The following is a 144,179-nucleotide window of genomic DNA, read 5'->3' as shown; positions in this document are numbered from 1 at the left end:
GAAAGAGATAATTCTACCAAAGTAGTTGGAGATTTCAATGCCCCACTCTCAGTAATAAACAAAACAACCAGACAGGAGATGACTAAGGCAAGAGAGGGCTTAACCCAACAAAGCAACTACATCTAACAGACATACACCGAACTCTCTACCCAACAACTACAGCATATGCATTCTGCTTAAGTGCACGTGTCATTTTCCAGGAGAGACCTTAAGTTAGATGACAAATTGTCCGATTACATTTTAAAAGATAGACATGCCAAGTATCTTCTCCAACCGTAACACATCGATGCTAGCAATCAACGACAGAAGTAAAACTAGAAAATTCACAAAAGGTGGAGATGAAACAAAATACCCTTAATCAACCAAGAATCAAAGAAGAATTCACAAGGGAAGTTAGAAAACGGTTAACAATGAATGAAAAAGAAAACTTGGGAAAACAAGAAAACTTATGACACCAGAGAAAGCAGTGGAAAATTTTACAAGGGGAAATTTTATAGCCGTAAATGCATACATGAAAAAAAAAAAAACAAAAAACAAGAAAGGTTTCAAATTACAACCTAACTTTACATCTTAAGACAATAGAAAAAGACGAACAAACCAAACCCACAGCTGGCAGAAGGAAGGAACTAATAAAGATTAAAGCAGAAATCAATGATAGACCATAGGGCCGAGCAGCAAACCCTTTCCACATATGGTCATTGACGTGTTGCATACACATTGGAACCAGATACTTCCAAACGTCTTGTTCGGAGAGGTCACAAAACGTTTATGGTGAAAGCAACTGCTGTTTGGGGTTTCTGTTACTCGTAGTACGAAGCATTCTTAACCAATGCCACTGGCCAGGCTCCTCTTAGTGACAGTACAGCTGGGCTTGAATGCAGGTCTATGTGGCTCCAAAGACCTACCATTTCAGTTATTATGGAACATCTTCCTTCATCCCTCAATAATGAATGATGATTAATGTCCCCGAAATGCTTTTCAGTTTTTGAAAGAAGGAAACTGTCTTTCAAAGGAATACCACCCTGTTTCTATGAGACCAGTTAGTCCAGACAGTTGAAATGTTACTCTGGTCTTTCTAAATATTGACCACGGTATGTCATTTTTGCACACTATGTACAAGTTTAATTAATGCCGTTGTCATTGTTTCCTGCTTGTTAATAATGATGGGGAATAAGATTGTCTCCAAGTCGATGCCAAAGAAATACCATTTGTTTGTGGGCGTCCATCCTCCCCATCCGTCCCTCCCAGGATTGAGTCGCCAACAATCTTCCCTCGGAGCTGGTCGTGAACGTGGCTTACCGTAATAGTGATTCCTACCACCACCCTGCCACACCCGCAGCGACTCAAGGGCCTGGATGCTCTCTTTTTGCTTCACAAAATCCCAAAAGCTACTCAGGCTGCAAACTGGTCCTTCTATTCTACTGTATCAACCAGCCATTTAAGTTAAGAAGTTTTGGTGTTTCTGTGACCTGAATTCCTAAAGAGAAGTGATTACTAACAGCACAGGCTTTTAATATCCTGCATCACGTATTTCCCTTCCTAAGGGAATTCCAACAGACTGTTGAAGAAAGTCATTATGACGTTGCCACTTTGAAGGAAGAGAAGGCCTCCACAATGATATTCCCTCCCCCACCACGTGTCTTTGATCCCAAAAGATTAATTGATTGATCCTGAAAACCATAAGGAAAAAAGAAGTTCCGTGTTAGGTCCTGGAGAGCTCACGGGCTAAAAAAATAAATAAATAAACTGTTGAACGCTCAGAAGGATGGGACAGAAAGCAGTTCTGGGGATCTTGGTAACCAGAGCTAATGGACGGGCCCTTTGGGGAACCACCAGCAGGATCACATTCTGCCATAAGCGTCATTGATTCCAAGCAGAACACCTGCAACGGGGAAGGGAAATTTTCCCAAAGAAAAGTGGAAATCTTTAAAAAAATGTTTCCTTTTTTTTAATGCTTTATTTATTGTCGAGAGGGAGACAGAGTGTGAGCAGGGGAGGGGCAGAGGGAGAGGGAGACAGAATCTGGGAAGCAGGCTCCAGGCTCTGAGCTGTCAGCACAGAGCCCGACGCGGGGCTCGAACGCACAAACCGTGAGATCACGACCTGAGCCAAAGTCGGACGCTTAAATGACTGAGCCACCCAGGTACCCCAAAGTGGAAATCTTTTAAAAGGAAAGAATGAAGAATGCGGAGCATGTAGTGTGCCCGTGTTTGTGTACGGGTGTGTAGCAAGTGGGAAGGAGAAAAATCTGTTCTCTGAAACCATCTATCCCTCTATGCCGCAGGCCATAAGGAATTACAGGAGCGGTATTTACATCTGAATAAAGGCAGCCAAGAGACTGTTTAAAGGTATCCTTTCCTAGGCTTCACTAGCGACTGGCTTTCACCAACCACCTAAAAGACTGAACTGTGGTTTGGGAACTTATGTCATTTGTGAGGTTGGATTTCCTGGAGAAAAGGAGATGGGGTTATATAAAGTTACATCAAATGCTGGGAATACTGGCTACAACATGCTTGAGATTGTCCCCCAAGAAAGTCTGTGAGCTGTTGTAAGCTTCTCTAGGTCTGGTACCGACCTGCACGGTTTGGCCACGCCCAGCCCTAGAGCCACGCAGGCAGCCCGAGAACCTGCTTCCCAGCGCAGCTCTGACGATCCTTCCAGCAAAATGTGCTTGACTCACCATCTTAGGCCTCGGGGAAGTCATTCAGTGTAGGTGCAGAGTCTCTCTGCACTAGGGCAAGGCCTTGCCACACTATTCACCTTCTTAACTTCTCAGCCCTGGAGAAAAGGGTTTAAGTTACAAAAGGTTATGAAACTTAGCCTGGGGGCCCAGAATGAGTCCATACTCTTTCCACTGAGGACCTTCTTTAGCTTTGTGTAATAAGCTTCTTCCCTTTATGCAAGCTGCTTAAAGCAGAAACTTGAGTCCCTGGCTCCTAAGGTCAGTCACGGGTGGGGGAACAATGGGGGCATTCGGGGAACACTCTCCGGCTTTTTATGTAGCAATAGTTATCTCTGTCACGCCCCACCTCCGTCACTGACATTTCTCGGGACACAACCACACCTGTCCATTCAGGACTAGTGACGCAATTTTGGCAACAAGAAAATGTGGGGCCCCGTTCAGATCTTATTAAAAATTTCAAGACTGCACCAGCAAAGCACTAGGTGTAGACCCTCCTGAGTTCAGGGTCCATGGCAAAGGCTGCATGCCCAGTCAGGTTTTAATGGATTGAGTGAGGCCTACTCATGCTGGGGAGGACAGTCTGCTTTACTTGGTATGTATCAATTCAAATATTCATCCCATCCGGAAACAGGCTCACAGAAACACCCAGAATAATGTTTAACCACCTATCTTGGCAACTCTGGCCCAATCCCACTGACACGTAAAATTAACCATCACAAGGCTCTTTCTCTCCCTTCTCTCCATCCTTTGCTAGAAAGTTCACTGTAGGTCTGGCACCTCCAACAGAAGGTGAGAGCCAGGCCCAGCTTTCAAGAGAGCCATGAAGCCTGTGAATGAAGTCGGTCTCCACACGGGCCGCAGGCCTGCTCTGCTCACTCAGGAGCTATGTTGATCCACTCTCTGTACCCCCTTGAACTCTTCCTCCAACCATGTGTTGGCCATCAGTCCCTCCAGCCTCAGGGTTAGGCTCTCTTGGCTTTTTCTGAGCCTAATTACTTAGTGCATCTCTCCCAGTAGAAAATCTCAGTAGCCCGTCTGTACTCTCCACTTCCAACATGTGAGTATTGTCGCAGCAACTTCCTGATAACAGAAGCTTTTTTTTCTCTCTTTTGGTCCTTTCCTCCATTTCTTACACTGGGGGTTGAGCTAACGTGTCTGACAAAAAGAGCCATGGTGGATCACTTGAGGCATTTGGGGGCAAACTACTCTGTTTAGCAGAGTAACCCTGGACGTCGGACAACGGCATTTAGGGGAGTCAGGGTAGCAGGGCTTAATTTTCTGCCTTTCTTCCTGTTCTTGCCAGAGGACTAAGTTTACTCCCTTCGTGTGGCCTCTTGCCTATGCCTGCTCACTAGGGAAGAAAGAGGGGAGTTTTGGAGTGAGACCTTCCAATTGGAGCCAGACCTGAATTCATCGCTAACTTGCTTTGTGGCCCTGGACGCACTTCTTAATGCTTCTATCTGGGCCTCGGCTTCCTCATCTGCAAAATGGGAAGGCTAATATTGCCTCTGTGAGATTGATGTGTAGAGCACCCGGCAGATAATAAAGGCTCAGAAGACGGTTGCTCACGGCCAGGTTCCTTTTCTACGACTCCATCCTTGCTCACGCACTCTCACAAACCAGGGGAAGATGAGCATTTATGCTAAGGGAAGCTTGGACAGGCTGGGTGTGGTGTCCATCTTCAAAAGAGAGCTCTTGGGTGTGGTGAGCTTTTTGCTTTCCTTTCCCCAAATCACTTCCCTTGCTGGCTTCCTGCCGCTCAGACCACCCTGGGGTCATCTCAAGCTTCCTGCCAGCATCCTGCCCCTCCCTCCCTTCTCCCGGGCCAAACGTGTCAGCACTCGGTGTTTAGAAACGGAGTTTTGAGGCCCATCCCAGCATACCCAATGGCCATAAAAGAGCCACTTAGCCTTGATCCACATTTGGCAATGAGAGAGCACCTAAGGATATGCAGCTTGAGATGCATGACTCAGGCGAAGAAATCCCCCTCCTCCCTTTCCTTCTTAACATGCTCTATTTACAGAATGTCGTCCATAATTGCTTAATAGTTACATACATGGACCGGTATCTTTCTACCCCAGACTTGCCCACACACATGCATTCCACTTCTGAGGCTCCAGGACGACAAAGAGTTATTTCCCCCACCCCTTACATAAAAGTGCGTTCAAGGTATACATCCAGCTATTTTTAATGGATACATAAAACTAGCCTTCTTTCTGTTTTGAAACCTAAGGCTGTGTCTCACTGAGACTTCTCTGGACTCTCAAATTCCACTGCTTCCTCCTCACCACCACCCCCCAACTCCCCCACAGCGGTCAGTCTTGTCCGTGTGGCTATTCCTTGTATTGTCAACCTTAGAATGCCCCCTCAGGCTGACTGAGGGGCTTCTGTGGAGGTGCCTCCATGGCAGGGATTGGCACAGCTTTCTGTAAAGGGCCGGATTGCAATTATTTTAGGCTTTATGAGCCAACAGGCAAAATCAAAGGTAACATGTGGGTACTTATACAACCCTTTAAAATGTAATTTTACAGGGGCGCCCGGGTGGCTAAGCCAGTTGAGTGTCCGACTTCGGCTCAAGTCATGATCTCGTGGTTCACGAGTTCGAGCCCCACATCAGGCTCTGAGCTGTCAGCACCAGCTCAGATCCTGTGTCTGCTAAGGATTCTGTGTCTCCCTCTCTCTCTCTGACCCCTTCCCCCACTTGTTCTCTCTCTCTCTCTCTCAAAAATAAATAAACATTAAAAAATAAAGTGTAATTTTAGATTAAATTTAAACTAAATGTAAATTTAATTTTCACTTCTGGAGGTTCTGTTTGGTTGTCAGGACTGGTAACTTCAACAGCCTCTTATTTTTCACTCGTCCATTTGATAACATTTTTTCTTTGTTAACCATATTAAATAAACTCAAATTCATTCCATAATCAATAGCCAAATATCTGAAGTGTTTGTCAGCCTGATCTGCTGTCTTTGGTTTTTGCTGGTTCTCTCTAACCATGCCTTGTTTCCTCAAGTGTTCTGTGATTATTATTATTTCTTTTAATCATGAGCACCAGTTCAATGGGATGTCGTTCCTGGGAATCTTTAAGGCCTCTGATAAAGGTGATGACTTCAGTGAGGATTCGATTTCTTTCTAGACCAAGAGTGCTGCCCACTCTGAGCCACATTAAGACAAAGTATCAAATAGGGGTTTTCAAACCACACTGAGAGCGTCAACTTGGCCTAGGTTACCTCGTGGTTACAAATTTTCCGATTTTTCCTCCTGCTCTCCAGACCCAGGGATAAGACAGGCCAGTTTCCTTTCTATGTCCTTCAGTGCGGAAATGGAGTCCCAGAAATTCCTGGCTTAACTGTCACTGAGGAGACATCCTTTGGGGCCCAACGTAATTTATTAGAGAGCCGCTGATCTGACTTCTCATGTTCCCCTACACTTGGTCTCATGCTTGCCAGGCAGACATTAAAACCAACTCTCTGGGTCACTTGAGGGTAGACAGATACCCCCAAGGTTAACTTTCAGCGTAAACACTCGTGCATCTCTCTGGATTCATGCTTTCTCATTTGCCTGTTTTTCCTCTTCCTTTCCAGTCAGCGTAGCAGTGCATTCTTGAAGATTTTTAAAGTATTTTATTAAGAATATTTAGGGGGTGCCTGGGTGGCTCAGTCGGTTAAGCGTCCGACTTCAGCTCGGGTCACGATCTCACAGTCCACGAGTTGGAGCCCCGCGTTGGGCTCTGGGCTGATGGCTCAGAGCCTGGAGCCTGCTTCCGATTCTGTGTCTCCCTCTCTCTCTGCCCCTCCCCCGTTCATGCTCTGTCTCTCTCTGTCTCAAAAATAAATAAAATGTTAAAAAAATTTTTTTTAAAATTCTTAAACAGTACATCCACATGTATTGATTTCTTTTTTTTAAAAAAATCAAACTTAAATACAAAACTGTTGCAAGGATTATTGCCACCAAGACTTTTCAATTATTGGACATGACTACTCCCACATGTGTCATTTGCAGGAAGGTGCTTGCAACCCCTCTTACCTCATCATTAGTAAACAAAACTCAAAAGAAAAGAGAGCAGTTGATTCGCTCTTAAGTGGAAAATTCAAAAATTCAAAACACCAATTTATAAGAGCATTTATCAATTTTTGGTGCCCTAACAGTTAAATTTTTCTCCAAAGTAAATATAATATGCCCTTTAAAATGTATTTGTTGGTAAGTAAATATTCCTTATAAAATTAAAGTGATCTTGGGGCGCCTGGGTGGCTTGGTCGGTTAGGCGTCTGACTTGGGCTCAGGTCATGATCTTGCAGTCCGCGTGTTCGAGCCCAGCGTCGGGCTCTGTGCTGACCGCTCAGAGCCTGGAGCCTGCTTCTGATTCTGTGTCTCCCTCTCTCTGCCCCTCCCTCACTCATGCTCTGTCTCTCTCTGTCTCAAAAATAAATAAACGTTAAAAAAAAAAAAAAAGAATATTTAGGTGTTTTAGGGGCTTCTGAATGGCTCAGTCGGTTAAGCACCGGACTCTTGATTTTTTCGTCTCAGTTTATGATCTCACGGCTTGCGAGTTCAAGCTCTGTGTTGACAGCGTGGAACCTGCTTTGGATTCTCGGTCTCCCTTGCTCTCTGCCCCTCCTCCACTCATACTTTCTCTCCCTCTCTCTCTTTCTCTCTTTCGCTCTGTCTCTCAAAAAATAAATACATAAACAAGTAAATAAACATTAAAATGTTTTTTTGAAAAAGAATACTTAGGTGTTTTACAGAAGGAAATTTTAGGATATCCAGAGCACTATATTACTGCTGGTATATGTTTTAAAAGCTCTAGTGTCCCCCAAATATGATTTCAATGGCACAGGCATTTGAGATGGTCCCGAGTGGTCCCCAGCTTTATGTGTCCCCTTATATAATTCCCTGGCACGCTGTGTCCCGGAGGGTCTGCACGACCAGTAAAATATAGCAGAAGAGATGCTTTGTCAAGGGCTAGGTCATAAAAGGCACTGAGCTTCCTGTTTGCTCTTTCTTTCTTTGATCCCTCATTCCAGGGCCAGCTGTGAGACGGCTCTCTTATGGAGATGCCCGTGAGACCGAGGCCCCTCCTGCCAACAGGCAGATAAGTGAGCTTACAGCCCCATCCTTCAGTTCCAGTCAAGGCTTCAGATGACACAGCCCTGGCCAAGACGGTGATTGCAACTTCATGAGAGACCCCCAGACCTCGACCTACCCAGCGAAGTGGTTCCTGCATTCCTGATCCTGAGAAACTGTATGAGATAAATGTTTGTTGCTTCAGGCTGCTAAGTTTGGGGCAGAAGGTATTGTATAGCAAATAGGTATCAAACATAAACGTCCTCTGCCCTGCCCGCATTCCCAAAAGTTTCAGAAATGTTTTAGGGCAAGATACCCAGAAATCCCTCCTTCAAATGTCTCTCTGTTATGTGGGTGGGTTAATATATCAGCCCTTAGCCCCAGACTCTCTCACATAACTAGCTACCACCCTTCGGAAAGCAGACCTGAGGTTCATGAGACCTGGGACGGGTAACTCTGTCGAAGAGAGTGCTGTGGTCTGGAGTAACAGTTGCACATGAGAATGGGGAATGAGAGCGGGTGCCATGATACCAGGGGGTGACCAGGGTCACCAACGTGGGGCCTGTCTCCACACCGTCACGCGCGCTTTCTCCCCCTGGCAATCCTGCCCGGTCTTCTCCGGTTTTCTGAGCCCTATCTGTCCTGCCTTCCACTCAAGTCCCGCCTTGTCAGTGCAACCTTCTCCAATTGCAAAGAAAAGAGGGTTATTCTCTCTTGTGAGCTCCCCTAGCTCTCACCGTCTATAGCACTCGAGCCTGCCCTTGGAGTTGGGTTTGAGACCCCCAGGCTTCTATGCAGCTCACACCCTAGAACCTGGCAGAGTACTCTGTGTGTGCAGCGTGTGCTTTATACAATGGCATTGACCAAGGCCCACGTTGGAAGTGGCTTTTCTCCCAAGAAAAGTCTATTACTATCTATGTTGTAGCCTTAAATGAGGTGTTTTAGTCTCCTGGGACTTAGCTTCTTCATTGGTGAGAGGGGATCCACGTGTCGTAGAGTAGTGAACTTTTCCAGGGTCACTATATACACTTATAGAGTGCACATCACGAAAGGACCCAGCCGAGGGGTGGATGGAGGTTGAAATCCAGCCCCCACTCCCCTCCCCAAATCTTGTGCCAGCCCAGAGGAAAAGTCACATTTTGTAACTCATCCACCCACAGGGCACCTTTTGTAACCCACACAGGGGTGTTCACTGTGCTAGCAGGGCTCACTGCCAGGGTCTTGTCAATCGCAACCTTCCCCAAAGGACAAACCCCTGGGCTCTAAAGAGTCCTGGGACTGGGGTGCCTGGGTGGCTCAGTTGGCTAAGTGTCTGACTTCGGCTCAGGCCATGATCTCACAGCTCGTGGGTTCAGGCCCCACATCGGGCTCTCTACTGTCAGTGGGGAGTCTGCTTTAGTTCCTGTCTCCCTCTCTCTCTCTGCCCCTCCCCAGCTCATGCTTTCTCTCGGTCTCAAAAAAAAAAAAAAAGAGTCCTGGGATCATCAAGGAGGCATCAAAGACAGGCAGGGAGTCGGTTCTGTTTCTTGAGCAAATGGTAAAGAAGGGAGTGTTATTTGCTCTCTTCCCAGTGTGACTGACGGTAACTGGCTATGACCTTGATTTGGATATTTTTGCCCTGCCTGGGATTCTTGCGGGTTGCCACATTGCTCTCTCCTGACTCTTGTTCATTCTCTCCTTTTTGTGTGTTTTAATGCTCATTGTTTCCTTGTTAAACCAGTTTTTAGTGTTGATATTTAATACATCTGCTTTTAGTAAACCCTGCAGGGTGTTTCCATTTATGCAAACAGAAGAAAAAGTCAAATAAATGGGCCTCACAACTGCCACTTGAATGAGCTAATGATAAAACCATGGCCCTTTTGTTCAGATGTACAATAGCGTGAGCACTCCTTCCCATCTGCTTTTAAGTCTTCCTGTGCTCCATCATATACTTCCTGTGGCCAAGAGAAGATACTTGTATTTCCTTCGACTACCAGGGTGTGTTCCTGATTATTTACACGTATATAAACCTAAAGCTTCTCTTTACCCATTCTCCAAAACATTCTAACTTGTAGGAAGTTGGCATACAGTCTCAAACTTATCACATCCTTTCTTATTATGTCTTTCCACAACAAGACAAAAACTACCTTTCCAAAAACCCAAGATCTTAAATACCTTTCCAAAGAAATGGCCTACATGTACCTTTGTTCATGATTCTCTATGAAATGGCCAATTATTTCTAACATTTCTTACCTACGTGGTAAGTAGCAGGCATGATAAAAAGTCTAAGAGCCAGAGATCAGAGTCTCATCATCTCTCAGCAACCCTGGATGTCTGAGATTCTAATAATTTAGTTGTTCCCCAAAGTGCCAAAGGATAGCCTACTTCTGTCTTCCATTCGTCGTGTGCTCTTTTCAGTGTTATTTTTTTAAATTTTTTAATGTTTCATTTATTTTCGAGAGAGAGAGAGAGAGAGAGAGAGAGAGAGAATCTGAAGCAGGCCCCAGACTCCAAGCTGTCAGCATAGAGCCCGACACGGGGCTCAAACTCACAAACTGCGTGATCATGATCTGAGCTGAAGTCGGACGCTTAACCGACTGAACCACCCAGACGCCCCTTCATTGCTGTTTTTTTTCAACTCAGACCTTGTTTTCTTTCATGTGAGTTAGCACTATGCAGAGGCAGTGTTGGAAGTTTTTTATGGGCTATGATTAATAGAGAAGCAGGAAAGTCTTCCTAAAATATAGATATTGACAAGTACCACAGCCTGAAATCCAGCACGATGAGCCTGTCTTGGATTTAGGATTGCATTTCTTTCTTTTTCCTCCCAATGTTTTATTTATGTATTCATTTATGAGGAAGAGAGAGAGAGAATCTTAAGCAGGTTCCGTGCCCAGCATGGACCCCGCCACCGGGCTCCACATCACAACCCTGAGATCATGACATAAGCTGAAATCAAGAGTCAGAAGCTTAACTGACTGAGCCCCCCCAGGCGGCCCCCCCAACAATTTATTATGAAAAATGTCAGACATACAGAAATATTGATAAAAGTGTGCAGTGAACACAGCTAACCCTTAGATTCTATAATGAGCATTTTGCTGTACAGTTGACCCTAGAACAATACAGGTTTGAATTGCATGGGTCCACTCGCGTGTGTATTTTTTACAGGACAGTACTGTAAATGTATTTTCTCACCCTTATGAGTTTCTTAATAACATTTTCTTTTCCCTAGCTTACTTTGCTGTAAGGATACAGTATGTGATGCATGTAAAATACAAATTGTGTGTTAATTGTGTTACCAGCAAGACTTCTGGTCAAAAGTAGGCTATTAGTAGTTAAGTTTTAGGGGAGTCCAAAGTTATACATGGATCTTTGGCCATATGGGGGGGTTGCTATCCCCTAACTCCTGTGTTGTTCAAGGCTCCAGTATATTTGCTTTATCACATATTTAGGCACCTCTCCATTCATCAACACATCATATTTTATAATGCATTTCAGAGTAAGTTGCAGACATCATTACAGTTTACCCCTAAATCCTGCAACGTGTGTATCATTAACTAGAGTTCAAGATTTGTATGCAGTTTCTTTTTCTCATGTTTATTTATTTATTTTGAGAGAGATGGAGAGAGACAAAGAGAGTGTGAGCAGTGTAGAGGCACAGAGAGAGGGAGAGAGAGAATCCCAAACAGGCTCTGCCCTCTCAGCACAGAGCCTGACACGGGGCTCGATCTCACAAACCATGAGATCATGACCTGAGCCAAAATCAAGAGTAGGACACTTAACCGACTGAGCCACTCAGGCGCCCCCCCCCTTTTTTTTTAAAGTATTATTTACATACAATGAAATGCACAGGTTTTAAATGTGGCAATGAGTCCTACTTTGGGTCCTCTTTTAAAATACAATTGCACATATACACACCCCCACACACACCCAGAACTCCTGACGTAATTCATATCTGAGCATAAACTGAATTTACTTCTTTTTTTTTTTCCTCTTCAAAAGGCGTAACACATTGCAGGATGAAAATATATAGAAAAAAGCAAGTACTCAAATTCTACTTCATTAACTTCCCTCATTGGAACTTCACAGCTATTTTTTTTAAGTATTTTTTTCTTAAATTTGGAATATATGTCTGGTTTCCAACAATGTTATGGTGGAAGTCAATATTTCTAGAAAACATGCTCATCTTCATTAGCAGTATGTTTTCTTTTTTTTAGAGAGAGACAGAGAGAGTGTGTGTGCGAGCAGGGAAGGAGCAGAGGAAGTGAGAGAAAGAGAATCTTAAGCAGGCTTCATTCTAAGTGTGGAGCCCGACATGGGGCTCTATCCCCGGGATCAGGAACTGAGCCGAAACCAAGAATCATCCGTTCAACTGACTGAACCACCCAGGTGTCCCTTCATTAGCACTTACAAGGGTATTTTATGTGCCATGCACTGAACTGATTGCTTTTTCTTTAAATTTTTTTAACATTTGGGGTGCCTGGTGGCTCAGTGGGTTGAGCGTCCGACTTCGGCTCAGGTCATGATCTTGCAGTCTGTGAGTTCAAGCCCCGTGTCGGGCTCTGTGCTGACCGCTCAGAGCTGGAGCCTGCTTCCTATTCTGTGTCTCCCTCTCTCTCTGTGTCTCCCCCGCTCATGTTCTGTCTGTCTCTCTCTCTGTCAAAAATAAACATTTTTTAAAAATTTAAAATTTTTTAACATTATTTTTGAGAGACAGAGAGAGACAGAGCATTAGTGGGGGGAAAGGGCAGAGAAAGAGGGAGGCGCAGAATGCAAAGCAGGCTCCAGGCTCTGAGCTGTCAGCAGGGAGCCCAACATGAGGCTTGAACTCACGGACCATGAGATCATGACCTGAGCCAAAGTCAGATGCTCCACCCACTGAGCCACCCAGGCACCCTTGAACTGATTTCTTTATTGGCACATATCACTTAATCTTCACTACAACCATATTAGGTTTATTTTTATTATTATTATTATTATTATTATTATTATTTTACAAATGTAGAAATGAAGGTTCAGAGAAGTTAAACAACTTGCGCAGGGTCACACAGCTTGTAAGTGGTGCAGCAGAAACCCAGAACGCAGCATGCCTGACTCCCAAGCCCCCTCCACAGTCCACGTGCCACCAGTATTTACTGAGCATCTACTAAACCCACCACAACTCAAGGCACCAGGCATATAATGGTAATCAAAACAGACTTGGTTCCTAGAAGGTCTTACAGTAGAGGAGATGCATTAGACAAATAAACACATCAATTTTGTTTGGTAAATGAATTTTCATGGAAATCATGAAAGGTAGGTTTTTGAATTTTTTTTTTTTTTTTTTTTAGTTTATTTATTTATTTTGAGAGAGAGAAAGAGCACGAGCAGGGGAAGGGGCAGAGAGAGGGGGGAGAGAGAGGGAATCCCAAGCAGGCTCCACACTGTCAGCACAGAGCCTGACATGGGCTCGAACTCATGAACTGTGAGATCATGACCTGAGCCGAAACCAAGAGTCAGACGCTTAACCGACTGAGCCACCCAGGCACCCCGTGAGTGGTAGGTTTTTATTAATCCATTTAGCAATGGATAAAACTGAGAATCCCCAAAATGAAACTGGTCCCAGATTACAGCCCTAATAAGTAGCCCAATGGTATTGAAACAAAGAACAACTTCAAATGTAGATCATAAATAGCACATGACAGCTTTCTTTGTGGGGGAGACTTTCTAAGGTACCCTGAAGGCAAAAGAAAAGGGAAAAATGAATACAATCAGAAAAATCCTTAGAGTGAAATAAAAAGAAGACAAATTCGACGGAGCACAGAAAACAAATCATACAGCCTTAGCCTGCTCCCATCCCGGCCTGAAGAAAGATGAGCTAGTCCATGGAGTAGACTGTCCAAGAAGAAATGAGTCTCTGGAAATTGGGTAAATTGCAACAAAGTTCTCCCCCAAGAGCAATATAAAATGAACTTGGAAAGGATCACCAGAATACTTTTTTAAGGATTCTTTTCACATACGTACATACCTGGGACCAATCTACAGCAATTGAGGCAAATAATCTTTGAATACAAAGCATAGGGAAGTTTCAGGACCCAAGATCTATAAATGATGATCATGGAGAATTGTACTAGATTGTGTTGGATCCTTTTAATTCATGTCCTAGCATATGGGATGATGGCAGACCAATATCTTTGCAATGATCCTCAAAAATAATTAAATCAGAATTTCTGGGGAGGTGGTCCAGACATCAGTACGTTGGAAAGGCTCCCTGGGTTAATTCTAATGAGCAGCCGGGGTGAAGAGCCAATGGCATTCGAAAGAGCTTGAGGGTTGGAGTCAGGGAGCTGGGTTTGATTGCAGCTAGAAGTTACCTGCCTTGTGGCCTTAAAGCAAGTTACTAATCTTTTTTTTTTTTTAATTTTTTTTTAATCTTTATTTTTGAGAGAGAGACAGACAGAGTGAGAGCAGGGGAGGAACAGAGTGAGAGCAGGGGAGGAACAGAGAAAGAGGGAGACGCAGAAGCCAAAGCAGGCTCCAGGCTCCAAGCTGTCAGCACAGAGCTCAACGCGGGACTCAAACCCACGAACCGTGAGATCATGACCTGAGCCGAAGTCGGACACCAAACCGACTGAACCACCCAGGCGTCCTGCAAGTTTCTAATCTTTTACGTTTTGTTTCTGCATTCACAAAACTGAGGTGAGAACATCTACCTCACAGAGTTGTCCTGATTAATCAGTGGGACAATGTAAGCAAAGTATCTGACGCAGTGCCCGGTAGAGCATAGAGGCCCCATTAAAGTCACTGAGGGTGTTCCCTGAACATAGCCTGGTAGGAATAAATACATGTCAGATTGAAGTGATTTTGCTAATGGCCACCCACCCAACAGTGCCTGGATGATTAGGAGATACCAAAACGGCCGTTTACTTTCCCCATTATACACATATATATGCACACACACACACATACACACACATCCAGCAATGCCATCCAAAGGAAGCAGCAAATCATTCTGGTTGGGGAACTATGCACCCAGGACCGGGGGGAAAGGGGAAGATGCATACTGGAGAAGACAGCCTTAGAACGAGAGATGAACTGACATCTCAAAAGGGCAGACAAGAGCCTCAGCCTGAGAAAAGAACATGCCCTTGGCCTAGGAAACTGAAGAGAAAAACCGGATGAGTTAAGAACTCTCTCTAAAGGAAGACTAAGGCCCATCTTGCACTTTATATTTCCAAACTACACAAAGTTCATTCCTTTACGTAGTCTTGACTGCCGGCAGCAAAGTAGTTGCCGCTGAAGCCACACTATCTGGTCTGAATGCGTTTCATCATTTCCCATAGTAATAGCTAACGATTACTAGGCATTTTCTATGGACCAGGCTCTGTGCTAAGCCCTTTAGATGTGTATTAAGAACTGAAGTTTGGTAATCCCTGCAGAATAGGTGCACTCTTCTTCCCATTGCACGGATGAGCATGTCTGAGAATGGGGTAACTTGTTAAGGTCACGTAGTTGGTCTAGTGGTGGGAACATGACACACTCTGGTCCATATGACTCCAAAGCTGAGCTTCTCAGAAACTGTGCTGAACGCTCATACCTGCTGGCGGGACAATCCCTGTACTCATCAATGAAGATTTACTAAGCAACTGCTTGGAGGAAGAAACCCTGGGTGTTGCAAAGATGGATGAGACAAGATGGCTACTGTCACATAATGTGCAACCCAGTGAAGAAGCCAGAGAAGCATACAACTATCTGCTTCAAAGAATCGGGTGTGAAGGGTGGCCAGATGCAGTGCATGTGCAATACAGGGTGCTCAGTTAAATTGTAATTTCAGATAAATGACAGAAATCTTTTAATAGAAGTATTTCCCATGCAATGCTGGGACCATACCTACACCAAACGAATTTACTCGTGGTTTATCCGAAATTCAGACTTCACCGGGTGTCTCTCTTTTATCTGCAACCCTACTGGACAATAGGTTTTATGACTTTGAGAATCAAGGTAGAAATGCAGAAGAGAGAGAGCTCTAGGAACAATAAAAATCAAGCTCTGAAAAAATGGCAAACAGATGGGGCTGAGATAACTCAGAAGAAGAGATCACACCTATTTGTTAGGAAGGGCTAAAGGTGGTATTTGCACTTGACCTTAGGAAGTGAATAGGGTTTGCCTCTATGTGAAGGAGCAGAGATTGCATCTCAGGCCAAGATAATGGTATAAGCAAGGGTGTGGGGATGGGGAAACATAGTTATAGCTCAGTACAGCTAAGAATAATGAATAGAGGGGGGCGCCTGGGTGGCTCATTCGGTTAAGGTCTGACTTCAGCTCAGGTCATGATCTCATGGGTCATGGGTTTGAGCCTTGCCTTGGGCACTCTGCCGACAGCTCAGAGCCTGGAACCTGCTTCAGATTCTGTGTCTCCCTCTATCTTTGCCCCTTCCCCACTTGCCCTCTATCTCTCTCTCTCTCTATCTCTGTCTCTCTCTCTCTCTCTTAAAAATAAATAAAACATTAAAAACAAATTTTTTTTAAAAAAAGAAGAATGAATAGAGGTGGATTAGAACCCAGGTTTTTCTCCAGAGTCCAGGCCTATCACATTCTACCAGTAAGAGAAAAATGCGGTCTGCTCGGGGTAGAATCCAGTGACAACAGTTGGTTGGGAACAGGCTGTCCAGGGACTAGAACACCAGGCTGAGTCCTGTGGGCTTAATTAAGAATAATTCAGTGTGAGGAAAGATACAACCTTCCAAGGACACTGCATGCCCAAACCATAGCTAACAAAGGGATTCCAGAAACTCTGGGGACAGCGGATGAGGAGAGCCACAGGGGTCACACAGCTGTTCAGTTGGCCCACCCCCAGACCCACAGCGTGTGTGGAAATCCCCAGCACGTATAACTTGGTGTGGCTGCGAACAAAACAGGCCCTTGGCATTTTATTGGCCAAAGATGCATTTGGCTTCAGCTAGGTATCAGTGTTCCAGGCACGGCATCCATTTTGCACTGGCTTTTAGCAAACAAAGCTACAAAAGAGTGCATCTCCATTGTAAGTCAGAGCAAAAGAGAAGCGCGGTGTGACAAGCTCACCCATGATTGTGCTGACTCCGAAAGTGCTTTCCTGATGAATAGCTGGGTCACAGCAACTGTCACTCCAGCCTTATCTTGGTTGCAAAAATGTGTCTTCCCACCCAGCTGTTCCACCTGCTGAGGGTGGAGTCCGGGGAGATGTCGTAGCCGGGAGGGCCCGGGGCAGGGCGAGTGGACAAACCGCGCCTTCTGTCTCATCTGCTTGTTACCGATGACTCATCGAAGGCACCCGCTCTCTCAGGGCTGCGTGTTCACAGTTTCTCATCCTGAAGAACCAACTTGCCTGCCACGCAGGCTTTGCCTGGTTAATCATCCATACGAGGCTGTGGAGGGAGTTAGGAAATTGTCCCACTAATCATCACGCCCCTGATCTCAATATTAAAGAGCTTTGTGCATGAGGTTCCCTCGAGGGGAGGAGAGTCCTTTAGGAAATTGACTCCTTGCAGGCAGGGTGTTGAATGAAACCTTTCCTGGCCAGAGAAAGGACAACATTGATTAGCAACACAACTAAAGCAACTGCTGTTTGCCAATATCTGTCATGTGCCACATACTGTGTGTCTTTGAAAAGCGGGCCAATTTCTTCTTTAATTCTTGTTCACCTCCCTTAAAATGTTTTTACCCTGACCACTCTGAAAGTGGCTCAAAGACACCTGTTTGGCAAAACTAATTTATGGGGATACAGATCAGAATGTTGTTATATCTGGGCAGAGGAAAGGTTGACTAGGAAGGGCCCAAGGTGGTTTCCTGGGGTGATGAAAATAGTCAGGTCATGATTGGGGTATTGGTTTCACAGGGTACACAATTTGTTAAAACTGAACAAATGGCACATTTAAGATCTATGCAATTCAATGTATATAATTATACCTCGATTAAAAAACATTTTATTCCTGCTTTCTAATCCTACTTATCAGAGCCAGTTCTGGCCATATGCCCTCGGAAATCACCTCTCATCTGAAGCCGGGGCTAGCGCTATGGCCCAAGAAAGGAACTCGGCAGATACGACATCCCCACAAAGCCATCCAGAAAATCCCTGTTAGTGACAGTCCAGTCTCCTAAGTCCACCACTTAAATTCTTTATAGCTATGCATTTATGGTTTTAACTTCCATTTTGTATTTTAACATGTGTTAGCCCAGCTGGCCCACTAACTACAACTGGTCCATTAAGGACATGATTATACAGATATTTCTTAAATGAGACTAACAAGGTGATGGCTATTTCCATTTGCCTAGACTATCTCATCTCCTTTATTCATAGAACCCAAGTTTTGTTCAGGTAGCAATATTCCCAGTTTAAAAATAGTCATCTCGCCAGACTCTCTTGCAGCTACAGGTAGTGTGTAACCAAGTTCTGGCCAACGAGATGCAAACAAAAGTCTACTGAATAAGAATTTAAGGGAAACTATCGTTTTCCTGATAAAGAGGGTCAGACAGTTGATGTCTTTTCTGATGTCTTTTCTGTCCACTTCTCTTGGAGCCCCCATATCTCTGGCCTGGAAGGCAGGTGAAATGGCTGGACAAGGTATTGCTTCATTGGACCATGAAACTGCTAAGCATGGGAGAGAAGGAAGGGAGAAAGAGGCTGTTTCACTGACCTCGTCTTCGACTTTCTAACTGTAGTCTCTTTACTACATGTAAAACAATCCCCTTTTTTGGTTAAGCCACTGTGGTTAGGTTTCTTTTATATCCAGCCAAATCTAATTCTGTACTTTATATTTCAATTCTTCAACTTGAAAATATGAGTATAAGTATAGATGATCCATGATTAATGCAAAAAACATAAGCACGAGATCCAAGTGATGACTTCTAACTGTGATGATGTCATAAATATGAGACTCAGGTGATGACATCTATGTGAGACCTGCATGATGATTATACTAGACTTGTGAGCTCCTTGAGGACAGGGACCATGTCTAATTATCGTTACACCTTTAACACAGCACAAGTCTAATTTATATTTGCTGGATGGAACCTCCCTACAACTCCAAGCAAGGAGTCACATTTCAAGAGTACCCATCGAGGTCCCCAAATTTGTTTTCTCTATAGGAACCTGACCTGGTAGGGTTCATAATACAAGACTTTTCCTTCAACTAAATTTGAATTCTTCCTGAGGCTATGTAAAGATTCTATTCACTCTTTTCCCCCAGATTTTTTGAGATATAATTGACATAGAACATTGTATTAGTCCAAGGTATGCAATATAACGATTTGATAAATGTATGTATTGCAAAATGACCATAAGTTTAGTTAACATCCATCACCTCACGGAGTTACAATTTTTTTCTTATGATGAGAATTTTTAAGATCTACTCTCTTAGCAAGTCTCAATAGACTGGACCACAGTATTGCCAACTGCAGCCACCTTGTTGTACGTGACATCCCCAGAACTTACTTATCTTATAACTAGCAGTTTCTGTCTTTTGATCACATTCCCTCTCCATCTTCCCTTATTCAAGGCAGAGATACTCCAATTGAGAAAATCACAAACTCTAACCCAGTGCAGATTCTCAAAGAAGGTTATTTCCCTGATGGTACCACTGAGCTCACTGTCATGTTATGGCCTTCCTGTGAGGATTACCTTGACCACCCACCAGAATGAGCATTTTCCATGCAATTTTTTGTGGCGGGGGCAGAATTTGAGCTTCTGTGGTAGTGTCTGGGAGCTGCCTTGCAGTAGTAACCTGATGTACTCATCTTCCCCAAACTCTTGGTTCAGCGGCTTCATGTTGTAGCTTGAACTCAGCCATCATGGGAGTTTTTACAACGTGGAAATAAGTAAATGCTACAAACCAGTGCCCCCCTCACCCAACCTTGGTCCCAAGAGCTAGTTAAAATTTCAAAAGTTTGCATGAGGCCACTTTGCTTTTACAGAAGACCTACATGATTACCTGGTGTTGCTAACTGAAAGAAATCCGCAGAGGATTTTTGCGTTGACCAAAAAAGAAGAAAAGCAAAAATAGCGCTCAGCATTTGTTTTTGTTTGCAGCAAAGCTGTTATGGAGACAGCATACCCCACGCAGGAAGAGGGGCCTTGCCAAGCCTCTTCCGCGGGAGCTACACCCAGCATCCCAGCATCCAGCCAACGTAACTTTGAACTGTGTCTGGGAGCATCTGTGCTTTATCTCAATTTACACTATCCATGCATTACAGATTATTTTGGGGGTCTAGGAACCCTCAAACAAACCCTCAAAGAAAAAAGTTTGCACATAAATTAATGATGACCACTTCTTCCCTTTATGCCATTTTGCATTATGAAAGTTTTCATAGGAACGTTCTAGTTTTGGGTAACGGGGATAGCTATATTTGGACAGTGGGTTACGATATTTAAAGTGGTATCACACAAATGATTTCTTTTGGCTCTCACGGCAATCCTATGAGGTAAACAAGGAAAGCATTATCTGTCCCTATATTAGTTTCCTACTGCTACTATAAGAAATTATCACAGGGGTGCTTGGGTGGCTCCATTGGTTAAGCATCCACCTTCAGCTCAGGTCATGATCTCACGGTTCATGGGTTCCAGCCCCACACTGGGCTCTGTGCTGACAGCTCAGAGCCTGGAGCCTGCTTCAGATTCTGTGTCTCCCTCTCTCTCTGCCCCTCCCCTGCTCACGCTCTGTCTCTGTCTCTCAAAACTAAAATACACATTAAAAAATTAAAAAAAAAAAAAAAGAAATTATCACAGACATAGTGGCTTAAAACAAAACTATGTATTATCTTACAGTATCCGTAGGTCAGAAGTCTGAAATGGGTGCTGAGGAGCTAAAATCAAGGTGTCAGCAGGACTATGCTCCTTCTGCAGGCTTGAAGGGGAAAATCAGATTCTTCCCTCTTCCAGTTTGTACTCCCAGGCTGCCTACATTCCCAGGCTAGTGGTCCCCTTCCGTCTTCAAAGTCAGCACCCCTATCACTCCAACCTCAGCTTCTGTAGTCACATCTCTTGTAGCTCTGTTTCCTCTGCCTCTCTTTCACTTATAAGGACCCATTGTGATCATGTTGGGTTCACCTAGATAATATAGGACGATCTACCCATGTCAAGACCCTTAATCACATCTGAAAATCTCCCTTTGCTATTTACAGTAGCGTATTTACAGGTTCCAGGAATTATGATGTGGACATTGGAGGAAGTCATTACTTTGTTTACTACACACCCTTTTACAAAAGAGGAAGCCAACTCTGAAAGATAACTGTCCCGCTCAAGTTCACGAAGGTGTCAGCAGCAAGGAGGGACTTGGGCCGAGGCCGGTGCCCTGTCCACTGCAGTGTGCTGCCTCTCTTTGTAAATATTTGTCCAACAGCTGGCCCAGGAGAGGGCATGCTCGGGGACAATGGGTACAGCACAGCTGAGGGTAGGCCTCTGAGGGACTGATTTTTGGATCTTATGAGTCCTCCCGGGCCCAATCTTCCACTAACCAAACACTCTTAATTTTCCTTCCCAGCATCCCTGGGAGACTTGGAGGTCGAGGTACGGTGACCTAAAGTCCCTAAGAGCTGGATTTTCTAAGTGTTGGTTGAGACATAACTGAGGACGTGCCCGGACACATGGAGACATTTCCTTCCACCCACTCTATTTACCAAGCTGGTTAACCCCTTTCCTTTCTGGGGCTTTGCTTGCAGCTTCAGGACTTAACCATTGCCCCCCACTCTCTCCTCCAGGGCAAACGCCACCTCCTTCAGTCAGATGAAATAGTGGGTAAGTGGGGGAAAATGATTAGAATATCAGAACATCATAAGGCCATCTATGCCAATTAGAAGGTGTCCACCTTGGGGATCCAAACTGGAAGAGAGCAAGTACAGCCCTTGCTTGCTCCTAGTGTTCTATGTCAAAAGAAAGTAGCCTAAAAAGATGTTGGATTAGGACACTTGTGTCCTCATTCACGCTCATGTTCTAATTCATTGCATGACTCTGGGCAAGTCTCTTCTTGTGAGCCTTTATTTCCTCATGTGGACAGGTGCAAGGAGCAGTTCACTCTGTGAGGTCCTATGCCATAAAGTGACTGATAGTGCCAGACTTAGCCTCTGACAGCCCAAGTTCAAAACCCTGCTCCCAACACTTGTTGGAAGGGTTAAGTTGAGCAAAAGACTTAACTTCTCTGTGTTTCATTGTTCTTATAAATGCAATGGGGATCCTAATAACATCACCATCCTTAGACTTACTGTGAGGATTAAATGACATGAGGAAAGTAATGCACTTAGCACAGTGCCTGGCACATAATAAGCCCTTGATATATGTTATTGTTGTAGCAGATTAGTGATTCTCAGAGTGTGCCCTTCGAACCAGCAACATCAGCCCCATCTGGGAACTTGTTAGAAATGCACATTTTCATTGTTAAAATGTCAATACCACCCAAAGCAATCTACACAGTCAATGCAATCCCAATCAAAATTGCACCAGCATCCTTCTTGAAGCTAGAACAAGCAATCCTAAAATTGATACGGAACCACAAAAGACCCCGAATAGCCAAAGTAATATTGAAGAAGAAGACCAAAGCGGGAGGCATCACAATCCCAGACTTTAGCCTCTACTACAAAGCTGTCATCATCAAGACAGCATGGTATTGGCACAAAAACAGACACGTAGGCCAATGGAATAGAATAGAAACCCCAGAACTAGACCCACAAACGTATGGCCAACTAATCTTTGACAAAGCAGGACGGAACATCCAATGGAAAAAAGACAGTCTCTTTAACAAATGGTGCTGGGAGAACCGGACAGCAACATGCAGAAGGTTGAAACTAGACCACTTACTCACACCATTCACAAAAATAAACTCAAAATGGATGAAGGACCTGAATGTGAGACAGGAAACCATCAAAACCCTAGAGGAGAAAGAAGAAAAAAACCTCTCTGACCTCAGCCGCAACAATTTCTTACTTGACACACCTCCAAAGGCAAGGGAATTAAAAGCAAAAATGAACTATTGGGACCTCATCAAGAGTGCCGTGTTTCTGCACTGCAAAGGAAACAATCAACAAAACTCAAAGGCAACCGACAGAACAGGAAAAGATATTTGCAAATGACGTATCAGACAAAGGGCTAGTATCCAAAATCTATAAAGAACTCACCAAACTCCACACCCGAAAAACAAATAATCCAGTGAAGAAATGGTCAGAAGACATGAATAGACACTTCTCTGAAGAAGACATCCGGATGGCCAACAGGCACATGAAAAGATGCTCAATGTCGCTCCTCATCAGGGAAATACAAATCAAAACCACACTCAGATATCACCTCACGCCAGTCAGAGTGGCCAAAATGAACAAATCAGGAGACTCCAGACTAAAATGCTGGAGAGGATGTGGAGAAACGGGAACCCTCTTGCACTGTTGGTGGGAATGCAAACTGGTGCAGCCGCTCTGGAAAACAGGGTGGAGGTTCCTCAAAACATTAAAAATAGATCTACCCTATGACCCAGCAATAGCACTGCTAGGCATTTCCCCAAGGGATACAGGAGTGCTGATGCATAGGGGCAGTTTTATCCCAATGTTTATGGCAGCACTTTCAACAATAGCCAAATTATGGAAAGAGCCTAAATGTCCATCAACTGATGAATGGATAAAGAAGTTGTGGCTTATATATACAACGGAATACTACTTGACAATGAGAAAGAATGAAATCTGGCCTTTTGTAGCAACGTGGATGGAACTGGAGAGTGTGATGCTAAGTGAAATAAGTCATACAGAGAAACACAGATACCGTATGTTTTCACTCTTATGTGGATCCTAAGAAACTTAACAGAAGACCATGGGGGAGGGGAAGGGGGAAAAAAAAAGAGAGGGAGTGAGGCAAACCATAAGAGACTCTTAAAAACTGAGAATGAACTGAGGGGTGATGGGGGGTGGGAGGGAGGGGAGGGTGGGTGATGGGTATTGAGGAGGGTACCTGTTGGGATGAGCACTGGGTGTTGTATGGAAACCAATTTGACAATAAATTTCATAATTAAAAAAATAAAGAAAAGAAAAGAAGTCTTAAAAAAAAAAAAAAGAAATGCACATTTTCAGTCCCATTCCAGACCTTGCGAACCAGAAATTCTGGAGGGGCTGGGGCACAGCAATCTGTGTTTGAACAAACCCTCCAGAGGATTCTAATGCTACATGTCAAAGCTTGAGAACCCCTGGTGCAGGTGGTTCTAAGATCCCTTCCAATTCTGGAATTCTTTTTTTTCCTGCAAATGTATGCATTTATCCAAGACCCCAAGAAATCATTAGTATTTACTCACATCATTCCACAGACACTTCTCAAACATCTCTTCCCAGTGGAATCTGGAGACAAAAAACCAAACAAGAAACAGCCTGTGGGCTCAAGAAGTTGACTGTTCATCTCCCTAACCTTAATTTACCGCTTCAAACATATAATTTGGTAAATGTTTCTGCATCCGTTCAGGATACCTGAGTTTCACTACGTGAAAATGGAATCTTTAAAAAAAAAAAGAAAGAAAGAAAAACGATTTTCTTCAGATCACAGTTAGAGCAAGATGTTAGCTAAGTGACCTTGAGTCTCAGCATCTTCATTTCCAGAGCAGGATTCATAATACCTGTCTCACTCTTTTGTGGTGAAGATTAACCTGATTAAATGTGATGACATATATGAAATAACAGTTTGTTCTAGATGTCCAGGAATGCTTGGTCAGGTCGCAGCTTAAAGCCAGCTCATAATTAAGTATTGTTGACTAGTATTGATTTGGCTTTATGGCATACAGTGCTGATATGCAAAATTAAAAAAAAAAAAAAAACAGATCAATCCATGACATGCAGAAATCCTGAATGCTATAAGGTCTGTTCATCACTTTCGCATTCTCTTCTGCAGAATTCAGGCAATGAAGCCCCTCGACAGGCTCTTTGTACTTTGGGGATAAATCTGGTGTTTATTCAAAGACAACCCCGAGTGCCAGGAGTCAAAGCGAAAACCTTGATATCACCTCGGAAACTTCCCTTTTAATTCTATCTCAGAAGATTCTATCTGATTAACCAGACAGTCTACAGATTCCAGAAGAGTTTTACCCCTCTTTGTGTAAAAGCCAGTAGCTGCCCCGAGCTTCGCCTGGAAATGGGGCTTCTTGTGGTTCCCCAAATTTAATTCAACAAATATTGAATTTCTGACAGACCACAGGGGGCTGTTCTCAACGTTTGTGGCTTTGTCAAGCAAAAGGGATTGCTCAGGGCTTAAAAGTCTTTTACACATGGGGAGAAGGAGAGTAGCAGTCCAGTCTGGTGACGTGAAGCATTGTGTCTGCTTTTTCTTTATCCACTAGAGCTAAGGAAAGAGTGCTTTTCTTGAAACTCTTTGGGCTGAGATTTGAAATGGGAGCCAAGAGTTCAGGGGTCTGACAAGTCCCAACCAGAAAGGAAGGCCAACCTGTCACTGTGAGCCTTGTCTACAGGTAGGGACATTCCTTCTATTTAGTGAATCATCAGTCCTCAGGCCCTAACGCGTCTCTACTTCTCCTCACCCCTCTCCAATCTCCCTTTGCCCAAGTCTAGGTGGCTTCTCACTTACCAATGAATTCACATAAGCCTTGGAGGTCTAACACTGCAATGACAGTCCCAGGTCCTGCAAAGCGAGGTAAGTCAAAGTGAGAAGGGTCATGAGTCTTCTATGTTGAAAGTATAGCTTTTGATAAGTGCAGTAAGCGACGGTCTAAGGATGCCTTTTGTTTATTTGGGGAGATGTTTTGTCCACAAAGATAAGCTTCAGGGGCCTGGGATTCAGCATCTTCAAACCCTAAACCACCAACAGCACGGGACTCCATCGAATGTCTGCCATGTGTGGATCGGACACTAGGAGAGGCACATTTCTCACTTGACCTCATTTCAAGCCTCACGACTCTGCAAGGTTCATTTCGTCAACCCCATTTTCTAGAAGGAGACATCAAACCTCAGTATGGCCGCATCACTTAGCCGAGGTTTCATGATCATTCAATAAAAGAGAGACTCCTGGGGCACCCAGGTGGCTCAGTCGGTTAAGCATCTGACTTTGGCCCAGATCATGATCTCATGGTTCGTGAGTTCCAGCACTGTGTCAGGCTCTGTATGGACAACTCAGAGCCTGGAGCCTGCTTGGGATTCTATCTCTGTCTCTCTCTGCCTCTCCCCCACTTGCACTTGTCTCTATTTCTCTCAAAAATAAATAAACATTAAAAAAATTTTTTTTGTTAAAGGAAGACTCCCCCAACCCTCCCAGGTTCACCTGACTCCAAAGCCCAGGCTTCCCCCTATTTTGGTTAGTGGCATAAATAGAAATACAAGTGTTCATAACAGAACCCTGAGTATTAACTCCTCATTTTCCTTCACCCTCACACTTCCCATCTAATGGGCCATCAAATCTTTTAATGCCTCCTTCATTTATTTTATATCTGCCCCCTCCCTCATCTGATTCTTCACTGCTAAATTACTACATTTTCCTCCTTTTCTTTTCCTGACTCCAGTTTTCTACATTCCTCTTAGAGTCATCTTTTCTTTGTATTTATTTTTTTTTTTAAATTGAAGTTCATTTATTTATTTTGAGAGAGGGAGAGCACAAGCTGGGGAGGAACAGAGAGGGAGAGAAAGAGAATCCCAAGCAGGCTCCACCCTGTCAGCACAGAGTCCCATGTCGGGGGTCAAACTCACAAACCTTTGAGATCATGACCTGAACCAAAATCAAGAGTCAGATGCTTAAGCAAATGGAGCCACCCAGGCGCCCCGCTTTTATTTTTAATGTTTATTTATTTATTTTGATCGAGATAAAGAAGGGCAGAGAAAGAGGGAGAGAGAATCCCAAGCAGGCTCCACATTCAGTGCAGAGCCCAAAACCCTGGGATCATGACCCAGGGATCACGATCCCACCACCCTGGGATCATGATCTGAGCCAAAATCAATGGCCAGGCGCTCAACCAACTGAGCCACCCAGGCATCCCTTAAAGTTGTCTTTCTAAGACTCAAACCTGACCATGTCTCCTCCCTCATTTAGGTTCTTCAGTGATCCTTTCAAAACTAATAATAATCATTTTGTAGCAGTTACCATGTGCTAAACATTGTTTTAAGCACTTTACGTATAGTAAGTGGTATGGGATAAATGGATAATTACCGATATTATCCCCATTTTAATGGTAAAACTCAAATCTAGAAATTCTGTTCCTTACCCAATGATACCAGCTACTAAGTAGCTTAAGTAGGATTTCAACTCTGTAAATATGGTTCTAGAATCTGTGCTTTTAACTTCATCTTGTTTGTAAAGTCTGGGCATTTAATATAGCTTATAAAACTCTTCATGGTCCAACCCTGCTCTATGCTCTAGCCTTGATAACCACTTAGAAAAGTTTTCTGAATGCAGTGAGGCCACAAACCTTAGTGCCTTCCAGTCTCATAATCCGTTCCTTCTGCCTAAATCCTACCCTCCATGCCTGTGCAGTTGATTCCTGTTCATTCTCTGAGCCTGAATTCAAGCCTCACCACTCTGGTAGGACTTCCATGATCACAGCGATTCTCTGAGATTTATGCCAAAGGTTCTATCTATACTGTAGTGGTCAGTCTGCCAGCGTGTCTCTACCTTCTAAAGTAAGCTATGGGCTCCTTGAGAGAGGCCTGGGTCTTTATCATTTTGTACCCCCAGTGACTGGCACATAGTAAGTGCTCAGTAATTTTCTTTGAATGAAAAAGAGTGAAGGCAGTATATGACAAGGGTGTTAAAAATAAGACCACAGACCCAAAATGGTGTCCTTAGGCCAAGTGACCAGATTAGGGCACAATATTTAACGTAGTTGCACCTTCAACCTTCCCAGACATATAATCTTAACTGGGCAGTCAGGAATTTTCAGATCAGCACCAAGGGTCATCTGTCATATGGGCCCTCTCCATCTCCCAAAGAAAGAAAGATGAGGTAATCTGCCTAATTAGATCCCTTTCTTTTCCCCCTCCAGGGGAAAGGAGGCAAAGGAGGTGACCTTGCCTGGAACATCCTTTCATTCTTTTTTTTTTTTTTTCCTGCTGATAATTTCTTTGCCCCAACTTTGTACCTATAAAAACCTTCCATTTTGTACAACTCCTAGAAGCTTCCTCTACTTGCTGCCTGACTCATAAATCACCTAATAAAGCCAATTAGGTCAAGTTTACTTTGTTGAATTTTTGTTCTTTAATAAGTGACAAATAAGTTGTGCAGAAAACAAGATAGAAAGAGCCACTAAAAAGTTTGAAAGAAGGAGGAGATCATAGTAGGCTGGAGCACCCAGCATTCTTACTTTGTGTGAGAGAAAACTGAAGCACAGAAAGGGTGAGCGAGGTACCCAAGGTAACACAACTAGTAGATAAGATTTAGCTCAAGTTGTCAGGCGCCAGATCCCGTGCTCTACCTGTATAAACATTTTGTACTTTAAGTGAGATATTTAAGTTATGCACTTAAGTTATATATTACAGTGTATAAAAATGTATGTATGAACTAGCGATTTCATGGATATTATTTTTTAGGATAAGTATAAGAAAACAATGGGTCCTTTTAAAGAAAAATAACAGGAGGATGGTTCTCCGAAAGAACAAAAATCAGGAAGGTGGAATGCTAATGACCAAAGAATCATCTTTATGAAACACGTAATTAACTATGTTGAAAGGTAACAGACCCATTATTTACATAGCTGGGCAGATCACTGATGAGATGAACTACGATGTCAGGTTGACTTGACTCAATGGAAATTTGACTGGTTAAACCTTGCTACTATAACCTTAAGAGCTCTCATTCCACTGTCAATAAATTCCTTTACACTTTGGACCTTTGCCCTGAACACTTTCATCATTTCCTCCTTCCACTTCCTACCCTTACTGAAAACCTCACTTTCTCTTTCACCTGGCTTTTTACCCTCTCGAGTGGAATTTACTTTTTTCCTCATTCCTCCTTTATCTCAAAGTCAAGAAGGGGCACATTCTCATTGCCCTCTACCCTCCTGTTGCCTCTGGATCATCTTTGCTGTTCACGTTCTAAACTTAACTCTCTCTCCTCTGTTGAAATCCACATCAGATTATCACCTCCTCTCCATCATTGTTCTGCTATCTGCCAACTTTCAAGATATTTTTCTACGTTTTGAAGATTCTGATCGCAACAATATTTGAGTGTGACTACCTTCTCCTTTTTGAAAAACTCTTCCTTTGTTCTTTGCTGGTTTTGTGTCCCTCCACCAAAAGGGTGGATTTTCTTCAAGGTCCCACCCATAGCCCTTAACTCTTTTCCTTTTGTCCTCTCTCTCTGGTAAACTTCACAGCTTCAACCATGACCTCTTTTTAAATGTCTCTCCAATACAGATCTCTTGCTAAAACTTCTCTGAACTACAGGCTGGAATTTCTAAATGTCTCTGCACTATCTCCATAATATACCGCCAGGTTCAGCAAACTATCAAAAAATGAACTCACTCTTCCTTCTCCTGGCTCTCCCTCTGCATGCCTTCTCTCAGTGAAAGGTGGTCATGTAGAAGAGAATGCTCAGAGTTACTTCTAATGGCTTTCTCTCTTTCATCATCCCAATATACCTTTGGTCGCCATGCCTCATCAATAAATCACTATCTGTCTGTTCTTACAGTTGCTCAACCAGAATCTCCTGTATGCCTCACCTCATGGGTCACACTACACCAGCAAACAAAACAGACTACTGGGCTAATGCTAGAGCATGTCATTTTCAGGCTCCAGACCCTTGGAAATGTCAATTTCGTCTATCGAATGGAGTTTAAACGTTTTAGTTTCAAGTCCAAGACTCTCTCCCAACCTATCTTTTTCCTCATCTTTTCCTATATATACATCCTATTTTAACCAACCCAGATTTCTTGATGGCCCCTGAGTAAACCTATTATTCACTTGAGAAGTATTTATTAAGCACTTTGTATTAGCCCAACACTGTCCTGAGTGTTGGAAATATAATGGGGGACAGGACTTCTGTGTTTAGACTTAGATGATACAATCAATGGAAACACAATGTGGTAAGTACTAATCTAGGATCACAGCTCGGTACTATGAGCAATCATCTGGAGGTTCCTAACTGTATCGGGCAAGATCTAGGGAATGCAGAAATAGGAAAGGTTTTCTGCAGTAGGTAATAACTGAGCTGAGAACTGAAGCTAAATAAGAATTGTTCAGATATAATATGGGAAGAGGGCTGTTATTAATATAGAAGGAAATGTATGCATAAAGACGTGGGGCAGGAAAGGATGGCCAGACAAAAGAGAAATGAGAATAGAGATCAGAGGAAAAAGAAGGAAAACAAAGTGTTGCAGATGCCAAGGGATGAATGAGAAAGCCAGAGCGGACCACAGGGTCCATGCTGCCAAGAGGTCAAGTAAGATGGAGACTAGAGTGTCCATTGGATTTAGAATAGAAAAATCACTAATGACCTGGCCAGGAGTCCTTCAAGCAATTGATGCAGGCAAAGCTAGATTACAATAGAGAGAGAGAGAGATGGAGGGTAAGACACTGACGACTAGAATTCTAAAAAATCATTATGGAAATTCAAAACTCACTACATCTTTGTTCCATTTGCTCATTCTGTACCAGTTTCCTCCTGTCCCACTTCTTTCCCTATTTTACCTATACCGTTATTCCCAATTCTTTTCCCACTGAAATGGTGGCTATTTATCAAGACCCAAATCAATTACCATATCTTGAGCTTCCCTGCACTCCTGGCAGTTAGAATGGATTACTCAGAACTTGCCACATAAATCTTTGCTGAATTAGCAAAGTGTGTTAACTGATCACACGGAATTTCCCTTGTACATCTGTCATAGCACTTGCTTCTTCTTAACTTGTGGTTTGTTTAGTTGCACACACCTGTTTCCCTGACTACATAACTTGATGACAAGCTAGCTGTGTGTTAGTCATCTTTGAACTTCTCAGAGTTCCCAACTAAGTGCATTGGGCATTGCTGTCACCTAAATTATCTCAACTGCTCTCTCTCTTGCATTGATGTAAACTCATGCTATATGTATGACATGCTCTTTGTCCTTGGAGACAGTGATTTTTAATAGTACCTATAATGAGAATGGAAAACCTGAGGATTTGCTAGGGTTATCTTTGATCTCTCCAAATATTTCCACTATTACTCACATGTTTTTCATATTTCAAATGCTATACATCATTATCAGATTGGCTCTCTATATGAATGAATACAAACCAACTTTCTGATTCAAGTGAAATAAGTCTAGGCCTCTCCAACCTTTAAGCTCATGGTACTCATTAACGAGGTTGAGTTAATATTCACACGTATGTCTCTTTTCAAAGAACAACCTAGGAAATTGTTAAACGAAGCCAAAAGAGAGAAGTGACATTGAACTTTTGGGTTTCCAAGAACTGAAATCAAATGAATAAGTCATGTTCTTAAATTCCAAGTGCCTGATGATTATTCAGACATGCTAATTTGAGGAAGGCAAGGACAATAATTAGAATCATAGATGAATTTATTTATTTTGCTGTAGACAGAAAGACTTTCAAAATCTTTCAAAAATTTTAGTGGTTAGGGAAATTAAGATCCACTTAAACCCTGTTTGATGAATACAATTGATAAACCACATTGAAAAATATTTTAGAATTTCTATTAAGTATATTTTATAATTCTTCTGCAACAGAATCTGGAACTTTAGTCCCCTCCCTGCTCTCAAAGCCCAACCTTTTGCTACATTTTTAAAACAGCACAGAGATAACCAACCCGTTCCTAGGTCGCATCACACAATTGGGATTAAGTACAAAGCTTCATTTCTTTGAAAACCAACGATGGCAAAATGTTGGTAACCTCACAGAACTGGATAGTGGCTATCCGGGTTACTGCAATGTTACTCTCCATTTTTCTCTCTTGGTATGAAATGTTCCATACCATTAAGATAAGAGAACAGAGATCTATGCAGTCCAAAATTACTGGCGAATTCAATCATGAAAGAATTTCTTGTACTGATTCATAAATATCCCATTTCTCTACTGCCCCATGGATACTTAGGTCAGAGATATTTTGTTGGTTTCCAGAGGAAGGAAAAAAATTAATTAAAAGAAACCAAGTGATTCTGGAGCAAGGGCAGGTCCAAGCTCAAGCCAGAGTTAGAAGTTCTGAGGTGTCAAAGGCCAGGAGGCTGCCTCCAGATACTGACTGGCATAATAGACATTCAATTAGTACCTATTAGATTAATTGATTGCTTGTTTAACAGGAGCAAGAGCTCAGCTCCTTTGGAAAGATGGCATATGTCACCTACCATTCATCACAGATCACGGCAGTGCTGGCCCACCCTCAGGGGACGCTCGCGGGACTTCAGTAGCAGTGACAGTTTAATGCGGAGACAATCACAGTCTCAAGGGTCCCTGCAGGTATAAGGTGGTTGGCCCGGGGTTGTGGGTACTAGTAATAGCCTTGGTGTGAAGCAAAGTTAATAAATCCAAGACTGGGGAGAACTATAGAACCTAAGGGCAAGAAAGAGCAAAGCTATCTCCAAAGACCTTGGCTTCCAAGATGCTCCCTCCTTTTGCCAGCGTTTCTGTTGCCATGGGCTTTGCCATGCCACGCCAGCTGCGTGGTGCTGACTTGGTGGGTGAAAGAGTCCAGCAAACAGGAAAGGGAATGTATGGTGGTCCCAGTACAGATCATTAATTGTGCTGTATTCTGGAGTTCAACACAGTGGCATTTGTTAAGCACTAACTTTTACTGAGCGTCAACAGTAAGACACCACATTGCCTTTTCTCTCCTCCCTGCTCAACCTCAATGTGTTACCTCTCCATGTCTCTCTCTGTCTCTCATTCTTTCGCTCTCGCACACACACCCATGCATGCACACACGCCTGAGATTGCTAGCAATTTGTCCTGCCCGCATCAAACCCACGTTCAAAGTCTATGAGGCAGCACTGTAAGCAACTATAGGAAGTGGAATGGACAGAGGATGGCCAATCTCACTGCAAGGAAAGTGACTGGCTGCAGAAACGAACAGACCTCTTGTCAATGTTCATTTCCTCAAAGCCGTCTTATGATTTCTTAGCAGTGCGAACTCATAGCCAAGTCTTTACGATAGACCTACTATCCCGTGAGAACCTTAGTAGCTTCACACTCACTTTTCCGATTGCAGGCTGGCTGTTCGGCTCATCCCCAGTGTCCTTGACAGATGCCTCCTCTCTCCCCAACATCATCTCCCACTACCCATGAAACTGCTTTAAATAGCAAGTCCAAGCTTGTCATGGAGCTCCTCTTTCTTTTCTTTTTTTTTAAATTTTTTTTAATGTCATTCATTTTTGAGAGGGAGAGACAGAGACAGAGCGGTAATGGGGAGGAGCAGAGAGAGAAGGAGACCCAGATCCGAAGCAGGCTCCAGGCTCCGAGCTGCCAACACAGAGCATGACGCAGGGCTCGAATCCACAAACCTGACATCATGACCTGAGCCAAAGCCAGACGCTTAACCGACTAAGCCTCCCAGGCACCCCCAGGCCTCCTATTTCTGACATGAGCACTGGCTCACGTTCTTCTGGGAAACCTCCTTGTGAATACCCCACTTACCAAATCTTCCCAATCCGTCCTATCTTCACCGCAGTTACATCCTCGGGAAACCTTGCAGGTGCCGATCAGTTCCTCAGCTGAAGGGAGGACTCCTGTGGCCCCTTTCCTTCCTGGGGATTTACCACATAAACCTCTGCAGGGTTGAGGGCTGGTACCGATCTCCCTTAACCAGACTGAAATCTTCCTTCCAGCCGAAACCCCGTCCTGCGCACATCCAAGGCAGCGCCGTGGGCATCATCTCCTGTGGACTAATGTTGCTGTGGGGTCAGCACAGCAGAGAAGTGAGTCCGGCAACTCAAGGGAATGGGGCAGAGCGGTGGGACCAGGCGGTGGTCTGACTTAGGGAGCACACGGGCAACTTCAACATAGAATTTTCCTCAGCTTTGTCTCAGCCGAGGACCTTAACGCATGAGGATGAGTGACAAGGGCCAGGGAGTTTGTTCACTAAAGCTTCTCGGGGAAAACGGAATTCAAATTCATCCCTCCTGGCGAGAGAGAGAGGTGTCAGAGTCACCGGAAGCAAAGCTGGTATGTGTGTCTGGGAGGGTAAGCCCTTCCGTGACTGTTGCTTGTAGGAGTGGTTTCTACATGGTGGTCACTTGCACGTACCCACACTGGGCAGCCACAGCCCCAGGTGGAGCCAGGATTCTACGCGGCCAACACGCTGAGACTGGGAAGACGCTCAGTGACTCCTGAGGGCTGGGTATCCTGAGGCCTGCCATCGTACCAGTGGAAAAGTGGGACCTAGAGATAGTGGCGGGCTTGGGCCAGGCTATGTCGGAGCAAGAGGTCCACCCTCGACTCAGGCCCACCCTCGACCTGCCTAGGGGTGGGCCACCCATGCCTGCGGGGAGCCTTCTTTGTCACCCATAAAACACTGCCAGTAGGGAGAGTAGGAGAAATGAGGCTCACCTCTCATTAAGGCCCCATCCTTGGCTTGGCAGTGCATGGTGTCTTCCCAAAGCTTGCTGCTGGAGCTGGCAGCAGAATTTCCCCTCAGGGCCTCCACTCCCAGAAGCCAGCGGAGTTAGAGAAAGTTTCAACAAGCGCAATGAGTGAATAGGTGGGAGAAAGGGCCACCCGAGAGGAGACGGGGATACGAGGTAAGCCCAAGAGAATCCCAGGTCAGCTGTGGACACGTGATTGCCAAGGCCCTGGTCAAGTTGAGCAATGTGTTCTCTCCTCTCCACAGGGGAAGAAAGCCAGACCAGGCAAGTTTGGGGAGTTGCCTCTGAAAACCCCAGCCTGCTGAGAGGATAACAGGGATGAGAGGACAACAGAGAAGCAAAGCTGGTGGCGGGATGGGTCCCAGAGACACACTGGGAGGTCCCCTAGATAATTGCAGCCTTCGTACAAAGACTGCCATTACCACAACTGGGAGATCGAAGCTGGGCCAAACCTCAGGATATGGCAGTTCCTTCGGGACTTCTTGTCAACCCTCGGTCTGAACCTGCCTAAGACCAAGTCATCTTGTGCCTTGGCCAACCTAATCCTCTCGAAAATGCTTTCATCTCACCCCTCCCTGGATCAGAGCACTCCCCTGGCTCCATACTGCCTCCTGCTTCAAGTCTAAACTTCTCTGCCCCCAGCCCAGCCCAGCCTCCCTCCCCGTGCTCAGCAACCCTCTCGCCTGCACTCCCACTTTAATCAGAACCGCCCCTTACTCCTCCCTGTGCTCTCTGTGCTCATTTCTTTCTTGTCTTTTCCCCTCCTCTCTTACCTGGGAAATCTTGTCTTCACCCCTGTCTAAAACTGATCTGCCTATCCATCAAAGTATGGCTTAGGCTCACTTCATTCATGAATGCTTCTTCTCTACCAATCCACGTTGACCTCCCCCTTTTCAAAGTGTCATCGTAAAGTCCATTGGACCCCATGGAATGTTGAATCTGTCCTCTGTAGGACGTTCAGACTTAGTCCAAGGGGAATCGAGACTCAAAGCTCCGAATCCCAAGTCGGCTAGGCCCGGGTTCACACAGGGCCCACACTAATCTGCATGGCACCTATGTGCCCGTCAGAAAGACCTGCACAAAGGTACCCAGCAGCCCTGGTACAAATCCCTCCCCTGGTGCCCACTAGCTGCTTGACCTGCAGGAAGCCCTTAACTTCTGTCAGCCTCAGTCCCTCATCTATAAAATGGAGCCCATTGTGCCTACCCTACTGGGTTGTTCTAAGAGCTGAGTAGGAAACTAATACAAAGTGCTGGGCATTAGAATCCATTGAGTGGCCACTAAATGTTTGCTGTTACTGTCATTAGCCTTCTCTACCTCTTCAATGAGCTGTCTCTAGAAAGAGGAAGGAGCGTCAGTAATTTCTTAAGACAGCAACTGACATCTCCTTCCTTCTGCTCTTTGTCTTTGGCCATCATAGCACCACGTCTTATAACTGAAAGTTTCAAAGACCCCAGTACCAAAAATAATTTAGCCAAGCAGGAAAATTATACCTGAGGGCTAGAGTAGACATATTTAGCCTAAGGCAATCCAGGCATCAGGTGAGGGGTGGGGGGTGGGGGGTAGTTATCCTCTAAAATGAGGGAAAGGGAGTGAGAAAGTTTTCCTTAAAGCCAGTACTTGAGAGTGGGAAGGTATGAGACCAAATGAAGTTGATATGGAAACCAGTGCATAGAAGCTGACTTGGGCATTTCTTAACGATTAAATGAATTGGCTTTGGGGTCTGACACCCTCAAGTTCAAATCTTCTATCTGTCCCTTACTTGCTGTGTGAAATTGGACAAGTTACTTAGCCTCTCCCTGCCTTAGTTTCCTTATCTAAGGATAGCGGATGAATGAAACCACGTAAGAGATATAGCATGGCTAGTGCTAAATGTCCCCATATTTTGTGGATATTTACCATGTAAGAGGCCCTCAGTGGCATCCAATGACAAGAGAAAGCTATTCCCATTACTGAGCCATGAGACCATTGATAACCCTTACCATCTCCCCCAAAATATATCATCCCTGAACTGAGGGTCCAGGAAAACCAGGATTCAGGTTGAGGAGGAAGCAGGAAACATAAGGATATTTGCATGTATCACAGTAAATATCTTATACCTCACAAATATCTGACACATTTCGTGTGTGCATTAAATTTTGTTGAAGGCATGTAAAAACATCCAATTAGTATTTCATTTAGCTTGGTAAATTATTCAACTAGGGCAGAACTCCCAGTTCCTGAGGAGAATTTATTTTGTATTTTTTATTATGAATAATTTACAGGAAAGTAGAAAAGTTTAATAGGTCCCAGTGTACCCATCATCCAGCTTCAAGAATAGTCAACTCATAGCCAGGCATTTTCATATATCCCACTCTCTCCCTGCCCAAACCCAAATTATTTTGAAGGAAATCCCAAATACTGTATCATTTAATAAAATGAGGATATTTAAAAAAATTTTTTTAAATGTTTATTTATTTTTGAGAGAGAGAGACAGAGCACGAGCAGGGGAGGGGCAGAGAGAGAGAGAGAGAGACACAGAATCCGAAGCAGGCTCCAGGCTCTGAGCTGTCAACACAGAGCCAGACGCGGGGCCTGAACTCACAGACCATGAGATCATGACCTGAGCCGAAGTTGGACGCTTAACCAACTGAGCCACCCAGGTGCCCCGAAATGAGGATATTTTTAAAAGAAAGGAAATAGAGAAGGGACACATACGTCTTACATACCTTTTACTTTTCTGAGACATCCAGCTGCCAGGATGGGCAGCAAGTGACTAATTCTACACCATTTTAATTGCTTCTCCACTATGTATTTATTCCATCTATCCTTTCTCGTCGTAGTTCTATATGTTTCCCTGTAATTTGTAATTGAATAGTCTTACATGGCTTTGCCTCACCAGCTGCAATTGGATTGGAAACACCTGGGAAGCAAGAGCCACGTTTTCTTCTCCATGAATTTAACATTCTATGTTCTAGTGCTCCACAGGACATCTGGCCTGCTTTCCTCCTTTTCTTCTTAATGTTCTCTCTTCCTCCCTAACCAACCTCCTAACCTTCTCATGACTCTAAAGCTTCCTTTTATTAATTCTGTCAACATTTACATGGCAGGGCTCCTGCCATACAGCTGACAAAAGTAAGCTGGGAGCACCTAGCAGACCACGGGAGGCCGAGAGGTAGGGGGAAGCTGGTGAGTGCAGCTGAGTCTTGCCGGGTAGGGATGCATTCGCCAACAGAGGAGGAGGTGGGAGGGCGCCTGAGTGGCTCCGTGGGTTGATTTCCGCTCAGGTCATGATCTCACAGTAGCCCCTGTGGAGTCCCGCGCCGGGCGTGGAACCTGCCTAGGATTCTCTCTCTCTCCCTGTCCCTACGTCCCTGCCTCTTCACGCTCTTTCTCTCTCAAAACAAGAAAAAGATTTGAAAAGTAAATTAAACAAAAGTAGAGGCGGGAGGCCGTTGAGGGTGCAGGAAGGGCATTCTAGGCAGAGGAAGCAGACCCTGATAAGGGTCTATGAAGGAAATTTGGGTCTTGTAGGGGGGGACTGCAAAATATATCTTTTGGCTGGACCAATCAATCTGAGTGGATAAAGAGGGGAGAATAATGAGAGTTGAAAACATAAAGTTAAGCAATGTCCAGTCGTTGGAGGACAGTGCCGATTGGATTGGCATGGGAGCTGGTTGGAGGAGGGCTGGTAGGAGAGAGGAGTCCTGAATGCTGAACACACAGCTATGAAGCATCTTATGCCCTTGGACTCACCAAGGCACTTTTCACCTTCTGCAGTATCTCCTGTGAGAACATGGCCTTATCAGGGGTGTCTGGGTGGTTCGGTTGGTTAAGCGTCTGACTATTGATTTCGGCTCAGGTCATGATCTCATGGTTCCTGGAATCTAGCCCCCCACCAAACTCTGCACTGAGAGTGCAGAGCTTACTTGGGATTCTCTCTTTCCCTCTCTCTGTCTGCCCCTCCCCCGCTCTTGCCCAGGCGCACATCTGCACGCGCTCTCTCTCTCACAAAATAAATAAACATTAAAAAAAAAAAAAAACTTCAAAGAACATGCCCTCCTGGGACTAGCATATCTCTTGGATAGTTAACTAAAGACTGATGCCTCCCTCAAAGAGGTTTCCTTGATATAGAACCTACCTGCCGGACTAGGCATATTATTCAAGCACGCGCGTTCATTTAGTGTGCAAATATTTGTTTTCTCCCAAAATGTTTTCAAAACAGAAAGCGGCCCAGACCTCATTATTTTTCTCAATTTGTTTCACTTGCTGCAACAAAACAAATGCTAATTGGAATGAAAGGATGATAATGTACATAAATTGTTTTTATTGGGCTTGGTATTAGGTTCACGGTATCTGCAATTGCACCTGTGCAAATATATTTGGAAATATTCACTTCATAGCGCAAGAGCCGCTTAATCACGTAGCTGAGACTTTGAGCTAGATTTGCAGAACTCAAAATGCAATCCCGAGTTGCCATTTGGCAGCTGAATTGGAGTGTGTAGACAATCATTGCCATGGAATTATCTACTCTGGCTATCGTCACTGCCCCAATTTGCTTGGCAGTTGAAAATCCCACACTTTGCACTTAAGCGGTTGCACTTGACTGGTTTCAGAGCCCAAAGACTGGAGGGATGTTTGTAGGTCCCAGGAGTCATGCATTTGAATTGCAATGAAGTATGCAAGAGAGAGTTTGGGAGTGAGAAGGGTGATTAAGTGACCTCTAATGTTCCTTGCATTTACGTAACTCCCCCATCCTTGGAACACGGATATCTGGAGCTACTGCATTGATAATCATTTTATTGTAAAATTACGTTAACCAGACTTTGGAAAGATGACTCAGTGACCAGTTTGAATGGTGGAGGGGAGAGTTTGACCATGTTGAGATCTAGTTTCACATTTTATGAGATTTAGAACCTTGTTCCACGTGATGCCAGGTCCCCTGCGTCCAGACGTAACTTCCCTGCCACTCATTTCTCCCCCATTTGAGTCAGGGGCTCACTCGCCTATTTTCCTCATTTGTGGCCCATGATTTTCTGTGCCCTGACTGGATTATCTTGCTTGCCTTCCACTCACCTGCCTCTCACCCTCATCTGTAAGCTCAATGGCACCCTTGACCCCCAGGAATAGATCTAGTCTTGGAGGTAAAGGGCTATTTGGGGGGTACTTGGAAACTAAAATCCTCCTCAATCACCACCAGACCATCACTAGGTGTGGATTTTACCCCTATTTCCAATCTTTGGAGAGCTGCTGACCTGACACATGTTGCTAGCCTTCTAGAAACCTGCTCTCTGGGCCTTGGCTGATCTCCCACCCTACTCCCGCTCAAAGCCACCAGTGGATTTTAAACCATGAGGCCTTTAAAATTGTCCCTGTGACCTACAAATTTTAGATCCCTGGGACACACCTTACCTAGAACCATGCCGCCTTACATCTCCCAGCTGGGCTCCCATGAGGACCTTCAGGCCTGACTTGACATTTCAGCTTAGGCTCATCACCCCACATAGTTCCCATGTCTGGCCCAGCCCCTGTCAGGCCAGAGGCCCCACTTATGATCCCAGACTTGGCTTCTGACCAAAAAGAAAGTGACTGTAAAATCTCTGGCTCTACCAAAGCTTTGCTTCAGTTATCAGCACCACATTATCACTTTCTAACTGGTTTCGCCTCATATGAATTTTCTCGTTTATATGTCCTAATGCTGGTCTTGGACCCAGAGCTTGACCTGACCATGGTAACAGTGGCCGTTTTATGCCTCTTGCTTCCCTAGAAGTCTCAGGGCCTCTTTAGCCATGGGGTTATTACCTTATTCCAACAGCTGGCTCGGATGTGCTCAGATATTCCCAGCATTAAGCAACAGCAGCAATGGGCACAGATCTTCTGTTCCTAAATCCGTGCTCTTTCCAGGTGCCACAATGTTCTGATCTATCTCAGCATTTTCTACACTCTGTTCTGCAGAAAATTTGTATTCCGTGAGACAATAAGCATTTGTAAAACAAGCAGACAAATTCACTATAAGAGTATATCTATGTATATTTCATAATCATGTGAATTTGGAAAATGCTGTGTTAAACAATGCTGAGTGTGTTACTTCATTGCAAGACTTTCAGGCCCTTTAATATGCTAATGACCATTGTAATATTAATTCAGGGAGTGGGAGGGAGAAAAATGGAGTATGTAGTTTTTTCAAATTTATTGGCCTATAGGGTTTTTTTTCTGTGGAACACTCTAAACATGTCACCAGAAGTTCCTCAGAACATCGTGTGGGAAATGCTAAGTGACTTAAGTTCCATTCTTTGACACTGACCTGAAGTCACCTGAACAAAATTCTCCCTGACAGAATGTAAAAGGAGCAAGGAAGTCAAGACTTCCCTAAAAATTAGACTAAAACTCGACCCTTATCATACACCATTCACAAAACCCAACTCAAAATGGAGTTAAGACTTAAATACATGACCTGAAACTATAGAACTCCCAGAAGAAAACACAGGGGACAGCTTGACATTGGTCTTGGCAATGATTCCATGGGTATGACAACAAAATCACAGATAACAAAAACAAAAGATAGACAAGTGGAACTGTATCAAACTAAAAACCTTCTGCACAGCAAAGGAAACAGCCAATGGAGTGAAAAGACAATCAATGTGATGGGAGAAAATATTTGCAAACCATGTTTCAAAAATATATAAAGAATTCCTGCAACTCAATAGCAAAACAAAACAAAACAAAACAAAAACAAAAAAAAACACCCTAAAATGGGCTAAAGACATGAATAGACATTTCTCCAAAGGAGACATACAAATGGCTAAGAGGTACATAAAAAGATGTTCAATGTCACCAATCATCAGGGAAATCCCAACCAAAATCACAGTGAGATAACACCTCATACCTGTTAGGATGGTTATTATCAAAAAGTCAAAAAAGATAAATGTTAACTAGACTTATTGTGGTGATCAGTTTGCAATATATACACAAATATCAAATCATTATGTTGTATATCTGAAACTAACATAATGTTGTATGTCAATTACACCTCAATAAAAAAAAACAACAGTCAAGAGATAACATGTTGTGCAGAAGAATGAAACTAGACCACTTTCTTACACCATTCACAAAAATAAACTCAAAATGGATGAAGGGCCTAAATGTGAGACAGGAAACCATCAAAACCCTAGAGGAGAAAGAAGGAAAAAACCTCTCTGACCTCAGCTGCAGCAATTTCTTACTTGACACACCTCCAAAGGCAAGGGAATTAAAAGCAAAAATGAACTATTGGGACCTCATCAAGAGTGCCGTGTTTCTGCACTGCAAAGGAAACAATCAACAAAACTCAAAGGCAACCGACAGAACAGGAAAAGATATTTGCAAATGACATATCAGACAAAGGGCTAGTATCCAAAATCTATAAAGAACTCACCAAACTCCACACCCGAAAAACAAATAATCCAGTGAAGAAATGGGCAGAAGACATGAATAGACATTTCTCTAAAGAAGACATCCGGATGGCCAACAGGCACATGAAAAGATGCTCAATGTCACTCCTCATCAGGGAAATATAAATCAAAACCACCCTGAGATATCACCTCACGCCAGTCAGAGTGGCTAAAATGAACAAATCAGGAGACTATAGATGTTGAAGACGATGTGGAGAAACGGGAACCCTCTTGTACTGTTGGTGGGAATGCAAACTGGTGCAGCCGCTCTGGAAAACAGGGTGGAAGTTCCTCAAAACATTAAAAATAAATCTACCCTATGACCCAGCAGTAGCACTGCTAGGAATTTACCCAAGGGATACAGGAGTGCTGATGCATAGGGGCACTTGTATCCCAGTGTTTATAGCAACACTTTCAACAATAGCCAAATTATGGAAAGAGCCTAAATGTTCATCAACTGATGAATGGATAAAGAAGTTGTGGTTTATATACACAATGGAATACTACGTGGCAATGAGAAAGAATGAAATCTGGCCTTTTGTGGCAACGTGGATGGAACTGGAGAGTGTGATGCTAAGTGAAATAAGTCATACAGAGAAAGACAGATACCATATGTTTTCACTCTTATGTGGATCCTGAGAAACTTACAGAAGACCATGGGGGAGGGGAAGGGGGGAAAAAAAGTTAGAGAGGGAGGGAGGCAAACCATAAGAGACTCTTAAAAACTGAGAATGAACTGAGGGTTAATGGGGGGTGGGAGGGAAGGGAAAGTGGGTGATGGGCACTGAGGAGGGCACCTGTTGGGATGAGCACTGGGTGTTGTATGGAAACCAATTTGACAATAAATTTCATATTAAAAAAAAAAATTCCTTGCTGGAAAAAAAAAAAAAGATAACATGTGGATGAGGATGTGGAGAAAAGGGAATTCTGGTACAGTATTACTAAGAATGTAAATTGGTTACAGCCCTTATGGAAAAAAGTATCGATATTTCTCAAAAAATAAAAAATAGAATGACTATATGATCCAGCAATCCCACCTCTAGGAATTTATCCAAAATAATTGAAATCAGGATCTCAAAAAAGATATTAGCACCTTCATGCTTATGACAGCCCTATTCACAATAGCCAAAATAGGGAAACAGACTAAATTTCCATTGAGATATGAATGGATAAGGAAAATCTGATATATACACACAATGGAATATTTAGACTTTAAAAAAGAAGGAAATTCTGCAATGCATGACAACATGGATGAACCTTGAAGACATGATGCTAAATTAAATAAGCCGATCTCAGAAAGACAAACATTATATGATTTCACTTATGTGAGGTATCTGAAATACTCGAATTCGTAGAACCAAAGAGTGGAATAGTGGTGGCCAGGGGTTGAGAGTAGAGAGAAAATTAGGAGTTACTAATCAAGGGGGCATAAATTTTAATTAAGCAAAATGAGTAAGTTCTAGAGGTCTACTATATACATTGCACCTGTAAATTATACTGTACCGTATACTTAAAAACTTGTCATGAGAGTCAATCTCATATTAAATATTCTTACCCCAATAAATGAAATTTTAAAAAGAATGAAATACGGCAATTAAACAGAAGCGAGCATCAGAGAGGTAGCACTTTTTAATTTTAAATTCTTACTCATTTATATGTTTCCATGATTTTATAAATTCAGGTTTGTACTACTACATACATACTAGCATAACTAACATAAAAATACTGGCAATATTGAGGACTAGCAAGGATGCAGAACAACTTGGTCTCTTATGCATAATGCTGGGAATACACAATGGTCCCACCACTACGAAAACAGTTGGTCAGTTTACTATAAAGTTGAAAAAAGACTTAGCATATTTTCTAACAATCCTATACCTGAGTATTTACCCTAAGGAAATGAAATTTATTTCCACATAAAAGTCTGTGCACAAATGGTCATAGAAGTTTTATCCGTAATAGTCAAACACTAGAAACAGCCCAAATGTATTCATGAATAGTTAACGAACTGTGGTACATCCCTACCGTGGAATACTACTCAGCAGTGAAAAAGAACGTGTTCGTATGTGCAACAATTTGGTTAGGTCACAATGGAATTATGCTGAAGGAAAACAAGCCAATCTCAGGTTACATCCTGCATGGTGCCATTTATATAACACTTTCTAAATGACAAACTAGTGACAGAAAACAGTTGTCAGGGTTTAAGGTGGAGGGGAAGGTGACACTATAAAGGGGACACGGGGGGAGAGTTTCTTTGTGGTGATAAAGCAGTTATGTATTCTGATTATGGTAGTGCCTTCATGAATCTACATATGTGATAAAATTTCATAGTACTACACACACACACACACACACACACACACACCAAAAAAACAGGGGTGCCTGGGTCTGGGTGGCTCAGTCAGTTCAGTGTCTGACTCTTGATTTCGGCTCAGGTTATGATCTCCCGGTTCATGGGATCAAGCCCTGAGTCAGACTCTGTGCTGACAGCGCAGAGTCTGGTTGGGATTCTCTCTCCCTCTCTCTCCCCCCCTCCCCTGCTCTCTCTCTCTCTCTCAAAATAAACAAACATTTTTTAAAGAAGTGCATGTAAACACTGGTGTGAGCTGAGTAAGGTCTGTAGCTTAGTTAGTAATATTATATGAATGTCCATTTCCTGGTTTTGGTAATATCATGGTTATGCAAGATGTTATCCTGGGGAAACTGGGCAAAGGGTGGATAGGAACTCTCTATACTACTTTTGAAACTTCTTGTGTATCTTGAATTATTTCAAAGTAAAAAAAAAAAAAAAAAATTAACAATGTGAAAGCCAAACAAAAAAGCAATTCAACTTCGGTCGATTCCAGATGAGATGCTCTAGAAGGGCAGCAATCCAGTCCACCTAATTTGTCATTTAGGACCATGCTTGGCTCACCCAGTTCTACAATGGTCTTCCTGGCTCCACCATTTACTAGCTTTGTGACTTGGGGAAGTCATTATCTGTGCACCAGCTTCCTCATCAGCAGAAGAGAAATTCTAACAGCTCCTGCATCATAAGATGCAGGTTAGGATTAGAGTGAATAATACCAAGTGCTTTGGATACGTTATAGGAGGAGGAGTTGTTTCATGAAGGGACATATACATCTGGACTCCCAATATGTGATGTATGCAAAGCAGTCACATGACTGGGCCTCGCGTCTTATCATGATGGTTAGCCAATATTTAAAACAATATGAACTCCTTGCTTGCATAATAATGTCTACAATACCTACGTTTTCCTTTTTGGAAAACTTTCTCTTTACAAACTATCTCTCTCCCCAGAAATTTGGAATGTATGGAACTGTAACTGTCTGCCCTTTCTTTTAGTGCAATGTTCTTTAAAATTAGAAGGAAGACTTCCACTAAAGGATTTTGTGACATTTTTTCCTTGATTCATATTTCATTTCTAACTCTCCTAATATCCTCTTTGTATTTCTATCATTTCATTTAGATACATTTGATTATAATTTGATTTGATTATAATGTCCATGTCTGTTTCCTTTCTGAGATGTGAGCTTGAGGTCAGGGCCTGCATGCTTTTATTTACTAAACATAGAGTAACTGAGCGCCTACCATGTTCCAGGCATTGTTCTAGATGCCGAGGATACAGCGATGAACAGACAAATGCCCTGGTGTCGACAGTCGTTACTGGCTTGTATAGAATTCTTTGTATTCTTGGCTCTTGGCTTAGTGCTTCACCCATAGTAGGTGCTCACATGTTTCATGGATGGATGAATGGAGTGACAAAATGAATATTTCTGTTGATGGGTACCCTGTGTTTAAACAAAAGGGGCCAAAACCTGGCACGAAATTGTTCTAACTTCTAAAGAGAATGAGACACAATTGTCATAGGACTTTTGGAAACGAGCTACCTATGTCCCTCTTCTGCCTCCTTCATGGGATTTCTAGTTTGGCATCTTCCTATGGACAAAGCACTAGGTGAGTGAAAACAAGACAATGCCAGAGCAGAACAGAAGCGTCTCCTTTGGAGAGACGAACAACTATCAAAAGACTCTCAAGAGATCTTTGACCTTTTTCCTCCTGAAGATCTTAATTATGAGTGATTCCTGTACTGAGAAATATAAAAAGATGAGCCAGAAAATAGCTGCTATGTTCCACCTCTCTGAACTTCTCGGTTTGAAGTCCCTCCATCTAAATTTTGCGTTAATTAAGTTTGTTGGGAGCCAAGTCCGGGAAAAGAATCTAAAATCACAGAGGTTGGGGTTGGCGGTGGGCAGAACGAGACCCTGTCTCCCTTTTGCAGATTTTACAAAAACGCCCCTCACAGAACTATTACTAACATTTTAAGCCTGGTTCATGGGACTCTTACCTTGCTCTTCACGGGTGTACATTCCCTGGATGCCTTAGAAATATTCTAAAAATAGTTTTTATTTATAATTTTTCAAATTCCACACACAATACACACACATGGTGCAAAACTCAAAAGTCTCCAAAGAACAAACTGTGGAAAGAACGTGTCCTTCCTTTCCTCTTCCTGTCCCCTGGATAGCTCGTTCCTTTCCCCAGACGTATCCATTGCCATATTTTTTATATCCTTGTGAGGTACTTTATGAAAAGCTGTTATTTTGGAAATAGTGAGGCTCTGGCATCCAACATGCTTCACATATTCGGCTACTTGAAGTCAAATAGCATAAAAACTGTTTTAGATTTCTAATGCAAGTAACTCTTGGTCAAATCGCTAACTTCATTTTCCACCTGCTTTCAAGAAAAGAGGCCAAAGAAGTATCTCGGAATAGTGGACGAGTACTGGCAGGGACTGAGGTAACTGGGGTCTGCCATGAAGTAGCAGAAATGAGCCTAGCTTCCCACCTGAAAACCGCAAGATTTCTAGACAATGTCCAAGTTTCCTTACAAAGGTAAGGGCCACAAGTCTGCTAAACAAGAGACTGATCACATCTCCTTTTCTCAAATCGAAGTGTAAGATAGGTACCCGATACATCTACAGGACCGTACATCGAAACTGACACTCCCATAGCCCAGGTGCTACCCACAGTCTGAGATTCTATGACATAGTCAGTGCAGTTATGACTCATCAGATCTTACTTTATTTTTTGAAAATTGGCAAACCTTCAATCAAATAGATATAGAAACATAAATCAGAAAAACATCACATCCCAAATATTCTTGATTAATCATACCTTATACATTATGCTCAAAGTCATGAAGAACTGGTCAGTTGCATCAATTAATTGTTCAGCAGTGCAATTAAGCCTTAAGATGTTGCCCATCCTTGCTACGTAGCGTATCAGTTCTTGACAGTTACATGTAGTTTTACAGTACGGTTATGGGTTCTAAAGCAAGCCTGCAGAGTTGAGTGGGACGATTTATAGCAAACTCACAATTGCAGATTTCCGAGTTCGCTCCCTGTAAGATTTATCCATCAGATCTGGGGTGAGGATTGAGAAGCACTCTCTCTTCACAAACTCTTAAATCAGTGGCTGCCCAAGCTGACTGACTACACATTGGCATCTTTTGGGGAGCTTTAAAAATGCTGATTCCTGGGTTCCAGGCCCTTAGATTCTGACATCACCGGTATGGAGGTTGGCCTTGGCACTGGATTTCCCAGAGCCGCCCCCTGCTGATTTCGATGTGCCGCCGGGATCAAGAACCACTGCTGTAGATCTTGACCAGGACTGCCTGATTCTGGAAATCTCTTTGGATCATCGGAAATCGTTTACTTCTCTCATTTGGAAATGGTGTCATCTTCTCCCACATCAGCACTACTCTTTGCATGAAAACGAGGCCCAGTTGCAGGCTACTCAATGTCGATCTAGAGACCAGCAGCATCCACATCACCTAGGTACCTATCCCCTCACCAACTGAAACAGAATCTGCATTTCAACAAGATCCCCCAGTGTTTCATGTGCTCATTAAAGTCTAAGGAGCACAACAAAGAGGCTTCCAAGGATGCATTCTAACAACCTCCTGGGTGCGGTGACAGCCCACAGTGGCAAGGATCTCAAGCACTGAGCCCAAGATTTTTCAGAAAAAAAAAATATGGGAGACACTTGTTCTGTATTTCACGGGAAACCTTCTGAATTGCACTCTCTGGGAACCTGCCTTTAGAACAGACTGCTCATTCCCAGGTGATTATTTACATGAAAGGTTGATAACCCAGTGAAGCACATCCAACTTTTTCCCAGAGTAGGAGATATTTTCTCCTTGGAAAAGCAGCCAGATCTAATTGTTTAAGAGCTCTTCTGCATTTCACCTAAATTGGCTTAGAGGAAACAGTATTACTCTCTAAAGAAAAATAAATTGTCTCTTCCTTAGCCCTGCAAATAGCTGAAGATAGTCTTTCCCCTACCCAGATGATCTTCGTAGTCAAGTTTAGATTTCTCAACAAATGCTCCTGTCTCTGTTTCCTACTCTTCTGGTTATCCCTCCAACCCTGCATTGGAAACCTAGTTTAGCACAGCCCTCAAAGTAAGCTAGTTCACACCAGAGAAAACCTCCAAAGTGAGCCACATAATATATAAATCGGATTGTCATCAACTCTGACCAGAACATTATATATTTTTTTTAATAATGCAGCTTGGGTTTCTTTTGGGGGTAGGTGGAAAGCTATGTATTATATTAACTCAATATTAAGCTTCTGTTTAACCCTAACTTCCATGTCCCTTCCCCTTGTATCATCAAAAGATGCTACCCCCTTCTTACACTTCCACAATTATTCATTGAACTTAATTAAGTATAAGGCTTTCTTTATAAGCCACATACATTTCATCACTGTGATCTCTGTATCCATGGCTTCAGCCTGACAAAATATTTCTGGTTATCAGTCCTGAATAAACGCTTTTGGATTCAGATTCAAGTCTGATCTCTACCACTCTGTTGTAGAGCCTTAAGCAAGTTCCTTAGCCTTTATAAGCCTATTCTTCATCTATAAAATGGGTACAATAATAGTACCTATCTTAAAAGGTGGTTATGAGGTTTCAGTGAGATATTGTAAAAGTCACTTTGTAAAGTACAAAGCTGTAAAGGTTAAGAAAATAATGATCTCCAAGCTAAAAGTAACTTACAAACTTAATAACTATAACACTGATTTGTTTTCAAGCCCCACAAAAAATAAGTCGCAGTCTCCAAATCCTCTGAAAAACCCATCTGTCTCCTTCCCTCCATCACCGACCTATCCTAGTTTGTTTCCCTTTTGAAGAGTTTCTGTCTTCTGTTCACAAAAGAGGAAGGGAAACCTGGCCTGAGAACCATAAAACCACATACCAGAATTGTTCTCTAGAAACCAGCCACATGGGAGTGGATGAAAGCAGAAGACCCCTTCAATGTCCCTGACATGGGTGTCAAAGTGTCCAGACAGGGCACCCACTTCCAGTTTCTCACCGAAAGAGGAACTCCAAATTGCTGATGTCCTGGCCACTGGAATTCTATAGAGCCAGGGTTCCCAAGCTAAGGAGATATGATAACATATAATAAAAAAATAATATATATAATATGATGTAATACATCCATCATCATGAGACTTTACCTTACCCTATTGCCCAGAAAGCCCCTTGAAGTTACTCAGGGGCAATGAAGTTTCACACAGAAGCCTGTGAACTTGTACAGACCCCCTCCACCACCAACCCCCCCCGGCCCCCGCGAGTGGTAAAATTCCTAGATGGAAATGAGTAAGAATACACTCCAGGACCTATGTCATCGTTTATACCTTTCCACCTCCAAATCCTCTTTTCTTAAAATAGAGACAAAATAGGAGCCTAAGATTTACCCCCAAAAGACTAGGGAATGCTTGGTCATCTCTAACACTTGGTCATCCTTCTCTCTGAATTTCCAAATACTCTTCCAGACACAAAGCTCTGCGAATCTGCATGATTCACAGGTCAGAAATGCAGAGATTTTTAGAATACACACATTTTTTCCAAGAGGCTAACCAAAGAGTTGTAATTTGAGCACATGTACAAGGCTAGTAGTAAATACACTCAAACTACTCAAGTAACAAACACCTAATATTTATTAATAAATTAGTACACTTGAAGGCATTTTTTCTGCTATCAGTCCCTCCCCATGACCCACAAACCCCGCCCACACAAAGGGAGTCCACGCCACCTTTGCATTAGACTCTGGCAACTGAGCGTTATTAGAGAGCATGTTTATAAATGGGAGCAGAGTTGCAAATATATCAGACAAGAGCTCTTACAGCTGCAGCCACTTTTAATTAAAGTGATTGAATGACAAAGGACACCCACCAAGACCAAGGCCTCGAGGGCAGACTGGACCTACCGACTACGTGTGTATAAAAAAACAAGACATCTTTTAAAGCAAAACTGAGCAAATCCCCTATGGAAAAAGGTGCCACGGGCACTCAGTTGTGACTTTCCAAAGTGCAGCAATACGTTCCAGAATAGCTCAATTCCTAAAAGATGAAGTTCAAGTTCTTTGGTGGCCCAGGTGTCAAGCCACTTAAATAGCAAGGTCTGATGGCTTGAGGATTTCATGTCTCCAGCCCAGAGCATCATTAGCATAAGAGGGGCACAAGTAATCAGGCATTCTACACGGTGCCCAAGTGAAAATCATACAATCAGCAACAGTGTGGTCAAGTTTCAGCCATGAATATGAACTATACAACAAGGCATATTAAAACGATAACTCAAAATCTATTGCATTACAGTAACGCAACGGGGTATTACACTTCTTTAACCCTTAAGAAAATTTGTAAATTACAAATAATAATAAAAAAAAGTTACAATTAAAAAATAAAAAGCTGATGTGGATGTCGAGACACGAAGACTGCGTATAGAATTCACAAGATGCCATTACACTTTTAAGAAGTTCAGAGCCTCACAATCCAGTGTGCAGGAAAAGCCACACTGCATCTGTGGTACATTAAGTGAATTTAAAGTGCACAGAACAATTTTGAAAACACATAAGAAGTTGAAACAGAAAATATGGAACCTAAAAAACTTTAGTGGTGGGTATTTTTCAACAGTGACACCTTGAGTAAGGCTTATAAACTAATTTCCTAGAAGGGTTAAAAAAAGAAAGAACTCAAAACACTGGCCATATACTCTGTTACACACACACACACACACACGCACACGCACGTGTGCGTGCACATGCACACACACGCAACTAGAAAAACAGAAACAAAACAAACAAAAAACCACCCTGCCACTAAATTGAGTAATTTCCAGAGTGCGGTATCCCTCATGGTCTACAATAGATCGGGAAGATGGCTATACACAGAGTCCAAGAGGGTCTGGCTGGCTTCCTGACTCTTGACTCCAATAATCTCAAATAGCCGGTCCAGCTTGTCCTCAGCCTGAGGAATCTCTTCAATCACCCGCAGCTCCTCAGGATTCAGAATGTGGAGCATGTCGTCAAAAATAGGCTGTAAGTCACAGGGGTCCAGGCGTACCTGCCGCAACACCGTGTCCTTCTTTTCTGCAGGGAGGACAGGGAAGGTAAGGGGCGGTCAAGGGACTGGACTGGGGAAACAGAACAGCGCTAGGAGGGGCAGTTCCCCTCTCCCAGGCCGTCCCCACCCCCACCCCAAGGTGTGTGAGTGAACCCCTGGCACATTTTAAACGATACAATAGTTTTTACTTGCATTGCGCTTAAGATAATAAGATCTGCCTAACAGAGAGCAGACAAGGAACCACTTGCATGGGTTGTTGACTGTCCTTAGCGCGACTTTTGTCTAGACCTAAAAGACTTCGGGATTCTTCTATAACTCAGCAGAATGCTGAAATACTTAGAGAAACTTAAGGAAACAAAACAAAAAAACCACTTTTCCATCTGCAATGTGTTTACTAAACAAAGATCAGTCCGCCCTTTTCCCCTCAAAAATTCCAAGTCCATGTAATCTGCTTATCTGACTTTCAAATTACATTGCCACATTTCAAAACTAAACTACAAGGGCAAAAGCACACAAATAAGAAAATACTGCTTCTTGGATCACACCTTACAATGAGACAAGGGACTGTAACGTATTTATTACTCCTCTAAAAAGCTTTCTCAAAAATATAATATGTAGCATAAAATACAAACTAAAATATAAATCTTTCCTATAAATATAAAATAGATAAATGTAAATAGGTAAGGTATATAAGAGAGAACATATTTTATAAACATAAACTACAACATAACATGCCTGCCATGAAATATCCAAAAGTGGGAAATTATTTACCAAAAGTACCAATCCTCAATGTTTAAAACCTTGTTCTCTGCAATGATTCTGAAGAGAGTGCATTTTAATTTGAGTCACTGAAACTTACACTTCTGACCCCCAAGATAGGTTAGACTCTAAATCCTTGGATTCTGCAAACCCGGTCTGGTAAATAATTTTCAAAAAAACCTGCCAGACAACATTTTATCGGACCTTCCCCGAAACACCTTCGATAGCATCATGAGGATAAAGGGCGACCAATGCAGGCTCTCGGCCAGATCAAAAGAGCCGTAAAGACTTCCTGGGTGGGTCCCCGCTGTCTGATGCCTGGGTTCCTCTGGGGCCAGCCTCACCTTGGGGTCTGTCATAGGTTTTCCTGGGCAGATCACTCCCGTGAGGCAACTATCTGGCTGTGAGGCTGGCCAGGGAGAAACCCCGGGGGCTCCTCTGGGGGAGGCTTAAACAATGAATATACCCTGCTGCCGTTCTGCCAACGTCTGTACCTTTGGTAATAAAGGAGCCCGTCCTGCTCAGAGCCGAGGAGCCGCTGGATGTGGAGTCACAGCGAAGAAGAGGCTCCGACTCATCCACGAAGAAGCCCTTGTTCTTGTCCAGCGGGGAAGGCTCCACCGTCAGCAGGGTGGAATTCTCAAGTTTCGTGTTGGGGCTGGGGATGGGGCTCGGGCTAAGTGGGCTGGGGCTCATCGGGAGGGCCAGTTTGTCAGTTTCCAGCTGTGAGGGGAAACAAACAAATAAAAATGTTTCTTATTATATACTTCAAAAACTGTAGAGGAAAACAATGAAATCAAAACACCCTCTCAGATGCTATTTTTGTTCCATTTACTATTTTATAGATGAATTCTGCCATTCTGACAGCCTGTAACTTACATTATTGCTAGACACACATACACACACGCTTTTTAAACCCTCAAGAATATACGTGGTTCTGGCTAAGCGTTAAGCATTAAAAATTAGGAAGCATGTGCACGAAGCTGTTACCTCACAGGAACGGAACTGGACAAGGGAGTGAACAGGAAGATCTCCAACTTAGAAAAAAATGGATTGAGCTGGTGTAGGTCTTAGATAACATCTAGTATGCCCCCTCTGTATGAGTTGAATTATGTCCCCCAAAATTCATGCTGAAGTTGTAACTTCCTGTACCTCAGAATATGACTGTATTTGAAGATGGGGCCAACTAAGTAAGTTTAAAAAGAGGTGATTAAGGTATAATTGGGTTCTAATCCAATAGGACTGGTATCCTTAGAAGAAGCCTTTAGAAGAGGCACACAGCAGAAAGACCATGTAAGACACAGGGTGATGGTTACCGTCTTCTACAAGTCAAGAAGCCTGAGGACACCTCAAACTTCTAGCCTCCAGAACTGTGACAAGATAAGCGTCTGCTGTTTAAGCTTCCAGTCTGCGATACTTTATTACGGTAGCCCTAGCAAACGAACACATCCTCTTTTTACAAGTAAGGAAACTGAGGTCTAGAGAAATGACATGACTTTCTTAATTATGGGCTCCCAAAGAGTAAGGGGCAGAGCTAAGACTCATTCCCATTTCAAAGCAGCTCAGGAGAACACCAGAGGCCAAAGCAGCTGGAAGAGAGTGAGGACCACCCCACTGGGGCCAGTATAGAGCTCCTAAGGACTTAATGGAGACAGTGAAGCTTGCATTCTGGAGGGGAGGGTCAGAAAGACAAAAACAAGGAAGCAAACAAACAAGATGGTTTCACATGGAGATGGTGAGCTTCATGCCCATTGGCTGGTATGCAGAGAATGGATTTTGGGGGGTAGGGGAGGGCGGGCAAGAAACAAAAGAGAGAGCCCAGTTAGGATGCTGCTACAGTGGCCGGGTCAGGTAAAAGCATGGTTTGTACCTAGGTGTGCAGTGGGGAAATGATAGGCGATATCACCCCGTTTTACAGATGAAATGACCAAGGTCCAGAGAGGGGACACAGCCCTTGGGAGAAGGCCGGTGCTCAACTCAGGTCTGCTTAATACCTCTACTTAGCTTGTCATCTGACACTCTGCTTTAGAACTCTGGCAGGCATTTGTGGCATCTCTTAGTCCATTGACTTGAATCTTTTTATTGGCTCTTCTGGCATGGATGAAAATCTGGGGGCCAGGGGGCCAGATCGCACAGGGCAGGGTTCAGGGAGTGCTAATCACCACTTCTTAGAACCCTCATGACTTCACTCAGACACGACAGGCAAAACATTGTCAAGTTCCTCAATCAGGAAGACACTGACCCTCATTTCAAAGTATTGTGCTGAAGGGCTGTAAAACGCACAAGGCAAACACAGCTGCTTCTTTTACAACCTGTAAGGCCTGAGGAATTCTTGCAACTGACTGGAGATTCCAAAGACCACGGATTACTGCACCTGCCCACTGTTCCAACAGCAGTTTTCCTCTGCACAACCACCCACACCCTGCTTCTGCTTCCCCAGTACAAGCTGAAGACTTGCATAACGCATTCCCAGCTGCCCCCTTTCTGATCCACAGACAAAATTTTATGTTTCTGCTTTTACACTTTTAATTCAATAGGCCTTGGCATGTGCCCCTCCTCTCTGAAATGCACATGGCCATTCATGCCAATACACATTTTTTATTCACTCAATTAGACAAAGAGCACTTGTCTACACTCTGGTTCTCAGGGACCACATTACATTGGACGACATGGTCAGTCAATATACTGCACTGTTCTTGCTTAAAAAAAGAAATTCCTGCCCACAAATCACATGCCAACAGACTAAGGAGTCCACCCACCTATTTCCTGAACTTAGCTCAAAACTTTAAATATTTTATTTTTCCCCCACTTTGGCCAAAGGATCCTATCAGTGGAAATTAAGTACGTGATTTCCAACACAATTCAGTGAGACAGAATGCTGCAGTGATGCTCTCTTATAATCAACGATGAGTCCAGCGAATAAGAAAATGTCCCTAAGAGTGGTTTTACCGTCATCACCGTAGGGCTAACAATCACAGCCAAAGCCAGAGCTCATGTGACAATCATCTTTCTAGAAAATCTATTCAGCTACTAAATATAGGTATCTCTCCCTTTATGCAGGATACACAGCAGCTGGTTGATTTCCAGATTTCTCTAAAATTATTTGCACTTTTCCTATAAGGAAAAAAAAACGCTGCTCATAGAAAATTAACTTCTTTCCTCCCTTTACCTTACTACTTACAATATCCATCAACACTGGGTTACAACACAGCAACTCAAGCATTGTATTACCTACGATACCTATTAGATAGCTCTAAATGGAAATTAAGTCATTGGGGGTCACCTGGGTGGTTTAGTCAGTTAAGCATCTGACTTCAGCTCAGGTCATAATCTAGCGGTTCATGAGTTTGAGCCCCACATCAGGCTCTGTGCTGACAGCTCGGAGCCTGGAGCCTGCTTCAGATTCTGTGTCTCCCTCTCTCTCTTCCCCTCCCCTGCTCGTACTCACTCTCTCTCTCAAAAATAAATAAAACACTTAAAAATTTTTTAAAAAGAAAATTAAGTCATCGGGATATGTGGAATAAATTAATTATTAATTCAGAAAGTTCATGTTCACTGTTGAGTTGATAGCAAATAAAGAATACTTATTAATAAGGTTTAGATACTAAAAGACAAACACTCTAAACAAGAAAGCCAGAAAAGGGTCCTCTTGTTAAATCTTTAAGCATACACTTAGCCAAATATTCACAAAATAGATTATGAGGGACTTAATTTTTTCCTTATGCATCTTTGGGCCTTCCAAATTCTCTACAGGGACATATCAACTTCTATAACTATAAAAACAATACAAGTTATTTTTAAAAGAAGTTACCACAATGGGGCACCTGGGTGGCTCAGTTGGTTAAGCAGCCAATTTTGGCTCAGGTCATGATCTCACGGTGTGTGGGTTCGAGCCCCACATTGCGCTCTGTGCTAACAGCTCAGAGCCTGGAGTCTGCTTTGGATTCTGCGTCTCCCTCTCTCTCTGCCCCTCCCCCATTCTCTCTCTCTCTCTCTCTCTCTCTCTCTCTCTCCCTCTCTCTCTCTCTCTCAAAAATAAATAAAATACTGGGGTGCCTGGGTGGCTCAGTCGGTCGAGCGTCTGACTTAGGCTCAGGTCATGATCTTGCAGTTCATGAGTTCGAGCCCCGCATCAGGCTCTGTGCTGACAGCTCGGAGCCTGGAGCCTGATTCGGATTCTGTGTCTCCCTCTCTCTCTGCCCCTTCCCTGCTCATGCTCTGTCTCTCTCTGTCTCTCAAAAATGAATAAACGTTAAAATTTTCTTTTCAAATAAATAAAATATTTTTTAAAAATTTTAATAAATAAAATAAAAGCAGTCACCACTGATAAGTATATTTTCTATTTGCTAACTTGGAAATATTATGGCTACAGTAGCTCTTATTTATTTATATTGGTAGCCGAGGAACAGGACCACCTTGGAAGATCACATACTTGGCAGAGCACCTCGCTATACTTCCGTTAAGTGTCCACAGGCACAAAAGGGTAACATTACCCTCCAATTCACTGCAGTGAGGTAGACACTCGACTTAAAAGAAAGGCCTCTGGAGAAATCTGGCCAATGAAGGCAATATATCCACCGGATATTTGAAGTCCTTTTGCAGAAACTTTAAAAATACAATTCTTTTTGCCTTACAGCCAGGAGACAAATCATGCTAACTTAGAAGACTCACTTGAGAAATGAGGTAGAGACGGTAAGACACACGGAAGGGGGAGGCAGCAGGGATAATGAGGGGAGAGCTCCCCAAGCAGCCAAAACCAGAATGGTTCTATTGTGCGGACTTCAAGAGCGTGCAATTTACTTTTGCCAAATGAGCCCCAAATGTCCTCCTGATGAGTTTCTATGCAAGTACACTTAGTCCTGCCAGATACTGTATTTATTAGTCCCAAGTGATAGGGGAAGGGAGATAGATAAATGATTCACCTACTCAACAGCTGAGTCACACCTAAAGGTCCACTGCTGACCTGACTGCTTTCCTTTCTGATTAGCAGAACCACCGAGTACAAGATACCATCCAAATGGATGAGGGAACCAAGGTATTGATTGAAATTGGTGGGCTTGACCATCCCGGGGCTGTAGAGGTTTGTAGCAGTCCTTGTAAGAACAGTGATTTAACTTGTATTTGGGCTACACCGGGATGAGCCATTCATTTCCAGCTGTGTCTTTGCGACCCTCCACTCCTACGGCATCCAAATGAGCACCCACTCTGGGTGCTCAGCTCAACTACAACCTGAAACTGAAGCTCAGAAGTAATTCTTCTGTTTTAGCATCAAACCCCAAATCGCTTTCCTTGTTGAGTAGCCTTGGGGATGGCGTAGCCAGGGATGGTAGAGGAAAATCCTTCCAAGCCTCAGTCATGGCAAAAGTGGTTTATAAATGAAATGAAATAAGGTTCCAAGACTACTCCCAAATATAGTCTGCAAACAGGAATCGGCCAGAGAATGCCAGCCTCAGAGGCTGTCTTTCCAGCATGCATTTCATGTGCCCCACAGTCAACTCCTCAACATCAAAATCATTAACATCCTGGAAATTCCACTGCAAGAGAGGAAAGGAAATCGACTTCCAACTAGCTGTGTGGTCTTGGAGAAATCACTTCCCTCCTTAGACCTATTTCCTCATTTCTGAACAAAAAAGATTAGACTAGGTCATCTCTGTTGAAATTATGTCTTATTTATTGTTTGCCATACTATGGCTATTTCCTTCTCTCCCCTCAACCCACCCACCCCCAACTCCCTTTCTCCTTCCAAGTTACCCCTAACTGGTTCACTCAACGAAAGTTTACCACTGAGTTATTTTCAATTACTACCCAATTATAATCTCCCTGTGGTTGCACAATCTGTTTTCATAAAACGAATTCACAACTTTGATGCATCAATGACCCCCTGAAATGAAGCATTAATTACCCAGCCTAGATGCTCCTTGCCAATCTGCTAAAATGGTTCAACTTAACCCCTTGGCTCCTGGCACTAGCCAGTTGGGATTCCACAAGATTTCATATCCCACCGATATGCCCGACAGCCTCAAGAAGAGAACTCCTCACAATCAAAAGCTACCCTTTCAGCTGAACTTTCCCTCCAGGCCTCCTCCAACACTTAGAAAGATGGGAGAATCCTATGTCACATTTGCGACGTTTTCCATCACTTTAATAATGGTGTTTAAAAGCCCATTTGCTAAATTCAATGAAAACTAATTGCTATTCCATCTGAGTTGACCAGCTTGTCACTCAGATCCAGCAAACAACAGGGACTTTAAGAAATAAACCATTACCAGTACTGTGCTTAAATGATTCAGTGTGAAATACACATATTCCATTTGCTGTGAAGGTAGCTCTTAGGGGCTTCATTTTACAAATGAAAAAACTGAGGCTCTAAGAGGTTTGACTACCCTGCCCAAGGTCACGGAGCCAGGATTCAAGATCAGGTCTGTCCAGTTTCAAAGCGACCCTCTTTGCTGAGCCATGTCACTTCTCTGTCTGGACCCACTATGTTTACAGAAAAATGACAAACCCCGTAACCTCAGTATGAGCAACCACATGACCACAAGGAGGTGCCCTGGCTGCTGAGCCAGAAGGAAGAAGCAAAAGGTGGGGTCTGCAAGGATCTGTAACTCAGTGGCAGAGCTTAGACTCCGGCTGGATGATGGCCCTGAGATAAAGATGAGAGAGAGATTCTGTAAATATCAGACACCTCAACGGTGGACCAATGACTTGCATTTGTATTTGAAAATATTTCCGATCCGACAGACCAGGGGCTGTTTAAAAAAAACAAAACAAAACAAAACAAACAAAAAAAAAACCACGTAATTTCCACTGAAGTTTTATCTCAAAGGAATTACAGTCACAAATAAATACATAACTAAAATTATTTGAGGATTATGATATTATCTCAAGCTTGTTTCCCCTGCTCTCCCAGCTGCTCGTGTAATCAAAATCAAATTAGATTTCATGACGTCCTATAGGTCTGGTAGATATGTAAGCCGGGGCTCTGATAAAAGCAAGTGCTATCTTCCCCGCCCATATAAGCATCTAGATATCTGAATCTTATGCAGTCCCTTTGTTTAGAGAACAGGAATCCAGATGATAAGGAAACCTTTGTCATCTAAATCTATGTGGTTCCAGGATTTCATATATAAGTAAGGTTCAGATAATGATGGTTACCAGCTGTCTCTCAAAAAACTTATCTGAATCTATTCAATTCCTAAGTTCAGATACTGAAGAAAACCTGAGAAATACAACGATTTCTCTCTTTAATAAATGAAATACGGTGGTGATCTCAACAACGAAAAAGAGAAAAAATGGGTGGGACACAATGGCTTTATTCTTCTGAGTGTGAGTTCTTATTAAATTCACTCAGAGTAAAGGTGTTGGCAGGAATAATCCAAATTTACACCTAGTAAAATTATAAAATTTTCTTTTCACAAACAAAAAGAAAAAAAAGGAAATGGGAAGATGCTGATTCCTCAGCGTTTAAAAGAAGTGTTATCAGTTGTTAAGAAATTTGGAGGGAAGTCTTAGAAATGGGAATATGACCCGGAAATATACATTCACGTATATAGATAAAGCAAAGACATTAAAATGTGAGTTAATTGTTAAATCTAGGTGGTTAAGCTTATGGGTATTTGTTGTACTGTGTTTTCAACTTCTCTTTGTTTCATAAGCCTTATTTTCTTAATTGGGAAAATAAATTTTAAACAAGGGCTAAGAGCCAAGTAACTATAAGACAAAAATTCCCCAAACTTTTCCTAGGCTTCTGATTTTTTTTTTTTAATTTTACTTATTTTTGAGACAGAGAGAGACAGAGCATGAACGGGGGAGGGGCAGAGAGAGAGGGAGACACAGAACTGGAAGCAGGCTCCAGGCTCTGAGCCATCAGCCCAGAGCCCGACTCGGGGCTCGAACTCACAGACCGTGAGATCGTGACCTGAGCTGAAGTCGGACGCTCAACCGACTGAGCCACCCAGGCGCCCCTAGGCTTCTGATTCTTTAGTCTGTTGTCATTCCGTCTTTCTTCTCTTGCCCAGCCCCTGTCCCAGGAAAGGGAAACAAGAGGGGGCTTCCGTTGCATAAGCAGGGAACAGGGCTAACACTTAAATCTAAATCATCAGTTGGCAAGTGGGCATTGCTGGCCTCATGCTGTCTAGATCCCCCTAGGGCCACCGGAGGTCATGGGATGGAAGAAAGAACAGGAGTGCGATGCCAAAAAGCCCTGCTCGTCTTCCCTGGAAAGCCCGATGCCAGCCCACAGCAGTAGCAGAGCTCAGTGGACGCAGAGGTGTGCACTGTCCCCGAGAGCTGGGGACCAACAGCAGGACCTACAGTACTCATCCTCGGGAGGCTCATAGGATTAACTTGGCCCAAGAATGGCAAAGCCACCGGGAAATTATTTTAAAAGACACCTCACACCCACCCTAGATCCGTCCAAGCATAGCATCATGAAAGTATTTTGTATCGACTGCAACCTCAGTTAAGCCTATATTGAAACTGCATCCCAGGTTAGCTGGCCATAGTGTGTTTCTCCCTTAACTACGCCAAGCCCAAGTCAAGGCAGTTGCTACAGTCTTGTGTGTATATGTCATTTCTAAGAGTTAATTTCTAAAGGGAATCCCAAAGGCTACAAATCCACCCACATTTATGTGAAGGTGACTAATCCTTGCCCTAAGCAAGAGAACTGTTCCTCTCCTGAATGCAGAGGGGAAAAGCCACAGGAAGCCACAAGTAGTGCTGTATGAAGCTGCCAGAGCTGGTAAGAACCAGCTGGCTCTGGAAGGAGAAGGAAGGGAGGGTGAGCCCCGCCCAGCTGCTGGCGCTGTGTCTGCAAGCTGTCCAGCCTGCTGACATCAACGGTAACATTGCAGCCCTGAGCTGACTCACTGACTAGCTTTCTCGAAAAAGGAAGCGATGACAGAGAGAGTAAGTGGGTTCTCTTGGTTCCAGGCTGGAGCCCACTCACATCCAAACATACTGCTGAGCCTTACAAGAGCTCGGCCCCGTGGACACATGAGGAGGTCACGCTGCCGGGAATGACGTGGGTTTCCCTACATTTCACTCACTGAGAACCCATGAGGAAGCCTTTCCCACAAAAAAGTCTTTGACCAATTCTAACCATGAAAAGGAGGTGCATGAATCTGACAAAGCTTGCCTTAAGGCATTGTGGAAGACAGAAAGTAATTTCACAGGAAACTCATGATCTTGAGGTAAGAAGGCTCAAGCTCATCTCAGTGACTCAACTGTTTTGAACTTGCTAAGTTTGATTAAATTAGTGTTATTTAATAAAATCATTAGTTGGATGCATGCCATTAGAATTGGAATATACCTGGTACATAATTCCAAAAGGAGCTACTGTGAAAAATACTTCTCCCTTATTAATCTCTGACTCACAGTTCTCATCTACTAGGTTCCCCTGCGGGTGGTGATTCTTACCAATTCCTCGTGTGTTCTTCCTCCCAGTCGATACTTACACCAATAAAGAGGTATTATATAGTCTCTACCCTTCCCCACCTCTTCTTTAGTTGTTACTATTTTTCTTATTTTACTTTTTTTTTTTTTTTAACACAATACTCGCTCCTCTCGACAAATGCATGCTGTTCCACTGTCCGGGCGTTCCACAACTTCTACAACCAGTTCTCTGTTGAAGGTCATTTATGCTGCCTCCACTCCTTTATTACAGATGACGTTACAAGGAATACTTTACTTGGGACATTCTACACACATGGCAGAGGCACGTGGGACTATTCGTAGGACATAGTCCTGGAAGTACCAGGTCAATCATCAACTGCCATATACTTTGGTAGATAATACCAGATGGCTCTCCATAAGGGTTGGGCTCACGTACACACACATCGGCAACAGACAGTATCCCTTTTTCTCTGTACTCTCACAACACAAAAAATGGTGTCATACCTTCTCCTCCTTACCAATCTAAGAAGTTAAAATTGTATCTCTGTGCAGGTTTCCATTTTAATTTTTCTTGTTCCGAGCAAGGCTAAAAAACCTGTATACCTTTAGGAACCCTCACGATTTCCTTTTTTGTGAACTGTCTTGTTCACAGACTGCCCAATTTTCTTTTGGGTCCTTGGTCTCTTCATTAATTTGTAAAAGCTCTTGATTTTTTTAAGGTTGTTAACCCTATGTTGCAAACAACTTCTCCCAGTTATTATTCTTTTGACTTACCTATGATGTTTTCTGGCTTATCCATTTATTGTTAAGTAGTCGAATCTTACTGGTGTGACTTCAGTGTTTTCTATCCTTCTCAAAAGAGACTGACCTACTGTTGGGATAATAAGAACAAAGAAAAATTCCCCCATGTTTTTTTCTAGTACTTTTTTGGTGATAAGTCATGTTCATGGTTGTTCACTGCAGACTGTCCCCTGACAAAGTCCAACTGTGGGTAAATCAAAAGTTTCTCTGAAAAAAAAAAAAAAATTTAATGGGAAAGTCAGGAGTGAAAGCTACCTCTCCCAAAGAATATGAAGAATTAAGCATTGAAAGTGTTGAACTGAAATTAACTGGTATACAATAAAACCTACTGCTGGCCATGATGCAATTCCTCACCAGCACGTGTACCTGCGATTGGTACATGTGTGATAACAGAACAAGAGATAGTCTCATAAACATAAAATGGAGAAACTGGGCCCGAATTGGAAGCTACTAAGCTTTATCAAGATATGAGTTTTGGCTTTAAAAATAAATTAAAAATATGATATCCAGCACTGGTAATTGATGGAGAAAATAAGCTTCTTTTCACCATATTGATTCTGATTTCATTTCAGTGGATTCTTTGAGAAAGCCAGTGAAGGTGTGGATTAAGCAATGGAAAATGTCATCAACTAATAGACTGCCTTTTCTGAACATGGAGATACCGTGCCTCAGGAAAAAAATAAAAGCCCACTTCAAGTCTACAGAATATCCTTTAACGTGGGGCTCAAATACCTACCCCTCCTGTAAAACTGTCAGCAACTTGAGGGAGGATTCCCAGGTTTTGTGTTTTATGTGTGTCTTATACGTAAATGTTTCCATCTAGTATCTCCAGTGTTGGACACAGGGCTCAAAACATAATGGGCATTCCATTAATGTTTACTAAATAAGTCGGTTATGTTAATCCATCTATCCTCAAAAGCAGTTTTAAAAAGGAAAAGAAAAAGCATGTGCAAACACGTGTTGGGAGAGAAAATGTATCAATCTCAAGATCCCCAAGAAGCTCCTTATAAACTATACACCTCAAGCTCAACTACCATACTGGATTAATCCTACGATATATATTTTTTCACATTTTAACATCTCTCAAATAGGGATAAATCTTACAACTATAATTGGCAGTGTTTTAATTGCTACCTTGGTAGTATATGCAATAATGGTGCATCTTACAATGGACATGGCCTTGAACTAAATACAAAATGATGTCTTAATTCTCATACCTACCTATACCCTGCAGAACGATGAAGCTTGCTAGATAATCACAGATGTAAAGCACCCAGACAGCATTTGGGACACAACAGATACTCAGCAAATGTTGGCTCCCTTTCTCCTTAATGTGCATTTATTGAAAGTAGAGTGGTATCATTTGCTCTTGAGTTAAAAACGGAAGAATGTAGACTTTAATTTCAACATAGAAGATAGTAGCAAAACTGTATTGAGCCCCCACTCAATGGCAAGTGCAGGACTGGGTATTTACACTCCTGATCTCTAGTATACACACTCTGGTTCCAATCTTCCCCAGATCCTTAGAAGACAGCCATGAATTCACGAAGCTGAAAGTCAATTTGTTGGATCCGCCAATTAGTTCTATTAGTTCTTAAAGATTCAAAGTTCGAACTTCACTTCCATGAAGTGGGGCACTGGAAACTTATTTATGTACCTTTAACATTGTGCAACAGTGAAAGCTTTCTGAACAGCTTGCGACGGAGTAAAACAAAACAAGGTTCTCAGTAAAACAAGTGTTCTTTGCAGAGTCAAAAGCTTGAGAAGCCCTAAGTGTGATTAGGTAGGGCTTCCTCAGCAGAAACCAGACAGAAAATCTCGGGGAAGAGGACCAAAATCCAGTCTTGAGAGAAACTACAGTCTGTTTTTTTAAGAATGCCTTTTTTGGGGGGCACCTGGGTGGCTCAGTCAGTTAAGCGTCCGACTCTTGATTTCAGCTCAGGTCATGATCTTGCAGTTGGTGGGTTCGAGCCCCATGTCAAGCTCTGTGCTGACTTCGCAGAGCCTGTTTGGGATTCTGTCTCCCTCTCTCTCTGCCCCTCCCCTGCTCATTCTGTCTCTCAAAATAAATAAACATTAAAAAAAAAAAAAGAGTACCTTTTTTTCCTTATTTATTTTGAGAGAGAAAGAGACAGTGTGAGTGGGGGAGGGGAAGAAAGAGAGAGAAAGAGAATCCCAAGCAGGTTTCACACTGTCAGCGCAGGGCCCAACGTGGGGCTCAAACCCACGAACGATGAGATCATGACCTGAGCCAAAATCAAGAGTCAGATGCTTAACTGACGAAGCCACCCAGGCGCCCCTAAAAATGACTTTTTCAAGTGGACAAATATACGTCTGCTATTGTTTTCTGTATTTTTGGGTAGGTCAGTACCCCTGCCTTCTGCTACAACCTTATAATTTCCTGTGTACCCTTCTGTTATAACATTTGCTTATCACACTGAATTGCACATTATTTGCACAAGAGTCTTCCTCTCGGTGACCGAGCTGCTCAAAGGCCTAGAGACCACCTTTCTTCTTTACAGAGTACCAGACACACAGCTGGTGCTCCACAAAAGGTTGTTGACCAACTGAATGAAACCCTGGAATGTGATAATAAGTAGAATGGCCTGAAATGACATTAAAAACCTAAAAGCTTATTCACAGAGCTTGCTTCTTTATACGCGATGGCCACCCTAAACACAAGCACCACGAAATGTACCTAAGCCTATCGTGTGGCAACAATCCCTTTATAAAGTCCCCTTGTCACCACACAGGGGTGTTCCCCAGAGCCCACAGTCACACCCTGCAAATTAAGTGACTTGACCTTAAATGACCCTCTATGCTGTGGTAACACGGCCGGCCGAGGGCAGGCGCGAGATACAGGCTGAGTTCAGCTAGCGTCTTAGGGCCTTGGGATAATAATCCCTATCTTCTCAGAGATGACCAACTGGTAAATTAAAGAAGAAGACAAATCTGAATGGCCAAAAAGCCAACAGTTGAACATACAGCTGGTATTCGCCTTGATTCGCCCTCACTATGTTAAGTGTCTGAAAAGAGCTGGTCTCAGTCAGACCTTAGGTAAGGACAGCTGCATCCTGCAGCTGGTTAACAAAAAAAACCCCCAGCAACTGTAGTTCCCTCCGCCACAGAAACAGTGGCAAAATCAGAATGCCCAGTGCTGTCCCCAATGCAGAGACTGTCCCAGTTGATTATACAAAGCAAAGCCATCCAGTGTCCAAACAGCGTCGACTATAGTTGGGGGCCGGAGGGGGGGAAGACTCTGCCTCTGGGACGCAGGTCTCCTGCATGGTTTCTGGAAGGGATCGAGAATGTCTAACAAAGAGTCATTCTATTACCCAGCAGTCCACAACAACAGCACTGGCTTCAAGTCCACTAGTTACATTACAGCATAGTTTTGATCGGTCTTATCTAATGGAAGGCGGGCAGGAGGGGTAAGGTACCCAACTCCCCTGCTGGATTAGCACCAGTTCTTTACATTTGAGGATCGCTGGTCAAAGCAGAGAGCTGAAGTAACACTTTACATTATTTTCAATTGTTGCAGGTCTTCTTAATATTATCATTCTGTAAAAGGTGCATAAAATCCCTTTTTCTATCCTTTATCAAACTGAGACAATAAAGGAATACTGAAATTCCAATCACAATTACTGTCGAACCTAGCCAGTAAGCATTGCTTTACTATGTCACTTTCTTACATCCCGCAGTTAAGTAAACAGTACCTCATTCAATTTTGATAACCACTCGATCTTCCATTTTAAATAGAAAAATCTGGGGCCTTCAGAAAAATCTGAACCCCGTGTCGGGCTCTGTGCTGACAGCTCAGAGCCTGGAGCCTGCTTCGGATTCTGTGTGTGTGTGTGTGTGTGTGTGCGCGCGCGCGCGCGCTAGCGCGCGCTCAAGTGCACGCACCCCTCCCCCACTCATGCTCTGTCTCTTAAAAGCAAATAAAAGTTAAACAAAAAAAAAAAAGAAAAATCTGAGAGGGGAGGACAGAGAGAGAAGTTGAAGGGAGGGGAGGGGTGAGGAGGGGTGAGAGTAAATCTAGAGATTCAGTTGCTCAATTTTGTTTCCCTTTTTCTGACAGCCACTGAGAAAGCAGACCGTTATCTTCACACATACCATCACCTTTGTTTCTTCGCTAGAGAAAACATCCCCAGCCTAGGAACATTCGCTCAGGCAGCAAGGAATAAATATTTACCATTAGTGGAATTTCCAGTTCTTGGGCACTGAACCCAGATGGCAACCTGATGCTCAACTGCCCACTTTAACCAGTGTTGGAATGGGAAGTACCTCCCCACCCGACACTAAGTGGATGGATTTAAAGGATCCATTATGTGTATGAGTTGGAGCTACTTAGGAACACTTTTTCCATCTCTCTTGCCTCTAGAGCCCGGGGAATAATGGCAGCCATGAACAGTAAACATTCACGAAGTGCTTACTGTGGGGGCACACTCACCTAGCTCTCACAACACCTCATAGGACAGGCACTAATGGCGCTCCCATTTCCTCAGGAACAAACTGAGGCAGAGAGGCCAGGGTTCCCCGCGACGTGCTGCCAGGGCAGGAACTTCACCTGGCACACATCTCCACACTGAGGCTCCGATCTGGAGCCTTACCGGCTGATTAGCTGTATATCCAGCAACCCCTCCTCCCACCCTTGTGGATTTATTCCCTCACACTCCCTAAGTATATAGAAGTTTCTCCCATTGAACCGTAAGCTTCCTTGACCGCACTGACTCTGTCTAAGACTGGTCTTTGCATTTGCCCCAAAAGTCCAGTATAATACTGCACATCTAGTCTGTTAGGTAATAGAGTTTGAACATAAAATCACATCATCTCCTTTGCTCTTTAGCAGAGGAAACTTACATACAGACATGAGAGCACTGGAAAGAAACAACGGTCCCACTAAATTCTCTTTTCCAGCTATCCTTCAAAACCAAAGGGCAAATAATGCAATTTATTTATTGAGTTGGCATTTTCCAGACACAGAAAAACAGAATTTATTGCCGGAAACCTACCCTAAGTATTCTTGGGGCCAAAGAAAAATGATCTCAGGTAGAAGCAGATGCTGCAGAAAGGAACAAGGAACAACAGAAAAGATCAAGATGCAGGTGTTATCCATGGGAATCCTGACATGAAAAATCGTAATAATTGTGCCTTTTGGGGGCTAAGAAATGTGTGGTGTTAAAATTCAAGACAATAAAAAACATAATGCAAGAGAAGGATAAATAGAATTAAGGTCTCCTAAGGCCGTTGTGCTGTTTAGAAATAGTAAGAAGTACGCACTTATGAAACATCTCTCATAATTTAAGTTGTGATCTCTACGGTAACCATTAAAAGTACAGTAAAACATGTGTAACTAGCAAGCTAAAAAAGGAAGAGAAGTAGAATCATAAAAAATACTTGATTAATCCCAAAGAAGGCAAGAAAGAGGGGGAGAAAAAGAGATAAGACAAATACAAAACAAATAATCAGATGGTTAGATTTAAACCCAAATACATGAGTAATTACATTAGAAATGTAACCACACTAGAATTCTCTAATTAAATGACAAAAAGCTGTCGGACTAAATTTTTTGAAACCTTAAATATATGCTACTTACATAAGATTTTCTTTAAATAATGCCACAGGGGGGGAAAATCAAAGCAAAAGGTTGGGAAAAAAGAGATAACATACAATTTGGAATGCTGTATTGGGGTTTTTAAATAGCTTTGGCAAAGTCCCAATAACTTCCAACTACGGCCCCACTGCTGCTTCTACCAAACGCTGATGCCCTGGAAAGGAAAAATAGATCCGATTCTAGAAGGCTTTAGATGTTGAACTCCAAGAAGAGAGTACTGAAAAACAACTCACACCTTAGATAAAGAAAGAGTCAGGTAGCTGAATGGATTAATAAACTGGTACAACTAAACACTGGAGTATTATTCTGGGCTAAAAACAAATGAGCTATCGAGTCATGGAAAGACACGATGGAATCTTAACTGTATATTGCTAAGTCAAAGAAGCCAATCTGAGAAGGCTACATACTGCATGATTCCAACTATATAACATTCTAGAAAAGGAAAAACCATGGAGACAGTAAAAAAAAAAAAAAAAAAAAAAAATAGTGGTTGCCAGGGTGGGTGGGGTAGGAGAGAGAGATAAACGGGCACAGCATAGAGGATTTTAGGGACAGTCTAAATACTCCACATGATGGTATAATGATGGATATGTACCATTATACACTTGTCCAAACCTGTAGAATAGACACTTAGTGAACCCTAAGGTAAACTATGGACTTTGGCTGATCATTGTATGTCAATGTAGGTTCCTCCTTGGTAAAAAATGTGCCATTCTGGTGAGTGATATTGACAATGGGAGAGGCTATGTATATGTCGGAGGAGAAGGTATATGAGAAATCTCTGTACCTCCCTCTTGATTTTCTTTTAAACCTACAACTGCTCTTAGAAACTTAAGTCTTAAAAAAAAAAAAAAAAAAAGAACACGCCAAAAAGTGAATTTTATTATGTAATTTTTTTAGTACATAAAAACAATTTTTTTTAGGTCAGACTCTGGATGTGTTTAACTAAAACATGGCTAATAGGCCACCATGGTTAATAATGGCCCAGCTGTCCTTGCCAGAGGTAACTAAAAGGTACACCAGGCTAATCCTTTGAGTGGAAGCTAATGTGGGTGCTCTCGGGTTCATGAATAGCAAAAACTATTAACCATTTTTCAACATACGCACGCATAGTCATTTTTACACATTAAGCTTCCATTAACTCCTAGGGCAAAGTCTCAAGTCCCCAGCAGTTACCACAATACACCAAGAATACAAATCCATCATAAAGTGGGAAGAATAAGTCTCAGTTATGCCCCCTGCACTCTGTGTCTTGTTTGACTCAACTAATCTCAGAGATAAGCCGCAGACAATTATATACTGTGTGATTAATAAAGGCTGGCAGCCAGAAATCCATGCTCATTGGCTCTTAAAATGAGAGTCAGAGCTGGGTCCACAGGGTTGCTAGACAATGATGGCCATTATGAAAACACGGAACAAGAAGCTTCATATTGGCTTCTCAGACTCCATCATCACACATAGGCTACCCCAGAACTACAGGGAAAGCTAGGATGTATGATGCCACTGTTCCTTAAAAAATAAATAACAAAATAGATATTAGAATCTTGTTGGATATAGAGGAGATAGAAGAAAAGCACTCAAGGGTACAAGAGTCTGGCACTTCGGGACTCAGTATTTTGTTTTGTTTTCGGATTCACTGACTCAGTGATTTTTGTTACAAATCACTCTCCTTGATACACAAACACAGTTGCCTCCACAGAAACTTTGGGGCCTACCTCTCCCAACACCTGTGACAGTGCCTGGAATAAAGTAGGTGCTCAAGAAACATTTATGGACCTCAACGGAATCATCAGAGAAACATCCAAAGGTCATTTTTTATAGTCAACACCCTACCACCATCACCACCACCCCCAAAAGAGAATTACCCTGAAGATTAGGACTGAGTTTTCTAAGTGATTGCTGAGTATGCACAGAGAAATGAAACAGACTTGCAGAAATCAAAAAGCGAAATAAGTCTCGGCGATTTTTTTGGCAAATCTAACCCAACATCACAAACCTCAAGTCAGTCCTTGTAAACATTTACAAGGAAGATTGTCACACAAATATGGTCACACTGTCTACTCTCCCTAAACTGAAACAGGATGGCCCTCCCTCTCTCAATTCAGCAGTCAAACAAAGCCCTACCTACCCTTTCACTTGTGCCCTTTCAGCTCAGTCATTTAAAAAATATTTTAATGGGGAACTTGAGACCAGAGAGGTTTAGTAATTTGTCCCAGATCACACAGTGGGTAAATTGAGGATCCAGAATTTGGACTCTACACAGACTGATTCCAGAACGTACTTTCTTCAAATCTATACCAGTGACACATCTTTCAATTGTATGATTGGGGGTGAAGAGTGGGTATCACTTGATTTATGAAATCAGTATGTGAGGATAACTTGAATATAAGTAAGTCACATTTGGGGTGCCTGGGTGGCTCAGTAGGTTGAGCGTTCAACTTCGGCTCAGGTCATGATCTCACACTCGTGAGTTCAAGCCCCGCGTCAGGTCTGTACTGACAGCTCGGAGCCTGGAGCCTGCTTCAGACTCTGTGTCTCCCTCTCTCTCTGCCTCTCTCCCACTTGCACTGTCTCTTTCTCTCTCTCTCTCTCAAAATAAGTAAATATAATTTTAAAAACTTAAATAAGTCACATTCTATTTGCCATTTAAATAAATAAATAAACTTTAAATCACAAAAGTAATGTGTTTTCATTACAGAAAAAAATAAACAAGAAAATTCACTTCTCACTGTACCACCTGGATTTAATGACATAACATTAACGCTTTCTCATTTCCCTATGTTTATATTTTCCTACGCTTGCATTTTTTTTTCTAATAAGACACCTTCTTTTCCCTTAAAAATTCATCATGATCATCTTTCTACTTTACCAAAGATTCCACTCAACCAAATGCTAACATTGCATCGATCACAATTTACGTTTCTTGTAGGGATCATGGAAAAACCTAGAGGCTTATTCTCCAACATCTAAATCCTCAAGTCTCCTGCTTGCCCTGCCAGCTCTTTCCCTGAGTCAATATCCCAAGGAAGCCCGTTCATGTTTGCCTCTCAACTCCCTTATTCGAACGGCAGTCATTTCATCCAACTAGAGATTAAACATCTTCCTTTCCTTTCCCCCAGATCCAGCTAACTCGAAGCCAGCTTTAGTTGTGAGCCATACTTTTGGTCTCATTCTCAGGAAGTCACAAGACACTACTGCGTGCCTTTGAATGTTTACCACTGCATCTGTTCATAATATTTTTTTCTGGGGGCACCTGGCTGGCTCAGTCAGTTAAGCATCTGACTTGATTTCAGCTCAAGTCATGATCTCATGGTTGGTTCATGGCTTCGAGTCCCGTATTGCCTCTGTGTGACAGCACAGAGCCTGCTTCGGATATTCCCTCTCTCTCCCTCTCTCTCTCTCTCTCTACCCCTCCTCTGCTCACTCACACACTCTCTCTCTCAAAATAAATAAATAAATAACAATAAATAAATAGATACTTTTCCTGAAATTCCACATTTCAAAGAAGCTAAAAATATACGAGGAGTTTAAAGACCACCTTCAGTACCAATTAGCACCTATAAATTTTATCCACTCGCTTAGATAAAAGAGCCACCTCTTGACTGTTTACTTCAATAGTGAAGAAAGACTACACTGTTAGTACAAAAAAATAAAAGCACTTGGACCTCTTGGATATATAAAATTGAGTCCCTTGATACACAAAATTTGGTACAGAACAGTAATGAGTTAGAGTTGATGGGGGGAAAAGCTCTCTCCAGCTCTTTAGGTAATGAGTTTGGAGCACTGGAAAATAACATCGACACAATGGCCTTTTAAATTTTAAGTGGGTTTTATCAGGTCTCGGTGGCAACATTTTCTTTACTTTGGGAATACATTCAGAAACTTCAATCGAAGTTTGTGAGAAACAGAAGTCAATACTCAAATTTGTACTTAATTCACGGCCTTTCAGGGAAGCATATTATGATTAAAGGAAAGGCTAAGTAAAATCAGGTATGTTATGATCATAACTACCATTTGTAGAACATCTTCAACATATCAGGACTTCCACATATTTTATTTCTAATCTCAATTAGCCCTATAAGGCTGGCTTACAAATGAGAAAATAAAAGTAGAGAAAGGTGAAGTAATTTGCCCTTGGTCACCCAGATAATAAGTGTCACAGCCAGGATTCAAATCCAGTGCTGCCTGGCTCCAAAGCCAGAACTCAGTGACCAGTGACTATAAATAAGTCACACTCCTGGGTCCCCTCTGTTCCCGTCTGATGTACAGATTGAACAAGCCCAAGAAGAAGGATTGATCAATCCTGTTACCTACTGCTGTCAGCACCACGTGCAACCTCAGAAGGTAAGATTGAGTCCTCCTAAACTACATCACAAAAAATATCCTGGGGGAGGGCTGGGAAAGGGGAGAATAGGGGGAAAAAAAAAAAAAGTCCTCCTGCTTGGATTTGTTCAGGTGTTGTGCAAAATGAGACCGTACATGGGATAACGAGATCTGGCTGCATAGTCTGAAGACAGAACATACCCCAAACACGATGATTCTCAACTCTGCGCCTCCAAATTAACACCATTTGGAGAGCTTTTTAAAATACTGATTTCTGGGGTGCCTGGGTAGCTCAGTCGGTTAAGCATCCGACTCAGGATGCTCAGGTCATGATCTCATGGCTTGTGAGTTTAAGTCCTGCGTCAGCTCGGTGCTGATGGCTCAGAGCCCGGAGCTTGCTTCGGATTCTGTCTCCCTCTCTCTCTGCCCCTCCCCTGCTCACGCACACTCTCTCTCTCTCAAAAAAAAAAAAAAAAAAAAAAAAAATTAAAAAAAATTTTTTTTTTAATACTGATCTGTGGTGCTCCACCTACAGATTCTGATCCGACTGGTCTACAGTGGAATCCAAGTACCAGAAATTTTTTAAAGTTCTCTAGATGATCATAACGTACAACCACCGAGAACCACACGGTCCCAGAAGGGGAGTGTGTGTGACCCAAACACCCAATATCTGTATTTTTCCTTATTATAGACACCTGGTAAAATCTGAACACAGGGACCCAAAGCTTAGTTGGAAAGACCAACAACCCAGGGACATTACCTGGGCCGTATCTTCCATCAGTCCCCGAATCTTCTCCACGACATCGTTGCGCCGGTGCTGGCGCAGGGCACTGATAAGCTGGGCGAGGCTGGCCTCAGGCCCCCGGATGGTCCAGTGCTGCAGAGCTGCGTAGGCCCGCTCGTGGTCGGCCGTGTACCCGTTCGAGAAAGCGGCCACCTCCCGCTCACTGGCATTGCACAGAAACTGATAGATATCCTTCCACTGGCTTCCCACTTGGGCTGCTACGAGCTTCAGGATGTCAATCCCTAAACCAGAGAGAAAATAAAATGAAAAACAGACACAGGCACACGAGGGAAGGTCTTTATATATGGCGACTGTTTTAATGACCTAAAAGAAGCATGCTCTCCCCTTGTAATAACATCCAAGGGAGTGGACTGCCTTCTATAAGCACTTAACATACACAGCCCCTCCTAGGGACTAGCCAGGTACCCTCCTATAAATTTCACTTCCTGAGTATGGAACCAGAAGAAGGCACAATCCTGGAAGTACAATAAATAGCCCCCAAAACGATGTTTTGAAAGCCAAATCCAAACAAAAGAACCAGGGACTCCTTTGTTACTGCTAAAAACAAGTGCATCCACAGCTCCTGAGTGGCTCAGCTGCTTACGCGTCTGACTCTAGTCATCACGATCTTGCATGGGTTTACGGGTTTGAGCCCCACATCAGGCTCCATATTGAGAGTGCCAAGCCTGCTTGAGATTCTCTCTCTCCCCCTCCACTGCACACCCTTTCTCTCTCTCTCAAAATAAATAAATAAAACTTAAAAAAAAAAAAAGTGTAACCAGAGGCCCCCGGACTAAAAAAGTGGTGAAATTAAGAAATTAAGAAATTCATGAAATTAAGAAAAAAGTAAGCCATGGATTAAAAGCGCAGTGGACTTTATCCAGCACCATCTGGGTAGAGTGTTCAGATTCTGGAAATAATGTCCTTTATGTCAACTGACGGTATGCCCAGCCATTCCAGCCCAATGGAGGCACTCCTTAAGAACCTCTGGCTCCTTGTGCTCTAATCCTATGCTCAGCAAGCAATTTTTTCATCTATTATTCAGTCTCCGAAGCTGACTTGCACAGTTAAAATGGAGACAACAACCAAAGTGAGACTATAATAACAATAGCTATTATCTCCCCGGTTTTATGTCTCAGGCACTAGCTCTTGGAACATCTTTATAAAGCGTTAACATTCCAATCACACGGATAAGACCACAGCACCTAGAAAAGTTAGACAATCTGCCCAACAGCACAAAGGCAGCTGGGTCGGAACTGAACCTGACTCACTGGGTCACGTATTATATGGTCACTCTGGCGGATCGGTCACTTGTAAACTCCGTCAGTGTGGGTCTACGGGACCCAGATCTGATGAACGCAGGGTGAAATGCTGAGTCAAATCCCGGCAGCTGCAAGCTCGAGGTGAGTGCCTGACATTGACCCTCTGTGAGGTGTGGCTCTCCCTTAGCAACACGCTTTGGTGTCTTCCTGTACACAGCACCTTCTCCCGGCATTTACACGTTGGCTTTGCCCAAATTGATCCACGGCATTACAGAGAACCTCACAGTTGGGGACCTGGCAGGCAGGTTTACCACAACAGGGGGTGAGCCCTCTCAGCCAGTACCATGTCTTTGAATGAGGCCATGCTCCCATGCCCAGATACCGGAGGTATTATAGTTAACTGTTATGTCTTTAAAACACTAACTACTCAAAAAAAAAAAAAAAAAAAAAAAAGGAGTCAAGCTCCCACGTGAAGCTTAGGGGAAAAAAAAGAAAAGAAGAAAAGAAGAGAAGAGAGGAAAGATTCCTGGGATCGAGAACTGAATTTTTTAATTAACTAGAGGTTAACCAAGGGGAAAAAGTCTTTTTTTTTTTTTTTTTGATTCAGTCAGTTCTTGGGGAAAATAATTATAAAACTAGCTCTCAATGTTTGCCTAAGAAAAGAGCAACACTAATTCCAGAAGTTTCTTTGAAAATGGAGAGCTTTGTGTTTCCTCGATGTCAATCCTTACTCTGCCATGCAAACCTATAGAGGCAGATTTATCTGCAAGATTGCATACATATCCTGAACCAACCCCCTGCAACTGGCTTTTAGAAATAAGTTCCTGGTAGAAGGCTGCTTTCTTGTCAATTCTAAGAGTAGAATGCCACAAATCGAGGCATTACTGTACTTTCCACACGATTTTCCCTGGGCAGTGTGAAATACACTTGAACTAGTTGCTTTTCAATTTTCATGGCAATGTTTAGCCAGATACAGAGCTTTTGATTTCAAGCAACAGACACCTAAAAAAAAAAAAAAAAAAAAAAAAAAGTCTATGTCCTATTTAAAACCCTGCAGGTAACTTTAAGGAGACAGCCAGCTCTTTGTGATTGATGCGGTAGGTTCTTCCAAATACCAAGAGGCTTGTTCATCCCTGAATCTTAATTTAGGTTAATTTGACTAAGGCCCACAGTGTCTTACACGAAAACATGACTGCATTTTCTTGTACATGGGACTTTTGCCTAAATCTTCATAATGCCCGTGACAGTGTGGCTTTGGGCAAACCACTAACTGTCATGTCCATTTCCTCATTTGTACAATGGAGATACTCACTAGAGTCCCTGGGGATGGGCTGATTAACATTTTCTATAGAGTTGATTTATTTTTGGAAGCACCCCGTCATTATAAATGCTCCATATGCTAAACACTAAAACTTAAGACTAAATGCATTTCTGATGCAAATACACAGCCTTTATAGAGTAATTACAGAGTTTAAAAGGCTCAAACCTAACAACAGTTCCCTCTCCCCAGACCCAGTATTTATACTTTGTTTCAGTCACAAAACAAAGAAAAAGGAGGAAAAAAAGAAAAACACAAAGAATGGATACAATGAAACTTTCCTTCAACTAACTGACTGGAAGCTAAATTTAAGGCCCACCGATCAGGTCTCATTTCATTTCTTTATTTATTATTTTTTTAATGTTTGTTTATTTTTGAGAGAGAGAGAGAGAGACAGAGCGTGAATAAGGGGAGAGAGAGAGAGGGAGACACAGAATCAGAAGCAGGCTCCAGGCTCCAAGATGTCAGCACAGAGCCCAACACAGGGCTCAAACTCACAAGCGGCGAGATCATGACCTGAGCCAAGTCGGACGCCTAGCGGACTGAGCCACGCAGGCGCCCCTCATTTTTTTTTTTTTTTACCGTGAGAAAAAAAGAGAGTCAATGCACATGAGCTGCTCTGGGTCAGCAATGTTCTTCCCCACCACCACCCCTCCCATTGCACAGGGGATAGATCTAAAACAGCAGCCTTTCCACACCACAGGGGATCACAACCCAGCAGGAGACGGGCCAGTCTGAACTGGCCCAAGAGCCTACGGCCCCTGGTCCCCATCCCCACAAAGGGGAAAGAAAAACCTGTGGAGTATTTCAAGAATATTTGCTGAGCGGCCACTGCGGCTTACTGTGTTTGCTGGACTGATGACCCCTACAGAATTTTAATGCAGAAAGAATGATATCGCCAAGAAAGTGAAGTAATGCCAATGAAATGGAAAGTGTGATGGGCTCTGGAAGTGCTCTTTACTTAGAAAGGAGTTTTAGGCAAAACTAAGCCATACAACTATAGAGAAAAGCAGTAGGATAACTAAACCACATGGAGATAGTTACGTGGGGGCTGGGGGAGCGAGGCGGAGGTTACCGGGTAACGAAACCAGAAGGGACTTCAGAGGTAGTCACAAGGTTCTCTTTGTCAAACTGGATGCCGGGGAAATGGGTCCTCTTTTTATCTTGTTACTTTATTATTGGTTCGAGATCAGCTAGCCAGTTAGTAGTACCTCTACTGTTAATAGAGAACGTGGTGTAGGACAGGAGCTTTATTATATGCTGAAATTATGAATGCACTTGGGGTTGGATACAGTGTGTATGCTTCTTCCCGGCCTGTTATTACTGACCAAGCAGATGCTGGGAAAGTTTTCTGTGGGGCTAGTAAATTTATTTCTTTTCTTTAAAAATTATGGTGCCCTTAGGGGGGAAGAAAAGGGAGGTCAGCACAGGTTTTCCGTAAAGGACAACAGTAAATATATTAGGTTTTGAGTACCGCCATGATCTCTGGCCGAGGTCTCTTCCTCGACTCTGTTGTAACGTGAAAACAGCCATAGATGATACACGAGTGTGCCTATAAGAACCTTTATTTACAAAAACTGGGGGTGGCCTATGTATGGCCCACACACTGTACTTTGCCACCCCCTGAAGCAGATGCACTTAAAAGGGACCATAGCTTGGGGCGCCTGGGTGGCTCAATCGGTTAAGTGTCCGACTTCAGCTCCAGTCATGATCTCACAGTTCATGAGTTTGAGCCCTGCATCGGGCTCTCTGCTGTCATGATTGAGCCTGCTTCGGATCCTCTGTAACCCCCCGCCCCTCCCCGACTTTCTCTCTCTCTCTCTCCCTCTCTTTCTCAAAAATAAACATTTAAAAAAAAAAAAATAAAGGGAACATAGCTAGATTATCAAATGGCATAAAGATTTAGAAAAACATCTTGTTAAAAGAAACACCCTGCCGACACACACACAAGACAATGAGAGTTCTCGCCCCAATCATTAATGTGAAATGGGGGTAACTGAAAGAGAGACCAACCCTGGTCCTGGTCACCTGTCCTATCCAAGTCCCAAGTTTCTATCTATCCCGGAGACAGAGGAGCTGAATAGATGGGACTCATTTAGCTGAAAGGGATGCCACATCTCATTCCTTAGGTTGAAAAATAACACATCCCTCCACCCACGGAAGTGCTGACAAGGGTGTGAAGCTTAACTTTGCTCTTCCTGTGATGTCAGGTCCCGGAGCTCTGAGAATGAAGCTTCTAAAGAAACCAGCATAGGAGTCAAACAAGCCCTTATCTGCCAGATAGTTGCTAGGGGCTGTGTGTGAGAAGGTGGCCCTGGCCCCAGGACACGGCTTTTGAATTTTGAGGAGCAGGTAGCGGAAAGATCATGAACTTAGTCATCACAAGATACGGTTTCAAATGCCATGACTTGTTAGTTGTGTGACCTTGGGCAAATGACCACCCCTAAGATTCCAGGGTCCACATCAGTAAAATGACAATGCCACCTCTGATCTCATAGGGTAGGTAAGGAGATTTATGGGATCGGGTAGTAAAACCGTCCAGCCGAGAGCTTGAGTGCACATCGGTTTCGCTTCCTCTGTCCCCTCCACCTCTGCACAGACAGGTCGTCGGGACAAAGGACCTGAAAGGTGGCAGGGGTTTTGCAGAGACCTAGGGATTATAGCTACTTGACAATGAAGGCGAGCACCAGCATCCTGGCTTCCTGTGCTTTTTGGAACCTCACTGGCACATACCAGAAGGGGCACCGCCACACAGAAGGGCACCATCCACAGAAAGGCAGATGTGAAAGAAAAATGTTTCTGCCCCTGCAACATGCAGGGCATCCTATCAGTACTCACTGCTGACCTTGTCCAGATTGGCCACCAGGGAACTCAAGAACAGAGGCATGAAGGAGGTCATTGACTGAGCTATTGTGGAAGCAATGGCATTTTTCTAGTGCATCCTAAAATCCTGAATCAGATATCATCTGGGTGACAACATTAATTTGAGGCTCATTTTGTTAAGCCCAATGTCAGCTCCAATATGCAAAAAAAAAAAAAAAAAAAAAAAAAAAAGAGAGTTCCACCTCTTTTCATAAAAACCTGAACTGACCTTTATAATCAGAGAAGGTATTAAAGCTCTTTCCTTTTAGAGATAAATAACTAAAATGAGTGCCATCATTAAGAACCCACATTAAAGCCTCCCCGGACGAGGTATGAAGGACAGTGATGATGGAAACAAAGGCCATCTGTAACCCACAACACAGCACCTGGTTTCATGCCGTGCACCCGGCTTCAACAGAACGGGTGCGTGGAAAAGATGAGTAGGTTACAAGCTTTGTGACGGTACCAAATTCTCATCATTTAAAAGATTCGAGCATTCCCACTGCATCTCCCATACTTGTGAAATGTAATGTCTGTTCTCATTATTCTTCTTAGAAAGAGAGGTAGAGTGACGAATAATGAGAAAATTCCCATAGAGGCAATTAATACACAACTTCCTCCTCCTTGGACAGATAACTCCATAATTATCTCTATGCTGGTTTCTCTACACACAGCCATCTCCTGCGATGTAGACACACGAAAGAAAGAAGGAAAGAAAGAAAGAAAGAAAGAAAGAAAGAAAGAAAGAAAGAGCAGGAGAAATGAGCTCAAGATTATCTCCCTTCTACCATCATCCTAATTCCTACCCCCCCCCCCCCCCACATTACTCTTTATCAACACATGCTGTGACCTCAAGCTTACAAACTGCAGGTACGGGGGCAAAGATGGATACAGCATGTTTCAACGTATGTACAGAGCAATGTACAGCAAGTTGGAAATCTAAATAAAAGCCTGGCTTTAGCATTCCTAGAATTGATGTTCTTTCCTATCCAATGGTCATGTCCTCATTGGTGCCTTTTCTTACCTCCTTCTTCTGCCTGAGCCCCACATTGGCTGTCACTACCATTATCCCCAGCACCTGCCAGAGCCTAGCACATAACGGGAATTACAACGAACATCTTGAATGAATGAATGGGAGCCTTTTTTTCTGAAGTTTCCCCTCTTGGCTGAATACCCCCCCCACCACCACCTTTTATCATCTCATTAATCTCTATAACTGCAGCCATCGAGAACCTGAGGGGCCACATGCTGACACAGCCTCGTCATGTTACCGTGCCAGATCTCATGTGGTCAACAATGGGTGGAACCTGGGCTTCCTGGCACGGGGACCCCGTTCTTGTGCAAGAGCCTCTCCCTCTGGCAGTGCCCTCTTCCCAGTGAGGGTGGTCCGCCACAGCCATGTCAGGCACCAGAGGAAAAAGTCTCCCAGACTGTGTGCCCCTGCAGCCAAATCCTCCTGCGGAGAGAAGCTGTCTAGACCAAGGTCTGTCTGGCCCGATTACACAGTAAGTGCTTCTAAAAGCAACATACCCGGGGCGCCCGGGTCACTCAGTAGGTTAAGCGTCTGACTGCAGTTCAGGTCATGATCTCGTGGTTCGCGACCTCGAGCCCTGAGTCGGGCTCTGTGCTGACAGCTCGGAGCCCAGAGCCTGCTTCGGATTCTGTGTCTCCCTCCCTCTCTCTGTCCCTGCCCCACTCGTACTCTGTCTCTCTCTCTCTCAAAAATAAAACTAAAACAAAAAATAAAATAAAATAAAATATAATAAATAAATAAATAAATTAAATAAAATAAAATAAATAAAAGCCACACACCAAAAACGTGCACCTGTGTTTGGTAGTAACTAGTATGGTTACGGCATGGTTTTAAAAATGGGATATCAACAGGAATCACTCTCAATGCATCACACAGGAAACTACTTTATCAGCACTTGGGAGCTTAGTACACCCCAAGTTAAAAATACTCCTTTCCTCTAGTTGAAGTACAAAAGTTGAAAGAACTGCTTAAACCTCATTTTAACTCGAAAAGTGACTTCCGAAGCAGAATTAATCACTATCTTGTTGAAGGCTCAATGGACAATCACTATAAGCTCAGATGAATCTCAAAAGCTACTAAAAAAAAACCACTGTGCAAAGGTCTCATAAAGCTAATGATGGGCCGTCTACCAAAGACAAGTTCTATCAAAACAGTAGACAATTTTCCAGATGGAAGAAATAGATACCACTGATGCTGTGGGGAAAACTAATAACCTTGTATTTCACTCCATGGAGGAAAACAAAAAGCACAAGGCCCAAGATGCCTCCTTTCTCCTGGTCTTAGTCTGTGTTTGAAGCTGTTCATTTATTCATTCGACAAAAACATATCGAGCCCTTATTCTGCACCTGCCACTGTCGTAGGCACTGGGGACACTGTGGTGTAACAGGGCATAACAAAAGCCTTTCCTGCATTCCACTGGGAGATATGGAAAGTAGTAAGATATTTAGCGTGATAGACAGTGAGGCATGCTGGGGAGAAAAATGTAACAAAAAGTCACTGGAGACGTTTGAACCAAGGAATGGCACCATCTGACTTCCATTTGAGCAGGGTCATTTTGGCTGCTGTCAAGAATACATGGAAGGGATACAGGTAGAATAGAAGCCACCAGTCAGAGGTCACAGCAATCTCCCCAGGGAAGGGACAGTCATTTGGGCCCGAGGGGCAAAATGATAGGAATATTACTATCTGAATATAGATATATTCAGTAATATAATATATTACTTCTGAATATATTTTGAAGGGAAGGTTGATGAGATTTGCTACTGGGTTTGCTAAATATGGGGGGAGATAGAAGGAGTCACTCTAACATTTTGGGCTGAGCACCTGGAAGGCTGGAGGGGCCTCTTTCTGCAATGGGTAACTGATGTGGAGGTGTGGTTTGAGATTCAGTTTAAACGTCTTAGGTGTCGAACGTCTAGACATCTGGGTCTATCGAGCAAGGGAGAGGATATTTGTATATTACATTCAGGTTCAAGAACCAAGATGCACTTGGGAATCACCAGCAGATAGACGGTATTTAAAGACCTTAGCCACCAAGGAAGGGAGAGTGTACAGGTAGGAAAGAGGTGCAAGTCCTGAGTTCTGGGGCTGTCCACTGTTTTATAGGTCAAGTTAAAGAGGAGGAACTAGCCAAGGAGATGGAGAAGGAATAACCAGAGAGGTGCGAGAAGAACCAGGAGGGAACAGTGTCCTGGAGGCCAAGGTAAAGAAATGTTTCAAGGAGAAGGGGATCAAGAACGTTAAATGCTGCCAATAGGCCATGCAGATTCAGAGGAAACTGAACTGAACAGACAAAATCATGTGGTCAGACTACAGAAAAGACGCAAGATTGTAGCTAAAATACTGCCATATTTCACTGATTCTAAGACATCTGAATGCATATTTCAGTCAATGCCTTTTCATATCTTGGTTACAGTGGATTTTCTTCCTTAGTGGTATTATATTTTTAATGTTTATTTAATTTTGAGAGAGAGAGACAGACAGACAGACAGACAGAATCTGAAGCAGGCTCCAGGCTCTGAGCTGTCAGCACAGAGCCTGACGTGGGGCTTGAACTCACAAACCACAAGATCATAACCTGGGCCAAAGTTGGCCGTTTAACCAACTGGGCCACCCAGGCGCCCCCCTTAGTGGTATTTTAAAAAATGTTATGTCACCATCAGTGGTGTCTTAGGTTTGATAAAATATAAAGAGTCATTATCTTTTTAACTTATAAACTTGAACCCGCCTATTTTTTACAATACGACACAGCATCCACACTTAATATGTCAAATTCTGTGCATACCCTGCAATGTTAAAAACCAATTACTCAAGAAGAACAACCAACAGAAATCTAGAAATTCCTCCTCCTCTGCAAAATCTGCTTACATAACACCTGACCAGGTTGATTCAAGGGCACTGATTTTTAAGGATTTTTTTTTTTTTTTTGGTTTGGTTTCTATTTGCATTTTAGCCCTCTGTGGGGGAAAACACTAATTTGTTTTCCAAAGAGCTTAAATGCAAAAGCTGTTAGTTAGATAAATTACAAAATAAAATACACACTTAAAACTAAATACCATCCCCTTAAAGCCCAGAGGAAGCATCATCAGCGGGTGGGCCTGGGGAGGACAGCAGCCTGCGATTCCCAAGGGCAAAAGCCCATCCCTGGCCACTTTGTGCACGAGATAATGCTTTTTAGGCTCCAGTGATAAGAGGCTTTTCTCCTGCAACAGTTCTTTCTGCTGCATAATCCTCAGACATCCTCAGAGGTTAAACAGATAGGTGCTGTCGGCGGGAAATGGCATTAGTGGAGGCAGAGGTGGAAAAGGCAGCGGGGTAAGGGGGGGAGGTGGAAAAAACGTCTCTTCCTGCCACTGTAAAATAACTATGGTGGGGCAGCCCCAGCGATGGAGCAAAGGACACAGCGGCCTCTTAAAATGGAACAATCTGCTCCCTTCAGCCCAGCTTCCCGGTGTTTACATTTCAAGTCTACTTCCCATAGGAAATTTGGGCTGACAGAGAGGTGACCGTCTGGAATTTTTAGTCAAGGAGGCTTGAGGCAAAGAAGGAAGGTTTCTTTGGTTGCAGCTGTCTGCTGTCTGGGGCTGAGAACAACACCAAGTTCAACAGATGTGGCTTCAGATTAGCAGGACTCCATCACCTCTGACTTATCTGTAACGGCCTTTATTTATTTTTTTTTTTTACGAGAGCCCTCCAAGCCTAAGCTTAAGAGAAAAGTGAAAAGTAGGAAATCGGTGTAACTTCTACAGAGGAGAACTCATTATTGATGACAATTTTGTAGTTGTTTTATTTCAGACAAGTTGGGTTTTGCTAAGGGAAATAAAATTTTCTTAATAGAACATGATAAAAAAAAAAAAATCAGGCATAGAAATTTAGAAGTTTCTAGCCTCAGGTGATTCATGGGAAATTTCAAAAAATCTCTCAAAAAATAAAAATCAAATACAAAATTCGTAGAACAGGATATGCCACTCAGTAAGCATGAGGTAAGTCTTTGTTGAAGCAAAGTAAACAATGGAAACTTAATGGTAACAGAAGCCTTTCTTATAAGGCTAGAAAAATATATTTACTAGTCACAGTTGTACCCCAGAATTACTCTCACGATCTTGCCTATGTCAGCACTAACAAACATCCCGTAACATCACTTTAGGGGGAAAAAAAAATGAGTCGAGTACTTATTATCAAATTCCTAACACACTTCACTTGTTCATCATTTCTGAATGCTGCAGATGGTAGTTTCCATAATTCGATTGCAATGTTTTAAGTGCTCCCTGAAACCTGACTGAAGAAGTCTATTGATATTGTTCAAATATATCCAGGGCACGGCTTCCGGTTACTCAACCTCTGTCCCCTACCAACCACTGCAACCTTGGGGAAAGATTTATGCCAGAAACACAGTCCCAACTGGACTGCATCTGGCTGCTTTCCCCGGAAAGAGGATGAAGGCTATGAGAGCTGGGAATCCAAGAGACAGGTTTCCTTCACAACCCCTGTAAAGACCCATTCTCTCATACCTGACCCATCCTGAAGGAGGAACCACAATTTGGGAAGAAAGGAAACACATTTCCTAAGCCTACTGTTGGTATTCATAAGGACCTAGAACCAAGAATGATGCTCGTAAGTAACACTTAAAGAAGAGATAGGTTTTACTTATTTGCTGGGTAGTGCTTTGCTTGAGCAGCGAGGTAAGGATAGAGAACAGGATGGAAGAAACAAAACACATATTACCAGAAACTCAACCCCTAAAATATAGCTTTGTTCAAGGACAGTGTCTGAACTTTTTAAATAAGCGCACTGGCAAATTATGTCCGGGTTCTCAGGCAGCACTGTTTTCCCAAAGAACAGTCTTTACAGACAGACTGGGATATCAATCTTAGACAAATAAAGTTATGCAATCAAGTTATGCAAATAAGAGGTTTAACGACCAAGCCAGCTGAGCTGTACTTGAACTTGAACTCCATCTTCAGGTTTCAAGCCTGAGACACGGAAGCAGTTTGGTGTTTGGTCGTGGGTCGTTCTTAACTTCACTGGTCAGTTTTTGCAGCGCCGAAGGACAGGATTTTGGAACGGAAGATGTTAGAGATACTTGAAGCCAAGCCCTTCATCCTACCAGTGAGCAAAACCGGGCTCCACAAGGTCACAAGGTCCTTCCCTCTGCATAGCCTCCCTCCAAGCCAATGCTGTCCTACTGCACATGTCCCCTGAGCATGGTGGGTTCCTCCCCCCTCCCCCTTGCCCCAGGCTGCACTGTCGAGGCGACCATGGGAGCAGACTGGGTGAGCAAAACTCCTTCCTCTCGGCCTCGAGAATGCTGAGAGTCACAGACTATGTGCCACACTGTCAGTTTCTTTCCAGCTCTTTTTGTTCTGGTCAGTCGGGCTTTGAGGCACGTTATGGCCACCGTTCTTAGTGTAGATTTTTTTTTTTCCCTGCAGCCATTTCTCCTGACCCACAGGACTCATTAAATCTCACCCTCGATGGAGTTCTACTTGTCTTAAACATCGGATACAACTGTCCCTCCACCCTGGCCTCAGCTCTCCACGAATGCTTAGTACAGCTCAACTTCCTGACCTTCCTGTGAGGAAAGAGAAAGAGAAGCAAGCCGAGCTGGCAGCTTTATCAATATTTACATATGATCTCATAATTTAGTCTTCATCAACAACACCATGAGATAGGAGCTATGTCCACATTACAGATGAGAAAACTGAGGAGAGGTTCGGTAGCTTGGCATAGTTGCACAGTCAGGACGGAGAGTCAAAACCGCAGGTGAATCCACCCATCAGCCCACATCTCTCACTGCACCATGATGCCTCCCGGGACCAAGCATAGTGTTACCCACCCTGTCCTTCTTGAGTCTTGGTTGCTTCCCTGAACATAAATCTTTTGAATATGTCTCCTGCCAACCCCGACTCCCCTTCATGGGGTCACAGGAAAGGAGACAAGTGGAAATAAAGGAGAAATCGGTTACAATGATAGATTGACGATAGCCCAGGTTTCAACCTTCTGCCCACTCTTCCTCCTCCAAACAATGGAGAGACGTGGGAGAGGCAGCGGCACATGCTAGTGACCAGCTCAGAATCCAAGGCCAGCTGCGTGAGTGCCAGTCCTGGCTCACCACTGGCTTGACGTGTGGACCTTTGTCAAGTCATGTAATCCTTCTGTGCCTCCGTTCTTAATATGCTGTAGAATGGGCACGGTCCTGCCATTATAAGGTAGTTCTGAGAATTAAATGAGAAAGTACATATAAATCCCACAGAACAGTACCTGGCACACAGTAAGCATCTGATAACCCTGGTGTATTCTTTCTCTCCCTTCCTCCAAACCAGTGTGTCAATGCCAAGGCCTTACATAGGCTCCCTTAGAGCAATTTGCTTATAGAATAATCCTAGACGAGGACATTTTTGAGTAAAACCGAGTTAAAGTGAGAGGATGTCAAGAGCAGCCAGAAAGGTGCTTGAGTGCCTGAGAAGCAGGCCATGAGGGTGTAAGGAAAGGATCAATGAAAGGAGAATGCCTCTGCCTCTTCAAGGTCAAGGTGGGAAAGTTCCGTGTATATTGCAAGAGCTTTAAGAACTTCTTTACTTTCACCTGCAGCCAAGATCTAATTCATCTCCAGCTCCCAGCTTCTTCACCTCCCGCAGCCGGAAATCATCCAATTAAGAGGCTCAGCAAAGGTAGCGGAACATCGCCACCACCTGCAGCCCCCCAAATGAATGACCACCTAGGGACCATCACCATCCCCATGAAGGCAATCCAGGGAGACGTCCCCTTCTGAAACATGCCTTCGTCTCTCCCCGCCATCCACTTCTGAGTCCCTGTGGCCAAAGGGCTAAGTTCTTTTGCTCCCCCAGCCTCAGCCTTCAGTATCCTCACAGGCAAACAGCCTCTCCATGCTGTCATTTAAGAAACAGGAGTAATTGCTTTCAAACCTCGATAGCCTCTGAACTGAGCAGGACCCTGCAGTCCTTTGACCAGAGAAGCAACACGTGAAATATAAAAAGCACTGTCCCAGGAGCCAAGAGACTCAGCCTTAGTTTCTTCTCTAAGCCTACTGGCCACACGACATTGGGCAAGTCACTGTTCTCGTCTGGCACTCAGTTTCAGCTTCTGTAAAATGGTAGATTAGACAAATACACACACACACACACACACACACACACACACACACACACACGATCTCCAACTTGAAGCTCTCCCCAAATAAAACTAAACCAAATACCTTCTACGTTACTAAAGCCTAGTCCTTGGACCGTACCTTAACCTTGGTGTTCACACACACATAATTAAATGAAAAATAACAGAAGTCAAGCAGTTTAATAATGAGTCACGTTTAAAATTTCCTCTTTTTTTTCTTTTTTTTTTTTTTTTTGCCTTGGGATTCCTTAAAGGTAACCCTGGTTACAAATAGGAAGAGTTTACTTCAGACACTATAGTCCCCTACTTCAGCCAAAGTACAGCTAAATCAGAATCAGGCAGATTGACCATTGAGTTCCTTTTCAGGAAAACAAGTCAACATCTGAATGACAACTCTGAAACGGGAGATAATACAGTAAAAGACTCAACAAAGAGGGAGAAATATGTAACTAAGATGGAGACTAGCTCCTCTCCAATCTAATGTCTCTCATAGCACTTTCCCCTGAAGAAATAAGAAATTCCTGGCTGTCGAGGCAAAAGGCAAAACCTGTGGACAAGAGCTCTGCCTGGGCCTCTGAAGTACCCGGCAGGGCGCCTCGCCTATTCCCTGCAGGTGAAACCAGACTTGGACATTGCCTTTCTGGAAGCGAGATAAATTCTTTCTATAACCCCAGCCTTCCACTGATCTGTGAGTGACATTTTTTCCCTCATCCTCAAGGATTATTTTTGGATTATCCTGTAACATTTTAAGCATAGTCCCAACAAATTACAAAGCTGCACGGATCTGTGCTAAATGTGTAATTTAAGAACCCCTTGACAGGGAGAGTAATCCTCCCTGAGAACTAATAAGAACTCGTAAAAATATATATGAAAGTTAAAGAGAGTTTCAGCAGAAGTCTGAACTTATTCATTGATACTCAGCTAGACTGCCTGGGGGTATTGCCCCAACATGTATATCCTGGAAGCTGCCTTGACAGATGGATATGACAGGTGGATATGAGCTGCTGGCCGCCCTCCAGCCAGGACGAGAGTCGACTAACTTTTCCAAGGCAGGAAAGCACTTACCAGGTATGCTCTCTGTGTCACCAGGGTAAAGCTGTTCTCAGGAGTTCTGTTGGGAATGGAGTCCCTCGCCCATATGAGGAGACCAAGGCCTTCCTCAGCATAATAATTCAGAAATGGATGAGAGCCTTGGACACAGCTTCACCTTAGGCAATCAAGGTGACACATCTGAAGGGACTGAAAGACTCAAAAGTAGCTCCCCCCCGCCAGTCCCAACCACGCTACAAAAATGTCTCACATGCTCTCCAAAAGCATGCACGATTATCGCACGTTCCCCTGGTCCTCCCCAGCCACGTGTCCTGACTTAGGTGGAAATTTCCGCTGCCCTGACCTTACTCTAGGGTAAGCGCAAGGGAAAGCTTTACTGCGTGGCAGTGAGCACGCGGTCCTTCTTTGGCATCAGTTTGGGGTTAAGCCTGGCCTCTTATCTCGGCCTGGAAGCCCCTGTACTCCACTCTACAGCCCGCTGCAGGATCCATGAGAGCAGATCACACTGGGACAGACACCAGTGTGACGGCAGTGTCCTCGGTTACAGTAAAATGATCATGCAGACCAAAATCTGATGACCCTGCTGTGTTGGGTTCAAGTTTCCTCATTCTTCAAAGTTGAGATTCAAAGAGAGCAAGTCTTCCTCCCAGGATCAAGCAGCCTTTTAGTAGAAGACCCAGATCGGGACCTCAGGTGTCACAGTCCAGTGTCATTTCTGCTGCCGTGGCGCCTTCTGGGCACCGCGATCCAGCCTCTGAAGAACAAGCCCGTGGCTCCACTCAACCAGCTCATGCTTGTTGAAGGGACTGCATTTCAGATATTCTTACTCTGTGCAGCAATCCGGCATGCCTCCCTTCCAGCTCTCCTCAACACCACTATTCGGACACTGAACGAAGAAAATATTCAATGCAGCCGTGCACGCTCTCAGCTTCTGTGGAAAGAAGGGGCGCGCTGCAGCGTATAGTTGGTTGTGCGTGTCCACTGCCTCGCTCGGTCCCTCTCTCCACACAAAGCACATCGTCCCCTGAGCGAACGACGAAAGGTAGGCGACCAGACTGCACCCCAAACCACTGCCTCCTCCCTCTATGGCTCTGGTTTGCCTAAGAGGCAAGATATAGCAGGTGCATGGCAGGTACCCCCCATGAGGTGGACCCACGAGGTGAGACTAAGGTCTCTTGGCAAAAACTAGTATCTATCAGGAGGAGGTGGAGAAACCCTGGAGTAATTTTTCAGCAAAATACAGGGTAACTGCCACCTTTTCCTTGCCCCCCCCCCCCATATCCGATGGTCCTGTTTTATAACTCAGCCCTTCAGCAGTCAGACTGGGAAATAGTTGCTGCTAAACATAAGGTGGAACACTGAGGCTAGAATTCAAGCAGCTGTCCAAGAAGAACCAGACTGCTTCTCCAAGCCATACAAGGCACCGGGAGGCAAGATACAAAAAGAAGTGCTAAGAGGGGTGCCTGGGTGGCTCAGTCGGTTGAGCGTCCAACTTCGGCTCAGGTCATGATCTCCCGGTCTGTGAGTTTGAGTCCCGCGTGGGGCTCTGTGCTGACACCTCAGAGCCTGGAGTCTGCTTCAGATTCTGTGTCTCCCTCTCTCTCTGCTCCTCCCCTTCTCACGCTCTCTCTCAAAAATAAATGAACATTTGGGGCTCCTGCGTGGCTCAGTGGGTTAAGCGTCTGACTTCGGCTCAGGTCATGATCTCATGGTTTGTGAGTTCGAGCCCCATGTCGGGCTCTGTGCTGTCAGCTCAGAGCCCAGAGCCTGCTTCGGATTCAGTGTCTCCTTCTCTCTCTGCCCCTCCCCCACTTGTGCTCTGTCTCTCTCTGTCTCTCAAAAATAAATAATAAATAAAAGTAAATAAATAAACAAACATTTAAAAAAATTTATTTTAAAAAAAGCTAAGAGACAACACTATGGTATACATCAGGGGCTGGCCAACTAGAACGTGCAGGACAAGCCCCCTATTTCTACAAATAAGATTTTCCTGGAACACAGCCACGTCCATCATTTACATGTTGCCTATAAGGCTGTTTTCATCCCATAAAAGCAGAGCCGAGTAGGGGCGCCTGGGTGGCTCAGTCGGTTAAGCGTCCGACTTCGGCTCAGGTCATGATCTCACGGTCCGTGAGTTCGAGCCCCGCGTCGGGCTCTGTGCTGACTGCTCAGAGCCTGGAGCTTGTTTCGGATTCTGTGTCTCCTCTCTCTCTGACCCTCCCCCGTTCATGCTCTGTCTCTCTCTGTCTCAAAAATAAATAAACGTTTAAAAAAAAAAAAGCAGAGCCGAGTATAGCAACATAGACCTTATAACCTTCGAATGCTGAAATACGTCCTAGCTTGCCGACCCCGGTAGAGCGTAGAGAAAATATTACCATGGAAAGGATAAGTCCATATCTAAATATAAAGCCAATAAGGAGCCTTGTTTGATTGTCTATGAGGCTTTCTGCCATTTCAGAGAGCACTGCCTCCAGCAGCAGATTAAGTAAACCAAGAAGGAACCATACCCTGCATGGAGGGAAAACCACATTTCCAGTAAGCTCTTTTAAGGTAGCAGTTTTGACGCTATGTAAGCACAGCTGCACGCACTATAAAGGAGACTCGTGGCCATTATTTCTGTGACTGAGTCAGGAAACAAACCGAGAGACTACCAGAGAGGACAGAAGTGACGATGACGAGTCACTTCTCGACCATCCTCATCACCGCCCTCAACGCTGCCAGCACTTACAGACCACGGGCCACATGGCCGGCAACGTACTGAGCGCTGGGCACACACTCCATTCACTCCCACAACAAACGATCTGTTAGTATGATTCCGATTCTATACACATGGAAAACGAGGCACCGAGTGGCTAAATAACTGGACCTTGATCTTGATCACACAGCCACTAAGTGGAACCAGACTCCAGAGACCTTGCTCTGAAGTGCATATGAGAACAACTTCTTTCTAACCTTCTAAACAGAGGCCCGGAGAAGTGAAAGGTCTTCACTGAAATGGACAGGGAATGGCAATTCTAGAATTTTAGAACCTAGCTTTATTGCTGTCATTTCCAGGGTGTAGTGTAGTGTAGTGTTGCTCTCCTCCCCAAACCCCTGGCCTCCACTGCCTCTGCTGCTCTCACCTCCGACCCAACCAAGGGCCGCCTCCCACTGGCTTCCTTGCTTGAGGGCACCCACAAGACTAAGCCATTTGCATTCTGTTTAAATGCAAGCACCGGGAAGCATTCACGAATTAATTCCCTCTCTTCACGTCACCCAGCTCTCCAGTGTCCAAGAGCCCAAGTGTTCCACATTGAAGAAGCATATCAGATGGAGGAATATCAGCAAATTTTGTAGCTGGTTTTTGCATATTTTAAAGCACTACTGTCACGAAAGCTTCCTTTAGCTCCGAATAATAACTCTTGGTATCTACGGCAATTTCGTGTAAAGAAGCCACCTTAAGATCTTTATGTGAAATCCCTCACACCAAATATGATTATGAGCCAAAGGAAAAAAATCCAATATCTGAATTGAAAACAATGCAACCTGGAAAAGGATTAGGTAGATTAATTAGTTCATGGTTGCTCTAGACCAGTGTTATCCAATAGAACTTTCTATGATGGAAATGTTTCAGAGCTGTCCCGTCCAATCTGGCAATTACTAGCTACATGTGGCTATTGAGCCCCTGAACGGTGGCTGGCACAACTGAGGTACTGATTTTTTTTTTTTTTTTTTTTTAGTTACTTTTACCTTTACGTGCAATAGCTCGGATGGCTACCACACGGGCCAGCTGGACTCCAGACCACCCGTCTGAGGGCCCTGTGCTATTGCCCAGGCCTGGGGACACACAATAAAACCCAGTGTCTGCTCTCTAAGAACTTAGAAACAATGTGGGGAGACAAACCACACAGACACAAATAGTTAAACAGCGCCAGACAATAAGAGCAAAAGGAGTTAAGAAATAGCATCTTAGAATCTAGTTCTACAGAATGAGTCCTTTACCCTTTTGTTGCGAAAGAGTTGCTTGAGAAAGAGTGCACCAGCCGCGTGTACTATTGTTTTTGCAGTCAATTTCTAGGAGATGCCGCTGTCCTTATATGTCATGTGCTTGAAGTAGCCACACCGGAAGGGCTCACTGTCCCTGGCCAATGCTTACTGTCTCCCCGAGACACAGAACTCAGAAGGTGCTAGTCAGGAGCCAAGTTCAGTTTAAACGAGATAAATCCACTTCCTTGGTCTCTCACTCTTTTATTCCTCATTTTTCTCCATATCCTGAAGTCTGAGAGAGAAAGGAAATACGATCGAGGAGAAATACTGTCCATTTTTTGTTCCCTTTATCACCTCTCAGAGCCTCCTGTCTGTATTCTCCTCTCTTATCCATAGAAGCATTTTTCAGGGTGACTTCCACTCCCCGCCCTGCCTTTCAAACTTCCCCTTCCAAATCCCTCGGACAATAGGTTGCTCGGGATCGCAACTTCACACTTTTTGCAAATAGCTAAAGAGAAGGGGGAATAAAGGAAGGAAGAAGAGAGAGAAGTGGGAATGGAGAGAGAAGGGGAAGAAAGGAAGGAAAGGTAACTAGAAATGGCCCATGAAGGAACAGCCATGAGAGAGCGGCGACAGATTCCCGTCGTCAGTCATCCCCTCAGCTACAGTTCTCTCTCTTCCATGGTTACCAGGAAGGGAATAGAGAGACTATTTTGAGACCATTTGAGCCTCTCGCGTTGCAATGTATGGCCAGTTGTGCACAGGCTAAATTTCACTATCTTTGCTTTTGTGCTTTTTGTGACAAAGCAGATCAAACAAAAACTACTGTTTCCCATGTGACCTCCCAATGAATGTGAACCCACACCTCTCTTCATTTTAAATTAAATGGAACATTTTGGTCCCACCATTGACCCATTACGTTGGGGTTATACTACAGAAAGAAGGAACGTTTTTAAAAGTGACAAAACGATGACAAATGGACCATTAACAACAGACATACATCTTGAGGACACTCATGATGCAGTAAAAGAGAGTGACATAGATTTTTATGTATAAAACTTCTGGGGCGTCTGGGTGGTTCAGTCCGTTAAGGAGCCTACTCTTGATTTCAACTTGGGTCATGATCTCATGGCTCGTGAGACTGTGCCCCACATCAGGCTCTGCACTAATGGTGAACAGCTGTTTGGGATTCTCTCTCTCTCCCTCTCTCTCTGCCCCTCTCCCGCTCCCGCTCCCACGTGCGTGTTCTCTTTCTCTCTCAAAATAAATAAATAATTTTTTTAAAATTCTGAAGGGACTTCTAATTCTGTTGCTGCAATAGACGCATTACAGGAAACCACAGTCCAGACCCAATCAACCAGACATAAAATTGCTACGACTTCAAAAAGGAAGTACACAAGTACCACAGCACCTTCGGTCTTCGAACCTCTTGGCCATATAACATCTCATCTGGTGTTTCCAACACTAGGATTCTGTGAACGCAGGATTGCAGTTTGCAGGAATTCAACTTTAAAACCCCTAACCTGGGGCGCCTGGGTGGCTCAATCGGTTAAGCGTCCGACTTCGGCTCGGGTCATGATCTCACAGTTCGTGAGTTCAAGCCCCGTGTCAGGCTCTGTGCTGATGGCTCAGAGCCTGGAGCCTGTTTCAGATTCTGTGTCTCCCTCTCTCTCTGACATCCCCCGTTCATGCTCTGTCTCTCTCTCTCTCAAAAATCAATCAACGTTAAAAAAAAAAAAATAAATAAAACCCCTAATCTAAGTCCATAGTAGGTAAAGAGGGGTGAGTGGGGCCAAATAAAGGAGAGGCTCTTGTTGGGAAAATGGATGGGAACCAATGGCCCCGTGTCAGAGTGCTGAAGGTCTATAAGGCACTCAGGATCACAGCCAGGGTTGCTAAGGTAGGGAGAGATAAGTGACGTCCTACATGTACATGATCTCTTATAGAGCACACCCCAGGGCTAGGTGATTTTATCCCCTCTCATCCTCATGAACAACTCAGTGTGAAATGGGTGAGGATCACAAAAAGCTCTTATTATACAGGATTATCTGCTGCCCAGAACTCACTGCAATCAGATCAACAAGGTATTGTTTCTAGAGCCCTCTCTGAGCCCCTGGGACGGTTATCAAACAGAACCTTGCTTTGTAATGGGATTTTACCTGGTTGGACCTTTGAGAATAGCAATTTGGAAAGAAGAGACCTTCCTTAGGTCTTCACACTTTTTGCAATATAAACATTGCAATGCAAAAACCTGGGGGAAAAGTTTAAATACGGGAAGAGATCATTGTACCCGAATGAGACTACTGTGATTTAGCTGGAAAAGCATAATCCCGAAGTACTGATTTGAATGCAGGAGTTATGGTTTTATTTGACTTGGCACTTCCATTCTTTTTTACGAGACAGGAGATTGTTTCAAGGACACAGGCATGGGACACAAGGGCACGGGACACAAGGTGGTCCTAAGAATGCCTAAAGGTCACTGAATTAAGCTGCTTTCTACTGCCGACCAGTTTTACTTCTTCAACTCGAAGTGTTCTCAAGAATTCTGACAGCTATGACCGCGATCTAATCTGTAAGTGCAAATACTACAGGAATGGAGTCACTTTTTTAATAAGGTAGGAGGAGGGTTCCGGACACTTACGGAATCCAGCAAGATGTTCTTTGCTCGTGTTCTCCTAATTAGATATATCAGAACAAGTGTCCTGACTGGCCATTTAGAGGGCAATTCAATGAAACAGCTGATCCTAGACCGATCCTGGACCAGAGGAAAAAGGTACGTTATCCATCGAGGGCTTTACTGGGTCAACTGACAGCACTGGAATATGGGCGGTGAATTAAAATACTGTATCCAAAAAATAAATAAATAAACCCAGGAGCTCTTGATAACGTTAAAAATAAATAAATAAATAAATAAATAAATAAATAAATAAATAAATAGAATAAAAAATACTGTATCCATGTTAAATTTATTAAGTTTGAAAATGACTACGTTTTTTAAGGAGAGTATCCTTGGGGCATCTGGGTGGCTCAGTCAGTTAAGCGTCCAACTTCAGCTCAGGTCACAATCTCACCCTTTGTGGGTTCGAGCCCCACGTCGGGCTCTGCGCTGACAGCTCGGAGCCTGGAGACCACTTCCGATTCTGTGTCTCCCTCTCTCTCTGCCCCTCCCCTGCTCGCACTCTGTCTCTCTCTGTCTCTCAAAAATAAACATTTAAAAACTTAATTTAAAAAAAATTTAAAAAATATAGAGACTATCCTTACTGTTAAGAAATGTATACTAACGTACCTAGGCTTAAAGGACCATGAAATGACTCAGAAAAATTATTGTAGGCATGCACATATGTATATAGGTCTTCCTTAACTTGTGATGGGGTAACATCCTGACAAACCCATCGCAGGTTGAAAGTATCATTTAATACAGTAAGTTGAAAATGCATGTAATACACCTAACTCATTATTCTCAACTAAGAGAAAAATACACCTCACCTATCAAACATCACGGCTAAGCCTAGCCTACCTTAGACATACTCGGAACACTTACATTAGCGTACAGTTGGGCAAAATCATCTCACACCAAGCCTAGTTTATAATAAAGTGTTGAGTACCTCGTGTAATTTACTGCATACTGTACTGAAAGTGAAAACCAGAATGGTTATTTGGGTACATCAGGGTTATAAGTGTATTGGTTGTGCACCCCCGTGACCGCGTGGCTGAGAGATGCCTGTCACCCAGCATCATGACAGAGTATCATTCTGCACATCACTGGCCCAGAAAGACCAGAATTCACAATCTGAAGTACAATTTGGAGCGAATGTGTATATGTATCACTTTGGCAACGTCCGTAATGTCAAAACACCTGAAGTTGAACCATCATTAAGTCGGGGACAGTCTGCATATATACACTACGTATTATGTAACACTATTTTATATATATTATATAACATTATGCTATATGTAACAAACTCGTCTGTGTTATGTCACAACACAACACAAAGTCTGTATGTAATTTTATATAAAAAGAGCAAATAAGCAAAAGGACAAAAGTTAACCACCGGTCGATCTGGGCACAGGTATATCGGTATTCTTTGTACTATTGCCAATATTTCCATAAGTCTGAAATTATGTCCAAATAAAACTACGTTTTATGAAAAAGGAGGGGAGAATTAATTGAAGACTTCCTTCCCCAGCTGGGTTGCCTGCAAAGAGACATCTTATTCAAATCTATGCAGGCTCTATCCCAAACAGGATGTTCCCCCCAGTCTGATTTTCACTCAGACTAGCAAAAGGAAGCAAAATGAGTTTTGGGTTTTTTTTTTTTTAACTTTCCCTAAATTTCTGATTATAAAAATTGCATGAGCTTATTATAGAAAATTCGGGGAAAAGAACAGAAAACTAATAAAGAAGGGGAAAACAGCACTCAAACATTCCACTATACCCCACCAAACTGGAAGAAACATTATTTTTATTCTGGCGTATTTCTTTTCAGTCTTTTCCCAACATTTTAAGAGAACCAGGATTATATTGTGTAAAGTGCGTAGCCTGGGTTGGCTATGTTGTTTTTCTTTTAAGCTAGTGTAAACATTTCCCTGTGTCGCGGGTAAAAAGAACAACACCTCATTAAATCGTCAATGTCAACACTGTATTCCACTACATGGATATGCCATAATTTACTTATTCATTTCCCTAAAACTAGGCCTTTGATTATTTTCAGTTTTTATTTATTACACAACATGCTGAGTTAAAAGTTTAAGGTCTTTGGGCTCAAATCTTTTTTTTAGTATTTCCGCTCTATGCCTTTATGAGAGATTCACAAAAACTGAATTACTGGGGCAAAGGGCATAAACATTTTTAAGACTCAACACAGGGGTTCCTGGGTGGCTCAGTCGGTTGAGCGTCTGACTCTTGATTTTGGCTCAGGTTGTGATCCCACTGGATTGAGCCCCCGAGGATTCAAAGAAAGGGAAGTACTACCACAAGTTAAAAACTGCACTCGTCACATCAAACTTAGCTGCTGGGACACATCCTGTTAGCTGTTTTTAGCCTTCAAAAAAAGGAAAAACTGAAATATTCTACCCTGTATCAGCACACACTGACCACTCGGTAGAAGACACAGGGTCCAGCTTCGGATGATAACCAGTAGAGTAAGCTTTGGGTGTCTATAATCTAAAAGACTTTCCTATCCTCCTGATAGAAATGGGATCCTCAAAACACAAGGAGGGGAAAAGCACTTGTGAGAAAGTGACAGGAATCTAAAAGCAAGGTTCAGATTCAAAAAGGCAAACTTAATGAAGACAAGATGGGTTTTTCGCCCTCTATTTTTCCAGCAGCCTCGTATTGTAGAAGCAAGGGACCTAACAGTCAGGAGATACGGAGTCAGTCCCATCTGGGCTGAACAAACAACCAGCCTGGGTCAAGGACACAGCCAAACTTCCCTGAACTCTATCTCCCCGCTTGTTAAATGACACGGTTGAACAAAGTCCCTAAGGGTCATTCTCAGGTCTCTGATTTGTCAACATTCTCTTTTAAATGTGCCGGGGAGAAAAGGGCAGAGTGGTTATTGTCTGTGAATGTATTACGTCAAATGCGGACCACCTCATTTTTCATAGCACAACTAGATCCAACAGCACATGGTATACAGTAGCTTCCAGAAACTTTGCATTTCCCACTCCTTCAGGCAGCAAGGACTAAGAAAGGACAGGCATGGGGATCTGTGAGCAAGGAGAAAAGAAGGCTCACCATGGCCATTGCAGTAGTAGATCCACTTCTCCCGGTTCTGGGTTGGGGTCATGGATTTCTTCAGCCCTGCCTTTTCCACAATGGCGCTCGGATCCTGCCGGGGCCCCTTTTTCAGAGTCCTTGAGCTTTTCCGGATACTGCATACCACTATCACCACAAGCACCAGCAGCAGGAAAAGCACAATCATCCAGGGCAAATGTTCATTGATGTCAAAATGCTTGTGTAAATTCTGTCTGGGGTGACCCCTCTTGAGGCCTTTGATGGGCGTGCTGGACTTCTCCCCCCCAGTGGCCTCCATGGATGGCAGCAGCTTCAGGATGTGTCTGTGGTGGGGGCCTTGCTGGTGGTTGACTACCTGGAGGTTTGGGAAGGTCTGGTTCACGCCTTCCTCACCCCTCGCTGAGCTTGTGTTGTTGGGGACTGTCCCTTCCTGGATGCCACTCGGTACCTTTGGTCTAACAGAGGCAGAAGAGCTGGATTCTGTTGAGTTCATGCCTAGAAAAAAGGAGGGGGGGGAGAGCTTTTCTATATTTGGGGATCTGTATATTCCTCCTCTTCCTGTTCATCTTCAAACCAGGCCAGATAACGCAAGATGTGAACTGTTGGAGCTTAAGAGTAATTTATACTGCACGTTTTCGTAAGGACTCTAACGGCACTTTTACGTGGAAGGTAAAAACTAAACCTAACAGCTAAACTCACTTCCTCATGGCAAAACCAACAGCATCCTCAGGGACCCAACATCTGAGCTTCAGGGCAGCTTCTCCTACGCTTCACGTTCAGAGCAGAGCCATGAATGTTCAGGGTTCTAGTCAACTCTTAATTGTGCTGATTATTCACTAAACTAATCTAATTCCTTTATTCCTCCTCCTTTTGACCATTTCAGGATACAATGGTAAAATTGAGACTATAACTAAGGTAGGGAAAAAGAGCTCAAACTCAGTTCCAAATCCAACCAGGGAAAGCTTTGGTGAGAAAAGTCAGTGAATAAAACAAACCAGGACTTAGCATCTGCTATTAATAGATTAGTAAATTTTGGGCAGCTTAGTGGACTTCTTTCAGAGAAGCTTGCACATACTCCTGGTGTGAGAGCCAGGGATTTCGAGTCCCAAGAGACAGGACCAAGCCTGCATCCTTCACTGAGAAAACCTGGACAGTTCATTTGAGCTCTTTGAGCCCATTTCTTCATTTCAAAATGGCGGTTGTGAGAAGGCCCTCCTTACAGAGTTATCATGAAGGTCCAGTGTAATCACACACAAAGAGTATGCTAGAAAGCACAACTCAAGTTGGCTATCATCTCATGAAAATTAATCAAAAAGGACTTGGAAATAAATAATAAATTTTATATTCTGCCTGACGTCCAAATCCTAACAACTAGGATACTTGATGAAGGGCATAAAGTTAAAATAATTGGAAAAATTAAACTTATAGGCGCACCTGGGTGGCTCAGTCGGTTGAGCGTCTGACTTTGGCTCAGGTCATGACCTCACAGTTTGTGGGTTCAAGCCCCATGTCGGGCTTTGTGCTGATGGTGTGAAGCCTGCTTCAGATTCTCTGTCTCCCTCTCTCTCTGCCCCTCCCCCAGTGGCTCTCTCTCAAAAATAAACATTAAAAAACTTTTTTTAAAGAAAAAAAATTAAAGTTCTTATTTTCCAAATGTGAATGCCAGTTATGTTCAACATGCTACAAATGTGCTTGTTTCCTGAAACTTCTTTCTTTCTCCTTTTATGCCCCAACTTGTTTCTAATATTCATCCTTCCCTTCCAGGCATCATGGTATTTTCTCCCCTTATCCCTCCTTCTTTCCTTCTGGATGTGTCTATCCAGGATTGATTCCATGTTGGAAAACTGAGTCTGGATGGAACCTTGAACATCATGTATTTAACAAGTTTGAAAGCAAGGCCTGAAGAAGTGACTTACATAAGGCCACACACTATCTTTATTTCTCTCGTTCTTATTTTTAAACTTGATGTGACCTAGTTTTTAGATATTTGATTCCCCCCCTAACAGAAAACCTGAGTCTAAATGTTTCTAATGCATGCAAAGAAGCCAGATTAAATTAGCCACGAAATGGAGGCCCTTCCTCAAAGGGTGACTTTGGAATATACAAAACGGAGAAAACGTCCTCCATACAAGCCCATTTTCGGTAGTTCCACTGGGTTCAAAACCTTTTTCAAATAAGTAACTCATGAGGTTAAGTTACCTTTGGGAATATAGGTGGAGGAAGGGACTTCATGGGATTCCATGTGCTCCGGGTATGAAAAGATGGCTGTGCCAGGGGAAGGTGAGGTCGTGCTGGAGGACGAAAGTGTGCCACAGACGTTGTCTGCTTCCTTGGTCCCCGGCTTGATCACCACCAGGTTCTGACTCAGACAGTCTGTGTATGCTTTGCATTTCATCACACTAGAAGGCACATCAGAGAAGGTACCCCGAGCACACTGCTTACACCGCACGTCCTCGGTCTCTGTCCCTTTCTTCCGCACACCCCAACCCACAGGACACACCGTATGGGGGGTGCAGGTACCATTAAACTGGAACATGCCAGGTGGGCAAGTGCATTCTCGGTCAGTCAAGGCAGCACAGGGTAATTTCTCAACCATCGGCCATGGGCATGGCTGACTACAGTCATGGCATTTCTCTATGCCATTCTCATGCCTGGTAAAGGTCCCCACAGGGCAGCTACTACAGACACGCAGGCTTGTGTTGGTACAGTGCTCGGACACATACGTTCCTGCCGGACATTTGTCACAGGTTAGCACCTGGCCAGTGGCACGGTCCACATGGTGGTATTTGCCAATGAGATTTGGGGCCTTCTGTTCTGGCTGAGCTGTGGTGGTGCTAAGGAATCCAAGCTGAAAGAAATAAAAGGGGAGGGAGAAGGGATAAAAACCAAGAAGGTGTTAGATGGGAACAGAGGAGAAGAAAGAAAAGAACACCACAACCACCATCGCTCCCATTAGAGATCCAACCAGTCCCATAGCCTCTTAACACTACGGCAGCAACACAGTAGGAAGAGACCAAGACTCTGATTCCATCCTGAGGCCTGATTTGGTTTTGTTGCGTGACCTGTGCCTCAACTTCCTTCTTTTTCTGTCTGTAGTGACATGAAGTTGATAATACCGCTCAAATCGATTACAAAAAATCAACTGAGAATATGAACATGAAAACACTTTGTAGTTCATATTCAAAATGCTGTATAGGGGCGCTTGGCTGGCTCAGTTGGTGGAGCTTGCAACCCTTCACCTCAAGGTCGTGAGTTCAACCCCCATGGTGGGCATAGAGCTTACCTAAATTTTTTTTCAAATTAAAAAAAAAAATTGTTTTTAAATGCTGTGTAGAAGTGAAAAGTCCTAATGCAAGAAGAAACTAACTTCCTGAACAGTTGTCTTCCTTCTCCTGGCCCAAATGTTAAGTTGCCATTGCTTGGTACCAGGACAAAGCAACTGAGAAGTATGACGGCGTCTATTTAAGCTACTTCTGCTTATGGTACCAGATTACCCACATGGGGTTAACTGATAATGCATGATTTTTTCAAAGCTTTTCTCTATGCAACGCCAAACATTCTTTGGTTTTGTTTCATTTGCAAAACAGAGGCAGGCCCTTGGCATTCTTAATTTGCTTTCAACAATAGAGTTGATGCTTTTAGATGTACATCCTGTTCTGCTCAGCCTCTGAAGACCATGGTTGCGGGAGCATGGACCTACAGACACCTAGGGGGTCCAAACACAAAGCTGGGTCCAGCAGGGACTCAACAGATGTAAATTTAATTCATAGGACAGAAACTTCACCCAGCTAGATTTTACACTAGCTTCCAAACTGAAACCTTCAGAGAAAGTAAATTATATTTGTGGTACTAAATCTTGAGGTCCTTCTGAGAGGGGAGAAAAATATTTAAGAATGAATATTAAGAGAGAGCTTTTCTGCATGAATGAAGGTTGAGAGGGTCCAACAAGAAAGTTCCCACTGCCCTCTTCAAAATGAAGAGAGGTCAAGCGTCAAGAAAATAATGGCTGCCTCAAACTACCAGATACCCATCAGGGCAATTTCCTTCTAAATTAAAACCAATAACTAGGAGAATGAAAGCAGAATTTTTTCAAAAATTGATCAGAATTCCTGTCTCCTTAGCACCCTGCAACTTAACCCAAGATTCAGTTCCCCTCCACTGCAAAATTTAACTAATTGAATCAAAAGTGTCATCCCTTACTCTCGCCCAGGGCCACCTCCAGTTAAACAACCATACTGAAAACAAATTTTTAGCTTGTGAGAATCTAGTCATCGTTTCTTTAATCTGAGACACACAAAAAAGAGCTAGTGGTTGATTTTTCTTGGTAAGAAACTTAACTGCAGGTTGGACTGTGAAGAAAAAGAATCTCCTGCTTAATAATGATAAATTCTCTACTATCATCCCCTTTTTTGCTTCTGGCTTTCTTTCCTTTTCTTGGTCATTCTGTTTGCAAAATCAGCCCAGCCACACTCTTCTGAGCATTGCAGACGTATTAGATTGAGGGAAGAAAGCCCATCACCAGCGTGTGGAGCCCCAGTTCCATTTGTCAAGCACATGAGGACAAATCTCGTCCCCATCTCCTTGACACTAAGGACCGACCCAAGAGGTCGCAAAAGTGGCCCTGCTCTGTGTTGCTCCAAGTTCCTTTATATGTAGCTTCTGAGTGCAAAAGCGCTTCTAGATGGACACAATGTTCTGGAAGTTTGAAAGATGTATAAACAACCCAAATGGCAGGTTATTACACTTGTGTAAAGGAGATAAATCGGAGAACATACAGGAGATCTGGCCAGAGAGTGGTGGTCAGGACAACCACCACCTTGCTGTGCAACGTATGGGCTCTGAGTCTGGCCCCTACCTGTGCAAGGCTAGACAGTCAGCCAGGCATCTACTCCAGGGTGGCTCTGCAGAACAAGCATAGTGGTGAATAGCAGTGTGTGTGTGTGTGTGTGTGTGTGTGTGTGTGTGTGTCCAGGCGTGGGGTTGGAGCTTGTCTTCTATAGCTTCACTTCACTCCCCAGGGTGCACCCTTCTCAGGGATGCATCAGCCCCTGACTACCGAATTACCAGAGGTCCCCACCCCTCCGGCGGCACACGAAACCCATTTCCAGATCCCACTGCACCCCCGCTCTTCGCCACTCATTAAGTAGATGTTTCAGTTCTCTGTTCGTTTAGAATAATTTGTCAGATTTCTAACTGAAGCAAAGCTCGGGGCTCTTTAACTGCATTATACTAAGTAACCCACTTTACAGACAATGGGGCTCTAAAAACGGACCTTTCAATTACCTCATGTTACAGGAGGCAATTCTGGCTCCTACACACGGAGTTAACAATGATGCCTCAGCATCTCACCCGGACTGAACGCTAGAAATGAGATTTGTGCAGAACTAGGCATCTTGAACGCACTGGACAAATGTGCAGTGAAGACCTACTACGTGTATACGAGGCACCATGTCACCGGCTGACAACGGAGCCCTGTGAACTCCATTCCAGCCCCATGCAGTGCACCTTCTAAAGCAAGGTGGACAGAAACAACGAATTACATCAGGTATTACTTAATTCCAATTGAGATTACTGCTAAGGAGAAACACAGAGTCCCGTGAGGGGGAGGTTAGCACATGCTTCCTAGCTCAGGGATGTTATGGAAGTGTTTGGAGTCGTTCCGAAGGACAGAGAAGCAGAATTTAATTCTGCACAGGGGGAAGGGAGGGCGGATTAGGCAGAGGGAGCCCCACAGCAAAATTCTGAAGCAGAGGGGCGCCTGGGTGGCTCCGTCGGTTAAGCGTCTGACTCTTGGTTTCGGCTCAGGTCATGATCTCACGGTTTGTGGGATAGAGCCCTACATCGGGCTCTGCACTGACAGTGCAGAGCCTCCTTGGGATTCTCTCTCCCTTCCTCTCTGCCCTTCCCCTGCTTGCATGCTTTCTCTCTCTCTCTCAAAATAAATAAATAAACTTAAAAAAAAAACCTGAAGCAGAATAAAGCTTAGCTCAAGAACGAAAAAAGTTTAGGTGGCTCTACGTCAAATGCAACACAGTGGCCATAGTTAAATTTGGAGAGGCTCTGAATTTTGATCGTAATTCAAAACGCAATGAGAAGTCACTCTGCATTTATATGGGGGGGGGGGCGACATATAATCACATTTGTGAATAAAAAAGTTAACTGGCAGCAGAGTAGAGGGGGAAAGTGGCTGGGGGGAGAATGGATGAAAAAAGGTGAAAGCCAAAGTGAAAGTCAGGGGTGGCTGGGATTAAGGGGGTGGCCATGGAAAGAGAAGAAGGCAATGGATTCGAGAGGTCAGAGCAGCTACATTTGGTGAACAATTACCTATGGAAGGAGAGAGAAAAAAAAAATCAATCATCTTCATATCAGACTTGAGAGCACCGTTCTCGAGGCTGCCCCTGAAGCCAGGAGGGTGCACCTGTGGGCCATGGCAAGGTCAGGAGGTAGGGCTCTGAGCTCCCCATTTCTGCCCCAAACACAGCAGCTCTGATTTACCAATTTGCTAAGGGGGCTGGGGCTCCGAGTAAGAACTCATTTGAAGGAAGGATTACTCCTAAAACAAGTTTGCAAATCACTGCACTTGAGGGACCTCTAAGATCTCCTCCAATTCCAAAGTCAATGGCAAAAACCCATCTGAGCTACAAAGCTGGAGGACAGTCCGTTGAGTGTCCGACTCCTGATTTTGGCGGGGGTCATGATCTCAGGGTCGTGAGATCGAGCCCGGAGCCAAGCAGGTGTGGAACCTGCTTGAGATTCTCTTTCCCTCTCTGTCTCTCCCCTGCCCCTCCCCCCACTCACACTCCCTATTAAAATGAATCTACTATATAAGTATTGTCAGCCTGTGGGAAGACCAGACCTGAATAAGAAAGGATATGTGCACTAAGGTTTAGAAAACAGAAGACGTGTTTTTGTCCGGGTTCTGCCTTAAGATCAGTTGCACCTTGCCTCACGTGTGTGTCAAATTAGGTACGTTGTACTAGATCCTATTCAACTCTAACCTTCAAGATCATATTCAACTCTGTCTGCGGCTATAGGTCAAGTTCCACCTCCTCCACGAAGGCTTTACAATTACTCCTATGTCTAGGATTCCAAGCAGATGAGCAAGCTCTTCATCACATTTCCTGTTTCTAGTCTTCATTTCGGTGACTAATTACATCTTGCTGGTAATGTTTGTTGATGGCCCCATAAGTGTATATATTTATCTTCCCATAATGATTATAAGCAGCTCAAGGCCAGGGACAACCACATGGATTGCATTTCCTTCCTTGCTGAACCACTTCAATAATGACGACCATGGAAATCATAAACAAAGCAACCTCTGAGCCAGGGGTCAGCGAACTAAATCGCACATGCTACTTATTCTTGTAAATAAGTTTTACTGTAATGCAGCCATTCATTTAGGTATTGCCTATAGCAGCTTTCAACTACAAGAGCAGAGCCGGCTAATTCCAAAAGAGACCAGATGGCCCACAAACTTAAAAATATTTACTATCTGGCCTTTTACAGGAAAAAAGCCAACTAATACCTGGTCTGAGAAGTCAAAAGAAATGTCAAAAAACGCAGGGACCAGGACCCCACTCATCGGAACCCTCAGACCTTCTCTCAGTCTAACAATCAGTATTGAGTTCTTGGCTTCCTTTGTTGACACACACCAAATCTGATCCATTTATCCCCTGCTTAAAACAATAGTTTCGAGGGACGCCTGGTAGCTCAGTCAGTTAAGCAGCCAACTCTTGGTTTTGGCTCAGGTCACGATCTCACAGTTCGTGAGATCCAGCCCCGCATCAGGCTCTGCGATGACAGTGCAGAGCCTGCTTGGGATTCTCTCTCTCCCTCTCTCTCTCTGCCCCTCCCCTGCTCATGCTCTCTCTCTCTCTCTCTCTCTCTCTCTCAGATATATATAAACTAAAAAAAAAAACAAAACAAAACAAAACCTCAGTGGCTTCACATACGACTTAGGATGAAATGCAAAATCTTTCACAGAGATCGGACTTCCTCTGCAATATCATCCCTGCCCTTCTCTTCCTAATTTAAATCAGGTTTCACGTTGTCCCCTCCCCTTTTTTCCTATGAAACCCATAATTTTGCAGTGGTACATCTGTCAAGTTTAGGTGTGCCTTCCCACCTGGACAAGCTCCATGAGGACAAGGATAGAGTCTGTTTCACATACCGATGCTAACGCAAGCCCTCAAGGCCTGTACCCGATTCATGACATACCTGACGAGTGTTTATTGACTCAATGAGTGGATGTGCAGACCATAAACAATTAGAAGCAACAAATTACAGTGTGATGGTACAGAAGCGGCTGCTGGAGCACAGGTATGAGAGCCAACGTGAGAAAACCAAAAGGCCTCCACAATGTAGCCATCAGAATCCAAGTCTGGCAGCCTTCGGTGGGCGGGCACACAGTCTGTTTCACCTCCAAAGACACTAAGGACACATGACCGTTTTAACAGAACCATGCCTGATGTACAAGAATTACGTTGGGCGGGGCGCTTGCGATGACAACCGGATGTCACGAAGAATTTAAAACATCCCTCTTCCTTTTATAAAAAAAAAAAAAAAAAAAAATCACAGTAATGTGAGACTTGGACTTGTGAGAGGTATAATGAGATTATTCTTCAGAAACTATTTATGTTCCATCCTAGTCGAAACTTCAGTTCTTGGGAAATTTTCATTTATCCGGGATGCTGATTTCACCGGCCATAATGGATAAATAACCAAATGTCAGTGTACCAACCCTCACCGTACAGGATGTGGGAGTGCTATAAATGCTTAATGAGTAGCCAAAAGGCAAACCCCAGGATAAACCAAATTGCAAAAGAGGAAAGAGGCAGCTCCAAAATGACCAGCTGTAAAGGCCCCCAAGGCTGCCACACTCACCTTGGTGGCCCACATCACACCGGTCCTGTTGTCACTTCTCCTCTAGGGCACTGGGATGAGACTGAGGACCAGAAGCACCCAGATGTGCAAACATAGGTCAGATTGCTGATGTTTATAAATCTTGAACAAGTCTTATCCCATGACCTCATCCTTCAAACCAACGGGAAAGAAAATCCCCTGCGGTTTACCTGTACAATGTATTTATGCCATTCTTGCTCTGGATCAAATTCCAGTAATTTTTCATGGAAAATGAGTAAGCTCAAGGCAGTGACAGACTTCTGCCTATTCACAATGGGCAAGCAGGAAGACTGCTTTTGAGTTTGCTAGAGAAAATGTTTAATGGCACGTCAAACTATTATTTTAAGAGGGATCTCAGTTACTGTGATATTCTAACAAAGACAAGGCAAGCAAGTTATTCCTGAGATGGTGACCATAAAGCCTGCCAACTGATGCTCAAAAGGCAAAAGCCAGGCAGAGCTAGGCACCCCCAGAATTTCTGACCATTTTATTATGAGAGTCACATCAAATTTATAAGAAGCAGACATTGCTGGGAATTCTCCAAATTTGAAGGGGAAAAAGAACGGTATGAAGAGGAAAGCTGCAAGGACAAAGCTTCCACAAAACACAGATCTGTTCCCAGGTATGTTATATAAATTTGGTCAGCTTCTTGCATTCCCTATTATCTACGCTGCCTTAAAAAGGTCTTCTGTTGCTAGGGCAAAAGCAGGGACTGCTGTTAACGTCGGCGAATATAAAGAAACACCGAGGCTAGAATGTGCTGACTCCAGGGCTGGAAGGAGGCGAGCTCAGGGCATACTGGGAAAAGGAAAAACACAGGCACAACTTAACCCAGATGCTGTCTGGCCTGGAACCTGCAATGCAGAGGAGTGCCCGCACCCAGCACTGAGTCCTTGGACCACAGATTTCAGTTCCTTCCATCTAGGCCAGTGGCTAATTCCGTGGGCCAGGACCCCCGCCTACATGGGGAAGCCACATTATAAACAAGACAGTGGTCAAGGTTTAGGGGAAACACTTTTCTGCGCTCCCTGAGCATTTATAGAATCCTCATATAAACCAAGGCAACACTAACAACACCAGCCAGGGCAACGGTCCCGGCAGGAGAGCATAAACAAGACCTATTTTAGCCTGGCGTGTGCCCTGCAGGCTGGCTCCACCAGGTCCCGGCTGTAGGATCTTGGCGAGTGACCCAACCTGTGTCTCCGTGTCCCCATCGGTATAATGGCGAGAACTACTCTCCCAAGACTGTTTTCAGGATTCATTGTTAATACAGATAAAGCGGGTGTAACACGCGAGACACAAGTCAGCCCCCCGGATATTTTAGTTATTTTAATCATCACTCCTTCTACTTATCACATTACTATATGGTAGCTTCATTCCCTTGGGATTAGACAGTCTCCTAAAACACCCCAATTAAAATGCAAATGTCCAGTTCCTGAGAAGTGCATTAAAGACACCAGATTTTAGAGGCGTCTGGGTGGCTCAGTCGGTTAAGCGTCCGACTCTTGATTTCGGCTCAAGTCAAGATCTCAAGGTTCGGGAGTTTGAATCCCACATTGGGCTCCACACTGACAGCATGGAGCCTCCTTGGGATTCTCTCTCTCCCTCTCTTTGCCCCTGCCCTGCTCATGCTCTCTCTCTCTCTCTCTCAAAATAAATAAAACGTAACAAAAAAATTTTTTTTTAATTTTAAAAAGACACCAGATTTTAGAAAGCTGTAATCCTAAAACATTCCCTACTAGCCTTGGAGCATGCTACAAAAAACAAAAAACAGAAAACAAAATACAGAGTGCACGGTGAGGAGTTAAGAGACAAACAAGGGCCAACTGACACTTCAAAAAAGGTTTAACGTGTAAACAATACATAGCAAACGAGAAAACACAAGAGAGGAGAAAGGATTTACTTTCAATAAAGTGTACTTCAGACAAACGGAGCAGCAGAATTTCAGCAAGCATGTTCCAGAATGAGTTTCCCTGACCTGGTCCAACAGGATGCTCATGCTCTCGGGTCTGAAACTCGGGGGAGGAAACTCCCGCCAGTCCCCTGCTTTTTTATAGCCCAGTCCCCTGCTTTTTTATAGCCCACGAGCTAAGAATGATTTTTACATTTTAAATAGTTGCGGGCGTAGGGGGGTGGGGGTGGGGGTGGGTGGCTGGGGTGAGAATCAAAAGACGAATAAAATTTTGTGACACATGAAAATTTGAAATTCAAATTTCAGTGTCCACAAATCCAGGTTTACTGGAACACAGCCACGCCCATTCTTTTAGGTATTGCCCAGAGCTGCTTTCAAAGCACAAAAGCAGAGTTGAGCGGTTTCCACAGAGACCACATGCCCCTCAAAGCCAAAAAAACACTATCTAGCTCTTTACAGATAAAGTGTACCAACCCCTGGCCTAAAAGTTTAGGAAATACTCCTGATGGCAGCCCTCCCAGAGGCACAATTCATATTAGCCTGCTGTGGCTCCAGGAGGCTCCGCAGGAGGGCTGCAGAAAATAGTGACTTCGCTGAATCCGGCATTTCCCAAACTTTTTTGGGAACTGGCCATACAATCCTTCACTCACGCAAGATGGATGAACACCTCGCAGAACACACTGACGCAGTTTCCACCACCAACGTGCTGCTCGAGACCAGAAAAGTCAGCTAACCTGACGTTAAAAAGATCAAGCATAAAATTCAAAGCCGTCAGAATAGTCGGTCGAGCCCGACTGTAAAGAGATCCATTTCTGACTATTAAAACAAAACCAATGACAACCAAAGACACTCTCGGACACAAAAAAGAGGAGGTTTAAGAATTTACTCACCTAAGTTTTTGTTATTAAATATAATGTTAAAAGTAGAACATAAAAATGTGTGCCGTACACAGCTAACAAAAGCTTATAACCAAAAATGTAACAAATGAATGCAAACGAGGTTAACATAAATTCCACCCAACAGCTGAGACAGAAGACAACATGAGTAATTAGTTACAAAGGTAATTATCACATGGACAAACTTATGACACCCTAGCAATTACCGAAATGTAAACGTGGGCAACCAAGGACCCTTACATATCTATATTAAAGCCGCATAAATAAATTAAAATGATAAACTCCAATGTTGGCAGCCTTGTGGGATAGAAGGCACATTTATAGTTCCTGGTGGCACTTTAAATTAATTCAGTCTTTCTAAAGACAAATCTGGCAGTATGCAGCTAGAGCCATAAAACGGTTCATTCATTTCCCGTTACCCAGCAATCCACTTTGGGGAATACACCCCAAATATACCTCACTTTTGGGAACAACCCAAAAGGAAAAAGAGCGGTTGGTCTGTACAGAGACAACTTCATCAGTGCTGCTCGCTTGCAGAACAATGCCAATAACCCGAGCGTCAACCAACGGCAGGGTGGCTCAACACACGGCCAACCGGAGAGACGGCTATTTAAAAATGGCAGGCGGGAAGGCTTGAACTGCATGAACCACAGGCTCCTCCAACTTACCAACACACATCCAAACTTTGGGTTCCCGAGCCCACCCACCCCTCCCCCAGCTTTCCCCTTCAAAGTAGTCAGACCACCAAAGACTCCACTCAGGAACCAGGGAGTCCGGCTTGATGACCGAGTGAAAGCTGTCATGCTTTCCTTCAGCTCCTGCCCCCTCACATCTCATGGTCAGTAAACCCTCTCCAAAATCTTTCAAATCTATCTAGTAATCCCCATCTTCCCTGCCCCGACCCCAGAACCACAGTCTTTCCCCTGAACTAACTGCAAAAGAATCCAACTGGCCCTCCTGTATCTCCAGGTCCTTCCTTCCTTCCTTCCTTCCTTCCTTCCTTTCTTTCATGTTTATTTATTTTTGAGAGAGAAACACACAGAGCATGAGCAGGGGAGGGGCAGAGAGAGAGGGAGACACAGAATCCAAAGCAGGCTCCAGGCTCCAGGCTCCGAGCTGTCAGCACAGAGCCCGACACGGGGCTTGAACCCACGAGCTGTGAGATCATGACCTGAGCCGAAGTCGGACACCCAACCAACTGAGCCACCCAGGCGCCCCTACAGGTCCCCTTTCTAAGCCTTACTCCACAGAACCGCCAGAGTGATCTTTAAAAGAAATCTCATTAAGGGGCGCCTGGGTGGCTCAGTTGGTTTAGCAATTGACTTCAGCTCAGGTCATGATCTCATGGCTCGTGAGTTCAAGCCTCTCATCGGGCTCTGCGCTGCCAGCACAGAGCCTGGAGCCTTCTTCAGATTCTGTGTCTCCCTCTCTCTCTGCCCCTCCTCCACTTATTCTCTCTCTCTCTCTTTCTCTCTCTCTCTCTCTCTCAAAAATAAACACTAAAAAATTTTTGAAGAAATCTCATTAAAATCATATTACAAGGTTGCTTACAACTGTATGCCCAGCGACATCCTGACATGTTCACATCTTTAAAGGGCTTGTCCAACCTGACCCCTGCCTGCCTCTTCAACCTCAGCCCACACTCCCTTTGCCCCTACTCGCCGAGCACCAGCTGCAATGGCGTTCGCCTACACTCTGAACATGTAGACTCTTTCCTACCTCTGGACCCTTCTACATGCTGTTCCCTCTCACTGGCATCCTCTTCCTTGTGCTCTTTCAGAACATCGCCCTTCCTGTCTTCCCTAATAAACTATGAACTCCAAAAGGGAAGGAGTAAAAGGCCACGAAAGGCCTTTTACTATCACACCCAAAGTCTAGCAATGCCTGACATTTTGCAGTGCAATTTAGCAATGTGTCGTAAATATTTATTAAATGAAGGAAAATGTCTCTATCAGATAAGATAGATGCATAAAGGAAAGCAGGATACAAGCAAGTATGTATACATTAGTTTTAACTATTCGTAAATGTGTGTATATCAAAGAAGAAAAATGAATTGGGAAGAGAAATCCATACCCACTTGGTTCCTCAAGTCTGCCAATTTGCTTAAGTTTAAAATGTCCTTTGTTAATAACTCAAATACCCTTCAGTTGTAGCTCAAAGTGTTGAGATGCAGCTCAAGACCCAACTACCCTCCAGCCTGTCTAGAATGAATGGTTAGTTTAGAGCGAGATCCTGGACTCCTAGAAGGAAGAGCAAAAAGTGAATGATAACCAGTTAAATTATTCTGGAAACCTGTTACCATTTGCCTTTGAATCTTTTCCTCCCTCCCTGGCCCATTTCTCTTAATCCTGGTGAAGCCAACTTGGCCGTACCTAGGATGAAACCAGATAATGGTCTTGTCTCAAGAGTTCTTTGAGAAACCAGAATTCCAACCTCTTTCCCAGAACCAATGGTTAAACTTCTTCTCATCCTTGGCCTTTCTCTAGTCTACTCAGCATCTACAACCTAGGAAGAGCTATGTTTAAAAGCCCGCTTAAGAGAATGCTAAAAGTGAGTGTCAGAAACCACACACAAACACATGACTTACGGGACCATGCAGACCATGGAGTTCAACCAGTTTCTAAGAGACCTGCAAAGTTACTGAAGTAAATACTACTAACAGACGAGGCAAACCCATGCACTAATCCTACACAAATAACCAGGCTGGCAGCGAAGAAAACCCTACCAGGTCCTCAAGTTCTCGGGAAAAGTGAGTTAAAACTACTTGCTAAGCAGAACCTATGTCACACCGTTACTCACTAAGCAAATATTTGTCAAAATGACCCAAGGCGCAGGAAAGCAAGGCATCCATTCCCTAGTTATAACATTTCAATTTGCAAGAATATCTTTCCATCCTAACCATGGCACCATCGACCGTCCACTTTCAGTCCACACACACACACACACACACACACACACACACACATACACACACAGGTTGCTCTTACTTTATAATCAGCTGTTCTGGCTAAACTTCCTAGTGCCATCACAGGGCAGAATGGCTTGCCAGGGAGAAAGGGAAATGTTCGACTCTCAGGTAAAATCATTCCCTTAACGAGAAACAAAATTCCAATAAATGAAGGTTACTTGTTCCCTACCCACAACTTGGCCGAGAAAGCAGTGTATACGAAGCCACAATGGCCTAGATGGGAATCCTCTCTCTGCCACTTGCCAATTGCTTGACCATAACTTCTCTCACACCTCAATCCCTTACTTATAATATGGGGCTAATGCTACTACATCACGGACTTGTAAGATATACTGAGATCATTTGTAGAAGGTATTCAACACGATGTCAATGGTAATGTCAATAAACAGGAGCTTACTAATATCCACATCAATGATTAATATGCACAGCCATTAATATTCCTCCTCTCTGGGCTCTCGGTGCAGAAGCCTTCTTGAATCCACAGCTACTCTCATTTGATTCCGGGACTCACGGACGCAAGCCTCTCCTGCCTCCTAAATCCATTAAACTCAGGTTCCTTCTCCCAAAACCGATCTGCATACAGCTCCAAGAGGATGACCCACCAAGCAGTTCTGGTGGTGAAAAGGCAAATGGAAAATGATATAAGATCGGGGAAAGAGCCCCTGCTATGACGTAGCTTACAAAGCCCCCTTACTTCTCTGTTGTTTTCCTTTTGTTCTTTACTTTGCAACAAAGCCTTAGACAGAATTTCCAAATCTCCTAAATTTTGTTTAATGTTTATTTTTGAGAGAGAGAGAAAGGGAATGAATGGGGGTGGGACAGAGGGAGAAGGAGATACAGAATCCAAAGAAGGCTTCAGGCTCTGAGCTGTCAGCACAGAGCCCGACGTGGGGCCCAAACTCACAAACCACGGAGATCATGAACTAAGCCGAAGCTGGATGCTTAACTGACTGAGCCACGGAGGCGCCCCCATAATTTCCAAATCTTCTAAAGAGGAGATAGGGCTATAGAGGTCAGTGTCCTGACTACCCACCTATACCCGGCCCACTCTCACCCTGCTTGAGCTCCCTTGGAGCAAACTTTCCCTCCACTGCAAGCATCGGTCTCTACAAGGCCGGGATGCTGACCGGGGTGGGGACAGCCAGAATCCAAGGAGAATGGACCATTCCAGGAGGACTCTCCACCCCTCAGGAAGAGTGAGGTCAAAAGCGTAAATATCCGTGAAACCACGGCTTTGAATCAACAGCCTGAGTATCAGTGAGCCTCACCTGTCTGCAGCCCCAAGGTTAGGACACACTCACTGACACCTGCCAAGCTCCTCCCTGGTTATACCTCTGCCCGGGCTCCTCTCCCCTGGACTCAGGCCAGGAAACGGGAGGTGGTAGGAAAGCCAGGTGGCAGCAGAGAAGCCAATTTCAGACTCTTGTTTATTTTTTGGTACTTGACAAATACAAACACTCGGACAAAGCCAGTATTTATTCATGATCTAGCACCCCTCCCCAATTCCTAAAGAATCAAAGCTCAGCAGCTGCTACCCCGGCAGCAACAAAGCCCAGTGTCCTGCTAATGCTAAACACGAATCCAATTTGGGGGAACAAGTTGACTCCTATTAAGGCTTCTGTTTTCATTCCATCAAACACATATATCCGCGCCTGATGGCCTGGACTGAACCTGCTTCAAATGGTCATCGGGCATATGCCCAAAGGCGATGACATACCCTAGGCTCCTCCAGTCACAGAGCAGAAGCATCTGAGTTTTCCAGGAAGTTGCCAGTGACTTGGCCTCAGCAGAATTTGCCAGGCCTGTTTGGGGGGGAAGAGGGTCAACAGTGTTTAGTGTTTACTGGAAAACAGACGTTGCCATTTATGCAGTGATAAGTCACTCAATTCATACTGGCTCCTAAATAGTCTGGCGATCTGACTATTTCCTGGCATCCATCAATCAATCGATCGATCGATCAGGTTTACCCAAGCCAATTATGTGTTATAAAGAGCGGGTGGAGTACAAAACCAATGTGCAGCTTGTCAATGGAGTCACCAACGACTCACTTTCACCCCTCACTTTCACAGATGGACTCAAAGGCAGAGTTGAAGTGTGAGGTCTCCACATTCTGATCTACAGTGCAGAAAGTACACAGACCACCTGTTAGAGAGCCCCTTAAGCCACGCCTACTTGCCTCTATCCAATAAGGCATACCTGGAGAAAGTCACCTTCTTCAACCTGTCCTGGAAAAGAGGGCATTAACTGTTTGGACCACATCCAGCTTGGTAGCCTTTGTGCAAATTTAGCCACACTAAAACACGTATAATTTCGCCAGTTGGTGATCTATGTCTATTTAGTCTCAGGTTTTTTTCCTTTAACTTAAGGTAGTGTACTTTCCACAAGGAATTTTTTTCTTGCTGATCTGGTTTGCCCGTGTATTTTATTTTACAGTAGATTTTTGTCTGTTTGTCTTGGACTGAACCTGAGACAGATTCAGCCATATGCCTTTGGAAACAGTGCAGATTGAGAAAGCTTGATCCTATTCTACACATTTTGACAAGGGGGATGGGAGATTCACGGGGTAAGTCAGAAATCCTGAGTTCCAGTACAAGTCGGCCCTTCCTATTCTTCCGATTATAAGTCACTTCCCCTACTAGTGCTAATGTAGGTTATTCTGAGACCTGGGAAGGTTTCTCTTCTGCTGGCTTTCAAACTAAACAAGCCAAAGTCACTTAAAGTAGTCTAAAGATTTTAACACCAACCACACGTTGTGTATTACTTTGAGTACATTCATCCACGGACTCCATATCAGCCCTACTGATAGCCATGTGCATTTTACATACCACATAAACAGTGCCTGAGGAGCAAGATCCAAATCCTAACTCACCCCTGGGTTCCCACTGCCTAGTACAGTGCCTCTCTCAGAGCAGGTGCTCAGAGTAGGTTTGCTAACATGGAAAGTAAATCAATTTCCCTAATCTAGGCTCTTGTCTTCCCTCCAGCTTTCCCTTGCCACTTTCCCACTCTATGATTTGGAAGTTATATTAAAGAAAGGAGAAAATCTTTTGGATATAATATCAGCTCTGATTCAGAGTTCTACTTGAACTTGCCATCAAGTGCTTCAGGACTTCAGGCCCCACCAGACCACTCCAGGCATGCCTAGCCCAATAGCCAAAGTCAAGTGCCAAGAAGCTAGATGATTAACTTCAAGAAGCGAAGGGCAAGAGGTGACACGAAGCTAGACATCCAGTCTCAATGACCCTGGCATTAATTAATACTTGGTACTTTCTAGGCTGGCACACGGCTGAACAGGCTCCTAGAACGAACGCCCCTCTATCTGGAATTCGTAATACATGCAGAATAGCAGTTTCCAAAACTTCAGACCTCATTTCCTTATCCATTATGGTTCCCTTGTCTTCTGATTGCCTCCCTGCCAACATTCTATCTGTCTGGTCAAAGCAAGCTCCCTGAGAGCAGGAGACCCCTGTGAGTGTGTCCTTCCTCCTGGGCAAGCCTTGTAGGGCATTCCTTAACAACGGCACAAACTTCAAGGCCTCACTTCTCTCCAGACTTTTGGCCTGGAACACATAACATTTCATCTCTCAGTTTCTGGTTTACTTTCCAATATCACGCCGACTCCTCAACCCATCAGAAACAGAACTGCAAGGAGCAGGAACACTTTCTTCCAAAGGCACTCGTGTAACTCTCATTAATACTCTGCAACAAACCAAACCACCAGTCTCAACTTTCCTCCGGTGAGCCTTCGGTTACTACACTTCATCGTCTAGCAATTTGGAGTTGTGAAATGGGTAAAGTGGCACAGGAGTGAGCAAGAGTACGAGCCGAGGAGTCAGGCGCTGCTGGGTCCCGGCCCAAGTGCCATCACTAGTGAGCTGTGTGGCCCAGCACAAACCAATGAAGTTTTTGCAGCCCTAGGTTTCCTCATCTGTAAAATGGGCATAACACCACCTGCTTTGCAGAGATGTTGGGAGTAAATGAGATACGGTATATAAAGCTCCTGACACAGTGATTTATATATATATGTGATATTGTATGTTATGTAGGTATCATAAGTTTTTTTTAAAGCTTATTAAAGAGATATGAGATTTTCATACAGTTAGCCTGTCATCCCGAAAAAACAGTGTCAAAGATGATGACAATAATGGGGTGCCTGGGTGGCTCAGTCATTTGGGCTGCTGACTTCAGCTCAGGTCATGATCTCACAGCTCGTGAGTTCGAGCCCCGCATCGGGCTCTGTGCTGACAGCTCAGAGCCTGGAGCCTGCTTCAGAATTCTGTCTCCCTCTCTCTCTACCCCTCCCACACTCACACTCTGTCTCTCTCTCAAAAATAAACATTAGAAAAAAATTTTTTAAATGATGACAATAACAATTATAGTCATAAAAAGAAGATATTTGAAAAACTAGAGTAACTGAAAGACATAATAAAAAGAATATTTTATTGAGTGCACTCTTTTTTAATCTCACTGCAATATGTGGGTAGAACACTAACTTCCCCACTTCCCCCACGAGCGTTCTGAGCACCTGCCATGGTTTGCTGGGCTCCAGTGCCTGGTGTCTGCCATTTTCACATGGCTAAGAACTCCAAAGGGATAAATAATCCTATACCAATATCATGAGATCATCATTTTACACATTAGCAATGCCTATCCTGAGGGCTGGGGCTTGCAGAGTGGGGATGGGAAAAAAATAAAAGACATCACCTCGTTGGGTGTTAGAGCAAAATCCCTGGTGACCCCTGGTACACCCTCTCGGTCACCCTCAGGACAACTGGGTCAACCCCAAGCCATTTCATGGACTGAAATTAGTTGCCAGGAGAATAAGGACTCTCACTTGAGTTAACAGCCTGAGATAGCCTCTAAGCCCCCCTATAAATCTCATTTTTAAAAAAGACAGCTACACTTAAATTCCCAGGTCTTTCGTTGCAAATCCAGGGCACAATTTTTAGATAAACTGAGTTTAACGATTTCAGAAAAGGAGCATGGTTCTTTCTCTGACGGTTAAAGCAGTGGAGACACTTTCATTATGTGGAGACCTTCCTTTAAACACCTATCTCATGCTCAAATGTAAAATGAATGAAATATCACACGGACTTAGGATTTAACCTAGGCATGGACTGTGTGGGGCATGTAATAATCAGATATGTCAGAGGGACCAACAGGCATGTGGTGGGTAGAGGAGCAGGGAGAAATTCAAGGACTGACGTAACTCCACTGATGTTAGGGTCAGTGTTCCCATGGGCCGAGATGGGTTTCTCTCCTCACCAACACTGTCAACCCAGGTCCATTGCTTGAAGAGCCGCCCATCCCCACCCCTTTATGCTCAGCATCCCTCCCACTTGTTTCAAGGATACAGATCTTGACTTTGCCATTACTATTAATGGGCAGAAAAGACGCTGAAAGGAGACTGGGACTTGCCTCATTATAAATGCTAACAGCACCAAACTTTTCTTTAGCCTCTCTTTTCCCCTTAAAACCTACACTCACACAGGGAACCAGAGCGTCTGTAGGATGAATTCCCAGGCCATAGCAACTGCAATGCCCTGGGATCTAAGAGATCTTGGCTAACCAGCCATTAAGCCCTTTTCGGGAAGGAGACAGCGAGCCTGCCTTTCCCTTACACAGCCCAGCCATGAAAATAGGCTCTTGTCTTTTGTTTTTGTTTGGGTTTCAGCTAAGAATCTCTGTCCTCCCTCCAGAGACAAAAAGACAGGCATGGGAAGCTTATGGTGGCTCAAGGGCTTGATCTCAATTTTTCGTCCACCTGACTCGCCCCCTCCCTTCTAACATTTGGAAAGGGGAAGGGATCTGGGGAAGTTGAGGATAAGTTTTAGGTCGAGGGTGGTTTCAGGCTTTGACCAGGTAAGCGAAGGAGGACTAGGTCCAGGACACGCCCTGGAGGCTGAATGCGGCTCGGGTGAAGAACGAACCTGCTCCCCTTTGCAGGGAGGGTCACCTGCCTGGCCGCAGGTAAGCGAGCGATAGGAAAGGCTGGAGCAATTCATCTTCCTTTATGTGGGTCTCTCCCCCTCCCCCCACTCAAGTGACAGCGCGCTGGCTGGCTGGGAGCCGGCGCTTCGGAGGCGCCCGACAGCGGGTCTAGGGGTCCTTTTTTGGGCACGCAGAAACTGCGACCCACCCGAGGCGCGGAGGAGAGGTGGGGGAGGGGCGGCCGGCGCGCCGCTCGGGAAGGCACCGCGCGGACGCACCTAGGTCTCCGGCGGCCGGGGCGCACCGGAACCGCTCTCCCACTGCGGTAGCATCCCGACACGACACTGCAGCTGCAGCACAGCGGCGGCCGCCGCCCCCGGCGCCCCGCCCCGCAGCCCCCGCCCCACGCCACGCGGAGGGCGCAGCGGCCGGTGCCTGTGCAGGTGTGTGGAGGGGGTGGGGGCACAGGGGGCCCGAGGTGCGGGAAAAGCCCCGAAATGCGCAGGAAGCCGGGGGGCCACCTCTAGCGCCTCCTCCAGCGCAGCCAGACCGCGAGGAAAACAGTTCGCCTTCATTCCAGAGTCCCGGCTGAGCCCGGTGGCTCCCCCAGACGACCCGGGTACCTTCCCCTCGGCCTGCACGCTCCGCCACCCCCACCCCCACCCAGCCGGGCGGACCCCGCGCCCCCCGCAGCCCCGGCCCGGGGACCCGCCCCGCTCCCGGAGCGCGGCGCCTTGGGCTCCCGCGCGCCCGCCGCCCCCGGTCCCCCCGCGCGCTCACCAGGAGAAAGGAGCCCGCGATCATCGTAGCTCTAGCGACGCGGCTGCAGGAGGCGAGGGCGGTGCTGCTGTTCGCGGAGGTCCCCATGGCTGAGCCCGGGGCTCGCAGAGGCGCCCGGGGCGCGTGGCCCCCTGGCAGCTGGAGTCGGCGGCTGCTTCTGCCCAGCGCCGCATCCACCGCCGCCTCCCGGGCCGGGAGCCCATCTACCTCCAACACCCCATGTGCACTGCGGCAGCCGGGCAGCCGGGCAGAGGAGGGAGGCGGCGAGGGAGGCTCCGGGGGCGCTCAGCACCTGCCCAGCCGCGCGGCCACCCGGGCGGGGAGAGGCAGCGGCGGCTGCAGCCCGCGCCTCCCCGTGCTCTCCTCCGACAGCGGCTGCGGAGAACCAGGGAGGAGGGCTGGGCGCGAGAGAGCAAAGGAACAACTTCCCATAGCGAAGCCTCCAGCCACTGCCAACCACCCTCCACCGCTGCCCAGACCGGCCGGTGAGGGACTGAGTCGGGTGGCCGCCGGGCGCGGGGACACACGTGGTGGCGCCGAAGGGGCGGGGGATCGGCCCTTTGTGATGTCACCCGGGAGGAGGCCGGGCTCTTTGTGCGATCAGCACCGGGAAGGCGTTCCAGGTCGAGCGGGGAGGGAGAGGGTGCCCCTTGGCGTTGGCTGAAGGAATTGCAGCTGCTTTTTGACCCGGGGAAACCGCGGCGAAGGTATGCCCACCCCTGGCCCAAATTTACTTGTTTTTTCTAAGACGATTCTAAGTAAATTATTTCTGCGACAGGCGCCCATCTGTGGTTTTTGACGCAGTGATCAACAACAGCCAAGCACCCTAGAACACGTAGATGAACTGCGTGCCAAAAATATACCAGTGAGTTGGTTCTCAAACCTGGCTGCGTTTTCGAATCACCTGAAGAGTTGAAAACACACGTATGCATGCCTGATCCCACCCCAGAGATTCTGATTTAATCGAAAATGGGGTGTGGCCCGAGCATTGGGATTTTTAAAGGTTCGCCAGGTCATTTTACTCTGGAGCAAACTCCGAAAACCTCTGGGCTGATGAGCACAGTTAAGGAAACCCAGACTAAGGGTTCCAGACTCAGAGTCTGTGGAGTTGGGTCCGTGGGTGGTCTTTGTGAGGCCTTGGAAATCCTTGAGATGTGTGGGCAGGTGCATCTTTCTAATTAAAGGATCCAGTGTTTTGAATCAGATTATCACCGAGATGAAAAACATTTCTTCCCCCCCCCCCCCCCCCAAAAAAAAGTGTTAACATTTTGTAGTTGAGTTTCAAATGCCGTTGTGGGCGGGTAGAAAGGAAGTTAGTTAGCACAGTGCTTCAGAAGTAGGAACAGCCAGAACATTATCTTGGATAGTTAACATCTACATTTCTGAATGTGAGATACGACCCAGCATCCCTTTCTTTGGAGGGAGTTCGTCCCCTGACTGTGACCACCTTGTCTGGTACCATGGTGTCCATCGTCTAGATACTGACTGCTCATAGAATACTGTATTGAACCTGCCACTTTCACTCTGTCGTCCTCATTTGTGAGCCCTGTGGTGCTGGGCTTGTTCTAGCTTTCCTTGACCCCTTCTAGTTCAAAGTACACACTTTCTCAGTCACCTGCTTCAAGACTCCCAGTACCCCTGAAGATAACCTATTAAAACAGAGGTGTGAACTATTCATTTTTTGATTGACATATTTGTGCTTTGGCCATTGTTCTGTGCTCTCTTGGAAGATGATAAAAAGATAGATAGATAGATAGATAGATAGATAGATAGATAGATAGATTCATTCCAATCTCTTATTTCAGACATCTGTTGGTAAAGAAAAGGATTATCCATAAATATTAAAGGGGGGGACCATAATGTGTAACCTCTGGTGAAATTAAAAGAACGTGTAGAAAATATTACCACTCAATATGTAGTTTGGGGAAAGGGTAATGTTTGGATTTGAATGTCTCTAGCTATTTCCAGAAGTTCAAGAGAGTGAGGGTTATTTATTGTGTCTCCATATATAAGGGTTTCAACTATTTCTTTAAAAACTCAAAGGACTGGTCAATATCATCATGTTTTTTTAAAAAGTTACATGGGTGTAAAAAAATGGGGGTGGATGGGTGAGAGTGACAGCCCTTGTTTGTTAGCTAGTTCGTGTAACTCCTCACAACTAAACCTACCTTACTCAAAGCCAGAGCTGATTGATTTGCTTCATGAACTTGGGCAAATTTCGGGTTTAGGTTTTGGGTTACTATGCAGGTGTAAGGAGTCCTGTCTTAACTGTCTCTCTTCTTAAAAGAAGTTTGAATTGTGATTTCACCACTCACAAATTTTATCATTTCCCGGTGTGGTATTGATCACATCAAGTTGAAATTAAATATCCATTTTGAGGGATGAAAAATTCACGCAATCCTGTTTACTACTAACATTTAAGTAAATGTCCCTCTATAGGAGTCATAAGTGGATTATGGATAATTTGAATCTAAATGGGGTGTGAAACTGTTACTTTGAATTAAAATATATGAATGATCTTATTTCACTTCGTAAAAATTCTTCAACTATTAACTCATTGCCACATTTTCAGTATAGTCACTCAGATATGTTTATTTTCTGGGAAAGGATGGAAATCCAGTAACCCATAAGGATTAGCTTTGTCATATTTCTGCCACGTCACCCTCCAACTCCCATCTCCTCATACACATCCCAGCTTTGGGCTTTTTTTCACATTTCTGCCATTGCTACACATTTCTTCTAGGCTTCCAGGTTCAAAATCATTGTTGATTCTTTTCCCTCTGTTAGCACATTTCCAGTCAATCTGCTTCTTCTATCCTCCTATATATATTTTTTCCATTTTCTTTGTCTTGCTGGCTAAACCCGGATTATATATTTGGACGCTGGAGAAATCACCAAAACTACCATCTTGCCTTGAGTTTTGCCTTATACTGTTATTTATCCTGCACACCTGGGGCGGTTCTAATAAAATTCCAGTTTTCAAAAAGGTGAGCATGCCCAAAAATGCGAGCACCCAGTTTTTATAATGAAAATAGAAGTGGGCCGCATCCTGAGTAGTGTATGGCCAAAATCCTGAGCTGATCCTCGGTGAAGGAATGGCAGGAATTGACAGGAATAGGTGTGAGCACGCAGAAGGTACAAGAATCAAAGGAAGCCAGGCTCAGAGAAAGAGCAGGAAACTTGTCTAAGCAACAGCAAGATTGTTTCATTGCAACACGTATCAAGTATCTATTCTGTGTCAGGCGCTGTTGGGTACTGCAAAAACAATACTAAGTGATCCTGTCTGAGGCATTCACAGTCTCCAGGAGAAATAATAGTATAGCAGGCGTGGGTGGTAAAGATTGCTTTGTACCCCCATTACAGATGCACACCTACTGCAGGGGTCACGCGGCTGCCCACAGTAAGAGTCGACCTTTCCCAGCCTACGGCGCTCCTAAGCGTGCACGTGTCTCACATTTCAGCGAAGCAGAATTGTCCCTTGTGTCTTCTGAAAAACATTCCCATTGGCTAGAACTTATTCATCACCCCTCCCATTCAAACTTCACTAAAACCTGCTAATCCTATCTCAGTCAAGTCTGATCTGGTTCCACATAGAAAATTTCCCCCTTGCTCCTCCTCTGTAAACCTTCTGCCTCTTGCCCTAGGGGGTTATGCAAACCTCCTGATTGCATCTCTGCCTCTAGTTTTCCTGGACCCCCTCGGTTCTGCAATAAATCTCTTCTTCACACCCTAAGGAAAAGGAGCTTGGTAGAACCCAAATCTGATCATGCCCTTCCCTTGCCGAAAGCCCAACAAAGAACCCTCATTAGGCTCAATTTGAAGTTCAGAGTCCTAATAAAACCTGAACTCTGCTTATGATTCAACTGTCACCACTGATACAAGATTGAGTAAACAGGCACAAATATGGCACACAGAGCCTTTACGTCCTATATCCAGCTCAGATTTCCATCCCCGATGCTACCAGTCCCTGCAAATCCCAAGGTCTACATACTAATCCCATTAGATCATTGTGTTTCCTGACTACTTTGTCCCTGTGATTCTTCCAGACCTTTGTTAGATGGTGTTTTCATTTCCCCTCCTCCGCTTTTGAATTCCTGTGAATCCACTCTTTAAGACCAACCTCAAACGGTACTTCATCTAGGAAGCCTTCTGTAATGTCCTCTTTTCACCTTCTCTACCCTCATTTGAAAGATTTAGTTATTCCTTCCTTTCATTTTTTTTCCCAGGCAGCTTTGTTACAGCATGTATGACATTATATAGTTAGCTTACTTCTCTGTGTCCCCAGCCAGATATTGAGCTCTTTGGGGCCAAAGTTGATATCTTAATCATCTTCATATCTCCATAGTCAAGGTTCAAGATATTTACCTGCCTCAGTAAATATGTGTTGAGCGAAACAAACTTGGAAAAATTTGACAAGCAGCAGAGGAGTTAACATACCAGACTGTACATTTCCTTTTTCCAAGTCTTAATTTAAACATCTTGAGTTGTGTTATTCAACAACAGGTTTAATCTTGTATATTACTAAAGGGCCGCGTCCCACACTTGGGTTAAACATATTGTCCGCAAGCTCTGTTTCCTTCAAAAATTCATTTACCAACTTGCTGTGCTTTGGCCTAAGAAGGAATATCAGCCATTCGGCAACAGATTGCAAGATTAAGTGCATGAGCATGAGTTTGATCAAGTCTCCATGGTGACATTCTACAAAGAAGGCACTCTTGGATAAGATCAAATGGGAATAGAATTGCAAAGCAGGCACAGTTCCAGAAGCTTCCTTGTCTCTTGGAGGATAAGAGAGGGATGATTTGGAAAATAAAATAGTCAGCCCTTTGAAGGGACGGCACCTTTGTCTCACTCTGAAGAGCAGGGAGGTGACTAAATTAGTTCCCTTCCCCGAAGGAGAGAATCTATAGAGCTGGGAATAGTGGGGCTCACCTCGAAATGCCCATCATCCATGCACTTTAGGGTTCCCCACCCGTAATGTTTTCATTTTGCCATAAGCTTTTTCACTCAGGGCCCTAAATAATTTTTCACTTCATGTGAGAGTTGATGAGAAAGTTTAATAATTTTATATATAATACTTAATTTTTTAATTTATGTATTTATAAATATATCGTTATGTAATTTTATATAATAATTTCATGTATGATAAATTTATATTTTTATATTTAACATTTAATAGTTTAATTGAAAGACAGTGGGTTTGAGGAGTGACCAGATATGGGATCAAATCTCTGTTACACCACTTACTAACTGGGTGGGTATGAGACAGTCCCTTAACCTGTGTGAGCTTCTCCATGTGTAAGACGTGAGAACTATCTCACAGTGGTGATATGAGGAATAAATGGAATAAAATATGTAAAATTCCCAGCACAGTGCCTGTCCTTTCGTTTGTACTCAATAAATCCACTCCTTATCTCCAGTTCCCTTTTGAGAGGACAGTATTTTATAAACTACTCTAACTACAGAAAAGCTGGAAAGTGTAATATTTCTTCCTAGACACATTAGAATTTGGCGTTGGGACAAATAGAAAAATTGCTTACTCTGTTAGGATGCAAAGTGGTGTCAAGAAAGGTGCAACGGGGGACGCCTGGGTGGCTCAGTCAGTTAAGTGGCTGACTTCAGCTCAGGTCATGATCTCGCAGTCTGTGAGTTCAAGCCCCGCATTGGGCTCTGTGCTGACAGCTCAGAGCCTGGAGCCTGTTTTGGATTCTGTGTCTCCCTCTCTCTCCCACCCCGCCCCTGTTCATGCTCTGTCTCTCTCTGTCTCAAAAATAAATAAAACGTTAAAAAAAAATTAAAAAAAGAAAAAAAAGAAAGGTGCAACGGGACATCTGATTTCTGATCTTGGCTCTGGCAGTAGCCAGCTGTGCGAATTTGGACAATTCACTGCATTCCTCTGCATCTGTTTGGGTTTGTTTAAGCTTCCTGGTGTGCAAAATGGTAAATATGAACTAAGTAATCATTTATGATTCTTTCTACTACTAGGATTCTAATTGGCTCCCGTAGCATACTTTCTCCTGGCCGAGAGGGGTTCAAGTTCTTTAAAATCAGAAGGCAGAGAAGATTGACGAAGAGAGGATTGGGGGAGGAGGAAGTCGAAGCAGATGCAGGGAGGGGTGCGAGAAGCATAGAGCCCAACTAGCTTCTGTTCAGGGTTCACGTTCAACATGCTCATCCAAGTTGGCAATTTTCAAGTCATTGGCTTCTCCCCTTTCCTCACTTGCTCCCTCTGATGGACCTTTCATCCGCTCAGTGACTCAGTAGTTATGGTGGACATTCTCTGGCTTGGTCCTCACCACTCGGTGGCAATCAGCCTTTTTTCTTTTACTTCTGTTTCCCTCCAATCTTCTCTTTCCCACCTCCTGGGCCCCTTGGCCCTCATCAGATCACCTTGATGTAATGTGAGCTTCCTCTGCTCCCTTCTTCCCAAGCCTGAATCATTCTCTACCCTCCCTTCCTTTTCTTTCTTTACTTCCATTTCAGTGCTTGAAGCGCCTGTCCTTGGCTAGGCTGACGCTTCCTTTTAGGATCTTGACTTCACTGCTTCTGCCTCTAAAATCACAACTCCTTCTCGCCCTGCCTCTAGAAAATCTCTCTTTTCTGGTTTTCCCATCCCTATAATATCCAGAGACCTTCATCCTTAAATATGTAAACCAACAAGTAAATAAGCAAATACACAAATAAAGAAAACCCGTACACTTCTCCATTTCTAAATCAACCAACACCTCTTTTTTTGCAAGGACTGGGGGGGGGGGGGTGCTGTTTTTTGTTGGTTTGTTTTGTTTCAGTGGCACCACATTTTTCTCATCCACAGCTCTGGATTCCCAAACCATCCCTGAGTCCTCCTTTTCTTTGCCTTCTCTCTCCCACCTCCCAACCCTTGCGTCTACATTGCTGCTAAGACCTGTGCTTTAGCAAAGTCTCGCATGTCTTTGTATGTCTTTCCATTTCTCTCTATAATCAATCTCATTGAAGTTGTTAACATCTCTGCTTAGCTGAATTCATTAGTTTGATGACTGGGCTCCTGGTCTTTAGCTCATCTCCCCTAACACTCTGACATAGCAAGGCCAAATTTGCTTCCTAAATCACAGGTTTGATCATTCCTGCCGACGAACACTCAATGGTTCCCCATTGATTGAAAAGTTCAGCATGAAAATTTCGTTTTGGACTTCAAAGTCTCTACAGTATGGCTTCATCCTCCCTTTTCTGCATCATCTTCTGCCACTCCCTTAGCTATAGAGAATAAAAACTTTTCATCATTCCTAGCACACACCGTGCATTTTCCTAAGTGATTTTGTGTCGTCCGTTTTCTCTGCATGCGATCTCTACCAGTTGAAATCTCAGTCAAGACTCACCTTAATATTTCACCTCTCTTATTTAGTTCCATTCAATTCAGCAAACATTTACTGAGGACTATGTTCAATGTGCTAGGCTAGGCAATGTAAGTCATACAATGGTGAATGAAGGTGACTTCTGCCTTTAGGGGCTGGCAATATTATTGAGAGACATGATGTTGGAAACATACAAATGGCATTCAGATTTTCACACTCTGCCTTAAATGCCTAGCTAGGGCCTTGCACCCAGATGATGTGATGCGTGTTTGCTGAATGACTAAATGATTAAGCGTTCTGTGAGATGCAAACATAGTGCAGTAGTAGAGTATAGGAAGCAAAGATTTATTTCAACTGGGAGCACATCTGAGAAGACCTCAAGAGTGAGATTTCCAGGAGAGGGAGGCCCTGCAGTGTAGTGGTTAAGATCATCGGCACCACACAAAGTTGGATTCGATGCTGTTGTTCTGAAGTCTACTTGCTTGTCAAAGGGAGCCAAGGGAGTCAGAAGGAGGCCAGCAGCCTTCTCTGTCCTGAAGATTCCCACCTTGCTTCTGGGCCGGCCCTCTCTACAGAGTCCTTTCCAGCATCTTTTCTCAGCTTCCCTGCCCTTCCCCCAAACCTTTCTAAGGTCTCTCCCAAGAGAACCCCACTTTATTTTGCATGGAAAAACCTACACATCGTAGGGAAGAAATATTTTGCTTTTCACATCCAGCCCTTTGGCTTCCTGTGTCTTGACACGGAGAACCTTGCCTTGCAATTAGGCATTTTGCAAAGCAAACAGCAGCTTTCCCCTTTTGCCAACTTCAAATGAAGAAACCTGATTCCATTTATGATGAGAGCAAGGAGAGGGTTTGGGGCAGTGTAATCAGAGTAACACTAACCGTCAGCAGCATGTATTGAACATTTACCATATACCAGGCACCATATAAGCCGTTCACGTATAGTATTTTGTTTGATCCATACAACGGGGTACGTATTATTAGAATCATCATCTCCCTTGCACAGGTGGGCAAACGGAGTCTTCCCGAGGTTTTATAATTTGCCTGTGGTCACACACCCAGTCATTGGCGGAGACCGGATTTGAACCCAAGTCTTGTGGCTTCCTAGCTCACCTGCTCAGCCAATACACAGATTCTCTCACAACGGTAGGTTGTTGGTTGTAGACGATCCCTTGGAAAAGGAGATACTGCAGCACCTCTCTTAAGCCATTTTCTCAGCTTTTATAAATGGTAAAGGCAGCATTAAAAGCCTCTGACAAATGGACAGACAACTTCATCAGCAAGAGAAAACTGGATCCAGGGTCATTTAAGCAATGGAAATTTAGGTAATATGATCTCATATTCCAATTCACCACCCCACACACCCTGCCTCACCCCTTCAAAGGCCTTTGGGGTTTTCTGGATGATTGGTCTTTGCTGCCCTGCATGCAGCAACTGATCTCAGGGAAAGGGATTTTTTTTTTTTTTTCTTGAGAGGAAACTTCCCCTTCTGATTAAATCTTTTTTTGCTTTTATTCCTCACAGCACTTACTAGGTAGAAGGTTCTTACAGAGAGTGCCCCCACAGGTCTTAGTGCAGTTTCAAACTTCAACGCTTGCAGAAGTCTATGTTGCAAACTTAATCAAAAAAACATTCCAAGGTTTCAATTTTAAACTTTGTACTGTGACTACATTTTTTAGTCTTTGGAATAATACACATTTAATTTGAATTTTGGACCTAACTGAAAATGGCAAACATTGATCAGAACACACACAAAAAAATTAAAATAAAGCAGTGATGATTCAGAATTCACCAAATTGCATAAAGGTAAAATAATTGAAATGATAACACTTTCAACCAATTCGTTATTGTCTGTAACACATACGCTTTTCCAGCAATTAAATCTTAAAACCACAGTAAGGTATGGGGACATCCTATACATATTATGCCTTAGGCTCAGTTGAAGTCACTTGCTTGAATCTGAAATCATTTCCCAAGCAATGTGGACAACCAGAATGAGCTTGGAAAAATAATCATTTCACTGAAATATCTAAAGTACTTAAAGAGCTTAGTTTAACCAAAAATGTTGTCACTGCACAGTTTTCAGCCATCCATCTGCACAGCACTAAAACTAATGCTACATAAAGAATTCATAATGATGAGCACAAGGGACATTTGTATTGTAAAGTAGTTTATTTCTAGAAATGATTTATGAACAGTGTTACTTGAAAACCCATCCTCCTTACACGTCCACGAATCAGTTAAACTCTGTCTTTAACACGGAGCTGTTTACTATTTTAAAAAGTAAAGGGTTGTAGGGGCGCCTGGGTGGCTCAGTTGGTGGAGCGTCGGACTTTGGCTCAGGTCATGATCTCATGGTTTGTGGATTCCAGCCCCGAGTCGGGCTCTGTGCTGACAGCTCCAGAGCCTGGAGCCTGCTTCGGATTCTGTGTCTCCCTCTCTCTCTGTCTGCCCCTTCCCCACTCATGCTCTCTGTCTCTCTCTCTCTCTCTCTGTCTCTCTCAAAAATAAACAAAAAAAATAAAGGGGTTGCAAATGACTGTATTGGTTGCTAAGTTGCTGTCTTACACAATTTTTCTTTTTGAAGTGATTGTAAAAATGAGTTTCATGTTAAGGCATTAAATTATTGTTTCCCTAAAAAAAAAATAATTTATCTGTTTACGAGCCATGAAAAAAATAACCACACCCTCATTTCTCTTGCTTCTTTTTCAAATTCTTCTGTCAGTGAGCTGTGACGGAAGGATATGGAAGGCAGAGGACAGAACTGAAAGATGGAGAGGCAGGGTTCAGGGATGGAGTGTTATCTCTGTAGAGCTCTGAGAAGGTTATAACTTGAAATGTCATGGGTCAGCAACTTTAGCTTGAGGGAATACTATATCGCAGATATCATCTCGTATTAATCCTATGAGGTAAAAATCCTTAACCATATTTTACAGATGAAGAAACAAATTACCAGAGAGACAAGCAACTGGTCCAAGCTCACATAGCCAAGTGATGATGCTAGAGTCCTTCCCAGCCCCTTGGGGAGGACACCTGTTGGTGGCAGGGACAAAGGCACAGTTTGAGAAATGCAGTGCTAGCCAGCTAAGGATCAGATGAGATCAGAGAAGAATCTGAGCTCTGTCTCTCCCTGACTGGTTGACCCCTTGCTGAAGACAGGTCTCCAAATTCACAATGTACATTGCCCCCAGCCAATATATATCCAAAGTATTCAGATTTTTACCTTCTCGTCGATACCTTTACTATCTATTCATTTCAAACATTGATTAATCGTCCACTATGGGCCAGCCATTTTTCTAAGTTCTGGGTAACCGACAGCAAACAAAACAGACACCTACCCCTGCCTTCTTGGAACTTACCAAGAAGCAGATAAAAATAAATACTTAAGTTATTTTTAGGGGCTGAATTGTGTCCCTCCCACCCTCCCCCCAACTTATATGTTAAAGTCCTAATCCCCAGTATCTCAGAACATGGCTATATTTGGAGATGGGGTATTTTAAGAGGCGTGTAAGGTAAAATGAAAACATTGGAGTGAGCCCCACACGACTAATGTCTTCATAAGAAAAGGAGATGAGGGCATGACACGTACAGAGGGAAGACTGTGTGTAAATGCAGGGAGACGGCCGCCATTTAAAGCCAAAGAGAGAGAGAGCTCAGAATCGACCGACCCTGTGGACACCCTGACTTCTTACTTCCGGCCTCCAGAACTGTGAGAAAATAAATTTCTGTTGTTAAGTCAGTCTGTGGTACTTGGTTACGGCAGCTCCAGCATACTGATATGGTTACATGGTATGATAGTGACAAGGCAGAGCGGAGAAAGATTGCAATCTCTAAACGAGGTGATCAAGGAAGACCATACTTGCATAAAGATCTGACACAAAGGGAGGGAAGGAGGGAGCCAAGCAGGTGTCTGGGAGAAGCAACACCCGCGGTAGCTCTGGCAGGAATGTCCCCATTGTTCTGGAGGAATCCCAAGAAAGCCAAGTGTTACAGAGCTGCTAGAGAGAGCTCAGAGAGAAAAGAGGGACAGGACCGTGATAAAACATTGGCTTTTTCCCAGTGAATCAAGAAGCCATGAGCAGAGTTTCATGATCTGATGTGTGTTTGTCCAAATCGGCCTGGCTGTTGTGTTGAGGACAGACCGTGGGGGAGCTGGAATACCAGTTAGGAGGTTACTGAAATAACCAGACTAGAAAGGGCAGTAGCTCGGACCCGGGCTGGCATCAAAAGTGCCAACTGTGTCCCACATCCTCATATCTTCTGTAGCTATAAAAACCTCAAACACAGGGAGAAAGGACAGTTAGGTGATTTGGTTCTAACTCAGTCTCTTTTTATGCATGGATGTCTGCACTGCATTATGGTCATTGTATTTCCGTAAGATTATATGTGAATGTAGCTAGAGTGCGAACCACTTGAAAGTAGAGACTTTCCTTGCTCATCTTCGTATCATCTCATGGCACCTGGAACAATGCTTTCTGTACAGAAGCTTGAAAAACTTGTGCTTATTTAACCAACTCAAGATTAGCAGTATATCTAATCTTTTTTCTGGACTACATTACTTGACTTGATATAAAAATATGTTTGCAAAACTTGCCCTTCAGGAATTTATATTCTGAAAGGGGGAGAGGGGAGGAGAGAGAAAGAAAGCGGTGGGGAAGGAAAGAGGAAAAATTATGTAGGCTTTTCCTGCCTTGTTTTCTTCCTTCCTTTCTTTTTTTTTCTTCCTTCCTTTTCTTCTTCTCCTCCTCCCTCTCCTTGTTATTGCTTTGAGTTTGGTATGACACCCATTATAAACGCTGACACATTTCCTTAGAAAAATGTCAGCATTTTTATTAAATTCTTTTGGTATGTTTGTACTTTCTAAGTATCTTTGGAATGTCATATGGCTCCTTAAAGAATCAGAAAGAAAAGGTGGAGAGAGGAAGGGAGGAAGGAGGAAGGGAAGTTAAAAAGAAGTGAGAGTGGGCCTTACCTACACGTTAGGCAACTTGCTAGACATATGCTATTAGTTAATCCGTGCATTTGTAAGCCACATATTTTTATCCACATTTACACCCAAGAAGAACTCCTATAGGAAGAAATGTAACTATGTACTTAAAGTTATACAGTTGTTAAGTTCCAGAATTAAGACCTGAACCCAGGCCTGCAAACCTACTCTTTGAACTCTTTTTAGAAATATATCAGAGTCCAGGTGCCTGGATGGCTCAGTCGGTTAAGCGTCCGACTTTGGCTCAGATCATCATCTCACCATTCAGAGTTCAAGCCCTGCATTAGGCTCTGTGCTAACAGCTCAGAGCCTGAAGCCTGTTTCAGATTCTGTGTCTCCCTCTCTCTCTGCCCCTCCCCTGCTCACACTCTGTCTCTCTCTCTCTGTCTCTTTCAAAAAGAAACTTAAAAATATATATGTACCAGAGTCATGAGATCTGTCAAAAACAAAAAAGTTACATTTTGTTTTTGTTATAATTGTTATTATGAATATTTGGTTTCACCTTTTCAGTCCTCAATTTTGACCAGTGTAATTTTAAATTACAATTTTAAAACCTGGGGCACAAATATATACAGACATCTATTGCATTTCTGTAACAAACTATCAGAGAGAGAAATTAAGGAAAAAAATTCCATTTTAATGGTATCAAAAAGAATAAAATACTTAGAAATAATGGAAACTGTAAGACATTGATGAAAGAAACCGAAGACACAAATAAATAGGAAGATATTCATGCTCATGGATTAGAAGAATTAATGTTGTTAAAATGTCTACACTACTGAAAGCAATCTACAGATTCAATGCAATTGCTCTCAAAATTCCAACAACATTATCACAAAAATAGAACTATCCTAAAGTTTGTATGGAATCACGAAAGACCCTGAATAGCCAAAGCAGTCTTTGAAGACAGGAACAAAGCTGGAAGCATTACACTCCCAGATTGCAAACGCTATTACAAAACTCTAGTGATTGAAACAAAAACAGATACATAGATCAATGGAACAGAATAGATGGTCAGAAATACACCCATGCATGTATGGTCAACTAATTTACGATAGAGAAGGCAAGAACGTACAATGGGGAAAAGACAGTCTCTTCAGTAAATGGGTTTCGGAAAACTGAATAGCCACAGGCAAAAGAATGAAACTGGACCCCTACCTTACACATACGCAAAAATTAGCTCCATAAAAGTGGATCGAAGACTCGAATGCAAGACGTGAAACCAGAAAACATCTTGAACCAAACAGGCACGAAGCTCCTCGATGTTGCTTCTGGTGATGACTTTTTCGATGTGACACCAACACAAAGGCGACCTACCAAATGGAAAATATTTGCAAATGATATATCTGATAAGGGGCTAACATCCAAAAATGCGTAAAGAACTCCTACAACTCAGTAACAAAAACAAAAAACAATCCAATTAGAAGATGGGCAGAGAAGGGCTCCTGGGTGGCTCAGTTGGTTAACTGTTCAACTTCCACTCATGTCGTGATCTCACGGTTTGTGGGTTCGAGCCCCACTTCAGGCTCTGTGCTGACAGCCCAGAGCCTGGAGCCTGCTTTGGATTCTGTGTCTCCCTCTATCCCTGCCCCTCCCTCACTCACACAGTCTCTCTCTCTCTCTCTCTCTCTCTCTCTCTCTCTCAAAAATAAATAAACATTAAAAATTATATAAAAAAAAAAAAGACAAGAGGGAACAAGTGTTGGTCAGGATGTGGAAAAAAGGGAACCATCATGCACTGTTGGTGGGAATGTAAGTTGATGCAGCCGCTGTGGAAAAGCCAATATGGAGCTCCTCAAAATATTGAGAATAGACTTATGTCACAAGGTACCAAAGGTGCTAAGAAAACATAAGGGACAAGGTCATGGTGTCTAACTCTTTGCTCCCATATCATTTGCAGATTGTTTTAACATTGGAAGAGATTTGAGATTAGATCAAGGATTTAAAATGAATGTTCCTGGGGCGCCTGGGTGGTGCAGTCGGTTAAGCGTCCGACTTCAGCCAGGTCACGATCTCGCGGTCCGTGAGTTCGAGCCCCACGTCAGGCTCTGGGCTGATGGCTCGGAGCCTGGAGCCTGTTTCCGATTCTGTGTCTCCCTCTCTCTCTGCCCCTCCCCCATTCATGCTCTGTCTCTCTCTGTCCCAAAAATAAATAAAAAACGTTGAAAAAAAAATTTTTAAAAAATAAAAATAAAAAAATAAAATGAATGTTCCTTTGGCTGTACTCCTTTTTTTAATTTCTTACAGCAACACTGTTCAGAATGTCTGTCTTTACGTAGCTATGGTCCTAGTTCCTACGATAACCTATGGAACGACATAAAATCAATAAAACCTTGATGATTCTTCAAGCAAACAAGCGAAAAGCAAAAGCCTAACGCCCATTTTTCCTCCTCCACATCCTCAAAGGTGAGCTCCCCAGCCCTCGGACGTTTCAGCTGCAGGAGGCAGACAGGACTGTGCCACCGCTGGTGGGGACAGTCAAGGACATCCGCTCTAGCCCCTGGATTGGGAAGAAAGCATTAACAGCAATGGTGTGGAAGTCGATTTCTCAGGGGGGATCAGACTTCTCTCCCTTGCTCTATTTTGTTTCTTTACCCTTGCTTCAGTATGCTCTCAACTTGTCCTTCTAAGCTCCCACCTCCTCTCTGACCTCCCCCTGGCACCTTCTATGCTTTTGGGACCCTCTTCACCCCGTAGGCCAAACGTGCAAATCACCTAACAAAGGAAATCATAGGAGAGGTCAACAAAACTAGACAATGGAGGAGAAAGCAACATTTCTTTTCAAATATAGCAGAAAGAAGAAAATCCTCTAAAAAATCTTGACATGTGGTGGTGACTCATATATTGGAGTTTGGGAAGAGATGTGTCATTTCGACTCTCACAGAAAGGTAGATCTGGTCCAATGCAGAGGCGGAGATCTTGAGAAGCGGTGACTTGCCCGAGGGGAGGTACGCAAGAGTCAAGGGCGAATACCGGAGGCTGTGATCAGGTATGCCTCCAGGGCATCCAAGAGGACTTCCCAGCAGAAGTGACAGAGAACAGGGCTCTGCTGAAGGCAGCACAGCTCTTCGGTTGAGAGGAGGAGAGGGGCACCTGTCTCCCTGACCAGAGGAGACATAGAATCCTCCGAGAAGACCCTCCCTGGAGACCATCCCAGCTTCATCCACCACTCCTGTCCATGCCACACTCACTTTCGTGCTGTTCCTCAAACTCACCAAGCAAATCCTGCCTCAGGGGTTTTACACTTGCTGTTCTCCTTGCCTGCCCATCTCTTTGTGAACTCCCTGGCTGCATCCTGGGCTCACAGGCCACCTCCTCAGAGAAGTTCTAATTCCTCTTTCTGAAATAGCAATCCCTTGGAGTGCCTGGGTGGCTCAGTCGGTTGAGCGTCTGACTTTTGGCTTGGGCTCAGGTCATGACCCCAGGGTCTTGGGATCAAGCCCCACGTGGTACTCTGTGCTGAGTGCAGAGCTTGCTTGGGATCCTCTCTCTCCCTCTGCTCCTCTCCTGCTCATGCTGTCTCTCTCTCTCTCTCTCTCAAATAATAATTTAAAAAAGAACTTAAAATAGCAAGCCCTGTTATTCCCCATCCTCTTCCCTGTTTTATTTTTATCAGCATTTTTCTCCAACTGGCATTATTTTTTATCTTTATGTGTATCTTTATTTGTATCCTTATCTCTATCTCATTTCCTGTCTCCCCCATAAGAATGTAAGCCCTGTACTTACATGACCTTTTCCCCAAGCTTCTTAGCAGACCTGGAAAGATTCCCTTGTTTTGAGTTAGCCACACAACTTTCCCTCTGCTGTAGAATTCCATCACCGAGAGGGCGTCACATAAAAACTCTTCACTGTCAGGGCAAATGTTCCTCACAATTCACTTTTTAATCCAGTTGCATTGTCTTATCTCTATTTAACATCATCTACCTTTTTTCCCCCTCTCCTTTACTAATTATCTCAAACTGAATCATTCTACCTCTCCCTCTACCCCAGTCTGTGCCCCGGGGCATGTCAAGAGCTCTGCCATAAGGCTGAGGGCCCACTTCAGATTTGGAGTAAAAAATATTAGGCAGGACCTGCTGGCAAAATTGCATTTTTCTCCAGACTCATTTTGCTGCTTGGAGAAGTTGAGTTAACCGGGGATGAGGCTTACAACAGAAATGAGAGCAAGGGTGTTGAGAGAGTATACAATGGAGCCTCACAGACCGTCCAGGAATCTACACTGGGGAAGTGGGGAGATGGGGACAGATGACGGATGGTTGTGATGGGCCGAATAATCTCCCCCTCCCCCCCCCCACCAAAATATCCACATCCTAAGTCCCAGGACCTGTGAATATTGCCTTATATTGCAAAAGAGACTCTGCAGACAGAAGTTAGGCATCTTTAGATGGGGATATTATCCTGGGTTATCCAGTGGGTCATAAACGTAATCACTAGCATTCTTATAAGAGGGAAGCAAGAGGTCAAAGAAACAAGCAGGCAATGTGATGACAGAAGCAGAGATTGGAGTGATGCACTCGGAAGATGGAGCAAGGCCATGAGCCCAGGAACGAAGATTGCTTCTAGAAGCTGAAAAAGCCAGGGGAACAGATTGTCCCCGCCCCACCACGGCCTCCATGAGGAACCAGTCCTGTTGACATTTGATTGCAACATTCTGACTTCAGAAGTGTAAGAGAATAAATGTGCGTTGTTTGAACCCCACCTCCGGAAGGAAGAAAGGAAGAAAGAAAAAGAAAGAAAGAAAGAAAGAAAGAAAGAAAGAAAGAAAGAAAGGAGAAAGAAAAAAAGGAAAAAAGAAAAAGAAAGAGAATTCTGCCTTCGGGCTGCTTGAGCACTGATAACTCCCAGGGTGTTCCCTGAGTTCAGTCAGGAAGCCAGTCTTCTTGAATCTCCATCACCATCCATATCATTAGCGTCTTTGGGCTCAACATTGCTACCCCCCATGGCAACATGCTCAGGTTTACTGAGCAACTGACCTTATACCAGGTTCTTCGATAACTATTTTACATGCATTATCTAATGCCATATTTATGATAGCCCTACATGGAAGGTACCTTACTCACCCTTAATTTTATTTGGGCTTCATTGGAGGCTGTGACTATTGCAGTTTGGATTTCTGCTGAGCTGGGAACTTAATAAATAGAACCCTGACCTTGAACCTGGATCACAGCTACCCCAACCTGGGGATGGTTTTGTCGGCTGTTTAGCCAAGCAAACAAAGATATTTCATTGTGAGACATTCAGTTTCCAGAGATGAAGACAGGCACGTGTTTGGGGACCATTATTCAGCCACCACATCGGGAAATGCAGATCAACCCAACCTTAGACTGATAGCCCGAGTCCCTCCCTTCAAATCTGGCTTTAGATTCCACATCTTGTCTCACTATCCACCCTGTACCACCTCTGCAATTGGCCAAATTCACGAGAAATTCAACAATAAGTAGTTACGCAATGCCCTAACACGAGCCAGTCACTGCGTTAAGCTCCAGGAATTCCAGATCACATGTGGTACACCCAGAACCTGCTCTCCCGTCATGGATGGGAAGCAGAGGAAAAAAACAAGTAACAGTAACAGAGCAATAAGTAAAAAAAAAACACAAAAAAAAATTTGCAAATTTTAGCAAGTTCTAAAAAGTAGCAACATTTTGTGACATGGTCAGGTAAGAAATCTCTGAGGAACGTTTAAAACTGAATCCTAAAGGAAAAGAAAGAGCTAGGTCATGGAAAGGGTGTGGAGAAGGGGCACTGGGATGGCTCAGTCAGTTAAGCATCTGACTGTTGATTAGCTCAGGTTATGATCTCACAGGTTCGTGGGTTGAGCCCTGAGTTGGACTCTGCCCTCTCAGAGCCTGGAATGTTTGGGATTCTCGCTCTCTCCCTCTCTCTGCCTCTCCCCTGCATGTTTTCTTACCACCCCCTCTCCGTCTCAAAAAGAGTGTGGAGAGGAATATTCTAGACATAGGGAAAAGGCCTAATTAAGACTTTTTAGAGAGTCTGGCATGGTTGAGCCACAGAAGGACGTTAAGCAAGGGAAGAGTGTCACAAGATGGCTGCAAAAGCAGTCTGGGGACAGATGGTGTGGATAGTGTAGGCCCTGGATACCATTCTAAGAGTAGTCAGAAGTCCATCGTGGGGCACCTGGGTGGCTCAGTCGGTTAAGCATCCGACTTCGGCTCAGGTCATGATCTTGCAGTTCATGGGTTCAAGCCCCGTGTTGGGCTCTGTGCTGACCCCTCAGAGCCTGGAGCCTGCTTTGGATTCTGTGTCTCCCTCTCTCTCTGCCCCTCCCCTACTCATGCTCTCTCTCTCTCTCTCTCTCTCTCTCTCAAAAATAAATGAAAGATTAAAAAATATTTAAGAGAAAGAAGTCCATTGAAAGGAGAATACGGTTCAAGCAGAGAATGAGAAGTGGCCGATGATATTAAAGGACCAACCTGTCCTCCTAACTCTGGTTACACATTTCTCCAAAAAAAAGATGGACAAAATGGAAGTCGGCCCTCAAGTGGGCTCCCTTCCCATGAGAGAGGAAACTGAATGTGGACTCATCAAGTTTACCCCGTACTTGGGAAGAGGGTCCCACATCTTCCTTACCACTCCGTCTCAAAGAGAACTTCTTTCTTTGCTGGAAACATCATCATGCTTTTTGGCTCACTATTTCTAGATCTGGGGATCTACCTTAGGGAATAATAATTAATGTAAATAAGGATTTACGTAAAAGAATATTTACATCATCATTGCCATAGCGAAAACTGGAAAACAACTTAAACATCCACCGGGAGGGAAATATTTAATTTATACGCTATACTGAAGTGGTGGAATATTATGTAGTTTATTAGGATAACATCTTTTGAGAATAATATCTTTCTACATCTTCAGTTACATAAAAATTCTTATAAAGTGAAATTAAGACAAATAGAATATTAATACATATGTATGCATATACACACATATTCTCAATTTTATTTGAAACATGAACGAAATAAATGTAAAAATAAAAACACTCACAGTGGATATCTCCATGGGGGCTCCTTAGTTCTGTGCACTAATTGGCATTTCTTAAATACTACCCACTCCATAGTAGGCATTATTGTGGGTTCACAACTCTCCAGGAATACAAGTGAACTCATTCCAGGTCTGTGAAAGATAGTGTACCTCTGCCTTGCAGGAGAGTGCGATGGGTAATAGAATGTTCAAGAATTCTTTAAATTAGAAACATTTTCCCTTCACCTTGTATTGCATGAGCTTCTTCTGGAGCGTAAGAAGTGGTTACATGTGCCAGTCTCAACATCCCTAATCTGGGTTGTGCCCAGAAATTTTATTAACTTCTTAATCTTCATCTGTGAAATAAAGGTGGTGGTGACAGAGGAGATGATGAATGTAGAAGAGGCTGGAAGCTCTACTTACCGGCATACAAAATAAGTTGCGGTTTATATGGTAATTGGAGCGCCCTGGAAAATTTGCTTCCTCCCAGATTCTTCTTTCCTTCTTGAGCAGCCTAAAATGCCACATTAGAGGGTAATTTGCTCAGCTTAAGGCATTGTTAAAATGTAAATACCCAGGGAAGTAGACTAAGCCACTCTTAGTTACAATTACTTTTTCGGGGCCTTTTCAATAACTCCAGGCTCTGAGCGTGGGCCTTGCTCTGTGGGAGAGCGAATGCACCAGGAGGCCATGCACAGCATGAGAAGGTAAGGGGCAGGCAGGTGGTAAGGAAGAAATACACGAACCATTGGGAACCCAGGCGAGCGTGGCATAATAGAAAGGGCGCTGAACTAGGAGTCTGAACCTGGATTTAAGCCCTATCTTAGTCACTAATATTTATGGAGGGTCCGCTTGGAGAGGAGGTTGGTTCAACACGGCCACCTGCACAATCCTGTCTTACGAAAGAAAACTTCTGCCATCCTTGCCACAAGGGAAGGGGCCACGGACAGCTGATCCACAGGCCAGGTGGCAGTCTCCAAGAAGGGCTGCCACAAGAATTTTGTCCACAAGGAATAACTATGAGACTAAATGAACCGGTCAGTGCCTCTCAGGGAGACTGAAGGCTAGACAGAAGGAGAGAGAGTTAGCAACAGACAAGCTGAAGGTTCCACAGAGGGAACCAACAAGGTTTTTTTCAAGTTATTAACATGAGGTGATAGAAGCAGCTGGAATAGTCAAAGCAGAGATCAGGAGGAATGGGGATATGGCAAGGCATACCCTTAAGTAGGAACTTAGAGTTCCTGATGCTGAGGGCATGGCCAGATGGCCTGGATTTGGTGCTGATTCAACTTCTGCAGAGCCTAAAGAATGTTCCAGCATCCATAAGCCTGCCTGTATGGCTGTTGGGATTGCATGTTACCTTTTCCACTTTCCCACATAGCCCCTGGGCTTCCTACCCCACACTCCTCTACAACACACACACACACACACACACTCCCACAAACACACTCGCACACACTCACACTTTCGCATATCACTCACACACACACGCTCACACATATCCCCCACTGATTAAGGAACCAGAAAGTGCTCGTGTTGTTTTCAACTGCAGAGCCTTGTTGACTTTAGATAAATTTCTCTGAGACTTTTTTTTTTTTCTAAAATGAAGGAGGTGGATTTCATTACACAGCCTCTGAGATCCTGTCCAGATCCTTACAAGTTCATGAATCTAATAAAGATGTGAGGAGATTAGGATCAGACCATGTTTTTATTACAGTACCTTCCCCTACATTAAGGGAGATAGGTTCTAAGAATTTACCCCTTCCTTGTTATGGCAATCCAATGAATATTATGGCTTGCCCTAACAAGAATCAAGACCAGACAACAGGAAAGAGACCCACTTATACGAAGTGTGTGTGTGTGTGTGTGTGTAGTAGGGGAAGGGGCTGAGGGGTGTGGAGATAGGGAAGGAGAAATTCGCTAGGGAGACAGGCTGAGAAGCAGAGTGAGCTGAGCCAATCAGGACTGAATTAGGAAGGTCTGAGTTTTGCTGCTCTCAAACTAGTCTTAATCATGTTATTTGAGTGTGTGTAATGGGTCTGGTGCCTTTTCTCCAAATGATGTTGACACATGTCTGCTCAAATAAATTAATGCTCCCATCTCCACTGACTTATTTGGTGGGACTGACAAGCACACATGCTGACTGGAATAGAGAGGAAGAGAGGGCACAGCAGTGGGGTGCCACAATTAATCAAACCTTCCCCTCACCACAGGATAATACCCAAGCTCCCAGCTGTGTGCCTGACTGGCCCTGCCTCATCTCCCTCCATCTTTGCCATCCAACCGTGCATCCTATGATCCAACCATATTAAGCATTTTGAGTGCTTTAATTATATTTCGTGCTATTTCTTGCCTTTGTGCCTTTGTATGTCCTATTCTCTCTACTGGAAAAGTCTTGACTCCCTTACCTGCACAGTGGACTCCAATCCTTCCTGCAAGATATGAATCAAAAGTCTATTCCCCTACTGGAATATAAACCTTGGTAGGGCACTGCTCTTGCTGTCTTATTCATGACTGTATGTCAAATGGCTAGAACAGTGTCTGGCACATAGATGATTCTCAGTCCATGTTGGATGGATGGATGGATGGATGGATGAGTGGGTGGATGGGTAGATAGATAGATGAGTGGGTGGGTGTATGGATGAGTGGGTGGATGGGTGGATGGATGGATGGATGGATGAGTGGGTGGATGGATGGGTGGATGGATGGATGGATGGGTGGATGGATGGATGACTACTTATACAGCTTTCCCTTAATCCCCACAAGTCCCCTTGGGTGCAAGTCTCTCCTTTTCTGATACCCTCCCAGCACTTGGCACACATCTTTTTTTTTAATTTTTTTAATGTTTATTTATTACTGAGAGACAGAGAGACACAAAACGTGAGCAGGGGAGGAGTAGAGAGAGGGAAGACACAGAATCTGAAGTAGGCTCCAGGCTCTGAGCTATCAGCACAGAGCCTGACTCAGGGCTCGAACTCATGAACTGTGAGATCATGACCTGAGCAGAAGTCAGTCGCATAACCAACTGAGCCACCTTCCCTTCCCCATGCTCATGGCCCTCATTTGGGACCCCAGCGTCTCCCATGTTACTCTCAGGCTGCTACAATAGCTTCCTGACTGGACTAACAATTTATCGGCTCTCCATCGCTTTCCATCCTACCATCCACGAATCTTAAAATGCCATCTTGATTCTGCTCTCACCTGTGCCCTCTTATTTGAAGAATTAAGAATAGACTATGCACTCAGCATGTCTCCTGGGCTTGTTCTTCAAGTCTCCACTACCTCGGGCAGAGTTTAGTTCTTTCTCTTCTCTAGACTGAGTGCTTTTTACACTCCTTGACTGTTAGAATTAATTGTTTGTGTGTCTGCTTCCCCACAAGACCGTGATCCCCCCAGGACAAAACTGTGCCTCAGTTCTCTGCAGCTTTGTGGCTCTGGGCCACCGCACACACTCTATGACTACCTGTTGAGGGAAGGATGGGCATGAAATAAATATCGTTTAAGTAATTAGGAAGCTACAGTATTCAAAGCTCCCTGCAACTTGGAGTGAGACCTTTGTGAGGCAGCGGCAAAATGAAGACGTGGGCTAGACAAACCCAAGTTTCAATCGGATCTTTGTGCCCAAATAGCTGTGTTGGATGAGTGCCAAACACGCCCCACGCCTCACGTACTTGGACTTGGTTGTTATGAGGATGGGACGCAAGCTGTCTGTTTTCAAATCCTGCCTTGACCACTGGCCCACTCTGAGATCTTGCACAGGTGATTTCCCTTCTTTGAGTTTCAGTTTCTTCACCTGAAAATGAGAATATAATGGCGCCTATCTCACAAAGTGGTTTGTGATATGTACATGCATGTGATATGCTTGGGAAAGTGCCCGGAAATGCAAAGTCACATTAGCTCTTGTTACTACAATACCCAAGCATACCCCATGCACGTAAGCCTCTTACCTTTGTTTATGCTATTCCCGCCTTACTATTTCTGTTGAAATCCTACACACTTTCTTCTTTGAAAAGTGTTTACTTATTTATTTTGAGAGCGAGAGGGCATGCATGTGTGCGGGGGAGGGGCAGAGAGAGAGGGAGAGAGAATCCCAAGCAGGTACAGAGCCTGCTCATGAGCCGTGAGGTCACGACCTCAGCCGAAATCAAGAGTTGACTCTTAACCGACTGAGCCACCCAGGCACCCCCAAATCCTACACATTTTCCTGATTTTCCAAGTCAGAACTTTTAGCTAGCTAATTTTTGATTGAACATCTATTTGGAATTTATGAGAAGGGCCGTGAAAATCATCCCCAAACTTGGCTGATCATAAGAATCACTTATGGCACTTGTAGAAAATACAGAGTCACAATCCTGTCCCAGAATGTAATGTGTGTTTTTTTTAAGTGGGTTCCATGCCCGGCAGGGAGCCCAGCAAAGCCCTGAGCTGAGGTCAAGAGTCGGGTGCTCAACCGACTGACCCACCCAGGCGCCCCTGTGGATGTGCACTTTTAATGTACCAGGTGGCTCTTCTGAAGAACAGGTTTAAGAAGCATGGTCATATAACATAGCTCACAAATACTCTGGCTTTCAAGTCAGACCCATCTGCTTCTTGAACCTCCCTCTTTACCACACCCCAAGACCACCATAAGTTCATCAATGTAGACTCTAAGTCTCGGCTTAGAGACTTATCCTTATCCGTAAACTGGGGGTGATCATTATACATAATTAATAAGATTATAGTAAAGACGAAATGCAATAGTATGTAATGCATTTCCCACAATGCCTGGCAGAGTAAATTCCCAATTAATGTAAGGTTATATCAAGTGCCTACTGGGTGCTCATTCTTGGCCCACGACCTCTACTGTCCCTGCCGAGGTATCATTATCTTCAGTGTGCAGATAGTACTGACCTATCTACATACTGAATGGTTACTATGAGCAAATAGGTTCATACAATTTGGCTACCTTGTCCACGATCATAAAGCTAGCCACTGGCAGAGCCAGGATATCAGTCTAAAACATTTGTTGCTTCCAAGTCCACCACCTTGACACTGAACCACACTGAGACACACACAAGAGCTTTTCTTCTTTAAACTGCTACAGCACTGTTTTTGTATCTCTCATGGTATTACTCTGTTTCTGTTAAGTTTTCAACCTATTTGTGGTCATGTCTTGTTGCCTCTGTAGCCCAGTGTTCTCAACCAGGGGCAATTTCCCCTCTGAGGACATTTGGCAACGTCTGGAGGTATTTGGGAGGGGGCAGGGGGAGACAGTGCTACTCGCCTCTAATACATAGAGGCCAAGGATGCTGCTAAACACCCTAAAGGAGCTCCTGGGTAGCTCAGTCAGTTGAGCATCTGACTCTTGATTTCGGCTCAGGTCATGATCTCACGGTTCGTGACATCGAGCCCTGCGTCGGGCTCTGAGCTGACGGTGCAGAGCCTGCTTGGGATTCTCTCTCTCCCTCTCTTCTCTCTTTCTCTCAAAATAAATAAATAAGCTTAAAAAAAATAAAAACCACCCTACAATGCACAGGACAGCCCTTCCCAAGAAAGAATTATCCAGCTCAAAACGTCAGTAGTGCCCCGGTGGGACAGCTGTAGACTGTGAGCCCCCTACGAGCAGGTGCTAGGAACCACTTGTGTTTGTATCCTCCACAATAGTCCTTCTCAACAACCTTTCACAACCACTTGCGAAGCTGCCTAAATCACCCCGAAAATTCTGACTACCTGGGTCTGGGTGGCCTGGGCATCCATACTTTTTTCAAAGCTCCTGACATGATGGAAACGTTCCAAAATAGGATTGCCACAATGTTCACACAACTCTGCAAATGCACTACAAGCCATTGAATCGTACGCTCAAAATGGGTAACGTTTAGGAGCATGTGAATTAAACCTCCACAAAACTGTTTTGAAACAAGGAAAAGAAAAGCTCACCAGGTCTTCTTCTAGTCCCTCCGTGAGTGAGAACTGCTATCCATATGCGTCTACATAATGCTTTGTTCATGGTACCCACTTGGCAAACATGAATGTTGTTAATTGAAATGTAACTGGACTGATGTAAATGTATGGGATAAATGGCCTGTATGTTAAAGCCAAAATAGAATTACTTTAAGTTCCTTTGCGGGTTCGAAGCACTTCATAGAAATCTGTACTACGTGAGGAGGAGAAAAGACCTTTGATTGGAGAGCCTGGGTAATTGGACAGCCCGGAGCTGGCCGAGTGATTGGCTTCCTGGGAACCGCTGTAACATGGAAACCGAAAAGGCAGCCCGTGTGCATTCCCACCAGCCAGGGCACCTGGCTTTCTGCACCCAGGAAAATGGGGAGCATCTCTTTTCCCGGTGAATCTTGAGGAAATGCGTCGATTATATACCCATGAGAGCATCCATAAGGCTTAAAGATTTTATAAGAAATTTAGCTATCACTCCCTTCCCTTACCAGTTAAACTGTATTTTTTTCTGA

At 43.9% G+C, this 144,179-nt stretch overlaps 1 protein-coding gene across 1 annotated transcript; it reads right to left on the bottom strand.

Annotated features, from left to right (window-relative positions):
• Positions 1-43,217: 43,217 nt before the first annotated feature.
• TNFRSF21 (TNF receptor superfamily member 21) lies at positions 43,218-118,973 on the bottom strand. The gene is made up of 6 exons (XM_019457358.2): positions 118,439-118,973; positions 99,250-99,898; positions 97,051-97,545; positions 72,669-72,934; positions 52,269-52,497; positions 43,218-51,041 (listed from the first exon to the last, which is right to left on the bottom strand). The coding sequence occupies exons 1-6, from the start codon at positions 118,523-118,525 to the stop codon at positions 50,812-50,814; spliced, it is 1,956 nt and encodes a 651-aa protein (XP_019312903.2). The 5' UTR covers positions 118,526-118,973; the 3' UTR covers positions 43,218-50,811.
• Positions 118,974-144,179: the final 25,206 nt, after the last annotated feature.

Source organism: Panthera pardus, unplaced genomic scaffold (assembly GCF_024362965.1).
Source record: "Panthera pardus isolate Hobbes unplaced genomic scaffold, ASM2436296v1 HiC_scaffold_17, whole genome shotgun sequence".
Classification (NCBI taxonomy): Eukaryota; Metazoa; Chordata; class Mammalia; order Carnivora; family Felidae; genus Panthera; species Panthera pardus.
Note: the sequence above shows the minus strand (reverse complement) of the source record. Positions and strands in the feature narration are given on the sequence as shown.

Coding starts and splice junctions, on each gene's coding strand:
- TNFRSF21 (XM_019457358.2), bottom strand. CDS start 118,525: ATGGGGACCTCCGCGAACAGCAGCACCGCCCTCGCCTCCTGCAGCCGC. Junction 99,899..118,438: donor TCGCGGGCTCCTTTCTCCTG/GTGAGCGCGCGG, acceptor TATTTCTTTCAG/CTTGGATTCCTTAGCACCAC. Junction 97,546..99,249: donor CTCCACCTATATTCCCAAAG/GTAACTTAACCT, acceptor CCTTTTTTCTAG/GCATGAACTCAACAGAATCC.